The following is a 135627-nucleotide window of genomic DNA, read 5'->3' as shown; positions in this document are numbered from 1 at the left end:
TGCCGTTCGCTTTTATAGATAGATGTATTGTGCCGTGCACGTTATATAAATAGATGTCACGTGCGCACTTTATATAGATAAATTGTTTGTGCAGCGCTAATTATATAGATAGTAGTCATGTGTCGCGCACTTTATATAGATAGATGTTTTGTGCCGCGCACTTTATATAGATACACGTCATCTGCCGCGCACGTTATATAGATATGGATATCATGGTCTCCGCACTTTATATAGATAGATGTCATGTGCCGCTCACTTTATATAGATTGATGTATTGTCCCGCGTAGGTTATATAGATAGATGTCAAATGCCGCGCAATTTATATAGATAGATGTATTGTGCGTTGCACGTTATATAGATAGATGTCATGTGCCGCGCACTTTATATAGATAGAATTTTGGGCCACGCACCTTAAAATCATAGATGTCATGTGCCGCGCACTTGATATAGATAGATTTATTGTGCCGCGCACTTTTTATAGATACACGTCTCCTTCCGAGCACGTGATATAGATACTTGTCTTGTGCAGCGCACTTAAATAGATACATGCCATCTCCCGCGCATTGGATAGATAGATGTTGTGTGCCGCACACTTAATATAGATAGATGTCATGTGCCGCGCACTTTATATAGATAAATGTATAGTGCCGCGCACGATATATAGTTAGATGTCGTGTGCCGCGCACTTCGTATAGATACATGTGCCGCGCACTTTATATCGATAGATGTATTGTGCCGCGCACATTGTATAGATACAGGTATTCTGCCGCGCAAGTTATATAGATACATGTCATGTGCGACGCACTTTATATAGATGGACGCATTGTGCCGGGCACTTTATATAGATAGATGTTATATATATATATATATATCGTGTATAGTTAGTTGTCATGTGCCACGCACTTTATATAGATAGATGTCATGTGCCGCGCACTTTATATAGATAGACGTATTGTGACGCGCATTTTATATAGATAGATGTGTTGTGCTGCGCACTCTATTTAGATAGATGTTTTGTGCCGCGCACTTTATATAGATGCATGTCATCTGTCGCGCACGTTATATATATAGTTGTCGTGTGCCGCGAACGTCATATAGATAGATGACAGGTGCCGCGCCCGTTATAGATACACGTCATCTCTCGCGCACGTTATATAGATAGATGTCTTGTGCCGAGCACTTTATATAGATAGATGTCATGTGCCGCGCACTTTATATAGATACATGTCATGTGCCGCGCAGTGTTATATACATAGATATCATGTGCCGCGAACTATTTATACATAGTTATCATGTGCCGCACACTTTATATAGATATATTGTGACGCGCACATGATATATAGATACACGTCATCTGCCGCGCATGTTATATGGCTATGTATCATGTGCCGCGCACTTTATGTAGGTGGATGTGTTTTGCCGCACACTTTATATAGATACACATCATCTGTCGCGCACGTTATATAGATACATGTCATGTAACGCGCAAGTCGTATAGATACATGCCATGTGCCGCGCACGTTATATACATAGATATCATGTGAGGTGCAATTGATATAGATAGATGTCATGTGCCACGCACTTTATATAGATAGATGTATTGTGCCGCGCACATTATATAGATAGATGTCATAATCCGCGCACTTTATATAGATACACATCATCTGTCGCGCACGTTATATAGATAGATGTCATGTGCCGTGCACTTTGTATAGATAGATGGCATGTCTTGCGCAATTGACATAGATAGACGTATTGCGCCGCGCACTTGATATAGATACAGGTCATGTGCCGCGCACTTTATACAGATACATGTCATGTGGCGCGCACTAGATACATAGATGTATAGTACCGCGCACTTTATATACATACACGTCCTCTGCCGCGCACGTTATACAGATAGATATCATGCGGCGCGCACTTTGTATAGATAGATGTCATGTGCCGCGCACGTTATATAGATAGATGTCATGTGTCGCGCAATTTACATAGATAGACGTATTGTGCCGCGCACTTTATATAGATATCATATACCGCGCACTTTATTTATATAGATTTTTATATAGATATCAAGTGGCGCGCACTTTATATAGATAATTGTATTTTGCCGCGCACTTTATATAGATACAGATCATCTGCTGCGCACGTTATATAGATATATATAATGTGTCGCGTACTTTATATAGATACACGTCATCTGCAGCGCCCGTAATATAGTTATGTCCTGTGCCGCACACTTTATATATATACACGTCATCTCATACGCATTTTATATAGATACACGTCATCTCCCGCGCAATTTATATTGATATATGTCACCTCCCGCGCACTTTGTATAGATATATGTCGTGTGCCGCGCACTTTATATAGATAGACGTGATCTGCCGCGCACGTTATATATATATCATGTGCCGCGCACTTTATATAGATACATGTATAGTGCCGCGCACGTCATGTACACGTCTTCTGCCGCGCACGTGATATAGATAGATGTCCTGTGCCGCGCACTTAAATAGATACATGTCATCTCCAGCGCATTGTATATAAATAGATGTTGTGTGCCGCGCACTTTAGATAGATAGATGTCATATGCCGCGCAATGTATATAGATTGATGCATGTGTCGCGCACTTTATAAAGATACATGTACAGTTCCGCGCAATTTATATATATATATGTCATCTGTCGCGCACATTGTATAGATATATGTCGTCTGCCGCGCACTTTAGATAGATAGACGCCATCTGCCGCGCACGTGATAGATATCATGTGCCGCGCACTTCATATAGATAGATGTCATGTGCCGCGCACTTTATATAGATACACATCATCTGTCGCGCATGTTATATAGATAGATGTCATGTGCCGCGCAATTTATATAGATACATGTATAGTGCCGCGCAATTTATATAGATATATGTCATCTCCCGCGCACTTTGTATAGATATATGTCGTATGCCGCACACTTTATATAGATACACGTCATCTCATACGCATTTTAGATGTCATGTGCCACTCACTTTATATAGATCTAATGTGCCGCGCAATTTATATAGATAGATGTCATGTGCCGCGCTATTTATATAGATACATGTAGAGTGCCGCGCAATTTATACAGATAGATGTCATGTGTCGCGCAATTCATATAGATACATGTATAGTGAAGCGCAATTTATATACATATATGTCATCTGCTGCGCACTGTGTATAGATATATGTCATGTGCCGCGCACTTTATATAGATAGATGTCATGTGCCTCGAACTTTATATAGACAGATATATTGTGCCGCGTACTTTATACAGATACACGTCATCCTCCGCGCACGTTATATACATAGATGTCATGTGCCGCGCACGTTATATAGGTAGATGTCATATGCCGCGCACTTTATATAGATAGATGTATTGTGCCGCGCTCTTTATATAGATAGATGTCATGTGCCGCGTACTTTATATCGATAGGTGTATTGGGCCATGCACTTTATATAGATATGTTGTGCCGCGCACGTTATATGGATAGATGTCATGTGCCGCGCACTTTGTATAGATAGATGGCATATCTCGTGCCATTTTAAATAGATACACGTCATTTGCCGCTCAACTTATATAGATACATGTCATGTGCCGCGCAATTTATACAGATACATGTATAGTACCGTGCAATTTATATAGATATATGTCATCTCCCGCGCACTTTGTATAGATATATGTCGTGTGCCGCACACTTTATATAGGTACACGTCATCTCATACGCATTTTAGATGTCATGTGCCGCTCACTTTATATAGATAGAAGTCATGTGCCGCGCACTTTATATAGATAGATATATTGTCCCGCGCACTCTACATAGACAGATGTCATGTGCCGCGCAATTGATATAGATAGATGTCATGTGCCGCGCACTTTATATAGATATGTATTGTGCCGCGCACGTTGTATAGATACATATCACTTGCCACGCACGTTATATAGATATATATCATGAGCCGCGCACTTTATATAGATAGATGTCATTTCCCGCGCACTTTATGTAGATAGATATATTGTGCCGCGCACTTTATATAGATACACGTATCCTGCCGCGCACGTTATATAGATATATGTCATGTGCCGCGCACTTTACATTGATAGGGTATTGTGCCACGCACTTTATATAGATTGATGTCATGTGGCGCGCACTTTATACCAGGTGGCTCAGGGACGCCGTACTTTCTACTTATAAATGTCCCGCGTGCATAAGTGATGTGTGGGGTGTCTACCAACTGATTTAAACAGGGGAACTACTGCCAGCGGGCATGTTACGTCAGAATATGAACAGATAAGAAACAGAGTCACACTCGCAGCATGTTACTCAGCGCTGGCGGTCGAATGCACCCCTTGCATTAGTAAACATCGTTTTCGACCGCATCGTTCTAGGCTGGTGTATCTTACAGCCGCACTATATTTACTGTCTGCTTATCGCCAATGGCTAGTGTGTTCAGCTGCGACGAATACATAGACATTATTTTATTCTGGACAACCCGGTCGGAATGCCACCGAAGCTCCAAACAGACGAATGCCTTCTACACAAGTATTTTACCGAACAGTATCGTTTTTGTTTCATACAAGCAACTCTTTTATCGAGTGGAATGTCTACACATGTATAAATTAACAAGTGATTAAAATTTCCTTTTCTGCATCTTTGACGTGTTAACAAAAAGTAGGGGCGATGGGGGTTAGGGCGTGAAGGGAAAGTCGCCCCCGGCCCTCACCACTTTGTGGAGTAAACATTACATATTCACTTTAGCCACCTGAACTAGGAATTATTATTATTTCTTTTGCTAATTGCTTTACGTCGCACCGACACAGATAGGTCTTATGGCGACGATGGGATAGGAAAGGCCGAGTTGTTGGAAGGAAGCGACCGTGCCTTAATTAAGGTACAGCAACAACACGGCCGCTTCCTTCCACTTCCTAGGCCTTTCCTATACCATCGTCGCCATACGACTTATCTGTGTCGGTGCGACGTAAAACAAATAGCAAAAAAACACCAATTTCATTTATTCCTTGTTATATCATGTGTCACTATATATACTTTTTATTTGTTGTATAATACGAATGTACAGCATCGGATGAGTATACCTTATGCTCCTCACTTTTGTTTTTAATAGCACAAATATAACTTATTTCATGTTATATCATGTGTCACGATAACAAACAAGCGAAACATGAGGAACACCACTGGATTACCGACGCGTGTGATTAGTGCACCTAGGTGATGAACACAATTGCTTCGCGTTACTATGAGTGGCGCCATTATGTGATATGTCCCATAGTTCTGCGTTACCTGTGCGACGTAGAATATTTAAAAGTTGTTGTATAATGAGTGGAGCGCACGGAGTTCTTTACAATATCTCTTATTTGTATGTACTTTGATACGAATGTAAAGATTTCGAAGAGTATATTCTAAGTTCCACACTTCTGCAGTTAATAGCACCAATATCATCGATTTCATGTTAAACCAGACATAACAATAACAAACATGCGAAATGTAAGGAATACGAAAGGTTTCCCGAAGCCTGTGTTTAGTGCACATAGGTGAGGAACACAATGCCTTCTCGTTGCTTATGAGTGTCGCCATTATGTGAGAAGGACCATACTTTGCCTCTTTTATGCGACGTACAAATCTTAAATGCGGTTTTACGTGTAGAATTCAGTGAGTTTTTTAAAAATACGTTTATTTGTTTTTTGACACGGATGTACAGCTTTCGATGAGTATATTCTAAGTTCCGCTCTTCTGTTTTTAATAGCACCAATATCATCCATTTCATGTTATATCAAGCATAACAATAACAAACAATCGAAATGTTAGGAACACAAAGGGAATACCAAAGGTTGTGATTAGTGCACCTCGGTGAGGAACACAACGACTTTGCATTGCCTATGATTGCCGCCATTCTGTGAGATGGACCATACTTTTGCGTTATTTGCGCGACGTACAAATACATAAAAGTAGATTTATAATGTGTGGATTGCTGTGAGATATTTAAGAATATTTTTATTTTTATTTGACACGAATGTACAACTTTGGATGACTTTATTACGTGTTCCACATTTCTGTTTTGAATACTACCAATATCATTCATTTAATGTTATATCAGGTGTCACTGTGACGAACAATTGAAACTTGAGGAATAACATGGGTATACCGACGCCTGTGATTACTACACCTAGGCGAGGAACACAATGGTTTGCGTTACCTATGACTGGCGCCATTATGTACGATTCACCGTATTACTGCGTTACCTCAGTGACGTAATACGGTGAATCGCACATGTTATATCAGGAGCCACAACAGCAAATAATGTAAAAGGAAGGAATACCAAGGAAATACGGAAGCCGGTGATTAGTGCACCTACGTGAGGGATACAATGGCATTCTGTTGCCTAACCTTTGCGTCATCATGGGAGCAGCACCATAGTTCGGCGTTGCCTGTGCGACGCACACAAAATGTCTTTTCATAGACTGTGGAACGAGGTGACATGCTTACAATTCCTTTTATTTTTTTATTTTGCATGAATGAACAGCTTGGGATGAATATATTCCAAGTTCTACACTGCTGGTTTTAATAGCACCAACATAATAAACTTCGTGTTATATCAGGCATGACCATAACGAACAATCGAAATATGAGGGGCACGAAGCGAATACCGACGTCTGTGATTATAATGCCTAGGTGAGGCACAGAATGGCTTTGCGTTAATATGAGTGGCGCCATTATGTTGGGTGCACCATTGTTCTGCGTTACCTAAGCGACGTACAATACTTAAAAGTAGTTTTATAATGTTTAGAATGCTGTGAGTTCTTTAAAAATAGTTTTATTTTTCGTTTGATACGAATGCACAATCTTGGATGATAGATTACATGTTCCACATTTCTGTTTTCAATACGACCAATATCATTCATTTCATGTTATATCAGGTGTCACTGTAACAAACAAGTGAAACATGAGGAACACCACTGGATTACCAACGCGTGTGATTAGTGCACCTAGATGAAGAACATAATATTGCTTTACGTTACTATGAATTTCGCCATTATGTGATATACCCCGTAGTTCTGCGTTACCTGTGCGACGTAGAATACTAAAAAGTTTTTGTACAATGTGTGGAACGCAAGGAGGTATTTTAATTAGTTTTATTTTTAATTTGACACGATTATACAGCTTTCGATGAGTATATTCTGAGTTCCACACTTCTGTTTTTAACAGCACCAATATCATCAATTTCGTGCTAATCAGGCATGACAATAACGAACAATCGAAATATGAGTAACACGAATGGAGTACCGACGCTTATGATTAGTGCACCTAGGTGAGGAACATAATTGCTTTACGTTGCCAATGAGTGGCGCCATAATGTGCAATGTACCGTATTACTGCGTTACCTGTGCGACGTAGAATAGCCTACTTAAAAGTAATTGTAAATGAGTGGAGCGCAAGGAGTACTTTACAATATCTCTTATTTCTAATTTGACACGAATGTACAGATTTCGAAGAGTATATTTGTTCTACGTTCCACACTTCTGTAATTAATAGCACCAATATCATCGATTTCATGTTATATCAGACATCACAATAACAAACAAGCGAAATGTAAGGAACACGAAGGGTTTTCCGAAGCCTGTGTTTAGTGCACCTACGTGAGGTACACAATGCCTTCTCGTTGTTTATGACCATACCTTGCGTCCTTTATTCGACGTACAGTACTTAAAAGCGGTTTTATAATGTGTGGAATGCAGTGAGTTCTTTCAAAATACGTTTATTTGTTATTTGACACGGATGTACAGCTTTCGATAATCTATGTTTCGCTCTTCTGATGTTAATAGCACCAATATCATCCATTTCATGTTATGTCAGGCATCACAATAAAAAACAATCGAAATGCAAGGAACACAAAGGGAATATGAAAGCTTGTGATTAGAGCACCTAGGTGAGGAGCACAACGGCTTTGCTTTGCATATGAGTGGCGCCATTATGTGAGATGGACCATACTTTTGCGTTATTTGCGCGACGTACAAATACTTACAATTAGTCTTATAATGTGCGGAATGCTGTGAGATATTTAAAAATAGTTTTATTTCATATTTGACACTAATGTACAACCTTTGTTGACTAAATTCCATGTTCCACATTTATGTTTTAAATACGACCAATATCATTCATTTCATGTTATATCAGGTGTCTCTGTTACAAAAAATCGAAAGAAGAGCACTGGAATAACGACGCTTGTGATTACTTTACCTAGGTGAGGAACTTAGTTCTGCGTTGCTTGTGCGACGTACAATACATAAAAGTTCTTTCATAGACTGTGGAACGAGGAGACATTTTTACAATTCCTTTTATTTTTTTATTTGACATGAATGAACATCTTGGGATGAATATATCCTAAGTTATACACTCCTGTTCTTAAGAGTACCAATATAATCCATTTCATGTTATAAAAGATCTCACAATAACAAACAATCGAAATATAAGGAACACGAAGGGAATATCGAAGCCTGCGTTAGGTGCACCTAGGTGAGGTACACAATGGCTTTTCGTTGTTTATGAGATCCGTTACTTGTGCGGCGTACAATACTCAAATATAATTTTACAATGTGTGGAAGGCAAGGAGTTTTTTACAATTACTTTTAAAAGTTATTTCGCAAGAATGTGCAGCTTCGAATGAGTTTATTTAAGATTTTAATAGCACGAATATAATCCATTTCATGTTATGTCAGGAGCCACTACCGCAAATATTATAACAAGGCGGAATATGAATAGAATACCGAAGCCTGTGATTAGTGCACCATAGTTCTGCGTTACCTGTGCGAGGTAAATACACTGACTGACAGAGCAAATGCAACACCAAGAAGGAGTGGTCAGAACTTTATGCCAATTGCAGGGTAGACTGACGTCACTGAGGTATGCTCATGATGTGAAATGCGCCGCTGTGCTGCGCACGTAGCGAGCGATAAATGGGACACGGCGTTGGCGAATGGCCCACTTCGTACCGTGATTTCTCAGCCGACAGTCATTGTAGAACGTGTTGTCGTGTGCCACAGGACACGTGTATAGCTAAGAATGCCAGGCCGCCGTCAACGGAGGCATTTCCAGCAGACAGACGACTTTACGAGGGGTATGGTGATCGGGCTGAGAAGGGCAGGTTGGTCGCTTCGTCAAATCGCAGCCGATACCCATAGGGATGTGTCCACGGTGCAGCGCCTGTGGCGAAGATGGTTGGCGCAGGGACATGTGGCACGTGCGAGGGGTCCAGGCGCAGCCCGAGTGACGTCAGCACGCGAGGATCGGCGCGTCCGCCGCCAAGCGGTGCCAGCCCCGCACGCCACGTCAACCGCCATTCTTCAGCATGTATAAGACACCCTGGCTGTTCCAATATCGACCAGAACAATTTCCCGTCGATTGGTTGAAGGAGGCCTGCACTCCCGGCGTCCGCTCAGAAGACTACCATTGACTCCACAGCATAGACGTGCACGCCTGGCATGGTGCCGGGCTAGAGCGACTTGGATGAGGGAATGGCGGAACGTCGTGTTCTCAGATGAGTCACGCTTCTGTTCTGTCAGTGATAGTCACCGCAGAAGAGTGTGGCGTCGGCGTGGAGAAAGGTCAAATCCGGCACTAACTGTGGAGCGCCCTACCGCTAGACAACGCGGCATCATGGTTTGGGGCGCTATTGCGTATGATTCCACGTCACCTCTAGTGCGTATTCAAGGCACGTTAAATGCCCACCGCTACGTGCAGCATGTGCTGCGGCCGGTGGCACTCCCGTACCTTCAGGGGCTGCCCAATGCTCTGTTTCAGCAGGATAATGCCCGCCCACACACTGCTCGCATCTCCCAACAGGCTCTACGAGGTGTACAGATGCTTCCGTGGCCAGCGTACTCTCCGGATCTCTCACCAATCGAACACGTGTGGGATCTCATTGGACGCCGTTTGCAAACTCTGCCCCAGCCTCGTACGGACGACCAACTGTGGCAAATGGTTGACAGAGAATGGAGAACCATCCCTCAGGACACCGTCCGCACTCTTATTGACTCTGTACCTCGACGTGTTTCTGCGTGCATCGCCGCTCGCGGTGGTCCTACATCCTACTGAGTCGATGCCGTGCTCATTGTGTAACCTGCATATCGGTTTGAAATAAACATCAATTATTCATCCGTGCCGTCTCTGTTTTTCCCCAACTTTCATCCCTTTCGAACCACTCCTCCTTGGTGTTGCATTGTCACTGTCAGTCAGTGTATTTACGTTCTACACCAATATCATCAACTTCATGTTATATCGGGATTCACTATAACAAACATTCGAAAAGTGATTTAGACCCCGCGAATTGCGAGGCCTGTGGTTAGTACAGGTAGGTGTGGAACAAATTGGCTGTGCGTTGCCTATGATTCCGCCATTATGTGAGAGGCACCGTACTCTTGCGTTACCGTGCAACGTACTTTACTTAAATATAGTTTCATAATAAGTATGACGCAGTGAGTCCCTTGCAATTAATTTTATTTGTTATTTGACACGAATATACAAATTTGGATGAGTATATTTTATGTTCCACACTTCTATTCTTAATGGCACCAATAACATCCATTTCGTGTTACATAAGGAGTCACTGTAAAGAACATTCAAAATGTTCAAAATCTCAGCTATACCGACGGCTGAGAAAAGTGCACCTAGATGAGGAATACGATGGCTTTGTGTTGGCTATGAGTGGCGCCATTATCTGAAAAGCACCAAAGTTCTGACTTTCCTGTGCGACTTACAATACTTAAAATACTTTTATAGTGTGTGGCACGCAGTTAGTTCTTTACAATTAAATTTATTGTTATTGACAAAAATGTGCAGATTTCGATGGGTATATTTAAAGTTCCACATTTCTGTTTCTAATAGCACCAATGTCATCCACTTCATGTTATATCAGTATTCTGTATAATAGACATTCTAAATATGAGGAACACAATGGCTTTGTTTTGCATATGAGTGGCGGCTTTATTTGACAAGCGCCTTAGTTCTGCGTTACCGTTGTGACGTACAGTTCATAATATAACTTTTAAATTGTGCGGATTTTAGTAAGTTCTTTACAATTACTTTTATTTGTTATTTGACAATAATGTACAGCCTTGGTTGAGTATATTTTTAGTTCCAAACTTCTGTTTTTAATAGCATCAATATAATCCATTTCATGTTATATCAGGAGCCACTATAACAAACATTCAAAATGTGAGCAATACCATGGTTCTGCTTTACTGGCGATTAGTAGGCTACCGTCACAAAGGGCCGTTGACCTCAATTTTTGCCCCCCTTTAGTCAACAAATAAAATCGATTCAGGATTGTGGCTTGGAAGCAGTCCCTTGGTCAGTGATACTATTGTTTTATGTTCCGCTGATTATTTTAATTTCATTTTCGTCCATTCATTCTCCATTATCACGTCAAAAATTCTGGTCAGAATATTAAATTTTTCCTTTTAAATTGTCATATTTCGTCTTATTGCGTACTAATAGTGGCCGTTAACCTAGATAGTATTACCCATTTAACAACAAGCATCATCACCTTTAAGGCAAACCTTGTGGTGAAGACTGGAATTGAGTGATTAATTCTGAATGCAGATAGTAACTAATTAACTTGTACCCATTTTAACGCTGTTAAGAGCCCTGAGGATCTCTTAACAATATGCTTGTGGCTGGTACCCATGGGGCATTTTGTTGAGTCCTGGCATTGCGTCCACTGGCTTGTGCTAGGCTTCTCACTTTTATATATCCTATCCGACCACCCGTGGTCAAGTCTTCGACCCCGACTCTCTTAGGGTTTCATTTTCCCACCATTCGTGACCCTTGTCTTTCATTGACCGACATCTTCATTTATCAAAGTGTTGGACCCCTCCAATTTTCCTCTCCGATTCGTGTTATATAGGGGATGGTTGAGCAGTTGTTCTTCCTCTTAAGATTGTAATCACCACCAACACTCATAAAGGAAGATGGCTTATGATTTATGTGAATCAGTAATATAAATATGGGGGTTATTTTCGAGGCTATTAGTTTCTGACGGCTAAGGTGTCCATTTTTACACCCTTCGTGACGCTCGTCTTTCTTTGTCCCATAATTTTTTCAAAGCGTCTGACCCCTCCATTTTTCTCTCCTATTCATGTTGAGGAAAGCAGCGGGAAATTACCTCACTCCTCATTTCCCTAGTACGCCTCTTCAGTGACACCTAGGCCATCTATGACAGGTAATGGTGAACCTTTTGAGGATCCAACCAGCCTTCGGGCTGAATACCTAACATAAATACATACATAGGGTATTGTTGAGCAGTTGTTCTTCCCTCTTAAAATTGTGATCACCACCAACAATCCCAAAGGAAAAAAATTGAAAAATTGTCACGCCTCACTTTCATGTATCCTGTCCGACCTCACTAGGTTAAATCTTGTTCTTTTCCGACCCCGATGGTATTAGAGCATTCGGATCCTGGGGAGTCGTTCGTTTTCACGCCTTCGTGGCCCTTGCCTTTCTTCATCTGTTACTTCATTTTTTTAAGTAACGCTTACTTTCCTTTTCTTTCCTTTTTACACTCTCTCCCTATAACCTCACAGTGTGGGGGACACAGAAGAAGAATGCATCCATGGTATTCCGTGCCTGTCATAAGAGGTGACTAAAAAGGCGACTAATGGGTGATTGAATAAAAAACATGAAATTACTTGTGATTAGTACTATCGCGCGGGGAACACCATGGGTCGCCTGTACTTGCTAGTAGTGCCACTATGTAACGTACACAGTAGGTTTGTGATTAGTAGTAGCAGAGAGTATTTCTCTGTGGGTTTACAGTGCCTGTGATTAGTAAACTATATGCGGAATACCATGGGCTTATGTTACCTGTGATTAATACCATTATGTGAGAAATGAAACGGATCTGGGCGTTGGCTGTGATTAGTGCCACCATTTGAGCAACACCGTGGGTCTGCGTTGCCTGTGAATATTACCCACTATGTGAGGAACACCACGGGAACACCGACGTCTGTGTCTAGTACACCTAGGTGAGGAACACCATGGCTTTTTTTGTCTATGTGTGGCGCCATTATGTGCGAAGCACCATCGTTCTGTGTTACCTGTGCGACGTACAATACTAAAAAATAGTTTTATAACGCTACTATTGATTAGTACGGTACCTCAACATGAGTGATACCATGTTTCCTATTTGCTAGCGATTAGCGATTATGAGGGGCCGTTGACCTGGATTTTTGACCCCTTTAGACATTAAGCACCATCGATTCAGGATTGTGCTTTGGAAGCCGTCCCTTGGTCAGTAATACTATTGTTTTAAGTTTCACTCATTATTTTAATTTCATATTCGTGCATTCATTCTTCATTATCAAGTTTAGAATTCTGGTCAGTCGATTAATTTTGGACTTTTAAATTGCCATTGTATTTCGCCTCAATTCGTACCATTAGGGGCCGTTGATCTAGACGTTAGGCCCCATTAGAAACAAGTATCATGATAAAGATAAACCTTTTGATGAAGACTGGATTTGAGTAATTAATTCAGAATACAGATCTTAAACCAATCAATCTGTACACTTTCTGTACACTTTGTCTGTAATTCGGCTTCTCGCTGTTTTGGTTTCCCAAATAAATAAATAAATAAAAAATTAAATAAATAAATAAATAAATATGTTTAGAGCCTTCAGAGTCTTTTAACAATGGGAGCGTGGCTGGTGACGATGGGACATTTAGTTGAGTCCCGTCATTCATATCCGACCACCCTTGGTCAACTCTTGTTTGTTTCCGGCACCGGGTGTCTTTCATTGCCCGACATCTTCATTTATAAAAGTGTCGGACTCCTGCCATTTTGAGTTATATAGTGGATGGTTTCCCAGTCACCACCAACACTTATAAAGGAGGAATGTAACTAGAAAATTCTCAATTGAATCAGTAATACGAACATGTGAATATTTACAATACACTTCAGCAAAGCTCACAAAAATGTTCGCTTACACGCAGGAGAAAAGCTATACACAATGGCTACCATTCATTCTAAGACAAACCCTGTGGATCGGGGACGCAGATTTAGAATACAACCACGGTGTCCCGTACCTATCTAGAGGCGACTAAAATGGCCTTGGGCATTCAAATTGGGACCGTGATTTTGCGATGACGTGGTCCTTAGTTGAGCCCTGGTACTGCTTCCAGATACTTGTGCTAGTGTCCTAAATTTCATCTATCTTATTTGGCCCGTCTTGCCGACACTGTTTCACCATTCGAGGGATAGATGTTCTATCATTTTCAAACCATTCAGGGATCTTGTCTTTCTTTGCCCGGTATGTTCAGTTTCGAAGTGTGGGATCCCTTCCACTTTTTCTATCTGATTAGTGTTAAACAGTACTACAGTGCTATATTGTACTTCCCCTAAAACTATGATCACAACCAGCAGCATAGTATTTTCGGGGTGCAGTATCACTTCAAATCCAAGAGCTGTTTAACCACATTTCTAGTACAGATCAGCATGAGGAACCTCTGCCTAGTTCCGCTAGACGCTTTTTTTCGATTTTGTTACTTATCTGGTATCCCCTGTTTTTTTCATGACCGCTTCTGATCCGAGCAATATTGAGGGTGTCAGAAAGAATGCTGGGGAGCACAGGGCCATCAACTTAGGTCTGGTATTGCTTGTGAATATTTCCGCAAGGCTCATCTTTTTTGCATCTATCCTATCTGAACTTCCTTACTGAACTCTCCTTTTCGGATCCGACGCTCTTAGACCATTGGACGGCTAATATGTCTTCCATTTTCTGGCTCTTAGTGGCCCTTGTCTTTCTTTGGTCGATATCATCACTTTTCGAAATGTCGGATCCATTTCAGTTTTCCTCTCTGATTAGTGTCGTATAGAATATCGTTTCTAAGATGAGCTTCCTCTTAAAACTATTATCATAACCTCCGGCATATTGTTTCTGGATGCAGTATAACTAGCGTGGGAAAGAGCTACTTTACTATATTCCAGCTCTGCATACTTTTGTAAGAGGCTTCTTTTTCAACTTTCTCCTTTTCTGCTCTTCGCCGATCTCTTCTTCTCTTCTGATCCTAACAATGTTAGGAAAAATAAGGGCTTTCTCTCCCCTGTGGATTGGAGCGGTAGGAAGTGCACTCCCGTTATCTCCTGCCTGTCGTAAAACGCGACTAAAAGGGGTTGGCCACCATGAAGCCCATTACAGAGTCGAAGTATTGCCTCCACATATTTGTGCCATGGCTCCACACTTTCTTATATACGTACTATCCCACCTCCCTTGGCCAAATGTTTTCTTTCCGAACCGACGCTCTTAATCTTCTCGCGGGCCATAGATCCTCTCATTTTCACGCCCTTCGAGGCCCGTGTCTTCCTATGGCCGAAATCTTCATTTCTAGAATTGTCGCAACCCTTCTATGTTTTCCCCGTGATTAGTTTTATATAGAGGATTTTTACTAAGATCTACTTAATGTTAACACTATAATCACAAACACGAGCATAATACTTTCAGGGTGCACATCACTGGAAAGCCAAAAGCTTCTTAACCATATTTCTGCTCCAGTGCAGCATGAGGAAGCACTGCCTAGTTTGGCTAGATACTTCTTTTTCAATTTTATAATACTCTGATATTCCCTGATCTCTTCATGACCTCTTCTGATTCTAACGATATTATGGACATTGAGCAGTACTCCTCCTAGGTGGGGGTGATAAATTTAATACCAACGGTATACCCTGCCTGTCGTAAGAGGCAACAAAATGGCCAGAGGGCTCTCAACTTGTGAGCGAGGGCTGACAACAACGGGGCTCTCAGCTAAGTCCTATTATTGCTTATGATTCTCTCCCACGCACTCAAACCTCGTCAATCCTGCTAGACCTCCCTTGTCAACACTTGCTTTTTTCCAACCCCGATGCTCCTAGTCCATTCGAGGGCTAGGGAGTCCCTCATTTTCACGGTCTTCGTGGTACTTGTCTTCGTATTGCCGATAATTTCGTTTCTCGGAGTGTCGGATCTCCTGCGTTTTTCTCTCTTGTTAGTGTCATATAGAGGATGGTTGCTAAGAGGTACTTCCATTAAAAATATATTCATAACCAACGACATAGTACTTTTCTGGGAGCAGTATCACCTTCGAAGCCAAGAGCCTCTTCACCGTGGTGCTTCTGGAGAGCAAAATGAGGAACCTTTGCGAAATTTTGTTACATTCTTCCTTTTTATCTTTCTCCGTCTCTGATCTTGCCTGAACTATACTTGTCCAGTTCTGATCCTATCAATCTTAGGTTTATTGAGGTCTTTGTTACCCTGTGTTTTGGGTAATTGAAATTATCACCCATGGTAATCACTTCCTGTCATAAGAGGCGACTAAACGCTGCCACGGGGGTTCTCAACTTGGTACCATTGTTGGCGAAAAAGGGGCCTTGTCTGAGTCCTGGTATTGCTTCCGACTAGTTGTGCAAGACTCTTCACTTCCATCTATCCGATCTGAATTCGCTTGGTCGACTCTTGTTCTTTACCAACACCACCGTTATTAGAGCATTCGGGTCTAGGAAATCTTTCGTTTTGAAACCATTCGTGGCCCTTGTTGTTCTTTGGCTGATATCTCCACTTTTCGACGCGTCATGTCCATTCCATTTTTTCTTCTCTGATTTGTGTTACACAGTACATAATATAGTTAATTAGATGTGTTTCCTCTTAAAATTATAGTTAAAACCACCAGTTAATTAGATGTGTTTCCTCTTAAAATTATAGTTAAAACCACCATCATAGTCCTCTTGAGTGCAGTACAACTTGCGAGGGAAAGAGCTACAATACCATATTTTAGCTCCAGAGCAGACGATACTGCATTCGTTTGTATGCGACTTCTTTTTCAACTTTCTCCTTTTCTGATCTTCGCTGATATTTCTTCTCCTCTTGTGATCCTAACAATGTTAGGAAGATCAAGGGCTTTCTCCCTCCTGTTGATGGGAGTGGCAGTATGTGCACTCCCGTTATCCCCTGCCTGTCGTAAAACGCTACTAAGACAGGCCAGAGGGCTCTTAAATTGGGTTCGTGGGTTGGTGACAATGAGTCCAGGTACTGCCTTCACATACTTCTGCCATGGCTCCACATTTACATTTACTTCTATAATAACCTACCTCCCTTGTGAAAATCCATTTTTTTCCGAACCGATGCTCTTGAAATTTTCGTGGCTTTTAGATCCTCTCATTTTCACTTCCTTCGAGGCCCGTGTTTTCCTATGACCGACACCATCATTTTCGGAAGTGTCACAACCCTTCCATGGTTTCTTTGTGTTTAGTGTTCTATAGAACATTTTTACTAAGATTTTCTTCCTGTTAAAACTACAACCACAAGCATCAGAATAATATTTTCAGGCTGCACATCACATGAAAGCCATGATCTTCTTACGGACAGAGATAGCTCATATGACGACGATGCGATAGGAAAGACCTAGGAATGGAAGGACGTGGCCGTGGCCTTCATTAAGGTACAGTCCCAGCATTTGCCTGGTGTGAAAATGGGGAAAAACGGAAACCATCTTTAGGGCTGCCGACAGTGGGGCTCAAACCCACTATCTCCCAGATGCAAACTTACAGCTGCGCACCCTTAACCGCAGGGACAACTTGCCCGGTAAAGGATTCTTAATCATATTTCTGCTCCAGAGCAGCATCAAGAATCTCTGCCTAGTTTTGCTAGAAGCCTCTTTGTTCCGTGGTTTCCGTGGAACGCAGAGGTGAGGTTAAAGACGGTGCCGGGGTGAATGGGTCTAACTACAATATCAAAATTTATTTAAAACTTAAACTGAAGGTTATATTTTCAGAACTTAAAACTTAACAATTTTTTTGACAATATTACAGGTACAAGTAGCAATCATTAAACAAGACTGGGAAAAAACCAAGATTCAGAACCTTAACACTTTCGGCTTTAAGCCCCTAGTTTTACAATTGTACAAAAGGAAGAGGAATTATTTAATGAGGGGCAGAAATCCCCTAATTCAAGAGCACTTGCTCCCTAAATCACAATATCTAGCCTCCCCAGAGGCACACTTTACAGTTACAAAACTAGACAAAGAGCTAACAGGCTCTCAGTTTCTTACTGCCTACTCAAGGCAACATTAAATCAATCTCTGGTCTCCCAGACCACCATTTACAAACTGAACTTACTTTTACAGGGGTATTTAATACCCAACCTACCAGGCCTTCATGGAAACGAACAGGTTAAATAACTGGCCCAAACACAAAAGGAATGGAAGTACACGGCGTCCCAATATAATGAACACTTATAAACCTAAAAGGCTCTAGGCCAAGGAAACAGGGGCTATTCCCAAACTACTGAGGTGACTCGTATAGGATTTACTTTAACACTTTACAGAAGAAAAGTTACAAAACGTAGTCACCTCAATCCAAGATGAAGGGGAGCTCGAGAGGGTACATCACTCTCTATCCCCTATTTACAGTTAAAGATTTTACGAAGTTTTACATTAGCCGAAAGAAGATTTACATTTTAGAAAAGTTGGTTACATAGCTAAAGATTCGGACCTTTTCCTCGGGTTGAACTACGGAGGTAGAAAGAAGGAATAAAGTTATGTGGCCATTACCTTGTAGATGTTCTGCTGACCGATGAAAGAGGGCGCCCGCCTCCTGCTTTGACACACACACTCAGTAAGATGACGACCAATTGGCCAAGAAACGAGAAAAGCCGCAGTTTATTAACCCGTAGGGAAGGCACGAGATCATTCAAGACGAAACCAGCCACACCCTCTCATTTTCATTGGTCAATTTCAAAGTTACACTCAGAGTCGAACAAGAAACCTGTGAGATGTTGAAAATTAATTAAAGAAATTTGGGATTGGCTAGATTCAAAACTGGTGGAAATAAAAAGGAAATATTGCCAACCCTGAGCCCTGGTGTTGCTTGTGATTCTCTCCGCCAAGCTTCAGTTTAGCAACTATCCTATCTGAACTTCCTTGCTCAAGTATTCGTCTTTTCCTACCCCGTCCTTCTTAGACCATTCGGCTAATGTGTCTTCCATTTTCGGCCCTTAATGGCCCTTGTCGTTTTAGGCCGGTAACATCACTTTTCAAAGTGTCGGACCCATTCCATTTTTCTCTCTGATTAGTGTTATATAGAATATAGTTTCTAAGATCAGCTTCCTCTAAAGACTATAGTCCTTCTGGATGTAGTATAACTTGCGAAGGAAACAGCTACTCCTACATACTTCAGCTCGAGAGCAGCATCACAGTTCTGCATACTTTTCCTAGTCTTCTTTTCTCAACTTCCCCCTTCTCTGATTTTCGCTGATCTCTTCTTCTCTTCTGATTCTAAAAATATTGGGAATATTCCGGGTTTTTTCACCCAGTGGGTGAGGGGTTTAAAATTATCACACATGGTAATTACTTCCTGTCATAAGAGGCAACTAAACGGGGCCCTGTGGCTCTCAACATTGACCGTTATTGGCGAAAAGGAAGTCTTTATCTGAGTCCTGTTATTTCTTCCCACTAGTTGTGCAAGACACCTTACTTCCATATATCCTATCTGAATTCTCTTGGTCAACTCTTGTTCTTTTCCATACCGACGCTATTAGAGCATTCGTGGGAGAGAAGTATATCGTTTTCACACCATTCGTGGCCCTTGTTATATGGCCGATATCTCCATTCTTCGAATTGTCGGATCCCCTCCATTTTCTCACAGATTCGTGTTATATAGTGGATGATTGCTAAGAGTACTTCTTTTTAAAATTGTATTCACAGCCAACAGCACAGTGTTTTTGTGGGAGCAATGTTGCTTCACCATGGTACTACTGGAGAGGACATGAGGAGTGTTTGCGAAATTTTTCTAGACTCTTCGTTTTTAACTTTCTCATTCCCTGAACTTTCCCGATCCCTACTTGTAAATATCTGATCCTAAAAAAAATAGGAATAATTGAGGGCTCTCTCCCCCCATTCGAGGTTTATAGATTCTTTCATTGCTTCCATTCCGTGCAGCTCGACAACCTCGTTTTGCAGCAGGATAATACTTGGAGTCAGACAACATAGGTATATCTGGTTAGCCTTCGTGATGTTAATATGCTTCCTTGGCCAGCAAATTTGCCGGTCCTTCCGTCCATCAGAAACAAATGAAATCATATTGGAGAGTGTTGCTGGAATGAAAGATGACAGGGAAATCCGGAGTACCTGGAGAAAATCCTGTCCCTCCTCCGCTTTGCCCAGCAAAAACGTCACATTGTGTGACCATAGAAACCACTGGCCATCTCCCGCCCGAGTCACGGATGTTCTTAAGGCAAATAAACTGTTCACTTGAGAAAATAAATAAATTGACTTTCATGCGGCCGAACGTCAAAAGATTCGAACCCACATTTTTTAACGTACATGCCACCAGCCACAAATTATGATATTGTTCGCAAGTAATTCACTTAAGCCTTCGAAGAATATAGCACTATTATTTATAGACTTCTACGGCTTGGCGATTATTTTGCAAGTATTTACGAAATTTATTTAACACTGTTAAGACGCTATGAATAGCAATTACTCAATTTGTCATGTTCGTGTTCAAACACGAATAATAATGCTGGTAAGGCGTTATAATACTTTGATAGTGAAAATTATTTCCGTTCACTAGTACTCCTGATCTCAGTTAAAGATAACCTGAAGTAATAAGTGAATTCAGACCTGAAGTTTGCTGGTTCCCTCTCATTCATCTTTCACTTGAATAAATACAAGTCCTAATTCACTCTTCAAATTCTAAGTTCGTTGTCTGCAGAAATATTTCAATTACTTTGAAGTATTTAATACCTGAGAAAACACAATTCCTAATGCACTCGTTCATAATTCTAAGTGCGCAAAATTATTGGAATGTTTCAATCACTTCTTACCGTAATTTCATTGATTGTAGACTTCAATTCCGTACTGTCACTTCGCGACGCAATTTTCCCCTAGCCTACCGACCTACTTTGACTGTGGGACAAGACTGTGTCGTGTTGAATTTTCGCTCCTCTTTTTACCAAAGTCCGGAGATTGAAGCTGTTTCATTTATTTCAATATCTTCCTTAACCCGAGGTGGACCGTAACGAAACTTGATGGTATTGTGTATATTAAAAGGGTGTATACGCCGGTTTTATTATATTCATATAATAATTCTTATACGAGTTATTTATGATGGAAAGTTTGGAAGAATCTATAGATGATGCTACATAGCCTTAGCGAGACGGGGCTGGCTCCTACGTCACTCGCCTAAATCTAATGTTGGACCAGCGTTCCTGGTACAACTCCCCTTTCCTTAGGAAAAAGAAAATTCTATAGGGATTTTCATTTTCTTCAATTTTCCTCTCGAAGTATTCCCTTAAATTTGTTGAATTGTAAATTCCCTTGACGCCACCATGTAGCTTATCAACTTGATAAGCTCCGTTGTCGAGTACCTCAGCTATCTTGAATAGTCCTATGTAAAGAGGACAAAATTTGGCATAGATGCGGAGTTCAAGATGTGATACAGCAGGTTTCATTATTAAAGCCAAGTCATCAACTTGTAACGGTTGCCTAAAGGCAGCGTTTCGAAGCCTTTCCGTAACTATCGTCACACGAGTCGGGTGGATTACTGCTGCATCTTCACGTGCTGGCAAAATCTGATCCTTCGGTCTATCAGGTGTAAGATCCTTATGCACTCTTATAGGGAGGTCTTGGATGGACTCGTGAGTCATTGAGTTGACTATCATCTGAATTACGGGGAGAACCTCTACCCATTTCCAATGTTGTGATCCGCAGTATAGTCTACAAAACCTCGCAATTACACGCGTCATTGATTCTGCAGGATTTGTTTCCGTGTGCCTTATGGAGTTCATTATATGCTTCAATTTAAGCTTTTCAATGTCCGCTTGGAATTGCACAGAAGTAAATGGCGTCCTATGATCGATTAATAAAAATTCCGGTTTTCTATAAATGGAATTTATGTTTTGTATTCTTCTGTTGGCCATATCCACAGGTATTGAAGCCGCAGTATTAACCAGCCCAGATATCATGCTGCTGCAGAAGTGGCCTAATATATTGTCTTTGAAATTACCTGTGCCAAGAAGGAATTGTGTATAGCTCCCCGACATAAAGTGAAGACACCCCCCTCCTTTGAGGTACGGAACAGAGCTTTCACCACATTCGTGTAGTTTCGTCGATCTTCCAGAGGTAACCGACCGTACGCAGTCAAGGGAATTATGGTCACTTCAGCAGGTGTGCCTACAAATGCACCAGTGGTCCCAGCACCCTTTCCAAGAAGAGCTTTAATGGCAAAGTTTGGTGGTTGTCCATCCGCTCCAGTGAACATTTCAAACAACCATGTATATACTGTATGGTATATGTCGCCTGAAGTAGAAGTCCTGCAGAAAGGGAAGTGTACATGCCCACAATTCCTTCCTTTCTTAAAATGCCTGGAAATTGCATGAGAACTTGTATTGTACTCTTTTGCTGCTCCGCACATTCCGCTCAACTGCATTCTGCTTTTCACCAAATCAAGAGGCTGACTAAAGCATGTTGCTCCCATATCGGCTAGACCACCAAATAGGAACTTAACCCGTCTTTGAATAGACGGTTGTGTCAGTTCAGCCATTTCAGTGATATATTTCGTCCCTTAAGTATGAACTGAATGTCAGTCTTATTTTGGAATGACAGACAGTGGCTACCAGCAGAATATATTATCACTCACTTGTAAAGATCTCAATATCACATTTAATGTCCAATGGTTTAAAGTTCATCTAGAAATATATACTCAAATATTTAAACATCTTAACTTTTTAATCATTTACTCTATATAAAAAATCAACGTTCAATATTTTCTATATTACCAGCCTAGTATTGTGCCGTATATTATTACCATCATTTAACTACTCGGAAACACAAAGTTTTTCTTAATTTAAAGTTCACTCGAATATTGAATGTTATTGTCTGATTGCTCCAAGTAAATTGAATCACTTTATTAATTGCACTTCAATGAAGCTAAATATGGCTGTGGCGGTATTTTATACTACTGCACTCCAGTCAGCCCCATCACGGCAAAGGCGCCATTTTATATTATCTCTCACCTCTCTGTAACAGGAAATGCCCGTATTTTAAGTTTGAAGAGCACGAGATGGTACGCAGGCCGTGTACGGCACATTAAATTAGACTGGTACTGAGAGTGAGAGGATTTGTTTGAATGATGTTCTAAACATTTTTTTAAACTATTCGTTTTGTTTTGTTGTGAAAAGTCAAGTTCATATCACCTTAATACAGTAGAAGATGAACTGGGCGTGACCTTTCTCCGTTCTCTGTCTGGCCATGTCCCGCGTTGCTCTGCTATTCCTCTCGTCCTTACCATGGATAAGCTCTCGGCACCATGGAAACACGTATACTCCAACGAGGTAAGCTCTAGATGTTCTAGAAATCCGACGATCTTGGATGTCTATGAGTTTGGTTCCTCGAGATTACTCACTCTGAAGGAAAGCGTGAACAAGCGTATTTAAGCCATTGGACATAATGGACGTGTTAGTCTGAGGTGTAATTCCTGAACTAAAGGAAATAAATGCACTGATGCCGTGTCGAATGTCAATGAAATCCAAGACAAATGTACCTTTAAGGCAAATAAAATGTTCACATGAGAAATTTTTGAAATTAACTTTCATGCGGCCGAATGTCAATAGAATCGAACCAGCATATTTTTACGTACGTGACACTTTACACAAATTATGATATTGTTCGCAAATAGTTCACTTAAGCATTTGAAGAATATAGCATAATTATTTATAGAGTTCTACGGCTTGGCGATTATTTTTCAGGTATTTAGAAAGTTTATTTCACACTGTTGTGAGGCCCTGAAGGGCAATTACTTCAAACTGTTAGAAGTTAAATGCTTTGCTTGTGAGATTAGTTTCGTTCACAGGCACTGCCATGTTCATATTCAAACACGAATAATAATGATGTTAAGGCTTTATAATACTTAGATAGTGAAAATCCGTTCACTAGTAGTCGTGAGTTCAGTTAAAGACACCGTCAAATTATAAGTGAATTCAGACGTGAAGTTAGATGTTTCGCTAACATTCAGATTTCACTTGTATAAATACAAGTCCTAATGCATTCTTCATATTCTAAGTTCGTTATCTGTTGAAATATTTCAATCACTTAGAAGTATTTAACACTTGAGAAAATACAAGTCTTAATGCACTCGTTCCAAACTCTTAAGTTCGCAAGACTATTGAAAGGTTTCAATCACTTCTCACTGTAATCATGTTGACTGTAGACTTCCATTCCGTAGTGTCACATCGCGACGCAAACTTCCACCAGCCAACCGTCCTGGTTGGACTGTGGGACAAGACTGTGTCGTGTTGAATTTTCGCTCCTGTTTTATACCAAAGCCACGGAGATTGCAGCTGTTTCATTTCCTTCAATATCTTCTTTAATCCGAGGTGAATTCTAATGAAACTTGGTGGTATTGGACATATTAAAATGTTGTATACGTTGATGTTATTATATTCTCATTGTAAATCCTATACGAGTTATTTATGGTAGAATGTTAGGAAGGTACTATGGATGATGCAACTTAGCCTTTCCGAGCCGGGGCTGGCTTCTACGTCACTCGCAGCACAACTCGTTGTCGCGAGCTGCTCCGTTGGCGCGCAGAGCGTATTTTACGTTTGAAATACATAACTATAATGCTGGACCAGCGTTCCTGGTAGATCTCCCCTTTCCTTAGGGAATATACATTTCTATAGGGATTTTTTCTTCAATTTTCCCCCTTGAAGCATTTCTTTAAATTTTCTGAACTGTAAATTTCGTTGACGCCACCATCTAGCTCATCAACTTGATAAGCTCCCTTGTCGAGTACCTTAGCTACCTTGAATGGTCCTGTGTAGAAAGGACAAAATTTGGCATAGATGCGGAGTTCTGGATGTGATGCAGCAGGTATCCTGATTAAAGCCAAGTCATCAACTTGTAACGGTTGCCTAAAGACACGATTCCTCGGTCGCCTTTCCCTCATCCGCGCAGCGTTTCGAATCCTTTCCTTAGCTATCGTCACTAGTCTAATGGGTTAATGCTGCAACTTGACGTGCTGATAATATCTGATCCCAAGGTCTATCAGATGTAAGATCCTTATGTACCATTATAGGGATGTCTTGGATATACTCGTGAGTCGTTGAGTTGACTATCTTCTGTATTATGGGGAAAACCTAGACCTATTTCCAATACCGTCATCCGCAGTATAGTCTACAAAACCTCGCAATTTCACGCGTGATTCAATGTGCGGGATTTGCTTCCGGGTGCCTTATGGAGTTCATGATATGCTTGATTTCAAGCTCTTCTAAGGCCGCTTGGAATTCCACGGAAGTACATTTTGTCCCATGATCGTTTAATAAAAATTCCGGTTATCCATCAATGGTCTGCATGATTTGTATTCGTGGCATGGCTATATCCACAGGCATTGAACCAGCAATAGTAACCAGACCAGATATCATGCTGCTTCAGAAGTGGCAGAATATATTGTCTTTGAAATAACATGTGCCAGGTAGGAATTGTTCAGCCTCAGAATAAGTGGCAAGTTGGGCAGCATTCACGACCATAGTTCTTCCCACTGTAGTTGTAGCTCCCCGCCATAATGTGAAGACACCTTCCTCCTTCGAGATACGGGACAGGGCTTCCACCATATTCTTGTAGTTCCGTTGCTCTTCGAGAAGAATCCGGCCGCCGGCAGTCATGCGAATTAAGGCCACTACAGCAAGTGTGCCGACAAATTCACCAGTCATCCCAGCCCCATCCCAAGAAGAGCTTTCATGGCAAAGTTTGTTGGTGGTCCATCCGCTCCAGTGAATATTTCAAACAACCATGTGTATACTCCAAGCCTAATGGTGGAATATGTCGCCTGACGTTGAAGTCCAGCAGAAAGGTAAGTGTACATGCCCACTATTCCTTCTTTTCTTAAAATGCCTGCAAATGCATGAAAACTTGTTTTGTACTCTCTTGCCGCTCCGCCCATTCCGCTCAACTACATTCTGTTCTTCGCCAAATACAGAGGTTGTAGGACACATGTTCCTCCCATACCGTCTAGACCACCAAATAAGAACTTAACCCCGTTGAGAGTGGATGGCTGTATCAGTTCTGTCATTCAGACATTTTCCTCTTATGAGTTGGGAATAAACTATCCTTGATTCAAGGAGGCCATAATTTTTAGCAATAATCATTTGAATGCGACGTAATGACAAGTAGATGTCAATATAACAATTTTACTAAGATGTAATAATTGATAATAGAATTTGTGAAGATGCAATAACACCTCATAATTCACATCGTAATTTATTATAATATGACCACATTTGTATTAAATAAACTGCTTATGGAAACACACAGTTTTATTTATGACATGTCTGGAGTTGTTCGAACGCAGCAAGATTATACTGCCAATTGTTGCTACTTCTTACCCTTGCTTTGGATGTGATTGAGACCGCACAAGAACGCCGAGCATTGATATGCTTACATTCATAACCGCCGCGCTATATACGCACATCTTCGACGTGTATACGACAGAACGGGTCACGAACTCTCGTACGGTCGGATTACCGAAATTCTAATATTAAGGAAAGAATTATTAACTGTGATTCTTTGTATATTGCTTTTGAAACACTTCCGCTTCCGCGTGTGTTTTGCTTTAACTAATATCTAATTGGCATGTGCTTCTCTTATATAACAATGTGTGATATTATTTTTCAGTGTGCGATGAACGCGAAAGTATTCTTAATTTGTGAGTGTAACATCAAGATGTAGTAGACATGTGAGGCGTAAGGACAACGTCCAGGATGGATTATAACATATTACCTAGTGGCCGGTTCTTCAAAAGGTAAGTCCTTCCATCATTATTTACTAATTCTCTTCCAGCTGCTGAATTTCTGTATATATTTTAGTGTACTAACGAGCAGAACATGTACAATATTTAGAAATATGAAATTGATATCGTGTCATCGAGTGAAATCAAAGTACCCATGGATGTAAATCTTCATTCAATAACCTAAGCCACGCAAGATTTCAATAATTTCATTGTACCTCAATTCTTAGTACTGAATTTCTGTAAGCCATTCGATAAAAAACATTAATTTCAGTTATGTAACATCGGGCAAACTAATTAGGATCTTCGACGATGCTAGTTATTCATCGTAGAATTACTTGATTTTAATCTGTATTAAAATGTAGAGCAGGAATTTTATTTCAGTGTAGTGCAGCAGAATTATGGTAGAATAGTACGGCAATTTTATTACAGGAGGAGCGAAAACAGTGTTAGCTACGTGTTATCGTGAATCTACGTGTTATTGTGAATCTACGTGCTTATTATGAGTCTACGTCTTTATTGAGATAGAGAGGAGTTTGTTGAGTATAGAATCTTCGCATATGATAATGAGTAGGACGTTTACAGTAATGCATAAGTATGAAATCGAGAGAATATAGCGATCCTCGATATGAATCAAAATAGGTCTTAGAATGCGTATGTCAAATTTTGCTCTCGTTATTTCTTCAAGTACATTCTACGGTAAACTGACCAGATCCTGTGACCAGCATCATCATTGTAGTATTATGCATGTGCATGATGATTTATTACAGTTATTCGTGATTGAGTTATCCAGAATCACCGATCCAATGTGGCTATGCAACTGAAGTGTATTTGGGAATGTATTTCAAACATTCTAGGAACGGGCCTAAGCCACGTTATTGTTATTTCTATTCGCATGTTGGTGTATTATTATTTTATTACTTTGAGATGATGTCATATTTGCGTATCGTATCTTCAAAATGAATTCTTTTAATTTCATGATATCTACTTTTACATTGAATTACGTGATTTGGTAACGGGAAAATCTCTTTCATATTTTAATTAATATCTGGATGTTATGCTATTGATGTGATATTAATTTATATTTATTTTAATTAAAAACGACCTGAAGACGAGCAATGACATTGGCGTGAGGATTTTTCTTTAGATCCGTGAGCAAATGAAGCGATAATTCACCAAATCATACAACCGATATATTTATGTTTCAAGTCGTATATTTAAATATACATTCAAGCCATGATTTTCTAATGGTACATCAAGTCATTTCTTATAAGATTTTCAAATATTCATTTTGAATATTGTTCTGATTCATTGATTTAATAATGTAAAGATTTATTTAAACTGTTTACATGGACTAAACGGTATGATAATTATTTGTAAATTGAACTAAATTTCTTGGACATGTTGGACATGGACATGGACATCATTGTTTAAAGTACACCACTGTTAAAGACCAATACCGTGTTATCGTCACCTCATTTCTCATAAACTAGATAATGTTGCGTCTCCACAACAATGCAAAGAATGTAAATAAACCAGCCATCCCATATTTAATAATATTTGTAGATAGGAATCCTTTCATACCCCTTCATTTATATTAAATTATTACCATTGCACGAGACGCCTGTCATTCTCAGGTATTATTCTTACCTTAGTAGTGATTATCTGTCGTGAGAACCTACCCTTATGAGATCTGAGCTGTAATTTCTGAACTGAAGAAAATAAATCCACTGATCCCATGTCGAATGTCAATGAAATCGAAAACAAATATTTCTTTAAGGCAAATAAACTGTTCACTTGAGAAAATAAAATAGAATCGAACCAGCATTCCTTTTATTGTACTGGACACTTGGCTATCGTCACACGATTCTGGTGGGTTACTGCTGCATTTTGACGTGCTGGCAAAATCTGATCCCACCGTCTATCAGGTGTAAGATCCGTCCCACGGTCTATCAGGTGTAAGATCCGTATGCACCCTTATAGGGATGTCTTGGATAGACTCGTGAGTCATTGAGTTGACTATCTTCTGCAGTATGGGGAGAAGCTCGACCCATTTCCAATGCTGTGATCCGCAGTATAGTCTACAAAACCTCCCAATTTCACGCATGATTCGTTCTGCGCTATTTTTTCCGGGTGCCTTACTGAGTTCATGATATGCTAGATTTTAAGCTCTTCGAAGGCCGCTTGGAATTCTATAAAAGTAAATTGTGTCCCATGAAATCTTAATAAAAATTTCAGTTTTCCATCAATGGCCTTAATGTTTTGTATTCTTGTCTTGGCTATATCCACGGGCATTGAAGCAGCTGTAGCAACCAGCCCAGATATGTTGCTACAGAAGTAGCAGAATATTTTGTCTTTGAAATAACCTGTATCAATTATTAATTGTTTAGCATGAGGATAAGTAGCAATTTGGGCAGCATTCCTCTCCCTATTGTAGGTATAGCTCGCCGCCATAAGGTGAAGACACCTTTCTCCTTCGAGATACGGAGCAGATCTTCCAACACATTCCTGTAGTTCCCTTGCTCTTCCAGAGGTAACCGACCGTCGGCAGTCATGCGAATTAAGGCCACTTCAGCAGGTGTGCCGACAAATGCACCAGTCATCGCGGCACCCAATCCAAGAAGAGGTTTCATGGCAAAGTTATGTGGTTGTCCATTCGCTCCAGTGAACATTTCAAACAGCCATGTATATACTCCAAGCCTGGTGGTGGTATATGTCGCCTGACGTAGAAGTCCAGCAGAAAGGTAAGTTTACATTCTCACAATTCCTTCCTGTCTTAAAATGAATGAAAACTTGTTATGTACTCTTTTGCCGCTCCGCCCATTCCGCTCAACTGCGTTCTGTCCTCCATCATATCCAGAGGCTGAACGAAATATGTTTCTCCCATACCGGCTAGACCACCAAATATGACCTTCATCCCGATGGGAATAGGTGGTTGTTCCAGGTCACCCATTTCAATGATATATTTCGTCCCTTAAGTATACACAAATATTTCGAATTTAATGTCAGTCTTATTTTTGAATGACAGAAACTGGCTGACAGCAGAAAGTATTATCACTCACTTGTAAGGATCTTAATATCACCTTTAAGATCCAATTGTTTAAAGTTCAAATAGAAATATCCACTCAAATATTTTAAAACACTAACTTGTTAAACATTTTCAGTAGAAATAAATCAAGGTTCTATAGTGTCTATATTACCAGGCTAGTACCGTATTGTGATATATATCATTATTCTTATCATCATTAAACTTCTCGAGTATTGAATGTTATTATCTGATTGCTCTAAGTAAATTAAATCACTTTATTAATTGCACTTCAATCAAGCTAAATACGTTTGTGGCGTTATTTTATACTTCTGCACTCCAGTCAGGCCCATCACGGCGAGGGCAGGATGTGCCCGGACTTTAATCTTGAAGAGCACAGGATGATACGCTGGGCATGTGCAGATTATTGAACTGGAGTGGTACAGAGAGTGAGAGGATTTGCTCTTAATGAAGTTGTAAAAAAAATTAAAACTCTTATTTGTTGTGAAAAGTCAAGTTCATATCACCTCAATACGGTAGAAGATGAATTGGGCGAGACGTTCCTTGTCCTGTGACTGACCATGTCCCGCGTTGCTCTGCTACTCCTCTCGTTCTCGCCATGGACCAGCTCTCGGCACCGTGGAGCCATGCATACTCCAACGAGAAAAGCGCTAGGTCTAGAATTTCTAGAAATTCCTGAAGATCTTGGAGGTCTAGGTGTTCGGTTCGCCGACATCACTCACTCGGAAGCATAGCGTGAACACACGTATTTAAGCCCATCGACTTATTGGACATGTTAGTGTTCTGAACTGAAGAAAATAAATGAACTGATACAATGTCGCATTGTCAATGAAATCGAAAACAAATGTTCCTTTACGGCAAATAAAAGAATAACTTTCATACTGCCGAATGTCACTACAATCGAACCCGCATTTTTTACGTACGTGACACTTTACACAAATTTTGATATTGTACACAAATAGTTCACTTAATCTTTTGAATAATATAGCACAATTATTTACAGAGTTCTACGGCTTGGTGATTATTTTGCAAGCATTGACAAAGTTTATTTAACACTTTTATGACGGTATGAAAGGCAATTACATCAATTTGTTAGAAAAAGTTAAATGCTTTGCTTGTTAAATTGGTTTCGTTCACACGCACTGTCATGTTCGTGTTCAAACACGAATAATAATGATGGTAAGGCTTCATATTACTTTGATAGTGAAAATTAGTTCCATTCACTAGTAGTACTGATTTAAGGTTAAGATACGGTGAAATTATAAGTGAATTCACACGTGAAGTTTGATGATTCCCTAACATTCAGATTTCACTTGAATAAATACAAGTCCTAACGCACTGTTCAGATTCTAAGTTCGCTATCTGCAGAAATATTTCAATCACGTTGAAGTATTTAAAACTTGAGAAAATCCAAGGCCTGATGCACTGTTACAGAGTCCAAGTTCGGAATCTGCAAAATATTTCAATCACTTTGAAGCATTTAAAACATGAGAAAGTACAAGGTTTAATGCACTCGTTCAAAATTCTAAGTTTGCAAGAATATTGAAATGCTTCAATCACTTATCACCGTAAATTCGTTGACTGTAGACTCCCACATCGCGAAACAAACTTCCAGCAGCCAACCGTCCTGGTTCGACTGCGGGACAAGACTGTCTCGTGTTGAATTTTCGCACCTCTTTTATACCAAGGTCGCGGAGATTGCAGCTGTTTCATTTCTTCCAGTATCTTCCTTAATCCTAGGTTGATTTTAACGAAACGGTGTGGTATTGGAGATATTAAATTGGTGTATACGGTGATGTTATTATATTCGTATTGTAATTCCTACACGAGTTATTTACGATAGAATGTTAGGAAGGTTCTATGGATGATGCAACTTAGCTTTTCCGAGCCGTGGCTGGCTCCTACGTCACTCGCAGCACGCTCGCTGCCGCCAACATCTCCGTTGAAGCGTGGCGCGTATTTTAAGTTTGAAATACTTAACTCTAATGCTGGACAGGTGCTCCTGGTACATCTCTCATTTCCATAGGGAAAGGAAAATTCTATAGGGATTCCCTCTTTCTTCAATTTACCCTCTCTAAGAATTTATTTATATTTGCTGAATTGTAAATTCCCTTGACGCCACCATCTAACTTATCAACTTTATTAGCGTCGTTGTCGAGTACCTCAGCTACCTTGAATGGTCCTATGTAGAAAGGGCAAAATTTGGCATATACGCGGAGTTCAGGATGTGATAGAGCGGCTTTCCCGATTAAAACCAAGTCGCGGAGTTCAGGATATGATAGAGCGGCTTTCCTGATTAAAACCAAGTCATCAACTTGTAACTGTTGGCTATGGGTACGATTTCTCTGTCATCTTTCCCATACCCGCGCAGGTTTTCGAAGCCATTCCTTAGCTATCGTCAGGTGATTCTGGTGGGTTTCTGCTGCATATTGACGTGCTGGAAAAATCTGATCCCACGGTCTATCAGGTGTAAGATCCGTATGCACACTTATAGGGATGTCTTGGATAGACCCGTGAGTCGTTGAGTTGACTATCTTCTGCAGTATGGGGAGAAGCTCAACCCATTTCCAATGCTGCGATCCGCAGTATAGTCTGCAAAACCTCCCAGTTTCACGCATGATTCGTTCTGCGCTATTTTTTTCCGGGTGCCTTATGGAGTTCATGATATGCTAGATTTTATGCTCTTCTAAGGCCGCTTGGAATTCTATAAAAGTAAAATGCGTCCCATGACATCTTAATAAAAATTTCGGTTTTCCTTCAATGGCCTTCATGTTTTGTATTCTTGTCTTGGCTATATCCACAGGCATTGAAGCAGCAGTAGTAACCATCCCAGATATGCTGCTACAGATGTGGCAGAATATATTGTCTTTGGAATAACTTGTACCAAGTAGGAACTGTTTAGCCTGTGCATAAGTAGCAAGTTGGGCATTGTTCACGACCATAACTCTTCCCATTATAGGTACTGCTCCGCGCCATAATGTGAAGGCACCTTTCTCCTTCGAGATACAGAACAGAGCTTCCAATACATTCTTGTGGTTCCGTCGATCTTCCAGAGGGAACCGACCGTGGACGTCATGCGAATTAAGGCCACTTCAGCAGGTGTGCCGACAAATGCACCAGTCATCGCGGCACCCAATCCAAGAAGAGGTTTCATGGCAAAGTTTCGTGGTTGTCCATCCACTCCAGTGAGCATCTCAAACAACCATGTATATACTTCAAACCTGGTGGTGGTATATGTCGCCTGACGTAGAAGTCCAGCAGAAAGGTAAGTTTACATGCCCACAATTCCTTCCTTTCTTAAAATGTCTGCAAATGCATGAAGACTTGTTTTGTACCCTCTTGCTGCTCCGTACATTCCGATCAACGGCATTCTGCTTTTCACCAAATCAAGAGGCTGAACGAAGCATTTTGCTCCCATACCCGCTAGACCACAAAATAAGAACTTATCCCCGTTTGGAATAGTTGGCTGTTTCAGTTCAGCCATTTCAGTGATGTATTTTGCACCTTAAGTATTTACAACTATTTCGAACTTAATATCAATCTTATATTTGAATGACAGACAATGGTTACCAGCAGAAAATATTATCACTCACTTGTAGATCTTAATATCACCGTTAATGTCCAATGGTTTAAAGTTCAAGTAGAAATATCCACTCAAATATTTAAACACACTAACTTCTTAATCATTTACACTAGAAAAATATCGTTCAATATTGTCTATATTACCAACCTAGTCTTGTGCCTTATTATTATTATTATTATTATTATTATTATTATTATTATTATTATTATTATTATTATTGTTATTATTATTATTATTATTAATATTATTATTATTATTATCATTTAACTTCTTGGAAACACAAAGACTATTCTGACTTGAATATTCACTCGAGTATTGAATGTTATTGTCTGATTGCTACATGAAAATTAAATCACTTTGTTAATAGCACTTCCTTCAAGCTATATACGGCTGTGGCGTTATTTTATACTACTGCATTCCAGTCAGGCCTATATTATCCCTCTCCTCTCTCTAACAGCAAATGCACGTACTTTAAGCTTGAAGAACACGAGATGGTACGCAGGGGGCGTAAATGGGAGTGGCACAGAAAGTGAGAGGATTTGCTTTGAACGAAGTTCTAAAATATTTTTTTAACTCTTTGTCTTATTGTGAGATACCAAGTTCATATCACCTCAGTACAGTAGAATATGAACTGGGCGTGATCTTTCTCCGTCGTGTGGCTGGAGTTGCTCTGCTACTACTCAGCTCTCGGAACTATGAAACCACGTATACTCCAACGGGGTAAGCTCTAGAAGTTCTTGAAGATCGTGGAGGTCCAGGAGTTTGGTTCACCGAGATCTCTCACTCTGAAGGATAGTTGAACACACGTATTTAAGCCCTTGGACATATTGGACGTGTTATCGTTTGTGTAATTTCTGAACTGAAGGTAATAAATGCACTGATGTCGTGTCGAATGTCCATAAAATCGAAAACAAACGTTTCTTTAAGGCAAATAAACTGTTCATTTGAGAAAATAAAGAAAGTAACTTCATGTGGCCGAATCTCAATAGAATGCAACCCGCATTTTTTAAACGTACGCTACAGTAGACGCAAATTAAAATGGTTCGCTTAAGCCTTCGAAGAATATAGCACAATTAGTTATAGAGTTCTACGGCTTGGCGATAATTTTGCAAGTATCTACCATGTTCATTTTACAACACGGATAATAATGCTGTTAAGGCTTTATAATACTTTGATAGTGAAAATTATTTCCGTTCACTAGTAGTCTTGAGTTCAGTTAAAGATACCGTGGAATTATAAGTGAATTCGGACGTGAAGTTCGATGTTTCCCTAACATTCAGATTTCACTTGAATAAATACAAGTCCTAACGCACTGTTCAGATTCTAAGTTCGCTATCTGAAGAAATATTTCAATCACGTTGAGAAAATCCAAGGCCTGATGCACTGTTACAGAGTCCAAGTTCGCAATCAGCAGAAATGTTTCAATTACTTTGAAGTATTTAATACTTGAGAAAATACAAGTCTTAATGCATTCGTTCAAAATTCTAAGATTGCAAGACTGTTGATAAGTTTCAATCACATCTCACTGTAATTTCGCCAACTGTAGGCTCCCATTCCGTAGTGTCACATAGCGACGCAAACTTCCACCAGCCAACCATCCTGGTTCGACTGCGGGACAACACTGTGTCATGTTGGATTTTCGCTCCTCTTCTATAACAAAGTCGCGGAGATTGCAGCTGTTTAATTTCTTCCAGTATCTTCCTTAACCCGAGGTGGATTTTAACGAAACTTGGTGATAATTTAGATTTTAAATGGTGCATACGGTGATGTTATTATATTTGTATTGTAATTTCTATACGAGTCATTTATGATAGAATGTTAGGAAGGTTCTATTGATGATGCAACTTAGCCTTTCCGAGTCGTCGCTGGCTCCTACGTCACTCGCAGCACGCTCGCTGTCGCCAGCTGCTCCGTTGGCACGCGGCACGTATTTTAAGTTTGAAATACTTCATTCTAATGCTGGACCAGCGTTCCTGGTACATCTCTCTCTTCCCTGGGGAAAAGAGAATTCTATAGGGATTTTCTTTTTCTTCAATTTTCTCTCTTGAATAATTTCATTAAATTTTCGGAATTGTAAATTTCCTTGACGCCACAATCTAGCTTATCAACTTTATTAGCTCCGCTGTCGAGTACCTCAGCTACTTTGAATGGTCCAATGTACAGAGGGCAAAATTTGGCATAGACGCGGAGTTCAGGATGTGATACAGCATAAAACCAAGTCATCAACTTGTAACGGTTGACTGAAGGCACGATTCCTCTGTCATCTTTCCCTTATCCACGCAGCGTGTCGAAGCCTTTGCTTAGCTATCGTCACACGAGTCGAGTGGGTTACTGATGCATCTTCACGTGCTGGCCAAATCTGATCCCACGGTCTATCAGGTGTAAGATCCTTATGCACTCTTATAGGGATATCTTGGATGGACACGTGAGTCGTTGAGTTGACTATCTTCTGAATTACGGGGAGAACCTCGACCCATTTCCAATGTTGTGATCCGCAGTATAGTCTACAAAACCTCCCAATTTCGCGCTTGATTCTTTCTGTGGGATTTGCTTCCGGGTACCTTATGGAGTTCATGATATGCTTGCTTTCAAGCTCTTCTAAGGCTGCTTGGAATTCTACAGAAGTAAATTGCGTCCCATGATCGGTTAATAAAAATTCCGGTTTTCCATCAGTGGTCTTCACATAACACTATCCTCCACCACAATAACACGCTGTTACCTACACATAGAAGATGCCGCCCACCCTCATCGGAGGGTCTGCCTTACAAGGGCTGCACTCGGCTAGAAATAGCCACACGAAAAAAATCAGTGGTCTTCATGTTTTGTACTGTTGTCTTGGATATATCCACAGCCACTGAAGCAGCAGTAGTAAGCAGCCCATATTTCATGCTGCTACAGAAGTGGCCGATTATATTGTACTTTGAAATAACCTGTGCCAGGTAGGAATTGCTTAGCCTGAGAATAAGTAGTGTAACAAATTCGCCCTTAAGTTGTGAAATTGAATACACCGTTAGGCGCCATAATGTAACAAATTAAGTGGTGAAATTGAGCGTCAAAATGGGACAAAATACTGTTACATTAATAGTCATCATGGGCAACCAAAATTAATCATCTGACGGCATCCCAGCATATTTGGATACCATCACAATAAATATGTAATCGTAAATATAAACGGATCTGAATTATTGTTAAAGTTGGATGTCATCAAATAACTCTAATGATACATATAGGGTTGGCGCATATCCATGTATATATCATATCATAATTGCGGCGGAACATAAGAATCAGAATAACATCTGACAACGACAGGTGTCTCGTGCAATGGTAGTAATTTCATATAAATGAAGGATATGAAAGGATTCCCTATCTACAAATGATAATTGAATATTGGATGGTTTTATTTACATTCTTTGCATTGCTGTGAAGGCGTAACATTACATTGTTGATGAGAAAAACTTTACGATAATGGCTGTATTGATCTTTAGCAATGGCGTAGTTTAACAATGATAACAACATGACTCCGAATTTTAATTCAATTTACAAATAATTATCATAGTGGTTAGTCCATGTGAAGAGTTTAAATAAATCGTTACATGACATTAAATGAAATTTTTTTTAACAATATTGAAAATGAATATTTGAAAGTTTTATCAGAAATGACTTAGAGTACCATTAGAAATTCATATCTTAAATGTATATATAAATATACGACATGAAACATAAATATATGGGTTGTATGATTTGGTGAAATATCGCTTCATTGCCCGCGGTTCTAAAGAAAAATCCTCATATCAATGTGTCAGTTCTCGCCTTCAGGTTGTTTTCAATTAAAACAAATATAAATTAACATTGCATTAATGGCAGCAACATCCAGATATTAATTAAAATATGAAAGAGATTTTCCCTTCACCAAATCACGTAATTCAATGCAAAAGTAGATATCATGAAATTAGAAGAATTCATTTTGAAGATACGCAAATATGACATCATCTCAAAGTAATAAAAGAAGAATACACCAACATGCGAATAGAAATAACAAAAACATGGCTTCGGTTCGTTCCTAGAATGGATAAAATACATTCCCAAAATACATTTCAGTTGCATAGCCACCCTGGATTGATGATTCTGGATCACTCCACCACAAATAACTGTAATTATGCACATGCATAATACTACAATGATGATGCTGGTCACAGGATCTGGTCAGGTTCCCGTAGAATGTACCTTGTAAGAAATAACGAGAGCAAAACTTGACATACGGATTCTAATACCTGTTTTCATTCATATCGAGGATCGATATATTCTGTCGATTTCACACTTATTCATTACTGTAAATATGACACCATATCATTATCATATGCGAAGATTCTATACTCAACAAATTCCTCTCTATCTCAATAAATATGTAGACTAGTAGTAAACACGTAGCTTCACAATAACACATATATTCACAATAACACGCAGGTAACGCTGTCTTCGCTCCTCCTGTAATAAAATTACCGTGCTATTCTACCATAATTCTACTGTACTACAATGAAATAAAATTCCTTCTCTACATTTTAATACAGGTACAGAAACAAGTTATTCTACGATGAATGACTATCATCTTCGAAGATCCTATTTAGTTTGACCAATGTTTCATCACTGACATTAATATATATTGGCGAATTCCTTCCAGAAAGTCGAAGATATGCGTATATAGCACAGCGGTTACGAATGTAAGTATATCAATGCTCGGTGTGCCCGTGTGATCTCAATCACATCCATGGGCGCCCGCAAGGGGGAGCAAGAGGGGGCACTTGCCCCCGCCCGGAATTCTAAAGATGTTGATGTTCAATTGTAAGCGGTCTCAATCACATCCAAAGCAAAGGTGCGAGTAGCAACAATTGGCAGTATAATCTTGCCGCGTTCGAACAACTCCAGACATGTCATAAATAAAATTCTGTGTTTCCATAAGCAGTTTATTTAATACAAATGTGGTAATATTATAATAAATTATGATGTGAATTCCGAGGTGTTATTCCATCTTCATAGACTCCATTGTAAATTACTTCATTTTAGTAAAATTGTCATATTGCTATAAATTTTGTTCTGAAAGATTGCTTATTCCAAATCCATATAAGGAAAATGTCACAGTAGCAATTTGGACAGTATTCACGATCATAGCCCTTCCAATTGTAGGTATAACAGCCCGCCATAAAGTGAAGAAACCCTTCTCCTGTGAGATACGGAACAGCTTCCATCACATTCTTGTAGTTCCGTCGCTCTTCCAGAGGTAACCGTTCGTCGGCAGTCTTGCGAATTAAGGCCACTTCAGCAGGTGTGCCGACAAATGCACCAGTCATACCAGCAGCCAATCCAAGAAGAGGTTTCATGGCAAAGTTTGGTGGTTGTCCATCCGCTCCAGTGAACATTTCAAACAAGCATGTAGCCTATGTACTCCAAGCCTGGTGATGGTATATGTCGCCTGACGTAGAAGTCCAGCAGAAAGGTAAGTGTACATGCTCACAATTCCTTCCTTTCTTCAAATGCCTGCAAAAGTATGATAACTTGTATTGTACTCTATTTCTGCTCCACCCATTCCCTCAACTACTTCCTATTTTCCACCAAATCCAAAAGCTGAACGAAGCATGTTGCTCCCATACCGGCTAGACCAACAAATAGGAACTTAACCCCGTTGGAAATAGATGGTTGTTTCGGTTCAGCCATTTCAGTGATATATTTGGTCCCTTAAGTATGTGTTGTATGTCCGTCGCTCCCTTCTCGCTCCGCCTGCCAGCTACACGCGCGCCAGTGTGTCATTCTTCTAGCCTCGACGCGCAGCCCTCAGTGCGCGTGCCTGGACCGTCGTGTGTGTACTATAAAGAGGGACTCCCAGCCTGTCCAGACGCCCACTTGCCCCGGTGTCCAGCTCCAGAATACACCCTACGTCGAGCACGGAGGCTACTCCTCTTGAAAATGTGCTTCGGCCAGGTGGACTGAATTTCTGGCAGTACGAGGTCTCACCTCTGGTCACCGCTCCTCTTGCCTATTCCGCTGCCCATGTCCAGTCATACTATTACATGCCTTTATATTTCCCTAATTAATGCAAGCTCCCTTGGTTTCGCTAAATAAGAATTATTCCAACATTGAACTTGCTTTTATGAACTCAGCAAGGAAGGACTTTCAAAGACATTTATGTCAGTGCTTCGGATAGTTTTCGACTATCAACTTTCATATCACAAGGACTATCTTTTCGAGATAGTAGTGGATGTAAATACTGCAAACTTGTATATAGTGTACAAAAGATAGACTCTTTCTCAAGATTCCTAATTCATTTTGCTTCAAGTTAAATTTCAGTTTTATTTGTGTAAATAGTGTATTTTGCATTTGAAGTGAATAAAGAAGTTGTGTTTTGTAAATCTCAACCTTGGTTACAACAGTATGTACAACCATTTCGAACTTAATGCCAGTCTTATTTTTGATTGGCAGAAAATGGCTAAAAGCAGAAATTATTATCACTCACTTGTAAAGATCTTAATGTCACCAGTAATGTACAATGGTTTAAAGTTCAACTGGAAACATCCACTCAAATATTTGAACACTCTAACTTGTTAATTATTTACACTAGAAAAAAATTCGAAGTACTATATTGTCCATGATACGAGGCTAGTATTGTGCCTTATGTTATTATTATTAACATCATTTAACTTTTCGGAAACAAAGTTTTTTCTTACTTGACAGTTCACTCGAGTGTTGTAAGTTATTATCTGATTGCTCCAAGTAAATTAAATCACTTTATTAATTGTACTTCAATCAAGCTAAATACGGTTGTGGCGTTATTTTATACTACTGCACTCCAGTCAGGCTCATCACGGCAAGGGCGCCATTTTATATTATCTCTCTCCTCTCTGTAACAGGAAATGCCCGTACTTTAAGTTTGAAGAGCACGAGATGGTACGCAGGGCGTGTACGGCACATTAAATTAGAGTGGTACTGAGAGTGAGAGGATTTGCTTTGAATGAAGTTCTAAATAAATTTTTTAACTGTTTGTTTTGTTGTGAAAAGTCAAGTTCATATCACCTCCGTACAGTAGAAGTTTAATTGGGCGTAACCTTTCTCCGTTCTCTGGCTGGCCATGTCCCACGTTGCTCTGCTACTCCTCTCGTCCTTACCATGGATAAGCTCTCGGCACCATGGAACCACGTATACTCCAACGAGTGAAGCTCTAGAAGTTCTAGAAATTCTTTAACTTCTTGAAGATCTTGGAGGTCTAGGAGTTTGGTTTGCCGAGATCATTCACTCGGGAGGATAGCGCGAGGGCATGGGCAATTTGACGTGTTGTTCTGAGGTGTAATTTCTGAACTGAAGAAAGTAAATGCACTGATGCCGTGTCGAATGTCAATCAAATCGAAACTAAACTTTCCTTTAAGGCAAATAAACTGTTCACATGAGAAATTTTTGAAATTAACTTGCATGCGGCCGAATGTCAGTATACTCGAACCGCATTCTTTTTAACGTACGTGGCACTTTGCACAAATTATTATATTGTTCACAAATAGTTCACTTAAGTTTTCGAATAATATAACACAATTATTTATAAAGTTGTATGGCTTGGCGATTATTTTGCAAGTATTTACAAAGTTTAATTAACACCGTTATGACGCTATGAATGTGAATTACTTCAATTTATTAGAAGAAGTTAAATGCCTTGCTTGTGAAATTAGTTTCGTTCACTCGCACTGTCATATTCATGTTCAAACACGAATAATAATGATGGTAAGGCTTCATAATAATTTGATAGTGAAAATTAGTGCCGTTCTCTAGTAGTCCTGGTTCCACACGTGAAGTTCGATGTTTCCCTAACATTCAGATTTCAGTTGAATAAATACAGTTCTAATGCATTGTCCAAATTCTAACTTAGCTATCTGCAGCCATAATTTAATCACTTTGGAGTATTTAGTATATGCGAAAATACAAGTCCTAATGCACTGTTACAGAGTCTAAGTTCGCAATCTGCAGAAATATTTCAATCACTTTGAAGTATTTAATACTTGAGAAAAATACAATTCTCTTGCACTCGTTCAAAATTTAAGTTCACAAGGCTATTGATAAACTTCAATCACTTCTCACCGTAATTATGTTGACTGTAGACTTCCATTCCCTACTGTCACATCGCAACGCAAACTTCCAGCAGCCAACCGTCCTGGTTCGACTGTGGGACAAGACTGTGTCATGTTGAATTTTCGCTCCTCTTTTATACCAAAGTCGCGGAGATTGCAGCTGTTTCATTTCTTTCAATATCATCCTTGACACGAGGTGGTTTTTAAAGAAACTTAGTGGTATTGGAGGTATGAATATGCTAGATGCGTTGATTTTATTTTTATATTCGTATTGCAATTCCTGTGCAAGTTATTTATTGTAGAATGCTTGGAAGTTTCAATGGATGATGCAACTTCGACTTTGCGAGATGAGTCTGGCTCCTACGTCACTCGCAGCATGCTCGCCCTCGCTAGCTGCCCCTTTTTTAGCAGTATGAAAATTATACATTAAAGAAACTTCACTTAACAGCCCTTACGTTAAATTTCTTCTTGCCTCATTCACCTAATTTTTTACTGTCATCTTAGCTTCTCAGTACCTTTTCATTCATTTTCGTAATTCCACTTGGTTTTACGCAAACAACCATCAAAAGAAAACAATTACTGCTATAGTACCAGCATTTTATTTTAAAGGAATTGGAATACTGACTGTAAACTATACTGTATGAATTGCTTATCACTCTTAGTAATAATACAGTTAGAAGAACGCACTGCTCCATTATATGATGTAAAATACTGCAGGGGGAGAAACAAGAGGACTCACCTAGCACATATCTCTGAAGGTGATGAGATTATTTCCACCAACATATCCAGCAGAGAGTATGTCTTCATTACTTTTGTCTCAGTATTCAGCAAAAATATCCCTACGATTTGGAATGGATTCCAAAATCAATCCCTACTTCATAACAAAACGAGCCAAATATCTCTACACATAGGAACCGTAGGGACATGGTTGGCTTGACAACACTGGTATGTACTAATGCTCAAACTACTGAAGAGCAAATTTAATCCTGCTGACGACAATGTTTCATGATCAAAACAAAGTGTTTTTTAAGCTCTCTCTGTTCAGCATTAACAGGTGAATAAGCCGGAGAGAACATAAAGTATAAATTCTTATATACATGAAATGGACCGTGAATGCATCAATGTTAGTTGAAGAAACTTCAGTGATATACAATTACATGTATCTTAGCACAATGGATAAGGTAAAAATTAAAGCATTAGGGTAAGAGATTCGAGGGAATCATTGAAAAAACATGATAATACTTTCACCATCATCTCATAACATTTCAAACCTCGCACACTACCCTCCAGCTATGAGTGTTCTCAAATAAGATTTTCTAAGAGCTTTTAGCTTGCGCTGGTTTTATGGAAGGCTTTGTCCCTAGGACTTCTTCCAAGTGTAATACATTTCTAGAGCTTTGTTAAGTTTCCAGAATTTATCGTTCAATTGTCGCAGAATCCGTAAGCCACTCACTACTACTAGTTGGCCAGGTGTTGGGGGTATATAAATGCAGAAATATAACAGACGCAAGTTTTGCGGAAGATCAGCCTCATCGAGATACAATGTAAGTTTCATAACAAGGTATTTGCTAACATGATCAACTGAGCATTTGGCCCTTGTCTTGATGTAACGGATATAAATCCCTTTCAGTGCCTTAATCAATGTGTTGTCAGTTCCCATTTCTGTTGGATGAAGATTTGACACCATCTCAATTTCGTCAAAAGTTATTGGTTCAGAAGGACATTCTTTACCCTCACCTATAGAAGAATCTTGGGCATCATTACTTTATCCTGCAGATTCAGGTTCTGAATTATGTAATGACTTTGAGAAATTAACACATTTAGATACACTTCACTCTGAGAACGGCCTTGAGTCGAGGTCTGTGCTGCCTGTGACTGAGACTGTGAAGGCTGTGGCAGCACTGGAGGAGTGCCAGCCTGTGCTGTTGGTTGACGTGGAGTGGCAGGCAGTGAAGATGGTAACGGAGATGGCTGTGTGACGGGCTGATTTGGTACGGATTGCATCTCTCTGGCCTTGTTTTGTTAGGGTATAGGTGTAGAAGGAGCGCTTACATTAGCTGCATTATTAGGCGAATTTTGTGGATCAGTAGCACGTTTCCTTGCTCTATGTGGCCTGTTCTGACACTGTAATTTGGTGCCCTCCTTACTTGATTTTACGAGGGCCGCTTGACTGTGACCATTGTACACTTTTGCAAGAACTCTCTTGATGAGCCTCATACTCACCTCGACTAGGGTATATTTTGGAAATAAGCAAATCAAAATTAGGATTAAGTTTCAGAGGAAGTTTGGGTATCAATTTCTTCCGTCAAGCAGGGCACTCCTTGTTGCCGGAACATACTGCTGTTTTCATACAGTTGTCAAATTCTGAGCATATGCTGGCGGTCGCTGGGCCCTCAGCTGAGGGTTCCTATTTTTAACCTAACCCCTTTGAACATTCTAAAGCGTCTTCCATTTTCAGGCCCATTGTGGCCCTTTTAATTTTTTGCTGTTATCTTCATTTTTTAATGTGTCGGAACCACTCCATTTTTATGTCTGATTTGTGCTATATATATAATATGGTTTCTAAGATAAGCCTCCTCTTGAAACAATAATCATAACCACTAACATAGTTTTTCTGAATGCATTGCAACTTGCGAGGGTAAGAACTACTTCACCTTACTTCAGCTGGAGAGCAGCATGACGATGCAGGGTACTTTTGCTAGAGTCTTTTTCAGCTATCTCCTTTTCTGAACTTCGCTCATCCCTTCTTCTCCTCTTCTGATCCTATCAATGTTAGGAATATTCAAGGTTTCTCCCTCCTGTGGTTGTGAGCGGTAGGTTAAACATACGTGTTCCCCTGACTATCGTAAGGCGCTACTAAAAGGGGCCCAGGGTTCTCAAATTGGGTGCGTAGATTGGCGCCCTTGAGGCACATACCTGAGTCCGCGTACTGCCTACGCATACTTGTGTCACACCTCCACACTTCCTTCTATACTATCCGACCTCTCTTTCTCAACTTTTTAAAAACCATTCGTGGGCTAGGGAGCCTCATTTTCCCGTCTTTCAAGGCCTTTTTCCTTCCTATAACCGATATATCCATTTTCCGATATGTCGCAACACTTTCATGTTTCCTCCGTGATTACAGTTATATAGAGGATGTTTACTAATAAGTATACACTCTTAAAAAATGTAATCACAATCAGCAGCAAATTTTAACAGGGTGCACGTCACACATGAAAGCGAGGAGCTTCTAAAACATATTTCTGCTCCAGTGCATCATGAGGAACAACTGCCTAGATTTGCTAGATGCTTCATTTCCCACTTTATAATTCTCTGATATTCGCTGATATCTCCATGACCTCTACTGAACCTAACAATGTTGTGGATATTGAGCAGTTTCTCCCCCTAGGCGGGGGTGATAAATTTAACACCAACGGTATACCCTACCTGTCGTAAGATGCTTCTAAAATGGCCAGAGGGACTCTCAACTTGTGAGCATGGGATGGCGACATCGGGGCTCTCGGCTGAGTTCTATTATTGCTTGTGATTCCCTCCCCCTGACCCCTCAATTTCGACAATCCTACTAGACCTCCCTTGTCAACACTCGTTTTTTTCCGACCCCACCCCGACGCTCCCAGACCATTCGAGGGCTAAGGATTCTCTCATTTTCACGCCCTTTGTGGCCTTGTCTTCCTATGGCCGATAACTTCATTTCTCGAAGTGTCGGATCCTCTCCGTTTTCCTCTCTTTTTTTTTTTTGGGAGCAGTATCACCTGCGAAGCCAAGAGCTTCTTCACCGTGATGCTTCTGAAGAGCAACATGAGGAACCTTTGCGAAATTTTGCTACATTCTTCGTTTTTACCTTTCTCCGTCTTTGATCTTTCCTGACCTATACTTGTCCAGTTCCGATCCTATCAATCGTAGGAACATTGAGGACTTTGTGCCCCTGTGTTTTGGTAATTGAAATTATCGCCCATGGTAATCACTTCCTGTCATAAGAGGGGACGAAACGCTGCCACAGGGCTCCCAACTTTGTACTGTGACTGGCGAAAAAGGGTCCTTATGCCAGTCCTTTTATTGCTTCCGACTAGTTGTGCAAGATTCCTCACTTCCATTATACGGTCTCAATTCACGTGTCAAATTCCGACACCGCCGTTATTAGAGCATTCGGATCCAGGGAATCTTTCTTTTTGAAACCATTCATGGCCCTTGTTCTTTGGCCGATATGTCCACTTTTCGAAGTGTCGGGTCCATTCCGTTTTTATCTCTCTGATTTGTGTTATATATAATATAGTTTCCTAAATGTGCTTCCGCTTAAAAGTAACATTACAACCACTATAATAGTTCTCTTGTATGCAGTACAACTTGCGAAGGAAGGAGCTAGTTCACCGCAGTTCAGCTCCAGAGCAGCATGACGATTCTGCATACTTATCTAAGAATATTCGTTTTCTGCCTTCTTTTCTGTTCTTCGCTGATCTCTTCATCTTCTCTTCTCATCCAGCAACGTTAGAAATATTCAGGGTTCCCCCTGTGCGTGGGAGTGACAAAATGAGCACACACGGTATCCCCTGCCTATCGTAAGAGGCGACTAAAGGGGTACCAAGGGCATTCAAATTGGGAGCGTGGGATAGCGGTGTTGGGGTCCTTAGTTGAGTCCCGTTTCTGTTTCCAGATACTTGTACCAGACTCTTCAATTTCATCTATGCTATATGACCTGTCTTTTCAACAATTGTGCTTTTTGACCCCGACGCTGTTATGCTATTCAAGCTGAATGGATTCTATAATTTTCACACCTTTCATGGATCTCGCCTTCCTTTGGTCGGTATGTTCATTTTCGAAGTGCCGGATCCCTTCCACTTTTTATCTCCGATTAGTGTTATATAGAGGGCATTTGCTATATTGTACTTCCCCTCCAAAGTATGATCACAACTAGCAGCATAATATTTTAGGGTGATGTATCACTTCAAATCCAAGAGCTTTTTAATCACATTTCTACTATAGATCAGTATGAGGAATCTCTGCCTAATATTGGTAGACGCTTTGTCTCGAATTCCGTACTTATCTGATTACCCCTATTTTCTTCATGACCGCTTCTGATCCCAACAATGCTGGGGTTGGCATAAATAACACAAGACGCATCTCCTACCTGTCGTAAGAGGCAACTAAATATGCTCCAAGGTGGTGTCAACTTGTGAGCGTGGTCTGTCGAGCACAGGGCCCTCAGCTGACGCCCGGTATTGCTTGTGAATATTTCCGCAAGGCTCATCATTTCCATCTACCTTATCTGAACTTTCTTGCTCAACTCTTCTTCTTTTCCGACACCGACGCTCTTAGATTATTCGAGGGCTAATGCGTATTCCATTGTCAGGCTCTTAGTGGCCCTTGTCTTCCTTAGGCCGATATCATCACTTTTCGAAATGTCGAATCCATTTCAGTTCCCTCTCTGATTAGTGTTATATAGAATATCGTTTCTAAGATGTGCGTCATCTCAAACCTCTAATCATAACCTCTCGCAGATTGGACAGCAACTACCCCCAGCAGCAACTGCGGCAAATTTATAGGGTGTCGCGCCAACTGTGCTAGGACATTTCTAAACACCTGAGGGCCTCCACGCTTGACCAAAGCACCGTTCATTTTCATGTTACGAATGGTCTAACATCATACTAAGTAAATCCTGGAGAATTCGTTTTGCGCAACGAATGGCTCGTGTGGTAAAATATTTTTATATCTTCAATATACTATCATGACGTGTGCCCTCCACACACTCAGGTTCCCCCTGCGATGGCTCTTTCATTGTGCGTAATATTACACTGCAATTGAGTGCATTGGAATGAATCAGTGCTGCCAACTCACACCCTATACACCACAGAAAATGCCCTACAGTCACTCTCAAATTCACTTTACCAGAGGAAACAAATTCTTGTAGACAATATATGACCCGCTAAAGCATCAAACTTAACATATAAACTCCTAGTTGAAGAAACTTCATTGGTATAATAATATGATATAATACAATTACATGCATATATAGCGCAAATGGATAAAGTACAACTTAAAGCATAATGGTAAGAGATTCGAGGGAAACGTTGAAGATAGATGATCATCAAATATATGAATCTGAAATGTGGAATGCCCATACAATGATGTGATGATATATCTTACACATCCTGAATTATTGTAAAATATATAAAACAATGATGCTCTGCCATCATCTCGTAAAATTTAAAACCTCGCACACTACACTGTAACTGTACGCATTCTCAAAAGGTTGTTTAAGAGCTTTTGAATTTTGAAAGACTTTGTCCCTGGGACTTCTTGCAAGAGTGATAATTTCCCGAGGGTTTGTTCGCTTTACAGACTTTATCGTTCACTTGTTGCAGAGTCTGTGACCCACTCAGTACTACTAGTTTGCCAGGCGTTGGAGCAATCTACTTACAGAAATTTATCAAATGCTTGTTTTCAGGGAGATCTACTTCATCGAGATCCAGTATAAGTCTCACAGCAAGGTATTTGCTAAGATGATCAACTAAGCATTTCGCAGTAATCTTGATGTAGAAGATTGAATTACCTTCCATTGCTTAACAATGTGTTCTCAGGTTCCATTTCTATTGGATGGAGTTTAGGCTACAACTCCATTTCGTAGTCATTCGCTTAGGAGTACTTTCTTCACCCACACCCATAGAAGAATCTTGGGTATTACAACTCGTTTCAGAAGATTCAGGTTCTGAATTATGTAATGACTTAGAGCGTTTACCACTTTAAGTACACCTCACTCTGACAATGGCCTAGAGTCGAGGACCGTGGTGCCTGTGATTGAGACTGTGAAGACTGTGACAGCACTGGAGGAGTGCCAGCCTGTGCTGTTGGTTGAGGTGGAGTGGCTGGCAGTGAAGACGGTAAGGGAGAGGACTGACTGACAAGTTGATTTGGTACGGATTATATCTCTCTGGCCCTGTTTTGTTCGGGTGTAGGTGAAGAAGGAGCGCTTACATTAGCTGTATTTGTAGGAAAATTTTCTATATCATAGCACGTTTCCTTGCTCTCGGTGGCCTGTTCTGAGACTAATTTTATGCCCACCGTAATTGAGTTTACGAGGGCCGCTTGACGTGACCTTTGTTCAGTTTTGCAACAACTCTCTCTTGATGAGCCTCATACTCATCTCGACTGGGGTATATTATGGAAATAAGCAAATCAATATTAGGATCAAGTTTCAGAGAACGTTTCGATACCAATTTCTTCCTTCAAGTAGGGCACTCCTTGTTGCCGGAACATAAAGCTGTTTTCATACAGTTGTCAAATTCTGAGCATGTGCTGGCGAGCGTAAGGCCCTCATCTGAGCCATGGGGTAAGCTGGGTAGCGCAATGCCCTCAGCTGAGCCATGGGGTATTAAATGTGATTATTTCCGCCAGTCTACTCTTTTTCATCTATCTATTTTGAACATTCTTTCTCAAGTCTTCTTCTCTTCACACCCCGACTATCTTAGACCATTCGATGGCTAAAGCGCCTGTATTTTCAGGCCCATAGTGGCCCTTTTAATTTTTGGCCTAATATCTTCATTTTTCAATGTGTCTGGACCACGAAATTTTTGTGTCTGATTTGTGCTATAAAGAATATACTGTAGTTGCTAAGATAAGCTTCCTCTTGAAACAATAATCATAAGCACCAGCATAGTTTTTCTGAATGCATTACAACTTGCGGAGGAAAAAGCTACTTCGCCTTACTTCAGCTCGAGAGCAGAATTTCGATGCAGGGTACTATAGAGCTAAGTCCAGGTACTGCCTCCTCATATTTCTGCCATAGCTCCACATTTTCTTCTATACTGTCCGACTTCTCCTTTTCAACTTTTTTCTCAAACCATTCGCGGTCATGGCAGGCTCTCATTTTCCCGTCATTCATTGTCTTTGTCTTCCTATAACCGATACCCCCATTTTTCGATGTGTCTCATCACTTCCATGTTTTCTCCGTGATTGGAGTTACATAGAGGATGGTTACTAATAAGCATTTCCTCTTAAAAATATAACCACAATCAGCAGCATAATGTTGTAAGGGTGCACGTCACACTTGAAAGCGCGGAGCTTCTAAAACATATTTCTGCGTCAGTACAGCATGAGGAACAACTGCCTACATTCCCTATATGCTTCATTTCCCATTTTCTAACTCTGATAATCACTGATATCTTCATGACCTCTACTGATCCTAACAATGTTATGGATAATGAGCAGTTTCTCCCCCTAAGCGGGCGAGATAAATTAAACACCTACGGTGTACCCTGCCTGTCGTAAGAGGCGACAAAAATGGATAGAGGAATCTCAACTTGTGAGCGTGGGCTGGCGACATCGGGGTTCTCACCTGAGTCCTATAATTGCTTGTGATTCTCACCTCCTAAATCCTCAATTTCCTCAATCCTACAAGCCCTCCCTTGGCAACACTCGCTTTTTCCGACGCCGACGCTCCTAGACCATCGAGGGCTATGGATTCTCTCATTTTCACGCCCTTTGTGGCCTAATTTTCCTATGCCCGATAACTTCATTTCTCGAAGTATCGGATCCTCTCCGTTTTTCTCTCTGATTAGTGTTGTATAAGGGTGGCTGTTACGAGGTACATCCTTTTAAAAATATATTCACAACCAACAACATAGTACTTTTCTGGGAGCAGTATCACCTGCGAATCCAAGGGCTTCTTCACCGTGATGCTTCTATAGAGCAACATGAGGAACCTTTGCGAAATTTTGTTACATTCATCGTTTCTACTTTTCTCCGTCTTTGTGCCCCTGTGTTTGTGGTATTTGAAATTATCACCCACGGTGATCACTTCCTGTCACAAGAGGCGACTAAACGCTGCCACGGGGGCTCTCAACTTTGTACCGTGGTTGGCAAAAAGGGGCCTTATCTGAGTCTTGGTGTTGCCTCCGACTAGTTGTGCAAGACTCCTCACTTCCTTTATCCAACCTTAATTCGCTTGTTCAACTCCGATACCGCCGTTATTAGAGCATTCGGATCCGGGGAATCTTTCATTTTGAAACCATTCGTGCCCCTCGTTCTGTGACCGATATCTCAACTTTTCGAAGTCTCGGGTCCATTCCAGTTTATCCTCTCTGGTTTGTGTTATATATAATGTAGTTCCTTAGATGTGTTTCCTCGTTAAATTACAATTAAAACCACCATCATAGTTCTCTTGTATGCAGTACAACTTGCGAAGGAAGGAGCCACATCACCGTAGTTCAGCTCCAGAGCAGCACGACGATTCTGCATACGTCTGTATGAGTATTCTTTTCCTGCTTTCTCCTTTTCTGTTCTTCGCTGACCTCTTCTTCTCCTCTTCTCATTCAATAATGTTAGAAATAACAAGGGATTCCCCCTCTGTGCATGGGAGCGACGGAATTAGCACACACGTTATCCTCTGCCTGTCGTAAGAGCCGACAGAAGGGCCCCGGGTATTCAAATTGAGAGCGTGGGATAGAGGCGTTGGGGTCCTTAGTTGAGTCGCGTTCCTGTTTCCTGATACTTGTACAAGCTCTTCAATTTCATCTATGATATGACCAGTTTCGGCATCACTTGCTTTTTCCGACCCTGACACTGTTAGGCAATTCCAGGTGTAGAGGCTCGTTTCACACAATTCATGGATCTCGTCTGCCCTTGGCCGGTATGTTCATTTTCGAAGTTTCGGGCCTTTCCACTTTTTATCTCCGATTAGTGTTATATAGAGGACATTTGCTATATTGTACTTCCCCTTAAAAGTATGATCAGTGATCACAACCAGCAGCGTAGTATCTTCAGGGTGCAGAATCACTTCAAATCCAAGAGCTTTTTAACCACATTTCTACTACAGATCAGTATGGGGTATCTCTGCCTAATTTTGGTAGACGCTTTGCCTCGAATTCCCTACTTAACTTGTCCGCTATTTTCTTCATGACCGCTTCTGATCTCAACAATGCTGTGGTTGGCATAAATAACACAAGCCGCATCTCCTACCTGTCGTAAGGGGCAACTAAATATGCTCCAAGGTGGTGTCAACTCGTGGGCGTGGTCTGTCGAGCACAGGGCCCTCAGCTGAGGCGCGGTATTGCTTGTGAATATTTCCGCAAGGCTCATCACTTCCATCTGCCTTATCTGAACTTCCTTGTTCAATTCTTCTTCTTTTCCGACCCCGACGCTCTTAGATTATTCGAGGGCTCATGCGTCTTCCATTTTCAAGCCCTTAGTGGCCCGTGTCTTCCTTTGGCCGATAACATCACTTTTCAAAATTTCGGATCCATTTCAGTTTCCTCTCTGCTAGTGTTATATAGAATATCGTTTCTAAGATGTGCGTCATCTCAAAAATCTAATCAAAACCTCTTGCAGATTGACAGCAACTACCCCCAACTGCGGCAAATTTATAGGGTGTCGAGCCAGCAGTTGAAGGACATTTCTGAACACTTGACGGCCTCCATGCTTGACCAAATCACAGTTTATCTTCATGTTACGAATGGTCTAACATCATACTAAGTAAATAGTGGTGAATTTGCTTTGCGCAAAGATGGCTGCTGCGGTAAAAAAAATTATATCTTCTATATACTACCATGACCTCTGCCTGTACACACTCACGTGCCCTTTCGATGGCTCTTTCATTTCGCGTAATGTGACTTTGCAATTGAGTGCATTAGAATGAATCAGTGCTGCCTACTCAAATTCTAAACACCACTGAAAATGCCCCTACATTCACTATCAAATTCTCTTCACCAGAGAATACAAATTCTTGCAGACAATATATGAGCCGCGAGAGCTTAATGTTAACATATAAATTCTCATTGAAGAAAGTGCAATGATATAATAATGTGATATAATACAACTACATGCATCATGGCGCAAATGGATAATGTACCACTTAAAGCATTATGGTAAGAGATTCGGGGGAACATTGAAGATAGATGATCATCAAATATATGAATCGGAAATGTGGATTGCCCATTCAAGGATGTGATGATAGGTCTTACACAACCTAAATTATTATAAAAATTATATAACACAATGATACTTTCACCATCATCTCGTAAAATTTAAAACTTCGCACACTACACTGTAGCTGTACGGGTTCTCAAAGAGGTCGTTTAAGAGGTTTTGACTTGCTCAAGGCATTGTCCTTGGGACTTCTTGCTAGATTAATAATTTCCTGAGGGTTTGTTCGCTTTACTGATTTTATCGTTCACTTGTCGCAGAGTCTGTGACCCGCTCAGTACTACTAGTTGGTCAGGTGTTGGAGCAATATAATTGCAGAAATTTATCAAACGCTTGTTTTCAGGAAAATCAACCTCATCGAGATCCAATATAAATCTCATAGGAAGGTATTTGCTAAGATGATCAACTGAGCAGTTCACTGCAATCTAGATGTAGAAGATTGAATTATCTTCCATTGCCTTAACAATGTGTTGTAGGGTCCCACTTCTGCTGGATGGAGTTTGAGCAACAATTCTATTCCGTAGTCATTCGTTTAGGAGGAATTTCTCCACATTCATCCTTAGAAGAGTCTTGGGTATTAAAACTCGATTCAGAAGATTCAGGTTCTGAATTATGTAATGACTTAGAGCGTTTAACACTTTAAGTACACTTCAGTCTGAGAACGGCCCAAAGTCGAGGTCTGTGCTGCCTGTGATTTGAGATTGTGAAGGCTGTGATAGCACTGGAGGAGTGCTGGCCTGTGCTGTTGGTTGAGGTGGAGTGGCAGGCAGTGAAGACGGTGAGGGAGATGGTTCGGTGGCAGGCTTAATTGGTTCGGATTGTATCTCTCTGGCCTTGTTTTGTTAGTGTGTAGGTGAAGAAGGAGCGCTTACATTAGCTGTAACACTAGGAGAATTTTCTGGATCAGTAGCACGTTTCCTTGCTTTGTGTGGCCTGTCCAAACACTAATTTTATGCCCGCCGTAATTGAGTTAACGAGGGCCGTTTGACGGTGACCCTTGCTCAGTATTGCAAGAACTCTCTCTTGATAGCCTCATGCTGATCTCGACTAGGGTATATTTGGAAAATAAGGAAATAAAACTTAGGATCGAGTTTCAGAGAACGTTTCGATACCAATTTCCTCCTTCAAGTAGGGAACCCCTTGTTGCCGGAACATACAACTGTTTTCATACAGTTGCAAATTATGAGCGGTTGCTGGGGAGCGCAAAGCTCTCAGCTGAGGGATGGGGTATTAAATGTGATTATTTCCGCCAGGGTCCTCTTTTTCATATATCCTCTTTGAACATTCTTTATCAAGTCTTCTTCTCTTCAGACCCTGATTATTTTAGACCATTCGAGGGCTAAAGAGTCCGCTATTTCCAGGCCCATAGTGGCCCTTTTTCTTGCCTGGTATGATCATTTTTCAATGTGTCGGAACTAGGCCATTTTTGTGTCTGATTTGTGCTGTATAGAATATCGTTTCTAAGATAAGCTTCCTCTTGAAACAATAATCATAACCACCAGCATAGTTTTTCTGAATGCATTACAACTTTGAAGGAAAGAGCTACTTTGCCTTACTTCAGCTCGAGAGCAGAAAAACGATGCAGGGTACTTTTGCTAGAGTCTTCTTTTTCAAATATCACCTTTTCTTATCTTCGCACATCGCTTCTTCTCCTCTTCTGATCCTAACATTGTTAAGGAATATTCAGGGTCTCTCCCTCCTGTGGATGTGAGCAGTAGGTTGAGCAAACGTGTTCCCATGAATGTCGTAAGGCGCGACTAAAGGGCGTCCCAGGGTTCTCAAGGTGTTTTCGTGGATTGGCGACCATGAGACACAGAGCTGTGTCCAGGAACTGCGTCCATATATTTGTGCAATAGCTCCTCACTTTCTTCTATACTATCCGACTTCTCCTTTTCAACTTTTTTTCTTAAACCATTCGCGCTCTTGGGAGGCTCTCATTTTCCTGTCTTTCAATGCCTTTGTCTTCCTACAACCAATATCTCCATTTCGATGTGTCGCAACACTTTCCTGTTTTCTCCGTGATTAGAGTTATATAGATGATGGTTACTAATAAGCATTTCCTCTTAAAACTATAATCATAATCAGCAGCATAATGTTGTGAGTGTGCACGTTACACATGAAAGCGAGGAGCTTCTTAAACATGTTTCTGATCCAGTGCAGCGTGAGGAACAACTGCCTAGATTCGCTAGATGCTTCATTTCCAATTTTCTAATTCTCTGATATTCACTGATACCTTCATGACCTCTACTGATCCTAACAATGTTATGGATATTGAGCAGTTTCTCCCCCTAGGCCGGGGTGATGAATTTAAGACCAAGGGTATAACCTGCCTGCCGTAAGAGGCGACAAAAATGGCCAGAGGATCTCTTAACTTGTGTGCGTGTGCTGGCGACATCGGGGCTCTCAGCTGAGTCCTAATATTCCTTGTGATTCTCGCCCCCTGAATCCTCAATTTCATCAGTCCTATAAGACCTTCCTTGTCAACACTCGTTTATTTCCGACCCCGATGCTCCTAGACCATTCGAGGGATAGGGATTCTTTCATTTTCACGCCCTTTGTAACCTTGTATACCTATGGCCGTTAATTTCAATTCTCGAAGTGTCGGAACCTATCCGTTTTTCTCTCTGATTAGTGTTTGTCCCTGGGACTTCTTGCAAGAGTTATGATTTCCCGAGGGTTTGTTCGCTTTAGAGATTTTATCGTTCACTTGTCGCAGTGTCCGTGACCCGCTCAGTACTACTAGTTGGCCAGGTGTTGGAGAAATATTTCGTAATTGCAGAAATTTATCAGATGTATGTTTTCAGGGAGATCTACTTCATCGAGATCCAATATAAGCCTCATTGCAAGGTATTTGCTCCGATGATCAACTGAGCGGTTCGCTGTAATCTTGATGTAAAAGACTGAATTATCTTCCATTGCCTTAAGAATGTGTTGTCAGGTCCCATTTCTGTTGGCTTGAGTTTGAGCAACAACTCAATTTCGTACTCATTCGTTTAGGAGGACTTTCTTCACCCTCACCCTTAGAAGAATCTTTGGTATTACAACTCTCTTTCGGAAGATTCAGGTTCTGAATTATGTAATGACTTAGAGCGTTTAACACTTTTATGTACACTTCACTATGAGAACGGCCCGGAGTCGAGGTCTGTGGTGCCTGTGATTGAGGTTGTGAAGGCTGTGACAACACTGGAGGAGTGCCAGCCTGTGCTGATGGTTGAGGTGGAGTGGCAGACAGTGAAGACGGTAAGGGATATGGCTGGGTGAGAGGCTGATTCGGTACCGATTGCATCTCTCTGGCCTTGTTTTCTTAGTGTGTAGGTGTAGAAGGAGCGCTTATATTAGCTGTAACACTAGGAGAATATTCTGGATCAGTAGCACGTTTCACCGAGCTCGATAGCTGCAGTCGCTTAAGTGCGGCCAGTATCCAGTATTCGGGACAGAGTAGGTTCGAATCCCACTATCGGCAGCCCTGAAAATGTTCTTCCGTGGTTTCCCATTTTCACACCAGAAAAATGCTAGGGCTGTACCTTAATTAATGTCACGGCCGCTTTCTTCCCATTCCTAGCCCTTCCTTGTCCCATCGTCGCCATAAGACCTATCTGTGTCGGTGCGACGTAAAGCAACTAGCAGTAGCACGTTTCCTTGCTCTCCGTAGCCTGTTCTGAGACTGTAATTTGATGCCCTCGGTAATCCCGTTTACGAGGGCCGCTTGAACGTGACTCTTGTTCAGTTTTGAAAGAAGTCTCTCGTGATGAGCCTCATACTCATCTCGACTGGGGTATATTATGGAAATAAGCAAATCAATATTAGGATCAAGTTTCAAAGAACGTTTCGATACCAATTTCTTCCTTCAAGTAGGGCACTCCTTGTTGCCGGACCATAAATCTGTTTTCATACAGTTGTCAAATTCTGAGCATGTGCTGGCGAGCGCAGGGCCCTCAGCTAAAGCATGGGGTATTAAATGTGATTATTTCCTCCAGGCACCGCTTTTCCATCTATCCTCTTTGAACATACTTGCTCAAGTCTTCTTCTCTTCAGACCCCGACGATGAAAGACCATTCGAGGGCTAAAGCGCCTGCCCTTTTCAGACCCATAGTGGCCCTTTTTTGCCTGGTATCTTCATTTTTCAATGTCTCGTAACCACGCCATTTTTTGTGTCTTATGTGTCGTATATTGAATGTCGTTTCTAAGATAAGCTTAGTCTTGGAAAAAATAATCAAAACCACCACTATAATTTTAACTTGCAATGGAAGAAGCTACTTCCCCTTACTTCAGATCGAGAGCAGTATGGCCATGCCGGGTACTTTCGCTAGAGTCTTCTATTTTAAATATCTCCTTTTCTGATCTTCACTCATCCCTTCTTCTCCTCTTCTGATCCTAACAATGTTAGTATTATACAGGGTTTCTCCCTCCTGTGGTATAAGCGGTAATTTAAGCACACGTGTTCCCCTGACTGTCGTAAGTCGCCTGTAAAGGGGGTCCCAGAGTTCTCATTTTGTGTTCTTGGATTGGCGAACATGAAACACGTAGCTCAGTTCAGGTACTGCCTCCACATATTTGTGCCATAGCTCCACACTTTCTTGTATACTACCCGACCTCACCTTCTCAACGATTTTTTCTTAGATCATTCGCGGGGTTGGGATGCTTTCATTTTCCCGTCTTTCAAGGCGATATCTCCATTTTTGGATGTGTCGCAACACTTCCAAATATTCTCCGTGATTAGAGTTAGATAGAGGATGGTTACTAATAAGCATTTCCTCTGAAAATTATAATCTCAAACAGCAGCATAATGGTGTAGGGGTGCACGTCACACTTGAAAGCGCGGAGCTTTTTAAACGCATTTCTGTTCCAGTGCAGCATGAAGAACAACTGCCTAGATTAGCTAGATGCTTCATTTCCCATTTTCTAATTCTCTGATATTCACTGCTAACTTCATCGTGACGATTCTGGAGAGCAACATGAGAAACCATTGCCAAATTATGTTACATTCATCGTTTCTACCTTTCTCCGTCTCTAATCTTTCCTGATCTGTACTTGTCCAGTTCTGATCCTATCAATCTTAGGTGTAGTGGGGTCATTGTGCACCTGTGTTTGGGTAATTGTAAATATCATCCATGGTAATCACTTACTGTCATAAGAACCGACTAAACGGTGCTAGGGCTTCTCTCAAATTTGTACCGTGGTTGGCGAAAAAGGGGCAATATCTGAGTCCTGGAATTGTTTCCGACTAGTTGTGCAAGATACCTCACATCCATTATCGGATCTTAATTCGCTTGTTCAACTCCGACACCGCCGTTATTAGAGCATTTTGATCTAAGGAATCTTTCATTTTCGAACCATTCGTGGCCCTGCTGTCTTTTGGCCGATATCACCATTTCTCGAAGTGTCGGTTCCATTCCGTTGTTTCTCTCTCTGATTTGTGTTGTATATAACATACTTTCTTAGATGTGTTTCTTCCTTTAACCTATAATTACAACCACCATCATAGGTGCAACTTGCGAAAGAAGGAGCCACTTCACCGTAGTTGAGCTTCAGAGCAGCATTGCGATTCTGCATACTTATGTATTAGTATACTTCTTCTGCTTTCTCTTCTGTTCTTCGCTGATCCCTTCTTCTCTTCTCATCCAACAATGTTAGGAATATTCAGGGTTTGTCCCCCTGTGGGTGGGAGCATCAGAAAGAGCACACACGGTATCCACTGTCTGTCGTTAGAGGCGACTAAAAGGTGCCCCCAGGGAATTCAAATTGGGAGCGTGGGATGGCGGCGGTCTGGTCCTTAGTCGAGTCTCGTTCCTCTTTCCTGCTACCTGTACCAGGCTCTTCAATTTCATCTGAGCTCTATGACCAATTTAGTCAACACTTATCTGAACTTCTATACTCAAGTCGTCTTCTTTTAACACCCCGTCGCTCTCAGATTATTCGAGGGCTTATGCGTCTTCCATTTTCAGGCTCATAGTGGCCCTGGTCTTCCTTTGGCCGATATCATCGCTTTTGCAAATGTCGGATCCATTTCAGTTTCCTCTCTGATTAGTTTTATATAGAATATCGTTTCCATGATATGCGTCATCTCAAACCTATAATCATAAACTCTCCCAAATTGGACAGCAATTGCCCCCAGCAGCAAAAGGGGCAAATTTGGAGGGTGTCGCGACAGCTGTTGTAGAACATTTCTCAACACTTGGCGGCCTCCATGGCTGACCAACTCACAGTTTATTTTCATGTTCTAATGGTCTACCATCATACTAAGTAAATCCTGGTGAATTTACTTTGCGCAAAGAATGGCTGCTGCGGTATAAAGTGTTTATATCTTCTACATACTACCATGACCTCTGCCTCTACACACTCACGTGCCCCTTTCGATGGCTCTTTCATTTCACGTAATGTGACTTTGCAATTGAGTGCATTAGAATGAATCAGAGCTGCCTACTCATATTCTGCACACCTCTGAAAATGCCCCTACATTCACTGTCAAATTCTCTTCACCTAAGAATACAAATTCTGGTAGACAATATATGAGACGCGAGAGCTTAATCTTAACATTAAAATACTTAGTTGAAAAAACTTCAATGATATAATAATGTGATATAATACAACTACATGCATCATAGCGCAAATGAATATAGTACAACATAAAATATTATGGTATGAGATTCCAGGGAAACATTGAAGAAAGATGATCATCAAATATATGAATTTCAAATGTGGAATGCCCATTCAATGATGTGATGATATGTCTTACACAACCTGAATTATTATTTTAAAAATATATAACACAATGATACTTTCACCATCATCTCGTAAAATTTAAAACATCGCACACTACACTGTAGCTGTACGTGTTCTCCAAGAGGTGGTTAGGGAGCTTTTGACCTGCGCTGAATTTAAGTTAGATATTGTCCCTGTGGACTTCATGCAAGGGTGATAATTTCCCGAGGGTTTGTTCGCTTTACAGATTTTATCGTTCACTTGTCGCAGAATCCGTGATCCGCTCAGTACTACTAGTTGATGAGGTGTTGGAGCAATATTTCGTAATTGCAGAAATTTATCAGATGTATGTTTTCAGGGAGATCTACTTCATCGAGATCCAATATAAGTCTCATTGCAAGGTATTTGCTCCGATGATCAACTGAGCGGTTCGCTCTAATGTTGATGTAAAAGACTGAATTACCTTCCATTGCCTTAGTAATGTGTTGTCAGGTCCCATTTGTGTTGGCTTGAGTTTGAGCAACAATTCAATTTCGTACTCATTCGTTTAGGAGGACTTTCTTCACCCTCACCCTTAGAAGAATCTTTGGTATTACAACTCTCTTTCGGAAGATTCAGGTTCTGAATTATGTAATGACTTAGAGCGTGTAACACTTTTATGTACGCTTGACCATGAGAACGGCCCGGAGTCGAGGTCTGTGGTGCACGTGATTGAGGTTGTGAACTGGTGGAGTGCCAGCCTGTGCTGATGGTTGAGGTGGAGTGGCAGGCAGTGAAGACGGTAAGGGATATGGCTGATGACAGGCTTATTCGGTACCGATTGCATCTCTCTGGCCTTGATTTGTTAGGGTGTAGGTGTAGAAGGAGTGCTTATATTAGTTGTAACACTAGGAGAATATTCTAGATCAGTAGCACGTTTCACCGAGCTCGATAGCTGCAGTCGCTTGAGTGCGGCCAGTATCCAGTATTCGGGGGATAGTAGGTTCGAATCCCACTATCGGCAGCCCTGAAAAGTGTTTTCCTAGGTTTCCCATTTTCACACCAGGCAAATGCTAGGGCTGTACCTTAAATAAGGTCACGGGCGCTTCCTTCCCACTCCTAGCCCTTCCTTGTCCCATCGTCGCCATAAGACCTATCTGTGTCGGTGCGACGTAAAGCAACTAGCAGTAGCACGTTTCCTTGCTCTCCGTGGCCTGTTCTGAGACTGTAATTTGATGCCCTCGGTAATCCCGTTTACGAGGGCCGCTTGAACGTGACTCTTGTTCAGTTTTGCAAGAAGTCTCTCGTGATGAGCCTCCTACTCATCTCGACTGGGGTATATTATGGAAATAAGCAAATCAATATTAGGATCAAGTTTCAGAGAACGTTTCGATACCAATTTCTTCCTTCAAGTAGGGCACTCCTTGTTGCCGGAACATAAATCTGTTTTCATACTGTTGTCAAATTCTGAGCATGTGCTGGCGAGCGCAGGGCCCTCAGCTAAAGCATGGGGTATTAAATGTGATTATTTCCTCCAGGCACCGCTTTTCCATCTATCCTCTATGAACATACTTGCTCAAGTCTTCTTCTCTTCAGACCCCGACGATCAAAGACCATTCGAGGGCTAAAGCGCCTGCCCTTTTCAGACCCATAGTGGCCCTTTTTTGCCTGGTATCTTCATTTTTTAATGTCTCGTAAGCATGCCATTTTATGTGTCTTATGTGTCGTATATTGAATGTCGTGTCTAAGCTTAGTCTTGAAACAATAATCATAACCACCACTATAGTTTTCTGAATACATTACACCTTGCAATGGAAGGAAGCTACTTCCCCTTACTTCAGATCGAGAGCAGTAAGTCCATGCCGGGTACCTTCGCTTGAGTCTTCTATTTCAAATATCTCTTTTTCTGATCTTCGCTCATCCCTTCTTCTCCTCTACTGATCCTAACAACGTTAGTAATATACAGGGTCTCTCCCTCCTATGGTTTGAGCGGTAGGTTAAACACACGTGTTCCCCTGACTGTCGTAATGCGCCACTAAAGGGGGCCCCAGAGTTCTCATTTTGTGTTCTTGGATTGTCCAGTTCTGATCCTATCAATCTTAGGTTTATTGGGGTCTTTGTGTCCCTGTGTTTGGATAATTGTACTTATCACCCAAGGTAATCACTTACTGTCATAAGAACCGACTAAACGGTGCTAGAGCTTCTCTGAAATTTGTATCGTGGTTGGCGAAAAAGGGGCTATATCTGAGTCCTGGAATTGTTTCCGACTAGTTGTGCAAGATACCTCACTTCCATTATCGGATCTTAATTCGCTAGTTCAACTCCGACACCGCCGTTATTAGAGCATTTTGATCTAAGGAATCTTTCATTTTGGAACCATTCGTGGCCCTGCTGTTTTTTAGCCGATATCACAATTTTTCGAAGTGTCGGTTCCATTCCATTGTTTCTCTCTCTGATTTGTGTTCTATATAACATACTTTCTTAGATGTGTTTCCTCTTTTAACCTATAATTACAACCACCATCATAGGTGCATCTTGCGAAAGAAGGAGCCACTTCACCGTAGTTGAGCTCCAGAACTGCATTACGATTCTGCATACTTATGTATTAGTATTCTTCTTCTGCTTTCTCTTCTGTTCTTCGCTGATCCATTCTTCTCTTCTCATCCAACAATGTTAGGATTATTCAGGGTTTCAACCTCTGTGGGTGGGAGCGTCAGAAAGAGCACACACGCTATCCCCTGTCTGTCGTTAGAGGGAATTCAAATTGGGAGCGTGGGAAGGCGGCGGTCTGGTCCGTAGTCGAGTCCCGTTTCTCTTTCCTGCTACCTGTACCAGGCTCATCAATTTCATCTAAGATCTATGAAAAATTTTGTCAACACTTATCTGAACTTCTTTGCTCAACTCTTCTTCTTAACACCCCGACGCTCTCAGATTACTCGAGGGCTTATGCGTCTTCCATTTTCAGGCTCTTAGTGGCCCTGGTCTTCCTTTGGCCGATATCATCGCTTTTGCAAATGTCGGATCCATTTCAGTTTCCTCTCTGATTTGTTTTATATAGAATATCGTTTCCATGATGTGTGTCATCTGAAAACTATAATCATAACCTCTCCCAGATTGGACAGCAATTGCCCCCAGCAGAAAAAGGGGCAAATTTGGAGGATGTCGCGCCAGCTGTGGTAGGATATTTCTTAACACTTGACTGCCTCCATGGTTGACCAAATCACAGTTTATTTTCATGTTAGGAATGGTATAACATCATACTAAGTAAATCCTGGTTAATTTGCTTTGCGCAAGGAATGGCTGCTGCGGTAAAAAAATTTATATCTTCTAAGTGCTACCATGACCTCTGCCTCTACACACTCACGTCCCCTTCGATGGCTCTTTCATTTCACGTAATGTGACTTTGCAATTGAGTGCATTAGAATGCATCAGGGCTGCCTACTCATATTGTGCACACCACTGAAAATGCCCCTCCATTCACAATCAAATTGTCTTCACCAGAGAATACAAATTCTTGTAGACAATATATTAGCCGCGAGAGCTTAATCTTAACATAAAAATTCTTTGTTGAAAAAACTTCAATGATATAATAATGTGATATAATACAACTACATGCATCATAGCGCAAATGGATATAGTACAACATAAAATAATATGGTATGAGATTCCAGGGAAACATTGAAGAAAGATGATCATCAAATATATGAATTTCAAATGTGGAATTCCCATTCAATGATGTGATGATATGTCTTACACAACCTGAATTATTATTTTAAAAATATATAACACAATGATACTTTCACCATCATCTCGTAAAATTTAAAACATCGCACACTACACTGTAGCTGTACGTGTTCTCCAAGAGGTGGTTAGGGAGCTTTTGACCTGCGCTGAATTTAAGCTAGACATTGTCCCTGTGGACTTCATGCAAGGGTGATAATTTCCCGAGGGTTTGTTCGCTTTACAGATTTTATCGTTCACTTGTCGCAGAATCCGTGATCCGCTCAGTACTACTAGTTGGCGAGGTGTTGGAGCAATATTTCGTAATTGCAGAAATTTATCAGATGTATGTTTTCAGGGAGATCTACTTCATCGAGATCCAATATAAGCCTCATTGCAAGGTATTTGCTCCGATGATCAACTGAGCAGTTCGCTGTATTCCTGATATAAAAGACTGAATTATCTTCCATTGCCTTAAGAATGTGTTGTCAGGTCCCATTTCTGTTGGCTTGAGTTTGAGCAACAACTCAATTTCGTACTCATTCGTTTAGGAGGACTTTCTTCACCCTCACCCTTAGAAGAATCTTTGGTATTACAACTCTCTTTCGGAAGATTCAGGTTCTGAATTATGTAATGACTTAGAGCGTTTAACACTTTTATGTACACTTCACTATGAGAACGGCCCGGAGTCGAGGTCTGTGGTGCCTGTGATTGAGGTTGTGAAGGCTGTGACAACACTGGAGGAGTGCCAGCCTGTGCTGATGGTTGAGGTGGAGTGGCAGGCAGTGAAGACAGTAAGGTATATGGCTGGGTGACAGGCAGATTCGGTACCGATTGCATCTCTCTGGCCTTGTTTTCTTAGTGTGTAGGTGTAGAAGGAGCGCTTATATTAGCTGTAACACTAGGAGAATATTCTGGATCAGTAGCACGTTTCACCGAGCTCGATAGCTGCAGTCGCTTAAGTGCGGCCAGTATCCAGTATTCGGGACAGAGTAGGTTCGAATCCCACTATCGGCAGCCCTGAAAATGGTTTTCCGTGGTTTCCCATTTTCACACCAGAAAAATGCTAGGGCTGTACCTTAATTAAGGTCACGGCCGCTTCCTTCCCACTCCTAGCCCTTCCTTGTCCCATCGTCGCCATAAGACCTATCTGTGTCGGTGCGACGTAAAGCAACTAGCAGTAGCACGTTTCCTTGCTCTCCGTGGCCTGTTCTGAGACTGTAATTTGATGCCCTCGGTAATCCCGTTTACGAGGGCCGCTTGAACGTGACTCTTGTTCAGTTTTGAAAGAAGTTTCTCTTGATGAGCCTCATACTCATCTCGACTGGGGTATATTATGGAAATAAGCAAATCAATATTAGGATCAAGTTTCAGAGAACGTTTCGATACCAGTTTCTTCCTTCAAGTAGGGCACTCCTTGTTGCCGGAACATAAATCTGTTTTCATACAGTTGTCAAATTCTGAGCACGTGCTGGCGAGCGCAGGGCCCTCAGCTAAAGCATGGGTTATTAAATGTGATCAATTCCGCCAGGCACCGCTTTTCCATCTACCCTCTTTGAACATTCTTGCTCAAGTCTTGTTCTCTTCAGACCCCGAGGATCTTAGACCATTCGAGGGTTAAAGCGCTGCCCTTTTCAGGCTCTTATTGGCCCTTTTTTGCCTGATATCTCCATTTTTCAAAGTCTTGTAACCACGCCATTTTTTGTGTCTTATGTGTGGTATATTGAATGTCGTTTCTAAGATAAGCTTAGTCTTGAAACCATAATCATAACCACCACTATAGTTTTCTGAATGCATTACAACTAGCAATGGAAGGAGCTTGTTCCCCGTACTTCAGATCGAGAGCAGTACGGCCATGCCGGGTACTTTCGCTAGAGTCTTCTATTTTAAATATCTCCTTTTCTGATCTTTACTCATCCCTTCTTCTCTTCGTCTGATCCTAACAATGTTAGTAATATACAGGGTTCTACCTCCTGCGGTGTGAGCGGTAGGTTAAGCACACGTGTTCCCCTGACTGTCGTAATGCGCCACTAAAGGTGGCCCCAGAGTTCTCATTTTGTGTTCTTGGATTGGCGAACATGAGACACACAGCTCTGTTCAGGTACTGCCTCCACATATTTGTGCCGTAGCTCCACACTACTTGTATACTATCCGACCTCTCCTCCTCAACGTTTTTTTTTTCTTAGATCATTCGCGGGGTTGGGATGCTTTCATTTTCCCGTCTTTCAAGGCTTTTGTCTTCCTATAACCGATATCTCCATTTTTCGATGTGTCGCAACACTTTCATATTTTTTCCGTGATTAGAGTTAGATAGAGGATTGTTACTAATAAGCATTTCCTCTGAAAATTATAATCTCAATCAGCAGCATAATGATGAAAGGATGCACGTCACACTTGTAAGCGCGGAGCTTCTTAAACGCATTTCTGTTCCAGTGCAGCATGAGGAACAACTGCCTAGATTAGCTAGATGCTTCATTTCCCATGTTCTAATTCTCTGATATTCACTTCTAACTTCACGGTGATGCTTCTGGAGAGCAACATGAGAAACCTTCGCCAAATTTTGTTACATTCATCGTTTCTACCTTTCTCTGTTTCTGATCTTTCCTGATCTATACTTGTTCAGTTCTGATCCTATCAATCTTAGGTGTAGTGGGGTCTTTGTGCCCCTGTGTTTGGGTAATTGTAACTATCACCCATGGTAATCACTTCCTGTCATAAGAACCGACTAAACGGTGCCAGGGCTTCTCTCAAATTTGAACCGTGGTTGACGAAAAAGGGGCAATATCTGAGTCCTGGAATTGTTTCCGACTAGTTGTGCAAGATACCTCACTTCCTTTATCGGATCTTAATTCGCTTGTTCAACTCCGACACCGCCGTTATTAGAGCATTTTGATCTAAGGTATCTTTCATTTTGAAACCATTCGTGGCCCTTGCTGTTTTTTGGCCGATATCACCATTTTTCGAAGTGTCGGTTCCATTCCGTTGTTTCTCCCTCTGATTTGTGTTGTATATAACATACTTTCTTAGATGTGTTTCCCCTTTTAACCTATAATTACAACCACCATCATAGGTGCAACTTGCGAAAGAAGGAGCCACTTCACCGTAGTTGAGGTCCAGAGCAGCATTACGATTCTGCATACTTATGTATTAGTTTTCTTCTTCTGCTTTCTCTTCTGTTCGTCGCTGATCCCTTCTTCTCTTCTCATCCAACAATGTTAGGAATATTCAGGGTTTCTCCCCCTGTGGGTGGGAGCGTCAGAAAGAGCACACGCGGTATACACTGTCTGTCCTTAGAGGCGACTAAAAGGTGCCCCAGGGAATTCAAATTGGGAGCTTGGGATGGCGGCGGTCTGTTCCTTAGTCGAGTACCGTTCCTCTTTCCTGCTACCTGTACCAGGCTCTTCAATTTCATATAAGCTCTATGACCAATTTTGTCAACACTTATCTGAACTTCCTTGCTCAAATCTTCTTAACACCCCGACGCTCTCAGATTATTCGAGGGCTTATGCGTCTTCCATTTTCAGGCTCTTAGTGGCCCTGGTCTTCCTTTGGCCGATATCATCGCCTTTGCAAATGTCGTATCCATTTCAGTTTCCTCTCTGATTAGTTTTAAATAGAATATCGTTTCCATGATGTGCGTCATCTCAAAACTATAATCATAACCTCTCCCAGATTGGACAGCAATTACCCCCAGCAGCAAAAGGGGCAAATTTGGAGGGTGTCGCGCCAGCTGTAGTAGGACATTTCTGAACACCTGACGTCCTCCATGGTTGACCAAATCACAGTTTATTTTCATGTTAGGAATGGTCTAACATCATACTAAGTAAATCCTGGTTAATTTGCTTTGCGCAAGGAATGGCTGCTGCGGTAAAAAAAATTATATCTTCTAAGTGCTACCATGACCTCTGCCTCTACACACTCACGTCCCCTTTCGATGGTTCTTTCATTTCACGTAATGTGACTTTGCAGTTGAGTGCACTAGAATGAATCAGTGCTGCCAACTCATATTCTATACACCTCTGAAAATGCCCCTACTTTCACTCTCAAATTCTCTTCACCATAGATTACAAATTCTTGTAGACGAGATATGGGCCGCGAAAGCATCAATGTTAACATATAAATTATTAGCTGAAGAAACTTAAATGGTATAATACAATTACAAGCATCATAGCGCAAATGGATAAAGTACAGCATAAACATTATGGTAAGATATTAGAGAGAAACATAGAAGAAAGTTGATCATCAAATATAAGAATTTGAAACATGTAATTATCATGCAATGATGTGATGATTTTGCACAACCTGAATTATTATAAAAAATATAACACAATGACACCTTCACCATTATCTCTCAAAATTTAAAACCTCGCACACTACACTGTAGCTGTACGTGTTCTCCAAGAGGTTGTTTAAGAGCTTTTGACACTGCGCTGAATCTACGCTAGACTTTGACCCTGGGACTTCTTGCAAGAGTGATGATTCCCGGGGGTTTGTTCGCTTTACAGATTTTGTCGTTCACTTGTCGCAGATGCTGTGACCCGCTCAGTACTAACAGTTGACCAGGTGTTGGAGAAATATAATTGCAGAAATTTTTCAGACGCCTGTGTTTAGCGAGATCTACCTCGTGTAGATTCATTATAAGTCTCATTGCAATGTATTTGCTCCGATGATCAACTGAGCAGTTCGCTGTAATCTTGATGTAAAAGATTGAATTATCTTCCCTATCCTTAAGAATGTGTTGTCAGGTACCATTACTGTTTAATGGAGTTTGAGCAGAAAATCTATTTCGTACTCATTCGTTTAGGAGGATTTTCTTTACCCTCACCCTTGGAAGAATCTTGGGTATTACAACTCTTTTCGGAAGATTCAGGTTCTGAAATACGTAACGACTTACAGCGTTTAACACTTTTAGGTACACTTCAATCTGAGAATGGCCCAGAGTCGAGGTCTGTGCTGCCTGTGATTGAGATTGTGAAGGCTGTGACCGCACTGGAGGAGTGCCAGCCTGTGCTGTTGGTTGACGTGGAGTGGCAGGCAGTGAAGATGGTAACGGAGATGGCTGTGTGACGGGCTGATTTGGTACGGATTGCATCTCTCTGTCCTTGTTTTGTTAGGGTGTAGGTGTAGAAGGATCGCTTATATTAGGTGTTTTACTAGGTGAATATTTTGCATCAGTAGCACGTTTCCTTGCTCTCTGTGGCCGTTTCTGAGACTGTAATTTGGTGCCCTCCTTACTTGTGTTTACGAGGGCCGCTTGAACGTTACTCTTGTTGAGTTTTTCAAGAACTCTCTCTTGATGAGCCTCATACTCATATCGACTGGGGTATATTTTGGAAATAAGCAAATCAAAATTAGGATCATGTTTCAGACAACGTTTCGATACCAGTTTCCTCCGTCAAGTAGGGCGCTCCTTGTTGCCGGAACATAAAGCTCTTTTCGTACAGATGTCAAATTCTGTGTATGTGCTGGCGGGCGCAGGGCCCTCAGCTAAGGCATGGGATATTAAATGTGATTATTACCGCCAGGCTTCTCTTTTCCATATATCCTTTTGAACATTCTTGCTAAAGTTTTCTTCAAGTCAGACCCCGAAGATATTAGACAATTCGGGGGCTAAAGCGTTTGCTCTTTTCATTCCCATAGTGGCCCTTTAAATGTTTTGCCCGATACCTTCATTTTTCAATGTGTCGGAACCACGCCATTTTTTGTGTCTGACTTGTGCTATATATAATATCGTTTCTACAATAAGCTTCCACTTGAAACAATAATGATAACCACCATAATATTTTTTCTGAATGCATTACAAATTGCGAAGGAAAGAGCTACTTCGCCTTACTTCTGCTCCAGAGCAGCATGACGATTCTGCATACTTTTGCGTGAGTATTCTTTTTCTGCTTTCTCTTTTTCTGTTATTCGCTGATCTCTTCTTCTCGTCTTCTCATCCAACAACGTTAGGAATATTCAGGGATTCTCCCCCTGTGGGTGGGAGCGATTGAAGGAGCACACACATTATCTCCTGCCTGTCATAAGAGGCGACTAAGAGGGGCCCCAGGTCATTCAAATTGGGAGCGCGGGATGGCGGCGTTGGGGTCCTTAGTTGAGTCCCGTTCCTCTTTCCTCACACTTGTACCAGGCACATTCAATTTCATCTAAGCTGTATGAGCAGATTTGTCAAAACTTGTTCTTTACGACCCCGACGCTGTTAGGTAATTCATGATGCAGATATTCTACCATTTTCACATATTCATGGATCTCTTCTGCCCTTGCCCGGTATGTTCTTTTTCGAAGTGTCGGGTCCCTTCCACTCTTTATCTCCGATTAGTGTTATATAGAGGACGGTTGCTATAATGTACTTCCCCTTAAAAGTATGATCACAACCAGCAGCATATAATTTTCTGGGTGCAGTATCACTTCAAATCCAAGATTTTTGACCTCATATCTACTACAGATCAGCTTGAATAATCTCTGCCTAATTTCGCTAGACGTTTTGTTTCGAATTTCCCACTTATCTTGTATCCCCTATTTTCTTCATGACCGCTTCTGATCCCAACAATGCTGGGGTTAGCATAAATAACACAAGCCGCATTTCCTACGTGTCGTAAGAGGCAACTAAATATGCTTTAAGGTGCTGTCCACTTGTGAGCGTGGTCTGTCGAGCACAGGGCCCTCCGCTGAGGCCCGGTATTGCTTGTGAATATTTCCGCAAGGCTCATCATTTCCATCTACCTTATCTGAACTTCCTTATTCAACTCTTCTTCTTTCAGGACCCCGACGCTTTTAGACCAATCGAGGGCTAATGCGTCTTCCATTTTCAGGCTCCTAGTGGCCCTTGTGTTCCTCTGGCCGATATCATAACTTTTCGAAATGTCGGATCCATTTCAGTTTCCTCTCTGATAAGTGTTATATAGAATGTCGTTTTTAAGATGTGCGTCATCGCAAAACTATAATCGTAACCAGTTTGTACAGCAACTGCCACCAGCAGCAACTACGGCAAATTTGGAGGGTGCCGCGCCAGCTGTGGTAAGAACTTTCTCAACACCTGACGGGCCCCAAGCTTGATCAAGTTACCGTTTATTTTCATGTTACAGATGGTCTAAGGTGTGTGTGTTTTTCCTGTATACTGCGTGACTCAGAGTCCCTTTGATGTTGCGTTTACTAGGACATCCAGGAACGGTAGTTTTCCGTTTACTTCGATATCCATGGTGAACTGAATATTTACATGAGTAGAGTTGAGATGGTCGAGAAATAGCTGCAGGTTCTTGCTCCCGTGAGGCCAGATCACGAACGTGTCATCCATATAACGGAGAAAATATTTCGGTTTCAGGATAGATGTGGCTAAGGCTTTCTGTTCGAAGTGTTCCATATACATGTTTGCTATTATTGGACAGAGTGGCGATCGCATCGCCGCCCCTTCTGTCTGTTCGTAGAACACGCAGATCGAACCTCCAATTACATTACAGCACGGCCAAGCCCCACTACCTGGCTGTGACATATACTTTTCCAGAATTCTCACGAGAGAGCCAGGGGGGTTACGTCAGCCAGAAAGGCTAGGATATATAAAACTAAGGTGAGGAACCACTCTTGTAGTGTGATAGCTGCCTGGGAGACTGATTACCTCGGATCGAGTAGGGGTATTTCAGTCGCCTTGACAAAGAATACCGCAGTGTATTCGAAACGTCGGCAAACTCTACGTAATGTACAGGAAACAACAACACAGTTCAACCCGGAAAATAAACTAAATAATTCTACACACCATGTAAGCTTCGCCTCTCGTTCGTACATTTCAGCAGATTAGCAGTACGATTTAGATTCATGTAGAAATCCTTGATATTTGCAGTGACATTCCCAAGATAAAAACTGAGTAAATTTTTCAGCCTCTCAGAATCGATACTCCAAACAAACGGAGTACTACAGGATGAACAAATAAGTCCTTTAATTTTCATCTTGGCAACAGAGGTAATTACGAGAAAAAACCCAGAAGGAGGCGATGGTATAATACGCGTACGCTGATGATGTAGTGATCGGATCAAAAGAAATAATTAATCTCCAAAACACAATAAACGTAATGGGAGAATGTTGTTCCAAGTATAAGTTCAAGATTAACATTTCAAATACGGAAATGATGGTGTTTTCAAGTTACGGTAGAAATCTTCATCAAGAGGACAACAATAAAAACGTAAAAGTTTCTATATACTTAGACATCACGCTGAAAACTAGCGCTTTTCAGGAACAAGTTGTCCATCTCTTTAGCTTGCCAGTCTGTGATTAACCGGTGATGAATTTAAGGGTTACATCTCTCACATATGATTATCACATTCGGTTGGTTTCCATGTACTCGTTGCGAAAACTTCAGTCCATTGGTCGAGTAACTGTTTTGATATAGCTTTGATGAGTTCATCGTAGATAACATCCAGTTCCGCAGCTTTTCCGTTTTCCATTCTGGCTATTCCAGATTTATCTCTGCTTTGGGTTATTCTCATAATTTCTGCTGTCAGGAGTTCTAGGTTTTCTATGGTCTATGAAACTTGTGTGGTTTACATTGCGGATGGCTGAAAAGTGTTCTTTTGGATATGTCTATCTGGAGTGACATGCATAGTTTGCTCCCTTTCACTACAGGTCAATGAAAACTTCCTCTGTTTACTTCTTGATGTATACCTGCTGCTTCTGTATGTTGTGTTGTTGATTTTTCCTTTGGGCAGGTCCTTAAGATCCTCAAGTTCTTTCTGTTCCTGGCTTTATGAAGAGATTCACTGACTAAGTGTGGATTATTTGTAGCACACGTATTTTATAATTAGCTGATTTTAGTTCCTTTTTTGATCAGTGCAAGTGATATCAAGTAGTACTAGTCGATAGTACTATACAAGGCAGTAAATAAGCATTTCTGAAAATAGTCTCAATTTACTCCCTTGAATAAGTTTTCATAGATATGAATATATTTACTGGATACTATACGTCTACAGCTAATACTTAGGATATAATATGATCTATACATTGAATGTATAAATATGTTCCACTTTGGTAAACATTTGAAAAAGCTATCACTATCCTCTTCACAGTTTACATCCGGATGTGCTTTGTGGCAAGAAGGATCTCTTACTCTCTGATTGTGCGGTGCTAACATGGTAAAATATTGGTATTTGAGGGCTTGTAATAATTACATGTCCAAATCATCTGAGTATATTCCTTTTAATGGTTTTATTTAGTTTTCACTGTGAAGGATGTATTTGTAGCAATCTTTGTGCAGAAGGAGGTACGCCACCAAAATCTTTGCAAATGGAGACCTAGCACGTTAGGTTGTCTCCAAATCCAGAATTTCTTTTTGGATTTTTGTTTGCGTTCGCAATGACTACAATTATAGAGCTCTGTGCCGGCCGGTCCTTCCACTTCTATAAAACTAGTCAAACTATCTTCATCACTTTTCCCTAATTTTCAGAGATATTTCCTTTGCATCTACAGTTTTCAGACTTTCTCAGGAAGGTGTCACCTCCCACTTTTTAGCACTAATATACTAGAGGTTGGACAACTATCTTCACCCTCTTTAGATTTTTCTGGGTTAACTGCATGTTCTGCTGAATATCCAAAGAGGGATCAAGAAATGTGTCATGATTCCTGGACTCCGTATGACAGTTCAAGCACCACACTTTACTCTGCAGCATTCCAGGAAACACGCAGGTCAGTATGGAGACTCTGCCTTTCAGGACTAGATTATCTTTGAGTAAGATGTCAGGTAAAACCTCAAGTAGTTCAGTAGGCACACGATCCAGTATATATCTCAGAAACTTCTGAGCACCTTGCTGTTGGTAACCTCTAAAACGAGTCACAACTTTGCAAATGAGTCAAGATTCAGCTTAGACCACGCGTTTTCCTTCTCCCTGAGTTAAACTGATCAAAACTTTCCTCAACACTTCTGCCATCACAGCTTTGTTAACTTCTTTGTAACCTCTTTTGGAAGGAGAGGATCGCTTTCCATTTCCCTTCTGTTTCTCCATCGATGGCAACTGCTTAATGTAATAGCATAACTCCTCTATATTACTTAATTAAATTAGCACTGCATTCATAAAGGAGGTATTTTCTTGATTACGCAATCCCAGGAACTTGTTTATTGTTCATGTCCAGGCTATGTGACCTCTTTCACTATTCGTGCCGTAGGATTCTCACTTTTCCTTGAATTTCCAATGTTAAAGGATGTATTAATTTACGCACATATTCTCAACTTTACCATATAGATGCTGGTGTATTTGTTCTAAAAGTCCTCCCTGATTATCATTTATGACATACTCATCACGTGAGTAACAGAACACTGCTACTGTTTCACAATCCATACACACAATGTGTGATTTGTAATCTCTTCAGTATGATCCTTGCTATGGTTCTATACGTATCGTCCACAATGAGCGGCACTGTTGTGGAGGCGCACGGAGAAATTCTCAATCCATGGCCGCTCAGGTGTTCTACGTCTCCTTTGTTCCAATACGGATATCGCCAGAGTGTTTTATACCAGTTACTAGTACAGTAGAAGAATTAAAAAATAGATTACCCGGAAGAAAGCTGCAGCAATCCAAGAAGTTGGAGAGTCTAGGATGGTATCCGTACCTCCTGGGAAGCCACCAGGTTCGTCATTGCGGAAGTTTCCTAGCTAGTATAGAAAAAGGGACGTCTTTGAAGTATGAGGTGAATGAACTTATCATTCGGTTGGAGGTTTCTTCCAGTTCTAGCTCCGCCTCTAGCCCTGACAGCAGCAGCAGCACCACCAGCAGGAGCTGCAAACATGAGAGGGAAGAGATTTAGCTTCTACAAATTGATAGAGTGGATTAGGCCTACTGGGGATACCACTATAAAAAAAACGCGCCAGGTACTCTACCGCTGGGTGGTGTGGAAAAGAGTACGCATGATTTATGACCCCACTACTCCATCGAACCTTTCTCCCATGAACTCACCTTTTTTTTGTTTTTGTCCTATATTTGTGCTAATAAGATGTATAGAGACAAAGGGTAGGTATGATGAAAGATTTGACATGGTCTAGGTACCTCCTTTGTCAAAGAATATTATTGTTGATTTTTCGTCCTGTAAAATACTTTTATGGGGTTTTGAGAGGGCAAGGTGCCAAAATTTAGTCTGGCCAGTTAGTCTACAACAGAACACAGCGGTCTGAACGAACAAGTGTTCCGGAACCGTCGGGGGGAGGGGAGGAATGAAGGTATGTGGCAACACCATAATGGAATGTGCAGTGCTCCTCCCTTCAGCCCCAGCTGTCAGAATGCTTCTTTAAATTGGGAGTATGGGATCGTGACGACGGGGACCTTAGGTGAGTCCTGGTACTGCTTCTAAATACTTGTCCCAGGCTCCTCACTTTCATCTACCCTGTACGACCTTCCATGGTCAAACCTTGTTCCCTTCTGACCCCGACGCTCCTGGACCATTCGAGGGCTTTGGATTCTTCCATTTTCACGACCTTCGTGGCCCTTGTCTTACCTTGGCTGATAATTTTATTTTTCGATGTGTCGGATCCCATCCATTTTTTTTCTGTGCTCAGTTTTATATAGAGAATGTTTACTAGGTTGTACTTCATCTTAACCCTCCAGAACACGGGTGGGCTAGTGTTACGTCAGCACACGCACGCGGTGGAAAGGACCGCAATTTACGTTTCGCAGTATTATTACGGTAGCATTTCATTCAATCATATTAATGTTTCCTTTTGTTGTTTATATGTTTATTTTCTTGGAAGTAAGGTACATAGCCATTTATTTATATTCATTTACATATAATAAATCACCTATGAAACATTAACATTACATAAGTGATTAAATCTGTAGTTAAAGTCATATAATATTCTCTTTTACTAAAGAAAGCATTAATATAGACTGTGCAATTACATAAAACTCAGAGAACTAGATACTAAAAGTAGACATGTACAGTAAACCTTGGGAAAATATGTCCCAATCCATTCAGTTTTTCAGCTACAAAATGCAAATATACACTATATTGTAACAAACACTCTCTGTTTATACATTTTGAAACCATTTCAAGTCTGTTTCATAGCAGTGAAAGCTTCTTGGTTCATACTAATTATAAGTCATCGTCATCGTTTTCTCCTCTTCCCAAACTTCAATCTTTACTAGTAAAGACAGCTCTGTATGTTCCTAGCACATAAAGTGTGAACATGTTGCGCAAGTAGTCTTCGTTTTGCGGTTCTTGGTCCTGTCACAAAAGATACATCTTCCAGAGTATTGGGAACTTTCTTCAGGTCACTTCTGAACCAGCTACGGTCGAGTTAATTTCTGAAGTCTTTGCTTCATTCCCCGGGGGATACAGTCTAGATATTCGATGCACAGTTCAATTGAAAGGGTTTTCAGAAATGTACGTCTGCTCATATCACACCTTGTTTGCAGAATGATGAAGCTGTTAATTCCTCCTACATTTAGAAGTGTGTAGAAAAGGGCTAGAGGCCGTCCGCGACCTATGCGTGAAACAGAATATGCACTTTTGCGCTTGTCAACTACGCGCATTCCTCCCTTTGTGAGATTATAAAAAGTGAGCATTTCTGTTTTTCAAGCATCTCCAGATTCTTCGTCAATCTCATCACTGCTGTGCATAGCTGACAACACCAAAAGCATCTTGTTTTTCCTGGGCACGTATGTTAGCAGAGTTGCAACGTTTCCAAAATCAAACAAACTGCTTTGTGATTGCCTGTCTTTGGCTTGTACAAAGAGCATTACAGTACACTGAAGTGGACGAGCAGGGAGTACAAAAGTCTGACACTGTTATCCTCAGTTCCATCTTTTTCTTCTTCTTCTTCAGGATCAGCCGAAACTTCCGTGTCCGTATCGTGTTCTTTCTCTTCTGTGTCATTGTTAGCATTGTCTTCTTCCTCTTCTGGAAGATAACATTTCACTCTCATCCTCGTTGTCTTCGTCTCTTTCTGGAAGCACATTGATCTCTCAGTAATGCTTCATTCTGTACATATTCCTTTTGAACACTATCGGGCCGTGTAAGCATCAATGGCAACTATCGAGCAAGTTATTTATTCTTTCAACTTCTTCTTGGACCATTTCAGGGTACAGCCACGTGTCACTGAAAGTTTAAAGCACACAACCCAGCTGACCGTCACAACGGAGGATACTACTACACGGACCGCACAGAAACGAGAATATCCCCAGAGCCTACAGACAGCGAACTGAATGTTAAGTGTTGTAACAGACCGGACTAATAACCCGAACTAAAGCCCCCTGCACACGGTGACAGTAGTGGCGGCTAGAAGTGGCAGCCAGTGAAATGGCCGGACAGTAGACTTACACACGAGGACAGTAATGGCTTCCATTTTTATGTTCTAGTGGCAGCCAGTAGCCAGTTTTAATGTGGACGTGGTTAATGCTGGAAGTGTTTGTCTAGGACGTCAGTGTATACTCAGTTGTCAGAGGATGTGTAAGAACATGGAGGGGGTTGATGAAGAGTACGAGGAAGCTGTTGATGAGGCTGTAAGCGATGTTGTACATTGTTTAAGTGAAGAGCTTCAAGAAATATTAAAGACTGGGTGTGTCGTAGAGATCAGCTAGGAGCTTCGTCTACAATACTTCGGAAACTTGCCTCTGGAATACAAGAGAATTAATGAGAATGAGTGTGAGGTAATTTAACCCTGTAGTAGTCGCGATGGGTCTACGAGACCCGGGTGGACATACTTATTGGTGTTTCTGTTGTTGGAACGCACCGAGCGCTTCCCCATCCCTAGTAGCTTCTTGGCTCCCGACCTTCAAACGAACACAGTAGCCCGCTCTCAGATGCCTTAGAAATTTTGCGCGTACAGGCTGTTCAGGGTCTCGCAGACCCAGTGCGACTGTTAACGTTGGTCTTTATTGTCGAACTTCGCATTGTTAGTTTAGTACACTTTTTCTTCTGTGAAATAATGAAGCTAATTCTGCATGGATTCGTTTCATATTGGGGGAATCTGAAGATGAATAAGCTCTTGGTCATTTCTGCCCAACAAACAAAGACAGGAAGACATCCTTCATCTGCCCCAAGTGCTAAAATTTCATTTGAGGAGAACATGGACAACTTGTCTGCAGGATGTGCATAGAAATTGATTACAGTGATGTTTCCCTGTACATGGATGTGTTACTAAAACTAATTTGATTTTTATTATATGAATTATGACACATAATTCACAGATACCTAAAAAAATCCATATTTTTGTACCAATAGTTCAAGTGTCAAATTCTCAAAAATATTTTTTATTAAGACTGTGTAGAAAATAGATGAAAGTGTTGCATTTGTGCATGTAGATGCAGGAAAAAGTGAAAAAATATGTAAAATACATTTTACCGTTACCATGTTTTACCTTTCACAAGTTAACAGAAAACAATCAGTTTTTCAGTGTAATTATAAAAATACAGTTTTTGGTTAAGAAACGTGATACCGGTAGTTAAATATTGTAGTCATGTAAACTACATTAAAATAAACGAAATAATTTCCTATAATACTGTAATTGGAAATGAAGTATAAAAATCTAATAGTAAAACACTGAGAAAAATGGGTCTGAGAGACCCGTTGCGACCATTAGTATTGACAAAACCCATGCGACCAGTCCAGGGTTAACGAACTGTTTAATTTAATTGAACATAAAATATCAAAAACAGATACGCTAATGAGAAACGCAGTTACTACTCGTCCAAAACTAGAAGTTGCCTTACGATTTTTAGCTCGTGGTGACAGTTACCAAACTCTCGCAATCATGTTTCGAATACCAGCCAACACCATTTCTAGTTTTGTGCCAGAAGTACTTACAGCAATAACTTCAGCATTACAAGAATATATGATGGTAAGATTTCACAAGTTATTACGTACTAACTTGTTCATTTATAGTACAGGGTAGTAGAAAAATCAAGACTGGGCTGTCTTTTGAATCATTTCATAACCATTTGCAAAAAGAGTAGCAAATTCTTAGTTTATATACTCGTGAGTTCAAAGTAAAGAAGTACGGAAATGTGCATATCCTTTAGGGGTTGTCACTCCAAACAACTATACTAACCATAAAAGAGGTGATTAAATTAAAAAAAATATAAATTTTCTGCAGAGCAATTTATTATTCAATGTAATGTTAGTTATAATGCGCTGTAAAGTGCACAAAACAAAATTTGTTTGTCAGGTAATGTCATTTCGTTGTAAATTTCTATAAACAAAATCTCCTTCAGCTATACATTCGTTTGGAATGCTAGAGTCATCATCAGAATCTTCCATGTAGGACGAGGCTCCAAATAACATCGGAGAACGTGGAGGTTGTGGGTATTCTAACAACCTCAATCTCTGTTTTGTTAACATGGATTGAATTTCGTACTGGCAAGTAAGGCGGTTTCTCATGGGAAGGTCCCACAACTGAGCTGCAGCATATTTGCCAAATACGTCAACCTCGTCGGGCTCGACTTTGGTTGATGTAGACGGGCGACTCTCAATTATTTTTTTTGCAGTTTTCCAATCGCACACTCAACTTTGGATAATTTGCTTACACGCTGTTTTTCCCTATATTAAGTGTTTGAAACGTAGGCACAACTGGGGACTGTGACGTGTCCACTTCAGTGGATTTGTCGACATTCTGTTCACTTTCAATAGTTTGTTGTTCAATTTCTTCATCCATCCCATCATCTTTAGGGCCGATAACCGCTGTAACCTGAAATTAAAAGACAACCAGTAATTTACCGAACTCACACCTCTCTATGTTTGTGTAAATGTGTTTGTATGCACTTGCAAATAATTTAGATTGTAGCTAATATTTCTTTTTTAGGTTCCGCAAACATTGGAGGAATGGGTGGAAATACAAACAAATTTTGAAACAAAATGGTATTTTCCTTTATGTTGTGGTGCTATTGACGGAAATCATGTGGCCATAAAACGTCCGCCTGGGAGTTGCTCTGAGTTTTACAACTACAAAGGAGGTTACAGCGTTATACTTTTGGCATTGGTAGATGCTGATTGTTAATTTCTATACGTAGATGTGGGAACCAATGGAAGAGCCAATGACGCAAGTGTATTCCGGTTGTCTTCGCTTAAATCAGCTATAGAAAACAGAAGGCTCAATTTTCCTAATGGCTACTTTATTTTGGGTGATGACGCGTTCCCTTTGTCACCGAACTTATTGAAGCCCTATTCAAAAAGAAATTTGACATTACTGGAACGTATATTCAATTATCGTTTATCGCGTGCACGCAGAGTGGTGGAAAACGCGTTTGGTATAATGGCAGCAAGATTTAGAATCTATAGAGAAGAAATCGAAGTTGATTTACAAACTGTAGATCTGATTATTTAATTTATTTTCCGGGTTGAACCGTGTTGTACTTGTACGCATATCACGTACAGTTTGCCGACGTTTCGAATACATTGCAGTATTCATTGTCAAGGCGACTGAAATACCCCTACTCGATCCGAGGTAATCAGTCTCCCAGGCAGAGTTACACTACTAGAGTGGCCTTGATCTTGGCCTTTTATATCCTAGCCTATCTGGCTGGCGTAAGCCCTGGCTGTCTCGCGAGGCTTCTGGAAAGTTTATGTCACAGCCAGGTAGCGGGGGCTTGCCCGCGCTGTTATGTAATGGGGTTGCGGCCCGTGTGTTTATGTTGTGGTCTGTATGTCTTAAACTATGAATGATGGGCATCCAAGAATTACTGATTTTGTATCCTTCTTCTAAATTAATGTTATTCGGATGTTTCTTGATTTCGATAGCCTCGCGGATTTTTCTTTCCAGATTCCAAGGGATAGCTGCTAGGATCTTGGTCTTGTCAAATGATATTCCGTGCCTAGTTTCGTAGGAATGCTTGGCTACTGCTGAAATATCTGTGTTATGGTTCTTGGTGTGACGGATATGTTCTTTTAGGCGGGTGGAGATCAGACGTTTTGTCTCACCTACATAACAAGCTCCGCAGCTACATTCAATGTGATACACTCCAGGGGCCTGTAATTCTATTGTGTCTTTTACTGGTGGTAGATAGCGGGCTAGCTTACGGTGAGGTTTATAGATAGTTTTTATGTTGTATTTGTCCAGTATCTTGCCGATCCTGTCTGTAGTGTTTTTAATGTATGGCAGTATCGCTGTTTTCTGGCGGGTCAGTTCTTCTTTCCCGTTGTTTTCTCCTGCGGCGGTCTTTTCTTTCTTCTCTTCTGATTTTTTAAGGACTCGCCGGATGTTATTGAGCGAGTAGCCATTTTTCCTAAGGGTTTCCGTGAGGTGTTCTTTTTCTTCCTCGAGGTGCTCTGCGTCAGATATCGCTATGGCCCTGTTTACTAGTGATGTTAGGACAGCCTGCTTTTGTGATGGGTGATGATGAGACGAGGCGTGTAGGTACCTGTCTGTGTGAGTGGGTTTCCTGTATACTGCGCGACTCAGCGTCCCATTGGGGTTACGTATTACTAGCACATCCAGGAACGGTAGTTTTCCGTCTACTTCTATTTCCATGGTGAACTGAATATTTACGTGTATGGAGTTGAGATGGTCGAGAAATAGCTGTAGGTTATTGCTCCCGTGAGGCCAGATTACAAAAGTGTCGTCAACAAAACGGAGAAAACATTTCGGTTTCAGGGCAGATGTAGCTAAGGCTTTCTGTTCGAAGTGTTCCATATACATGTTTGCTATTATTGGAGAGAGTGGCGACCCCATCGCGGCCCCTTCAGTCTGTTCGTAGAACTCCCCGTTGAAATAGAAGTAAGTGGCGCTAAGGCATTCTTTAGCTAGTGTTGACAGGTCTTCTGGAAGTTTCTGATCTAATAGCGGAAATACTTCTGTTAGCGGCACCTTGGTGAAAAGTGACGTGACGTCAAAGCTTACTAATAGGTCCGTACTTTCAATTGATTGGTCCTTAAGGAGCTGGATGAAATGTCGGGAGTCCTTCACGTAGGTTTCAGTGTTTCCTGTATGTGGCTGAAGTAGTCCAGCTAGGTAGCGGGCGATCTCGTGCGTGGGAGAGCCTATAGCGCTCACGATAGGTCGCAGAGGTATGCCTTCTTTGTGGATTTTAGGCAGGCCATACAATTTTGGAGGTATCGGGTCCGAGGACATCAGTTTTTTCTGTATTTCGGCTGGGATACTGGAATTTTTTACTAGTGTGTGGAGTTTGTTCTTAATGCGGTTGGTAGGGTTCCTAATTTTTCTGTATGTAGAATCGGTGAGTAATTGTTCTATTTTCCGAGTGTAGTCTGTGCGTGTCATTATCACCGTAGCGTTGCCTTTATCTGCGGGTAGGATAATTGTTTCCGTATCTTGACGTAGTGTTTTTAGGGCATGAATTTCTTCTTTAGTCAAATTGGATGGCGGCGGCTTTGCGGATCTCAGTAGACATGATACATCCTGTCTGATCTCCTCTGCAGATTCGGTAGGAAGGTGCCGGATTGCAATTTCTACTTTGCTAATTATTTCTTCTACCGGTATACTATTCGGAGCTACTGCGTAGTTGAGTCCTTTTCTCAAGACGGAGGTAGTGGGTTCACTGAGTGGCTTATCTGTGAGGTTTACTATTACATTCTTCTTCAGTGGAGCAGGTGGTTTCGGTTTCTGTTTTTGTAAGAGGCGGTTGAATTTCTTGTTTTGCTTGGCAGTGGCTAGTTCCAGTGTACGCTGGGATTGTGTGTTGCTAATGCTGTCTAACGTGGTCCAATCATTGAGCGACAGAGTGCTGGCAAGTTGCAGGTGGAGATGAAATAATTTATTGTTGAGGTAGTCCAGAGTCTGTCTTGTGTCACTGATCCGTTCTCTGAGGAGTTTTAAGCTGGTTTCGTGAAGAATACGGTCAGTCCGTCGGTTCTTGGTGTGATATTTCAGTCTCACACATGCTGGTATAATGCTGTTGTCCCTGCAGCGTTTCAGAAAGGCGAGTCGAGCCAGGTAGTTACTCATTTTCTTCCGAAGGTTGTCGAACTGCCTAGTAGCTTTGAGAATATCCTCCCCGTAAAGGTTTCGTATCTTAGAAGTGAAGCTTCCACGGTGTGAAGAATTATTTAATTTATTTTCCGGGTTGAACCGTGTAGTGTAGTAGTAGTGTAACTCTGCCTGGGAGACTGATTACCTCGGATCGAGTAGGGGTATTTCAGTCGCCTTGACAATGAATACTGCAATGTATTCGAAACGTCGGCAAACTGTACGTGATATGCGTACAAGTACAACACGGTTCAACCCGGAAAATAAATTAAATAATTCTTCACACCGTGGAAGCTTCACTTCTAAGATATGTAGATCTGATTGTACAATGCGTATGTACTCTCCACAACTGGTTGCGAACAACGTCACAAGCAACGTACTTTGAAAGAGGATGAGTTGACCATGAAGACACTGACACAGGAGGTTTTCACCCCGGCCAGTGACGTTCCACTGGGACAGAACTACCGTCAATGACAAGAACTCGCTCGACTTGCACATATTCGAAAAGAGCTTCGGAAACAAGGAAGAAACTGGCTTAGTACTTCAGTGGAGATGGACGAGTGTCTTGGCAGGTGAAGGCTATTGACATGTAATCAGTGGTACAGCAAATGTACTTCAGCCCTACTTTGTTATTGACAAAGTCTGTGAAAATAAAATGTTCTTAAAGACTTACTAGTGTTATTGTTCAGTGAATCACAAAATTATTTTTAAATGTTAATACCGATAGTTGAAAACACTAACAAGATTACAAAATGTTTTAAAACACAATGGGTCCGTAGTATTTTGATATAGTCTTGTATCTTATTAAATTAGATATTGAACTGATCGCATTTTAATTAGTTCTTATTATCCCTTTCCTCCTTATTTTTACAAATATGTATGTTGATTCTGTTTCTATTTTGGCAACTAAGAACTTACTGCATATGACCTAACCTCTCGACAGGTGACAATTAATTGAATAACTACTTACCTTGACACACAGTTTTAATAATGTTAATATTATTTGCTTTACGTCCCACTAACTACTTTTACGGTCTTCGGAGACGCCGAGGTGCCGGAATTTAGTCCCGCAGGAGTTCTTTTACGTGCCAGTAAATCTACCGACACGAGGCTGTCGTATTTGAGCACCTTCAAATACCACCGGACTGAGCCAGGATCGAACCTGCCAACACACACAGTTTTGACCTAACATACTTCTACATAAGGATTTAAAAAAAATAAAACTTACCAAATTCGATGTGGACTTCCTCTTGATGACTACATGTCTCAAGAAACTGTCTGCTGCAGTGAACCATGGTAGTTTCGGTACGTAGACGTCGTCCATGCCCGCTCCACTTCATTTTGATTCATTCACTTTCAGGAGTTCACCTCGGTACGTGGCCTTTAAAGCTTTTATACGGGCTCTCAAAAAACCGCGACCCCTAGTCCTATTAATTCACCCTTTAACTTCATCATTGAACTCTCCCTCTTCTCCTTGTTGGCATAATGAGAATGACGAACGTTCCATAGTAGTTCATAGTTTATGTAAGTTTCTAAAAATTGACCGATATTGTCCGCACTCCATTTTATACTAGCAGTTGGTTTTGTCTTCACTTCTTCAGATTGTAAACACATTTCCCAACGAATGTAAATACAAGTCCGCTTCTGTGGTGTAGTGGTTAGCGTGATTAGCTGCCACCCCCGGAGGTCCGGGTTCGATTCGCGGCTCTGCCACGAAATTTGAAAAGTGGTACGAGGGCTGGAACGGGGTCCACTCAGCCTCGGGAGGTCAACTGAGTAGAGGTGGGTTCGATTCCCACCTCAGCCATCCTAGAAGTGGTTTTCCATGGTTTCCCACTTCTCCTCCAGGCGAATGCCGGGATGGTACCTAACTTAAGGCCACGGCCGCTTCCTTCCCTCTTCCTTGCCTATCCCTTTCAATCTTCCCATCTCTCCACAAGGCCCCTGTTCAGCATAGCAGGTGAGGCCGCCTGGGCGAGGTACTGGTCATACTCCCGACTTGTATCCCCCGACCAAGAGTCTGAAGCTCCAGGACACTGCCCTTTAGGCGGTAGAGGTGGGATCCCTTGCTAAGTCCGAGGGAAAAACCGAACCTGGAGGGTAAACAGATGATGATGATATAAATACAAAAGTAAATCACAAAAGTAGTTCCTCCCTCAACAGAGTCGAGCGCTCTACTGGCGGCCAGTACCTTTTAAGACACGTCCAATAATGGCTGCCACTAGGTCACGTGACCCTGTTACTGGCCCTCCGGCGTCCAGTAAACTCAAATATGCTTGAGTTTGGTGGCCGTCAGTAGCCAACTGGACGTCGAAGCGGAAGTGGGGACAGTAGAGGGATAATGATTGGCGGCCAATACTGGCTAGTACTACTGGCCGCCACTACTGTCCCCGTGTGCAGTAGAGGGATAATGATTGGCGGCCAATACTGGCTAGTACTACTGGCCGCCACTACTGTCCCCGTGTGCAGTAGAGGGATATGTATTGTGCCGCGCACGTTATATAGATACATATCACTTGCCACGCACGTTATATAGATATATATCATGAGCCGCGGGCTTTATATATATAGATGCCATGTGCCGAGCACTTTATATACATAGATGTATTGTGCCGCGCACTTTATCTAGATAGGTGTAATGTGTCGCGCACTTTATATAGATACATATCATGTGCCGCGCACTTTATATAGATAGATGTATAGTGCCGCTCACGTTATATAGATAGATGCCATGTACCGCGCACTTTATCTAGATAGGTGTATTGTGACGCGCACTTTATCTAGATAGGTGTATTGTGCCGCTCACTTTATATAGATACATATCATGTACTGCGCACATTATATAGATAGATGTACTCTGCCGCGCACTTCATATAGATAGATGCCATGTGCAGCGAACTTTATCTAGATAGGTGTATTCTGCCGCGCACTTTTTATAGATAGATGTCATGTGCCGCGCACTTTATATAGATAGACGTATTGTGCCGCGCACTTTATATAGATAGATGTATTGTTATGCGCACTTTATATAGATAGACGTCATGTGCCGCGCGCTTTATATAGATAGGTTTATTGTGCCGCGCACTTTATATAGATACATATAATGTACGGGGCACTTTATATAGATAGGTGTATTGTGCCGCGCACTTTATCTACATAGGTGTATTGTGCCGCGCACTTTATATAGATACATATCATGCAGCGCGAACTTTATATAGATAGATGTATTGTGCCGCGCACTTTACATAGATAGATGTATTTTGCCGCGCACTTTATTTAGCTAGGTGTAATGTGCAGCGCATTTATATAGATAGATGTCATGTGCCGCGCACTTAAAATAGATAGATGTATTGTGCTGCGCACTTTGTTTAGATAGGTGTATTGTGGCGCGCACTTTATTTAGATAAGTGTATTGTGCAGCGCACTTTATATACATAGATGTCATGTGCCGCGCACTTTAAATAGATAGATGTATTGTGCCGCGCACATTATATAGATAGGTGTATTGTGCCGCGCACTTTATTTAGATAGGTGTATTGTGTCGCGCACTTTATGTAGATACATAACATGTGCCGCGCAATTTATATAGATAGATGTATTGTGCCGCGCACTTTACATAGGTAGATGCCATGTGAAACGCACTTTATCTACATAGGTGTATTGTGCTGCGCACTTTATATAGATACATATCATGTACCGCGCACTTGATATAGATAGATATATTGTGCCGCACACTTTACATAGATAGATGTATTGTGCCGCGCACTTTATTTAGATAGGTGTATTGTGCCGCGCAATTTATATAGACAGATGTCGTGTGCCGCGCAATTTATGTAGACAGATGTATTGTGCCGCGCACGTTATATATATAGGTGTATTGTGCTGCGCAATGTATATAGATGTCATGTGCTGCGCACTTTATTTAGATAGGTGTATTGTGCCGCGCACTTTATATAGATACATATCATGTGCCGCGCACTTTATATAGATGTATTGTGCCGCGCACTTTATATAGATAGATGCCATGTGCCGCGCACTGTATATAGATAGATGTTATGTGCCGCGCAATTTATACTGATAGATGTATTGTGCCGCGCACTTCATATAGATAGATGCCATGTGCAGCGAACTTTATCTAGATAGGTGTATTCTGCCGCGCACTTTTTATAGATAGATGTCATGTTTCGCGCACCTTATATATATAGATGTATTGTGCCGCGCACTTTACTTAGATAGGTGTATTGTGCAGCGCAATTTATATAGATACAATTCATGTGCCGCGCACTTTAATTAGATAGATGTATTGTACCGCGCACATTATATAGATAGGTGTATTGTGCCGTGCAAGTTATATAGATAGATGTCATGTTCCGCGAACTTTGTTTAGATAGGTGTATTGTGCCGCGCACTTTATATAGATACAATTCATGTGCCGCGCACTTTATATAGATACAATTCATGTGCCGCGCACTATATATATATATAGATAGATATCATTTGCCACGCACTTTATATAGATAGATGTCATGTTTCGCGCACTTCATATAGATAGATATATTGAGCCGCGCACTTCATTTAGATAGGTGTATTGCGCAGCGCACTTTATACAGATAGATGTCATGCCGCGCACTTGAAATAGATAGATGTATTGTTCCGCGCACGTTATATAGATAGGTGTATTGTGCCGCGCAATTTATATAGATAGATGTCATGTGCCGCGCACTTTATATAGATACATATCATGTGCCGCGCACTTTATATAGATAGATGTATTGTTCCGCGCACTTTATATAGATAGATGTCATGTGCCGCGCACTTTATCTAGATAGGTGTATTGTGCCGCGAACTTTATACAGATACATATCATGTGCCGCGTACTTTATATAGATAGATGTATTGTGCCGCGCAATTTATATAGATAGATGCCATGTGCAGCGCCCTTGATATAGATAGATGTTATGTTTCGCGCACTTTATATATATAGATGTATTGTGCCGCGCACTTTATTTAGATAGGTGTATTGTGGAGCGCACTTTATATAGATAGATGTCATGTGCCGCGCACTTAAAATAGATACATGTATTGTGCCGCGCACATTATATAGATAGGTTTATTGTGCCGCGAAATTTATAGAGATAGATGTCATGTGCCGCGCACTTTATTTCGATTTGTGTATTGTGCCGCGCACTTTATATAGATACAAATCATGTGCCGCGCACTTTATATAGATAGATGTATTGTGCCGCGCACTTTATATAGATAGAAGGCATTTGCCGGGCAATTTATCTAGATAGGTGTATTGTGCCGCGCACTTGATATAGTTACATATCATGTACAGCGCACTTTATATAGATAGATGTATTGTGCCGCGAACTTTATATAGATAGATGCCATGTGCCACGCACTTTATATTGATAGATGTATTGTACCGCGCACATTATATAGATAGGTGTATTGTGCCGCGCACTTTATATAGATAGATGCCAAGTGCCGCGCACTTTATATAGATAGATGTATTGTGCCGCGCACTTTATATAGATAGATTCCTTGTGCCGCGCACTTTATCTAGATAGATGCCCTGTGCCGCGCACTTTATCTAGATAGTTGTATTGTACCGCGCACTTTATATAGATAGATGTATTGTGCCGCGCACTTTATATAGATAGATGCCAAGTGCCGCACACTATATATAGATAGATGTCATGTGCCGCGCACTTTATATAGATAGATGTATTGTGCAGCGCACTTTATTTAGATAGGTGTATTGTGCAGCGCACTTTATATAGATAGAATCATTGTGCCGCGCACTTTAAATAGATAGATGTATTGTGCCGCGCACATTATATGGATAGGTGTATTGTGGCGCGCACTTTATATAGGTAGAAGCCATGTGCCGCGCACTTGATCTAGATAGGTGTATTGTGCCGCGCACTTTATATAGATACATATCATGTACCGCGCACTTGATATAGATAGATATATTGTGCCGCGCACTTTACATAGATAGATGTATTGTGCCGCGCACTTTATTTAGATAGGTGTATTGTGCCGCGCAATTTATATAGATAGATGTCGTGTGCCGCGCAATTTATATAGATAGATATATTGTGCAGCGCACGTTATATATAGGTGTATTGTTCCGCGCAATGTATATAGATAGATGTCATGTGTTGCGCACTTTATTGGAATAGGTGTATTGTGGCGCGCACTTTATCTAGATACATATCATGTGCCGCGCACTTTACATAGATGTATTGTGCAGCGCACTTCATATAGATAGATGCTATGTGCCGCGCACTGTATATAGATAGATGTTATTTGCCGCGCACTTTATACTAATAGATGTATTGTGCCGCGCACTTCATATAGATAGATGCCATGTGCAGCGCACATTATCTAGATAGGTGTATTGTGCAGCGCAATTTATATAGATAAAATTCATTGCCGCGCACTTTAAATAGATAGATGTATTGTGCTGCGCACATTATATAGATAGGTGTATTGTGCCGTGCAAGTTATATAGATAGATGTCATGTTCCGCGCATTTCGTTTAGATAGGCTTATTGTGCCGCGCACTTTATATAGATACAATTCATGTGCCGCGCACTTTACATAGATAGATGACATGTGCCGCGCTATATATATATAGATAGATATCATGCGCCGCGCATTTTATATAGATAGATGTCATGTTTCGCGCACTTGATATAGATAGATATATTGAGCCGCGCACTTCATTTAGATAGGTGTAATGTGCAGCGCACTTTATACAGATAGATGTCATATGCCGCGCACTTGAAATAGATAGATGTATTGTTCCGCGCACGATATATAGATAGGTGTATTGTGCCGCGCAATTTATATAGATAGGTGACATGTGCCGCGCACTTTATTTAGATAGGTGTATTGTGCCGCGCACTTTATATAGATACATATCATATGCCGCGCACTTTATATAGATAGATGTATTGTTCCGCGCACTTTATCCAGATAGATGCCATGTGCCGCGCACTTTATCTAGATATGTGTATTGTGCCGCGCACTTTATGTAGATACATATCATGCACCGGCCACTTTATATAGATAGATGTATTGTGCCGCGCACTTTATATAGATAGATGTCATGTGACGCGCACTTTATTCAGATAGGTGTTTTGTTCCGCGCATTTTATATAGATACATATCATGTGCCGCGCACTTTATATAGATAGATGTATTGTGCCGCGCACTTCATACAGATAGATGCCATGTGCCGCGCACTTTATATAGGTAGATGTTATGCTTCGCGCACTTTAAATAGATATTTGTATTGTGCAGCGCACATTATATACATAGGTGTATTGTGCCGCGCACTTTGTATAGATAGATTCCTTGTGCCGCGCACTTTATCTAGATAGATGCCTTGTGCCGCGCACTTTATCTAGATAGGTGTATTGTGCCGCGCACTTTATATAGTTACATATCATGTACCGCGCACTTTATATAGATAGATGTATTGTGCCGCGCACTTTATATAGATACATATCATGTACGGCGCACTTTATATTGATAGATGTATTGTGCCGCGCACTTTATATACATAGATGTCATATGCCGCGCGCTTTAAGTAGATAGATGTATTGTTCCGCGCAAGTCATATAGATAGGTGTATTGTGCCGCGCAATTTATATAGATAGATGTCATGTGTCGCGCACTTTATTCAGATAGGTGTATTGTGCCTAGCACTTTATATAGATAGATGTATTGTGCCGCGCACTTTATACAGATATATGTCATGTGCCGCGCACTTTATATAGATAGATGTACTGTGCCGCGCACATTATATAGATAGGCGTATTTTCCCGCGCAATTTATGTAGATAGATGGCATGTGCCACGCAATTTAATTAGATAGGTGTATTGTTCCGAGCACATTGTATAGATACATATCATGTGCGGCGCACTTTATATAGATAGATGCCATGTGCTACGTACTTTATCTAGATAGGAGTATTGTGCCGCGCACTTTATCTAGATAGATGTTTTTTGCCGCGCACTTTATATAGATAGATGTATTCTGCCGCGTTCTTTATATTGATAGATGTATTGTGCCGCGCACATTATATAGATACACGTCGTCTACCGCACACGTTATATAGATAGATGTATAATGTCTCGCACTTTATATAGATAGATGTATTTTGCCGCGCACTTTATATAGATAGATATATTGTGCCGCGCAATTATATAGACGGATGTCTTGTGGCGCGCACTTTATATAGATTTATGTCATGTGCTGCGCACTATATATATAGATAGATGTCATGTGCCGCGCACTATATATAGATATCATGTGTCGCGCACTTTATATAGATAGATGTCATGTTTCGCTCACTTTATATAGATAGATGTATTGTGCAGCGCACTTTAAATAGATAGATGTATTGTTCCGCGCACGTTATATAGATAGATGTATTGTGCCGCGCAATTTAAATAGATAGATGTCATGTGCCGCGCACTTTATTTGGATAGGTGTATTGTGCCGCGCACTTTATATAGATAGATGTATTGCGCCGTGCACTTTACATAGATAGGTGTCATGTGCCGTGCAATTTATATAGATAGATGCCATGTGGCGCGCACTTTATCTAGATAGATGCCATGTGCCGCGCACTTTATCTAGATAGGTGTATTGTGCCGCGCTCTTGATATAGATACATATCATGTACCGCGCACTTTATATAGATAGATGTATTGTGCCGCGCACATTATATAGATAGATGTCATGTGCCACGCACTTTATCTAGATAGGTGTATTCTGCCGCGCACTTTATATAGATAGATGTATTGTGCCACGCACTTTATTTAGATAGATGTATTGTGCCGCGCACTTTATATAGATAGATTCCTTGTGCCGCGCACTTTATCTAGTTAGATGCCCTGTGCCGCGCACTTTATCTAGATAGTTGTGTTGTGCCGCGCACTTTATCTAGATAGGTGTATTGTTCCGCGCACTTTATATAGATACATATCATGTACCGCGCACTTTATATAGATAGATGTATTATGCCGCGCACTTTATATAGATCGATGCCATGTGCCGCGCACTTTATATAGATAGATGTCATGTGCCGCGCGCTGTACATAGATAGATGTATTGTGCCGCGCACTTTATATAGGTGTTATGTGCGGCGCACTTTATATAGATAGATGTCGTGTGCTGCGCAATTTATATAGATGTATTGTGCCGCGCACGTTATATAGAGGTGTATTGTGTCGCGCAATTTATATAGATAGATGTCATGTGCTGTGCTCTTCATTTAGATAGGTGTATTGTGCCGCGCACATGATATAGATAGGTGTATTGTGCCGCGCAATTTATATAGATAGATATCATGTGCCGCGCAATTTATATGGATAGATGTATTGTGCAGCGCACTTTATATAGATAGATGCCATGTGCCAGGCACTTTATCTAGATAGGTGTATTCTGTCGCGCACTTTATATAGCTAGATGTATTGTGCCGCGCACATTATATAGATAGGTGCATTGTTCCGCGCACATTATATAGATAGGTGTATTGTGCCGCGAAATTTATATAGATAGTTGTCATGTGCCGCGCAATTTATATAGATAGATGTATTGTGCCGCGCACTTTATATGGATAAGTGTATTGTGCAGCGAACTTTGTATACATAGAAGTCATGTGCCGCGCACTTTAATTAGATAGATGTATTGTGCCGCGCAAATTATATAGATAGGCGCCATGTGCCGCGCACTCTATATAGATAGGTGCCATGTGCCGCGCACTTTATCTAGATAGACGCCATCTGCCGCGCACTTTATCTAGATAGGTGTATTGTGCCGCGCTCTTGATATAGATACATATCATGTACCGCGCACTTTATATAGATAGATGTATTGTGCCGCGCACTTTATATAGATGGATGTCATGTGCAGCGCACTTTATCGAGATATGTGTATTCTGCCGCGCACTTTATTAGATAGATGTCATGTGCCGCGCACTTTATATAGATAGATGTATTGTGCCGCGCACTTTATTTAGATAGGTGTATTGTGCAGCGCACTTTATATACATAGATTCCTTGTGCCGCGCACTTTATGCAGATAGATGCCCTGTGCCGCGCACTTTATCTAGATAGGTGTATTGTGCCGCGCACTTTATCTAGAGTTGTGTTGTTCCGCGCACTTAATATTGATACATATCATGTGCCGCGCACTTGATATAGATAGATGTATTGTGCCGCGCACTTTATATAGATAGATGCCCTGTGCCGCGCACTTTACCTGGATAGTTGTATTGTGCCGCGCACTTTATCTAGATAGGTGTATTGTGCACCTATAGATAGATGTATTGTGCCGTGCACAGTATATAGATAGGTGTATTGTACCACGCAATTTATATAGATACATATCATGTACCGCGCACTTTATATAGATGTATTGTGCCGCGCACTTTATATAGATAGATGTCATGTGCCGCGCAATTTATATAGATAGATGTATTGTGCTGCGCACTTTATTTAGATAGGTGTATTGTGCAGCGCACTTTATATAGATAGGTGTATTGTGCCGCGCAATTTATATAGATAGATGTCATGTGCCGCGCACTTTATTTAGATTGGTGTATTGTGCCGCGCACTTTATATAGATACATATCAAGTGCCGCGCACTTTATAGAGAGAGATGTATTGTGCCGCTCACTTTATATAGATGCCATGTGAAGCACACTTTAGATAGGTGTATTGTGCCGCGCACATTATATAGATACATATCATGTACCGCGCACTATATATAGATAGATGTATTGTGCCGCGCACGTTATATAGATCGATGCCATGTGCCGCGCACTTTATATAGATAGATGTCATGTGCCGCGCACTTTACATAGATGTATTGTGCCGCGCACTTTATTTATATAGGTGTATTGTGCGGCGCAATTTATATAGATAAATGTCGTGTGCCGCGCAATTTATATAGATGTATTGTGCCGCGCACGTTATATATAGGTGTATTATGTCGCGCAATTTATATAGATAGATGTCATATGCTGCGCACTTTAGTTAGATAGGTGTATTGTGCCGCGCACATTATATAGATAGGTGTATTTTGCCGCGCAATTTATATAGATAGATGTCATGTGCCGCGCAATTTATATGGATAGATGTATTGTGCTGCGCACTTTATATAGATAGATGCCATGTGCCGGGCACTTTATCTAGATAGGTGTATTCTGCCGCGCACTTGATATAGATAGATGTCATGTGCCGCGCACTTTATATAGATAGATGTATTGTGCCGCGCACATGATATAGATAGGTGTATTGTGCCGCGAAATTTATATAGATAGATGTCATGTGCCGCGCAATGTATATAGATAGATGTATTGTGCCGCGCACTTTATTTGGATAAGTGTATTGTGCAGCGAACTTTGTATACATAGAAGTCATGTGCCGCGCACTTTAAATAGATAGATGTACTGTGCCGCGCACTTTATATAGGTAGAAGCCATGTGCCGCGCACTTTATCTAGATAGGTGTATTGTGCCGCGCACTTTATATCGATACATATCCTGTACCGCGCACTTGATATAGATAGATATATTGTGCCGCGCATTTTATAGATAGGTGTATTGTGCAGCGCACTTTATGTAGATAGATGTCATGTGCCGCCCACTTTAAACAATTAGATTTATTGTGCCGCGCACATTATATAGGTAGGTGTATTGTGCCGCGCAATGTATACAGATAGATGTCATGTGCCGCGTACTTTTTAGATAGATGAATTGTGCAGCGCACTTTAAATAGATAGATGTATTGTTCCGCGCACGTTATATAGATAGATGTATTGTGCCGCGCAATTTAAATAGATAGATGTCATGTGCCGCGCACTTTATTTGGATAGGTGTATTGTGCCGCGCACTTTATATAGATAGATGTATTGCGCCGCGCACTTTACATAGATAGGTGCCATGTGCCGAGCAATTTATATAGATAGATGCCATGTGGCGCGCACTTTATCTAGATAGATGCCATGTGCCGCGCACTTTATCTAGATAGGTGTATTGTGCCGCGCTCTTGATATAGATACATATCATGTACCGCGCACTTTATATAGATAGATGTATTGTGCCGTGCACATTATATAGATAGATGTCATGTGCCACGCACTTTATCTAGATAGGTGTATTCTGCCGCGCACTTTATATAGATAGATGTATTGTGCCACGCACCTTATTTAGATAGATGTATTGTGCCGCGCACTTTATATAGATAGATTCCTTGTGCCGCGCACTTTATCTAGTTAGATGCCCTGTGCCGCGCACTTTATCTAGATAGTTGTATTGTGCCGCGCACTTTATCTAGATAGGTGTATTGTTCCGCGCACTTTATATAAATACATATCATGTACCGCGCACTTTATATAGATAGATGTATTATGCCGCGCACTTTATATAGATCGATGCCATGTGCCGCGCACTTTATATAGATAGATGTCATGTGCCGCGCGCTGTACATAGATAGATGTATTGTGCCGCGCACTTTATATAGGTGTTATGTGCGGCGCACTTTATATAGATAGATGTCGTGTGCTGCGCAATTTATATAGATGTATTGTGCCGCGCACGTTATATAGAGGTGTATTGTGTCGCGCAATTTATATAGATAGATGTCATGTGCTGTGCTCTTCATTTAGATAGGTGTATTGTGCCGCGCACATGATATAGATAGGTGTATTGTGCCGCGCAATTTATATAGATAGATATCATGTGCCGCGCAATTTATATGGATAGATGTATTGTGCCGCGCACATTATATAGATAGGTGCATTGTTCCGCGCACATTATATAGATAGGTGTATTGTGCCGCGAAATTTATATAGATAGTTGTCATGTGCCGCGCAATTTATATAGATAGATGTATTGTGCCGCGCACTTTATATGGATAAGTGTATTGTGCAGCGAACTTTGTATACATAGAAGTCATGTGCCGCGCACTTTAATTAGATAGATGTATTGTGCCGCGCAAATTATATAGATAGACGCCATGTGCCGCGCACTTTATATAGATAGGTGCCATGTGCCGCGCACTTTATCTAGATAGACGCCATCTGCCGCGCACTTTATCTAGATAGGTGTATTGTGCCGCGCTCTTGATATAGATACATATCATGTACCGCGCACTTTATATAGATAGATGTATTGTGCCGCGCACTTTATATAGATGGATGTCATGTGCAGCGCACTTTATCGAGATATGTGTATTCTGCCGCGCACTTTATTAGATAGATGTCATGTGCCGCGCACTTTATATAGATAGATGTATTGTGCCGCGCACTTTATTTAGATAGGTGTATTGTGCAGCGCACTTTATATACATAGATTCCTTGTGCCGCGCACTTTATGCAGATAGATGCCCTGTGACGCGCACTTTATCTGGATAGGTGTATTGTGCCGCGCACTTTATCTAGAGTTGTGTTGTTCCGCGCACTTAATATTGATACATATCATGTGCCGCGCACTTGATATAGATAGATGTATTGTGCCGCGCACTTTATATAGATAGATGCCCTGTGCCGCGCACTTTACCTGGATAGTTGTATTGTGCCGCGCACTTTATCTAGATAGGTGTATTGTGCACCTATAGATAGATGTATTGTGCCGTGCACAGTATATAGATAGGTGTATTGTGCCACGCAATTTATATAGATACATATCATGTACCGCGCACTTTATATAGATGTATTGTGCCGCGCACTTTATATAGATAGATGTCATGTGCCGCGCAATTTATATATAGATGTATTGTGCTGCGCACTTTATTTAGATAGGTGTATTGTGCAGCGCACTTTATATAGATAGGTGTATTGTGCCGCGCAATTTATATAGATAGATGTCATGTGCCGCGCACTTTATTTAGATTGGTGTATTGTGCCGCGCACTTTATATAGATACATATCAAGTGCCGCGCACTTTATAGAGAGAGATGTATTGTGCCGCTCACTTTATATAGATGCCATGTGAAGCACACTTTATCTAGATAGGTGTATTGTGCCGCGCACATTATATAGATACATATCATGTACCGCGCACTTTATATAGATAGATGTATTGTGCCGCGCACGTTATATAGATCGATGCCATGTGCCGCGCACTTTATATAGATAGATGTCATGTGCCGCGCACTTTACATAGATGTATTGTGCCGCGCACTTTATTTATATAGGTGTATTGTGCGGCGCAATTTATATAGATAAATGTCGTGTGCCGCGCAATTTATATAGATGTATTGTGCCGCGCACGTTATATATAGGTGTATTATGTCGCGCAATTTATATAGATAGATGTCATATGCTGCGCACTTTAGTTAGATAGGTGTATTGTGCCGCGCACATTATATAGATAGGTGTATTTTGCCGCGCAATTTATATAGATAGATGTCATGTGCCGCGCAATTTATATGGATAGATGTATTGTGCCGCGCACTTTATATAGATAGATGCCATGTGCCGGGCACTTTATCTAGATAGGTGTATTCTGCCGCGCACTTGATATAGATAGATGTCATGTGCCGCGCACTTTATATAGATAGATGTATTGTGCCGCGCACATGATATAGATAGGTGTATTGTGCCGCGAAATTTATATAGATAGATGTCATGTGCCGCGCAATGTATATAGATAGATGTATTGTGCCGCGCACTTTATTTGGATAAGTGTATTGTGCAGCGAACTTTGTATACATAGAAGTCATGTGCCGCGCACTTTAAATAGATAGATGTACTGTGCCGCGCACTTTATATAGGTAGAAGCCATGTGCCGCGCACTTTATCTAGATAGGTGTATTGTGCCGCGCACTTTATATCGATACATATCCTGTACCGCGCACTTGATATAGATAGATATATTGTGCCGCGCATTTTATAGATAGGTGTATTGTGCAGCGCACTTTATATAGATAGATGTCATGTGCCGCCCACTTTAAACAATTAGATTTATTGTGCCGCGCACATTATATAGGTAGGTGTATTGTGGCGCGCAATGTATACAGATAGATGTCATGTGCCGCGTACTTTTTAGATAGGTGTATTGTGCCGCGCACTTTATATAGATACATATCATGTGCCGAGCACTTTATATAGATAGATGTATAATGTCTCGCACTTTATATATATAGATGTATTTTGCCGCGCACTTTATATAGATAGATTTATTATGCCGCGTAATTATATAGACGGATGTCTTTTGGCGCGCACTTTATATAGATTCAAGTCATGTGCCGCGCACTATATATATAGATAGATGTCTTGTGCCGCGCACTGTATATAGATATCATGTGTCGCGCACTTTATTGAGATAGATGTCATGTTTCGCTCACTTTATATAGATAGATGTATTGAGCCGCGCACTTCATTTAGAAAGGTGTATTGTGCAGCGCACTTTATATAGATAGATGTCATATGCCGCGCACTTTAAATAGATAGATGTATTGTTCCGCGCACGTTATATAGATAGATATATTGTGCCGCGCAATTTATATAGATAGATGTCATGTGCCGCGCAGTTTTTTAGATAGGTGTATTGTGCCGCGCACTTTATATAGATACATATCATGTGCCGCGCACTTTATATAGATAGATGTATTGTGCAGCGCACTTTATTTAGATAGGTGTATTGTGCTGCGCACTTTATATCGATACATATCCTGTACCGCGCACTTGATATAGATAGATATATTGTGCCGCGCATTTTATAGATAGATGCCATGTGCCGCGCACTTTAAATAGATAGATGTATTGTTCCGCGCACGTTATATAGATAGATATATTGTGCCGCGCACTTTATTTAGATAGGTGTATTGTGCTGCGCACTTTAGACAGATAGATGTCATGTGCCGCGAACTTTATATAGATAGATGTATTGTGTCGCGCACATTATATAGATAGGTGTATTGTGCAGCGCACTTTATCTAGATACATATCATGTGCCGCGCACTTTATATTGATGGATGTAATGTGCCGCGCACTTTATATAGAGAGATGTATTGTGCCGTGCACTTTATTTAGATAGGTGTATTGTGCCGCGCACTTTATATAGATAGATGTCATGTGCCGCGCACTTTTTATAGATTGGTGTATTATGCCGCGCACTTTATATAGATACATATCATGTGCCGCGCACTTTATATAGATAGATGTATTGTGGCTCGCATTTGATATAGGTAGATGACATGTACCGCGCACTTTATCTAGATAGGTGTATTGTGCCGCGCACTTTATAGATACATATCATGTACGGCGCACTTTATATAGATAGATGTATTGTGCCGCGCACTTTATATAGATAGATGCCATGTGCCGCGCACTTTATATAGATAGATGTTCTGTGCCGCGCACTTGATATAGATAGATGTATTGTGCCGCGCACTGGATATAGATCGATGCCATGTGCCGCGCACTTGATATAGATAGATGTCATGTGCCGCGCACTTTATATAGATAGATGTATTGTGCCGCGCACTTTATTTAGATAGGTGTATTGTGCCGCGCAATTTATATAGATATATGTCGTGTGCCGCGCAATTTATATAGATAGATGTATTGTGCCGCGCACTTTATATAGATAGGTGCCATGTGCCGAGCACTTTATGTAGATAGATGCCATGTGCCGCGCACTTTATCTAGATAGATGCCATGTGCCGCGCACTTTATCTAGATAGATGTATTGTGCCGCGCTCTTTATATAGATACATATCATTTACCGCGCACTTTGTATAGATAGATGTATTGTGCCGCGCACTTTATATAGATAGATGTCATGTGCCGCGCACTTTATCTAGATAGGTGTATTCTGCCGCGCACTTTATATAAATAGATGTCATGTGCCGCGCACTTTATATAGATAGATGTATTGTGCCGCGCACATGATATAGATAGGTGTATTGTGCCGTGAACTTTATCTAGATAGGTGTATTGTGGCGCGCACTTTATATAGATAGATGCCGTTTGCCGCGCACTTTATCTACATAATTGTAAATTGCCGGGCACTTTATATAGATACATATCATGTGCCGCGCACTTTATATAGATAGATGTATTGTGCCGCACACATTATATAGATAGGTGTCATGTGCCGCGCACTTTATCTACATAAATGTAAATTGCCGGGCACTTTATATAGATACATATCATGTGCCGCGCAATTTCTATGGATAGATGTATTGTGCCGCACACATTATATAGATAGATGTCATGTGCCGCGCACTTTATCTACATAATTGTAAATTGCCGGGCACTTTATATAGATACATATCATGTGCCGCGCACTTTATCTACATAATTGTAAATTGCGGGCACTTTATATAGATACATATCATGTGCCGCGCACTTTATATAGATAGATGTATTGTGCCGCACACATTATATAGATAGAAGTCATGTGTCGCGCACTTTATTTAGATAGGTGCATTGTTCCGCGCACATTATATATAGATACATATCATCTGCCGCGCACTTTATATACATAGATGTATTGTGCCGCACATTTTATATAGATAGATGCCATGTGCCGCGCACTTTATCTACATTGGTGTATTGTGCCGCGCACTTTATCTAGATAGGTGTATTGTGCCGTGAACTTTATCTAGAACTCTTGTCGACGTCGGTACCTACTTTTGTCGACGTCGGCTACGTCTTTTGTCAGCGTCGGTAACTACATTTGACGACGTCGGTATCGACTTTTGTCGACATCTGTACTACTTTTGTCGACGTCGGTAACAACTTTTGACGACGTCGGAATAGATCCTTGTCGACGTCGGAAACAACTTTTGTGGACGTCGGTAACGACTTTTGTCGACCTCGGTAACTACTTTTGTCGACGTCGGTACTGCAATTGACGACGTCGGCATAGACCTTCTTCGACGTAGGAAACAAATTTGTGGACGTCGGTAACGACTTTTGTCGACGTCGGTACCTACTTCTGTCGACGTCGGTAGCTACTTTTGTCGACGACGGTAACGAATTTTGTCGACGTCGGTATCTACTTTTGTCGACGTCGGTATCTATTCTGTCGACGTCGGTAACTACTTTAGTCGACGTCGAAACTACTTTTTTCGACGTCGGTACTTACTTCTGTTGACGTCGGTAGCTACTTTTGTCGACGTCGGTAACGACTTCTGTCGACGTCGGTATCTACTTTTGTCGACGTCGTTATCTATTCTGTCGACGTCGGTAACTACTTTAGTCGACATCTCTCTATATAAAGTGCGCGGCACATTACATCCATCAATATAAAGTGCGCGGCACATGATATGTATCTAGATAAAGTGCGCTGCACAATACACCTATCTATATAATGTGCGCGACACAATACATCTATCTATATAAAGTTCGCGGCACATGATACTACTTTTTTCGACGTCGGTACTTACTTCTGTCGACGTCGGTAGCTACTTTTGTCGACGTCGGTAACGACTTCTGTCGACGTCGGTGAGTACATTTGTCGACGTCGGTAGCTACTATTGTCGACGTCGGTATCTATTTTGTCGACGTCGGTAACTACTTTTGTCGACGTCGAAACTACTTTTGTCGACGTCGGTCCTACTTCTGTCGACGTCGGTAACTACTTCTGTCGACGTCGGTATCTAGTTTGCTGACGTCGGTGGCTACTCTTGTCGACGTCGGTAGCTACTTTTTTCGACGTCGGTATCTACTTTTGTCGACGTCGGTAAGTACTTTTGTCGATGTCGGTTATTACTTTTGTCGACGTCGGTACCTACCCTTGTCGACGTCGGCTACGTCTTTTGTCGACGCCGGTTGCTACTTTTGCCGACGTCGGTAACTACTTTTGTCGACGTGGGTAACGACCTTTGTCGACGTCGTAATTACTTTTGTCGACGTCGGTACCTACTTTTTCGACGTCGGTAACTACTTTTGTCGACGTCGGTAAGTACTTTTGTAGACATCGGTAAGTACTTTAATCGACGTCGGTATCTACTTTTGTCGACGTCGGTATCTAATTTTGTCGACGCCGCTAACGACTTTTGTCGACGTCGGTAGCGACCTTTGTCGTCGTCGAAACTACATTTGTCGACGTTGGTAACTACTTTTGTCGACGTCGGTAACTACTTTTGTCGACTTCGGCAAAGACTTTTGTCGTCGTGGGTAACGACTTTTGTCGACGTCGATATCTACTTTTGTCGACGTCGGTAAGTACTTCTGTCGATTTCGGTAGGTACTTTTTCCGACGTCGGTATCTGCTTTTGTCGACGTCGGTACCTACTTTTGTCGACGAAGGTAACTACTTTTGTCGACGCCGGTAGCTACTTTTCTCGACGTCGGTATTTACTTTCGTCGACGTCGGTAAGGACTTTTGTCTTACATTTTCGACGTCGGATTTACCTTTGTCGATGTCGGTAACAATCTTTGTCGACGTCGGTATCTACTTTTGTCGACGTCGGTATCTATTTTGTCGACGTCGGTAACAACTTTTGTCGACGTCGGTACCTACTTTTACGACATCGGTAGCTACTTTTGACGACGTCGGTTACTACTTTTTTCGACGTCGTTAACTACTTTTGTCGACGTGGGTAACTACTTTTGTCAACGTCGGTACTACTTTTGTCGACGTCGGTAACTACTTTTGTCGACGTCGAAGCTACTTTTGGACGTCGGTACCTACTTCTGTCGACGTCGGTAGCTACTTATGTCGACGTCGGAAAAGTCCTTTGTCGACGTCGAAACTACTTTTGTCGACGTCGGTAACTACTTTTGTCGACGTCGGTATCGACTTTTGTCGACGTCTGTAAGTAGTTTTGTCGAAGTCGGTAAGTACTTTTGTCGACGTCGGTAGCTACTTTTGTCGACGTCGGTAGCTACTTTTTTCGACGTCGGTATCTACTTTTGTCGACGCCGGTAACGACTTTTGTCGACGTCGGTAGCGAAATATGTCGTCGTCGAAACTACAATTGTGGACGTCGGTACCTACTTTTTCGACGTCGGTAGCTACTTTTGTCGACGTCGGTTACTACTTTTGTCGACGTCGATAGCTACTTTTTTCGACGTGGGTGTCTACTTTTGTCGACGTCGGTAAGTACTTTTGTCGACATCGGTAACTACTTTCCCCGACGTCGGTAACAACTATTTTCGACGTCGGTATCTACTATTGTCGACGTCGGTATCTATTTGTCGACGTAGGTACCTACATTTGTCGACGTCGGTACCTACTTTTTCGACGTCGGTAACCACTTTTGTCGACGTCGGTATCTACTTTTGTCGACGTCGTTGAGTACTTTTGTCGACGTCGGTAACTACGTTTGTCAACGTCGGTACTACTTTTTTCGACGTCGGTAACTGCTTATGATGACGTCGGAAAAGACCTTTGTCGACGTCCAAACTACTTTTGTCGACGTCGGTAACTACTTTTATCGTCGTCGGTATCGACTTTTGTCGACGTCGGTAAGTAGTTTTGTCGAAGTCGGTAAGTACTTTTGTCGACGACGGTAAGTAATTTTGTCGAAGCCGGTAGCTACTTTTGTCGACGTCGGTAGCTACTTTTTTCAACGTCGGTATCTACTTTTGTCGACGCCGGTAACGACCTTTGTCGTCGTCGATACTATTATTGTGGACGTCGGTACCTACTTTCTCGACGTCGGTAGCTACTTTTGTCGACGTCGGTAGCTACTTTTTTCGACGTCGGTGTCTACTTTTGTCGACGTTGGTAATTTTGGTCGACGTCGGTTACTACTTTTGTCGTCGTCGGTATCTACTTTCGTCGACGTCGTCAACTACTTATGTTTACGTAAGTATCTACTTTTGTCGACGTCAGTAACTACTTTTGTCGACGTCGGTCTCTACGTTTGTCGACGTCGGTATCTACTTTTGTCGACGTCAAAACTACTTTTTTCGACGTCGGTACTTTATCTGTCGACGTCGGTAGCTACTTATGTCGAAGTCGGTATCTAATTTTGTCGACGTCGGTAAGTAGTTTTGTCTACGTCGGTACCTACTTTTGTCGACGTCGGTTACTACTTTTGTCGACATCGGTATCTACTTTCGTCGACGTCGGTAACTACTTATGTTTACGTAAGTATCTACTTTTGTCGACGTCAGTAACTACTTATGTCGACGTCGGTCTCTACGTTTGTCGACGTCGGTATCTACTTTTGTCGACGTCGGTAACTACAATTCTCGACGTCGGTAAATACTTTTGTCGACGTCGGTATCTACTTTTGTCGACGTCGGTATCTAATTTTGTCGACGTCGGTAAGTAGTTTTGTCGACGAGGGTAAGTACTTTAATCGTCGTCGGTATCTATTTTTGTCGACGTCTGTTACTACTTATGTCGACGTCGGTACTTAATTTTGTCGACGTCGGAAAATACTTTTTTCGACGTCGTTAACGACTTTTATCGACGTCGGTAGCGGATTTCGTCGACGTCGGTACCTACTTTTTCGACGTCGGTAACTACTTTTCTCGACGTCGATAACAACTTTTGTCGACGTCGGTAACAATTTTGTCGATGTCGGAATCTACTTTTGTCGACGTCGGTATCTATTTTGTCGACGTCGAAACTACATTTCTCGACGTCGGTACCTACTCTTTCGACGTCGGTAGCTACTTTTGTCGACATCGGTAGCTACGTTTTGCTTCGCCGGGATCTACTTTAGTCGACGTCGGTACCTACTTCTGTCGACGTCGGTATCTACTCCTGTCGACGTCGGCTACTACTTTTGTCGACGTCGGTAACTACTTTTGTTGGTTTCGAAACTACTTTTGTCGACGTCGGTACCTACTTTTTCGACGTCGGTAACTACTTTTGTCGACCTCGGTAACATCTGTCGAAGTCGGTATCTACTTTTGTCGACATCGGTATCTATTTTGTCGACGTCGGTAAGTACTTTTGTCGACGTCGGTAGCTACTTTTGTCGACGTCGGTAAGTACTTTTGTCGACGTCGGTAGCTACTGTTGTCGACGTCGGTAAGTATTTTCGTCGACGTCGGTAGCTACTTTTGCCGACGTCGGTACCTACTTTTGTCGACGTCGGTAACTACTTTAGTCGATGTTGGTAACGTCTTTTTTCGGCGTCGGTAGCGACCTTTGTCGACGTCGAAACTACTTTTGTCGACGTCGGTACCTACTTTTTCAACGTCGGTAACTACTTTTGTCGACGTCGGTAACAACATTTGTCGACGTCGGTAGGTCATTTTGTGGACGTCAATATATACTTTTGTCGACGTCGGTAAGTACTTTTGTCGACGTCGGTAGGTACTTTGGTCGACGTCGGTAGCTACGTTTTTCGACGTCGGTAGCTATTTTTTCGACGTCGGTATCTACTTTTGTCGACGTCGGTATCTATTTTGTCGACGTCGGTAAGTACTTTTGTCGTCGTCGGTTACTACTTTTATCGACGTCGATTACTACTTTTGTCGACGTCGTTACCTACTTCTGTCGACGTCGGCAACGACTTTGTCGACGTCGGTAGCGACCTCTGTCGACGTCGAAACTATTTTTTCAGCGTCGGTACCTACTTTTTCGTCGTCGGTAACTACTTTTGTCGACGTCGGTAACAACTTTTGTCGACATCGGTAAGTACGTTAGTCGACGTCGGTAAGTACTTCTGTCGACGTCGAAACTATTGTCGACGTCGGTAACTACTTTAGTCGACGTCGGTAACAACTTTTGTCGACGTCGGCATCTACTTTTGTCGACGTCGGTAACTACTTTTGTCGACGTCGAAACCACTCTTGTCGACGTCGGTAAGTACTTCTGTCGACGTCGTTAAGTACTTTTGTCGACGTCGAAACTACTTTTGTCGACGTCGGTAACTACTTTTTCGACGTCGGTACCTACTTTTGTCGACGTCGCTAACAACTTTTGTCGACGTGGGTAGCGACCTTTGTCGAAGTCTAAACTACTTTTGTCGACATCGGTAACGTCTTTTGTCGACGTCGGTAGCTACTTTTGTCGACGTCGGTAGCTACTTTTTCCGACGTCGGTATCTACTTTTGTCGACGTCGGTAACGACTTTTTTGATGTCGGTAAGTACTTTTGTCGACATCGGTAACTACTTTTGTCGACGTCGGTTACTACTTTTGTCGACGTCGGTACCTACTTTTGTCGCCGTCAGTACCTACTTTTTCGACATCGGTAGCTACTTTTGTCGACGTCGGTTACTACTTTTTTCGACGTCGTTAACTACTTTTTCGACGTCGGTAACTACTTTTGTCGACGTCGGTAGCTACTTATGTGACGTCGGTAACGTCTTTTGTCGACGGCGGTACCTACTTTTTCGACGTCGGTAACTACTTTTGTCGTCGTCGAAACTACTTTTTTCGACGTCGGTAGATACTTTTGTCGACGTCGGTATCTACTTTTGTCGACGTCGTTAAGTACTTTTGTCGACGTCGGTAACTACGTTTGTCAACGTCGGTACTACTTTTGTCGACGTCTTAACTGCTTATGATGACTTCGGATAAGACCTTTGTCGACGTCGGTAAATACTTTTGTCGACGTCGGTAACTACTTATGTCGACGTCGGTAACGTCTTTTGTCGACGGCGGTACCTACTTTTTCGACGTCGGTAACTAATTTTGTCGTCGTCGAAACTACTTTTTTCGACGTCGGTAGGTACTTTTGTCGACGTCGGTATCTACTTTTGTCGACGTCGGTAAGTACTTTTGTCGACGTCGGTAGTTACTTTTGTCGACGTCGGTAGCTACTTTTTTCAACGTCGGTATCTACATTTGTCGACGCCGGTAACGACTTTTGTCGACGTCGGTAGCGACCTTTGTCGTCGTCGATAGCTACTTTTTTCGACGTGGGTGTCCACTTTTGTCGACGTCGGTAAGTACTTTTGTCGACATCGGTAACTACTTTCCCCGACGTCGGTAACAACTATTTTCGACGTCGGTATCTACTATTGTCGACGTCGGTATCTATTTTGTCGACGTAGGTACCTACATTTGTCGACGTCGGTACCTACTTTTTCGACGTCGGTAACCACTTTTGTCGACGTCGGTATCTAATTTTGTCGACGCCGTAAGTACTTTTGTCGACGAGGGTAAGTACTTTAATTATCGTCGGTATCTACTTTTGTCGACGTCGTTGAGTACTTTTGTCGACGTCGGTAACTACGTTTGTCAACGTCGGTACTACTTTTTTCGACGTCGGTAACTGCTTATGATGACGTCGGAAAAGACCTTTGTCGACGTCCAAACTACTTTTGTCGACGTCGGTAACTACTTTTATCGTCGTCGGTATCGACTTTTCTCGACGTCGGTAAGTAGTTTTGTCGAAGTCGGTAAGTACTTTTGTCGACGTCGGTAAGTACTTTTGTCGAAGCCGGTAGCTACTTTTGTCGACGTCGGTAGCTACTTTTTTCAACGTCGGTATCTACTTTTGTCGACGCCGGTAACGACCTTTGTCGTCGTCGATACTATTATTGTGGACGTCGGTACCTACTTTCTCGACGTCGGTAGCTACTTTTGTCGACGTCGGTAGCTACTTTTTTCGACGTCGGTGTCTACTTTTGTCGACGTTGGTAATTTTGTCGACGTCGGTTACTTCTTTTGTCGTCGTCGGTATCTACTTTCGTCGACGTCGGTAACTACTTATGTTTACGTAAGTATCTACTTTTGTCGACGTCAGTAACTACTTTTGTCGACGTCGGTCTCTACGTTTGTCGACGTCGGTATCTACTTTTGTCGACGTCAAAACTACTTTTTTCGACGTCGGTACTTTATCTGTCGACGTCGGTAGCTACTTATGTCGAAGTCGGTATCTAATTTTGTCGACGTCGGTAAGTAGTTTTGTCTACGTCGGTACCTACTTTTGTCGACGTCGGTAACTACTTTTGTCGACGTCGGTATCTACTTTCGTCGACGTCGGTAACTACTTATGTTTACGTAAGTATCTACTTTTGTCGACGTCAGTAACTACTTTTGTCGACGTCGGTCTCTACGTTTGTCGACGTCGGTATCTACTTTTGTCGACGTCGGTAACTACAATTCCCGACGTCGGTAAATACTTTTGTCGACGTCGGTATCTACTTTTGTCGACGTCGGTATCTAATTTTGTCGACGTCGGTAAGTAGTTTTGTCGACGAGGGTAAGTACTTTAATCGTCGTCGGTATCTATTTTTGTCGACGTCTGTTACTACTTATGTCGACGTCGGTACTTAATTTTGTCGACGTCGGAAAATACTTTTTTCGACGTCGTTAACGACTTTTGTCGACGTCGGTAGCGGATTTCGTCGACGTCGGTACCTACTTTTTCGACGTCGGTAACTACTTTTCTCGACGTCGATAACAACTTTTGTCGACGTCGGTAACAACTTTTGTCGATGTCGGTATCTACTTTTGTCGATGTCGGTATCTACTTTTGTCGACGTCGGTATCTATTTTGTCGACGTCGAAACTACATTTTTCGACGTCGGTACCTACTCTTTCGACGTCGGTAAGTACTTTTGTCGACATCGGTTACTACTTTTGTCGACGTTGGTTACTACTTTTGTCGACGTCGGTACCTACTTTTGTCGACGTCGGTAAGTACTTTTGTCGACGTCGGTAGCTACTGTTGTCGACGTCGGTAAGTATTTTCGTCGACGTCGGTAGCTACTTTTGCCGACGTCGGTACCTACTTTTGTCGACATCGGTAGCTACGTTTTTCTACGCCGGGATCTACTTTAGTCGACGTCGGTACCTACTTCTTTCGACGTCGGTATCTACTCCTGTCGACGTCGGCTACTACTTTTGTCGACGTCGGTAACTACTTTTGTTGGTTTCGAAACTACTTTTGTCGACGTCGGTACCTACTTTTTCGACGTCGGTAACTACTTTTGTCGACGTCGGTAAGTATTTTCGTCGACGTCGGTAGCTACTTTTGCCGACGTCGGTACCTACTTTTGTCGACGTCGGTAACTACTTTAGTCGATGTTGGTAACGTCTTTTTTCGGCGTCGGTAGCGACCTTTGTCGACGTCGAAACTACTTTTGTCGACGTCGGTACCTACTTTTTCAACGTCGGTAACTACTTTTGTCGACGTCGGTAACAACATTTGTCGACGTCGGTAGGTCATTTTGTGGACGTCAATATATACTTTTGTCGACGTCGGTAAGTACTCTTGTCGACGTCGGTAGGTACTTTGGTCGACGTCGGTAGCTACGTTTTTCGACGTCGGTAGCCATTTTTTCGACGTCGGTATCTACTTTTGTCGACGTCGGTATCTATTTTGTTGACGTCGGTAAGTACTTTTGTCGTCGTCGGTTACTACTTTTATCGACGTCGATTACTACTTTTGTCGACGTCGTTACCTACTTCTGTCGACGTCGGTAACGACTTTGTCGACGTCGGTAGCGACCTCGGTCGACGTCGAAACTATTTTTTCAGCGTCGGTACCTACTTTTTCGTCGTCGGTAACTACTTTTGTCGACGTCGGTAACAACTTTTGTCGACATCGGTAAGTACGTTTGTCGACGTCGGTAAGTACTTCTGTCGACGTCGTTAAGTACTTTTGTAGACGTCGAAACTATTGTCGACGTCGGTAACTACTTTAGTCGACGTCGGTAACAACTTTTGTCGACGTCGGTATCTACTTTTGTCGACGTCGGTAACTACTTTTGTCGACGTCGAAACCACTCTTGTCGACGTCGGTAAGTACTTCTGTCGACGTCGTTAAGTACTTTTGTCGACGTCGAAACTACTTTTGTCGACGTCGGTAACTACTTTGTCGACGTCGGTACCTACTTTTGACGACGTCGCTAACAACTTTTGTCGACGTGGGTAGCGACCTTTGTCGAAGTCTAAACTACTTTTGTCGACGTCGGTAACGTCTTTTGTCGACGTCGGTAGCTACTTTTGTCGACGTCGGTAGCTACTTTTTCCGACGTCGGTATCTACTTTTGTCGACGTCGGTAACGACTTTTTTGATGTAGGTAAGTACTTTTGTCGACATCGGTAACTACTTTTGTCGACGTCGGTTACTACTGTTGTCGACGTCGGTACCTACTTTTGTCGTCGTCAGTACCTACTTTTTCGACATCGGTAGCTACCTTTGTCGACGTCGGTTACTACTTTTTTCGACGTCGTTAACTACTTTTTCGACGTCGGTAACTACTTTTGTCGACGTCGGTAGCTACTTATGTGACGTCGGTAACGTCTTTTGTCGACGGCGGTACCTACTTTTTCGACGTCGGTAACTACTTTTGTCGTCGTCGAAACTACTTTTTTCGACGTCGGTAGATACTTTTGTCGACGTCGGTATCTACTTTTGTCGACGTCGTTAAGTACTTTTGTCGACGTCGGTAATTACGTTTGTCAACGTCGGTACTACTTTTGTCGACGTCTTAACTGCTTATGATGACTTCGGATAAGACCTTTGTCGACGTCGGTAACTACTTTTGTCGACGTCGGTAACTACTTATGTCGACGTCGGTAACGTCTTTTGTCGACGGCGGTACCTACTTTTTCGACGTCGGTAACTACTTTTGTCGTCGTCGAAACTACTTTTTTCGACGTCGGTAGGTACTTTTGTCGACGTCGGTATCTACTTTTGTCGACGTCGGTAAGTACTTTTGTCGACGTCGGTAGCTACTTTTGTCGACGTCGGTAGCTACTTTTTTCGACGTCGGTATCTACTTTTGTCGACGCCGGTAACGACTTTTGTCGACGTCGGTAGCGACCTTTGTCGTCGTCGAAACTACTATTGTGGACGTCGGTACCTACTTTTTCGACTTCGGTAGCTACTTTTGTCGACGTCGGTTACTACTTTTGTCGACGTCGCTAGCTACTTTTTTCGACATCGGTGTCTACGTTTCTCGACGTCGGTAAGTACTTTTGTCGACGTCGGTTACTACTTTTGTCGACGTCGGTAAATACTTTAGTCGACGTCGAATCATATTTTTTCTACGTCGGTACTTACTTCTGTCGACGACGGTAGCTACTTTTCTCGACGTCGGTAACGACTTCTGTCGACGTCGTTACCTACTTTATCGACGTCGGTAGCTACTTTTGTCGACGTCGGTAGCTATTTTTCCGACGTCGGTATCTATGTTGTCGACGTCGGTAAGTTCTTTTGTCGACGTCGGTTACTACTTTTGTCGACGTCGGTACCTACTTTTATCGACGTCGGTAACGACATTTGTCGACGTCGGTAGTGACCTTTGTCGACGTCGATACTATCTTTGTCGACGTCGGTACCTACTTTTTCGACGTCGGTAACTACTTTTGTCGTAGTCGGTAACAACATATGTCGACGTCGGTAAGTACTTTTGTCGACGTCGGTAAGTTCTTTTGTCGACGTCGGTAAGTACTTTAATCGACGTCGGAATATACTTTTGTCGACGTCGTTATCTAATTTTGTCGACGTCGGTAAGTACTTTTGTCGACGAAGGTAAGTACTTTAATTGTCGTCGGTATCTACTTTTGTCGACGTCGTTACCTACTTTTCCGACGTCGGTAGCTACTTTTGACGACGTCGCTAGCTATTTTTCCGACGTCGGTATCTACTTTTTTCGACGTCGGTAAGTACTTTTGCCGACGTCGGTTACTACTTTTGTCGACGTCGGTACCTACTTTTATCGACGTCAGTATCGACTTTTGTCGACGTCGGTAGCGACCTTTGACGACGTCGAAACTACTTTTTATGACGTCGGTATCTACTTATGTCGACGTCGGTAAGTACTTTGTCGACCTCGGTAACAACTTTTGTCGACGTCGGTATCTACTTTTGTCGACGTCGGTATCTCTTTTGTCGACGTCGGTAACTACTTTTGTCGACGTCGAAACAACTTTTGTCGACGTCGGTGTCTACTTTTTCGACATCTGTTGCTACTTTTGGCGACGTCGGTTACTACTTTTCTCGACGTCGTTAACAACTTTTGTCGACGTGGGTAACTACTTTTGTCAACGTCGGTACTACTTTTGTCGACGTCGGTAACTACTTTTGTCGACGTCGAAACTACTTTTGTCGACGTCGGTACCTACTTCTTTGACGTCGGTAGCTACTTATGTCGAAGTCGGTAACGACTTTTGACGACGTCGGTACCTACTTTTTCGACGTCGGTAACTACTTTTGTCGACGTCGGTATCTACTTTTGTCGACGTCGGTATCTAATTTTGTCGACGCTGTAAGTTCTTTTGTCGACGAGCGTAAGTACTTTAATTATCGTCGGTATCTACTATTGTCGACGTCGTAAAACACTTTTGTCGACGTCGGTAACTGCGTTTGTCAACGTCGGTACTACTTTTGTCGACGTCGGTAACTACTTTTGTCGACGTCGGTAAGTAGTATTGTCGAAGTCGGTAAGTACTTTTGTCGACGTCGGTAAGTACTTTTGTCGACGTCGGTAGCTACTTTTGTCGACGTCGGTATCTACTTTTGTCGAAGTCGGTAAATACTTCTGTCGACGTCGGTAACTACTTTTGTCGACGTCGGTAAGTATCATTGTCGAAGTCGGTAAGTACTTTTGTCGACGTCGGTAAGTACTTTTGTCGACGTCGGTAGCTACTTTTGTCGACGTCGGTATCTACTTTTGTCGACGCCGGTAACGACTTTTGTCGACGTCGGTAGTGACCTTTGTCGTCGTCGAAACTACTATTGTGGACGTCGGTACCTACTTTTTCGACGTCGGTAACTACTTTTGTCGACGTCGGCTACTACTTTTGTCGACGTCGGTACTTACTTTTCTCGACGTCAGTGTCTACTTTTGCCGACGTCGCTAAGTACTTTTGTCGACGTCGGTAACTACGTTTGTCAACGTCAGTACTGCTTTTGTCGACGTCGGTAACTGTTTATGATGACGACGGAAAAGACCTTTGTCGACGACAAAACTACTTTTGTCGACGTCGGTAACTACTTTTGTTGACGTCGGTATCGACTTTCGTCGGCGTCGGTAGCGACCTTTGTCGACGTCGAAACTACATTTGTCGACGTCGGTATCAACTTTTGTTGACGTCGGTAAGTAGTTTTGTCGAAGTCGGTAAGTACTTTTGTCGACCTCGGTAAGTACTTTTGTCGACGTCGCTAGCTACTTTTGTCGACGTCGGTAGCCACTTTTTTCGACGTCGGTAAATACTTTTGTCGAAGTCGAATCTACTTTTGTCGGCGTCGGTACCTACTTTTGTCGACGTCGGTAACTACTTTTGTCGACGTCGGTATCTACTTATGTCGACGTCGGTAAGTACTTTTGTCGACATCGGCAGCTACTTTTGTCGCCGTCGGTAGCTACTTTTGTCGAAGTCGGTATCTAATTTTGTCGACGTCGGTAACGACTTTTAACGACGTCGGTAACGCCTTTTAACAACGTCGGAAACTACTTTCGTCGACGTAGGTAACAACTTTTGTCGAGGTCGCTAACTACTCAGTCGACGTCGGTATCTATTTTGTCGACGTGGTTATCTACGTTTGTCGACGTCGGTAACTACTTATTTTGGCGTCGGTATCAACTTATGTCGATGTCAGTAACTACTTTTATCGACGTCGGTCTGTACTTTTGTCGACGTCGGTATCCACTTTTGTCGACGTCGGTAACTACAATTTTCGACGTCGGTAAATACTTTTGTCGACGTCGGTATCTACTGATGTCAACGTCGGCAAGTACCTTTATCGACGTCGGTATGTACTTTAATCGACGTCGGTATCTACTTTTGTCGACGTCGGTATCTAATTTTGTCGACGTCGGTAAGTAGTTTTGTCGACGTTGTAAGTACTTTAATCGTCGTCGGTATCTATTTTTGTCGACGTCTGTTACTACTTATGTCGACGTCGGTACTTTTGTCGACGTCGAAACTACTTTTGTCGACGTCGGTACCTACTTCTTTGACGTCGGTAGCTACTTATGTCGAAGTCGGTAACGACTTTTGACGACGTCGGTACCTACTTTTTCGACGTCGGTAACTACTTTTGTCGACGTCGGTATCTACTTTTGTCGACGTCGGTATCTAATTTTGTCGACGCTGTAAGTTCTTTTGTCGACGAGCGTAAGTACTTTAATTATCGTCGGTATCTACTATTGTCGACGTCGTAAAACACTTTTGTCGACGTCGGTAACTACGTTTGTCAACGTCGGTACTACTTTTGTCGACGTCGGTAACTACTTTTGTCGACGTCGGTAAGTAGTATTGTCGAAGTCGGTAAGTACTTTTGTCGACGTCGGTAAGTACTTTTGTCGACGTCGGTAGCTACTTTTGTCGACGTCGGTATCTACTTTTGTCGAAGTCGGTAAATACTTCTGTCGACGTCGGTAACTACTTTTGTCGACGTCGGTAAGTATCATTGTCGAAGTCGGTAAGTACTTTTGTCGACGTCGGTAAGTACTTTTGTCGACGTCGGTAGCTACTTTTGTCGACGTCGGTATCTACTTTTGTCGACGCCGGTAACGACTTTTGTCGACGTCGGTAGTGACCTTTGTCGTCGTCGAAACTACTATTGTGGACGTCGGTACCTACTTTTTCGACGTCGGTAACTACTTTTGTCGACGTCGGCTACTACTTTTGTCGACGTCGGTACTTACTTTTCTCGACGTCAGTGTCTACTTTTGCCGACGTCGCTAAGTACTTTTGTCGACGTCGGTAACTACGTTTGTCAACGTCAGTACTGCTTTTGTCGACGTCGGTAACTGTTTATGATGACGACGGAAAAGACCTTTGTCGACGACAAAACTACTTTTGTCGACGTCGGTAACTACTTTTGTTGACGTCGGTATCGACTTTCGTCGGCGTCGGTAGCGACCTTTGTCGACGTCGAAACTACATTTGTCGACGTCGGTATCAACTTTTGTTGACGTCGGTAAGTAGTTTTGTCGAAGTCGGTAAGTACTTTTGTCGACCTCGGTAAGTACTTTTGTCGACGTCGCTAGCTACTTTTGTCGACGTCGGTAGCCACTTTTTTCGACGTCGGTAAATACTTTTGTCGAAGTCGAATCTACTTTTGTCGGCGTCGGTACCTACTTTTGTCGACGTCGGTAACTACTTTTGTCGACGTCGGTATCTACTTATGTCGACGTCGGTAAGTACTTTTGTCGACATCGGCAGCTACTTTTGTCGCCGTCGGTAGCTACTTTTGTCGAAGTCGGTATCTAATTTTGTCGACGTCGGTAACGACTTTTAACGACGTCGGTAACGCCTTTTAACAACGTCGGAAACTACTTTCGTCGACGTAGGTAACAACTTTTGTCGAGGTCGCTAACTACTCAGTCGACGTCGGTATCTATTTTGTCGACGTGGTTATCTACGTTTGTCGACGTCGGTAACTACTTATTTTGGCGTCGGTATCAACTTATGTCGATGTCAGTAACTACTTTTATCGACGTCGGTCTGTACTTTTGTCGACGTCGGTATCCACTTTTGTCGACGTCGGTAACTACAATTTTCGACGTCGGTAAATACTTTTGTCGACGTCGGTATCTACTGATGTCAACGTCGGCAAGTACCTTTATCGACGTCGGTATGTACTTTAATCGACGTCGGTATCTACTTTTGTCGACGTCGGTATCTAATTTTGTCGACGTCGGTAAGTAGTTTTGTCGACGTTGTAAGTACTTTAATCGTCGTCGGTATCTATTTTTGTCGACGTCTGTTACTACTTATGTCGACGTCGGTACTTTTGTCGACGTCGGTAACTACTTTTTCCGACGTCGATAACGACTTTTGTCGACGTCGGTAGTGACTTTAGTCGACGTCGGTAACTACTTTCGTCGACGTCGAAACCACTCTTGTCGACGTCGGTAAGTACTTCTGTCGACGTCGTTAAGTACTTTTGTCGACGTCGAAACTACTTTTGTCGACGTCGGTAACTACTTTTGTCGACGTCGGTAACAACTTTTGTCGACGTCGGTATCTACTTTTGTCGACGTCGGTAACTACTTTTGTCGACGTCGAAACCACTTTTCTCGACGTCGGTACCTACTTTTTCGACGTCGGTAAGTACTTTTGTAGACATCGGTTACTGCTTTTGTCGACGTCGGGTACTACTTTGGCGACGTCGGTACCTACTTTTGTCGACGTCGCTAACGACTTTTGTCGACGTGGGTAGCGACCTTTGTCGAAGTCTAAACTACTTTTGTCGGCGTCGGTAACGTCTTTTGTCGACGTCGGTAGCTACTTTTGTCGACGTCGGTAGCTACTTTTTCCGACGTCGGTATCTACTTTTGTCGACGTCGGTAACGACTTTTTTGACGTCGATAAGTACTTTTGTCGACATCGGTAACTACTTTTGTCGACGTCGGTTACTACTTTTGTCGACGTCGGTACCTACTTTTGTCGCCGTCAGTACCTACCTTTTCGACGTCGGTAACTACTTTTGTCCACGTCGGTAACAACTTTTGTCGACGTCAGTAAGTACATTTGTCGACGTCGGTAATTACTTTTGTCGACGTCGGTTACTATTTTTGTCGACGTCGGTACCTACTTTCGTCGACGTCGGCTACGTCTTGTGTCGACGTCGGTTACTAGTTTTGTCGACGTCGGTAAGTACTTTTATCGACGTCGTTAATGACTTTTGTCGACGTCGGTAGCTACATTTGTCGACGTCGGTATCTACTTTTGTCGACGTCGGTAAGGACTTTTGTCGACGTCGGTAGCTACTTTTGTCGACGTCGGTAAGTACTTTTGACGACATCGGTATCTACTTTTGTTGACGTCGGTACCTACTTTTGTCGACGTCGGTAGCGAACTTTGTAGACGTCGAAACTACATTTGTCGACGTCTTCATCTACATTTTCGTCATCGGATCTACTTTTGTCGTCGTCGGTTACAATCTTTGTCGACGTCGGTATCTACTTTTGTCGACGTCGGTATCTATTTTGTCGACATCGGTAACTACTTTTGTCGACGTCGAAACAACTTTTGTCGACGTCGGTACCTACTTTTTCGACGTCGGTAGCTACTTTTGTCGACGTCGGTTACTACATTTTTCGACGTCGTTAACTACTTTTTCGACGTCGGTAACTACTTTTGTCGACGTCGGTAGCTACTTATATGACGTCGGTAACGTCTTTTGTCGACGGCGGCACCTACTTTTTCGACGTCGGTAACTACTTTTGTCGTCGTCGAAACTACTTTTTTCGACGTCGGTAGATACTTTTGTCGACGTCGGTATCTACTTTTGTCGACGTCGTTAAGTACTTTTTCGACGTCGGTAGCTACTTATATGACGTCGGTAACGTCTTTTGTCGACGGCGGCACCTACTTTTTCGACGTCGGTAACTACTTTTGTCGTCGTCGAAACTACTTTTTTCGACGTCGGTATATACTTTTGTCGACGCCGGTAACGACTTTTGTCGACGTCGGTAGCACCTTTGTCGTCGTCGAAACTACTATTGTGGACGTCGGTACCTACTTTTTCGACTTCGGTAGCTACTTTTGTCGACGTCGGTTACTACTTTTGTCGACGTCGCTAGCTACTTTTTCGACATCGGAGTCTACGTTTCTCGACGTCGGTAAGTACTTTTGTCGACGTCGGTTACTACTTTTGTCGACGTCGGTAACTACCTTAGTCGACGTCGAATCAAATTTTTTCTACGTCGGTACTTACTTCTGTCGACGTCGGTAGCTACTTTTCTCGACGTCGGTAACGACTTCTGTCGACGTCGTTACCTACTTTATCGACGTCGGTAGCTACTTTTGTCGACGTCGGTAGCTATTTTTCTGACGTCGGTATCTATGTTGTCGACGTCGGTAAGTACTTTTGTCGACGTCGGTTACTACTTTTGTCGACGTCGGTACCTACTTTTATCGACGTCGGTAACGACATTTGTCGACGTCGGTAGTGACCTTTGTCGACGTCGATACTACATTTGTCGACGTCGGTACCTACTTTTTCGACGTCGGTAACTACTTTTGTCGTAGTCGGTAACAACATATGTCGACGTCGGTAAGTACTTTTGTCGACGTCGGTAAGTTCTTTTGTCGACGTCGGTAAGTACGTTAATCGACGTCGGCATATACTTTTGTCGACGTCGTTATCTAATTTTGTCGACGTCGGTAAGTACTTTTGTCGACGTCGGTAGCTACTTTTTCCGACGTCGGTATCTACTTTTGTCGACGTCGGTAACGACTTTTTTGATGTAGGTAAGTACTTTTGTCGACATCGGTAACTACTTTTGTCGACGTCGGTTACTACTGTTGTCGACGTCGGTACCTACTTTTGTCGTCGTCAGTACCTACTTTTTCGACATCGGTAGCTACCTTTGTCGACGTCGGTTACTACTTTTTTCGACGTCGTTAACTACTTTTTCGACGTCGGTAACTACTTTTGTCGACGTCGGTAGCTACTTATGTGACGTCGGTAACGTCTTTTGTCGACGGCGGTACCTACTTTTTCGACGTCGGTAACTACTTTTGTCGTCGTCGAAACTACTTTTTTCGACGTCGGTAGATACTTTTGTCGACGTCGGTATCTACTTTTGTCGACGTCGTTAAGTACTTTTGTCGACGTCGGTAACTACGTTTGTCAACGTCGGTACTACTTTTGTCGACGTCTTAACTGCTTATGATGACTTCGGATAAGACCTTTGTCGACGTCGGTAACTACTTTTGTCGACGTCGGTAACTACTTATGTCGACGTCGGTAACGTCTTTTGTCGACGGCGGTACCTACTTTTTCGACGTCGGTAACTACTTTTGTCGTCGTCGAAACTACTTTTTTCGACGTCGGTAGGTACTTTTGTCGACGTCGGTATCTACTTTTGTCGACGTCGGTAAGTACTTTTGTCGACGTCGGTAGCTACTTTTGTCGACGTCGGTAGCTACTTTTTTCGACGTCGGTATCTACTTTTGTCGACGCCGGTAACGACTTTTGTCGACGTCGGTAGCGACCTTTGTCGTCGTCGAAACTACTATTGTGGACGTCGGTACCTACTTTTTCGACTTCGGTAGCTACTTTTGTCGACGTCGGTTACTACTTTTGTCGACGTCGCTAGCTACTTTTTTCGACATCGGTGTCTACGTTTCTCGACGTCGGTAAGTACTTTTGTCGACGTCGGTTACTACTTTTGTCGACGTCGGTAAATACTTTAGTCGACGTCGAATCATATTTTTTCTACGTCGGTACTTACTTCTGTCGACGACGGTAGCTACTTTTCTCGACGTCGGTAACGACTTCTGTCGACGTCGTTACCTACTTTATCGACGTCGGTAGCTACTTTTGTCGACGTCGGTAGCTATTTTTCCGACGTCGGTATCTATGTTGTCGACGTCGGTAAGTTCTTTTGTCGACGTCGGTTACTACTTTTGTCGACGTCGGTACCTACTTTTATCGACGTCGGTAACGACATTTGTCGACGTCGGTAGTGACCTTTGTCGACGTCGATACTATCTTTGTCGACGTCGGTACCTACTTTTTCGACGTCGGTAACTACTTTTGTCGTAGTCGGTAACAACATATGTCGACGTCGGTAAGTACTTTTGTCGACGTCGGTAAGTTCTTTTGTCGACGTCGGTAAGTACTTTAATCGACGTCGGAATATACTTTTGTCGACGTCGTTATCTAATTTTGTCGACGTCGGTAAGTACTTTTGTCGACGAAGGTAAGTACTTTAATTGTCGTCGGTATCTACTTTTGTCGACGTCGTTACCTACTTTTCCACTGTCGGTAGCTACTTTTGACGACGTCGCTAGCTATTTTTCCGACGTCGGTATCTACTTTTTTCGACGTCGGTAAGTACTTTTGCCGACGTCGGTTACTACTTTTGTCGACGTCGGTACCTACTTTTATCGACGTCAGTATCGACTTTTGTCGACGTCGGTAGCGACCTTTGACGACGTCGAAACTACTTTTTATGACGTCGGTATCTACTTATGTCGACGTCGGTAAGTACTTTGTCGACCTCGGTAACAACTTTTGTCGACGTCGGTATCTACTTTTGTCGACGTCGGTATCTCTTTTGTCGACGTCGGTAACTACTTTTGTCGACGTCGAAACAACTTTTGTCGACGTCGGTGTCTACTTTTTCGACATCTGTTGCTACTTTTGGCGACGTCGGTTACTACTTTTCTCGACGTCGTTAACAACTTTTGTCGACGTGGGTAACTACTTTTGTCAACGTCGGTACTACTTTTGTCGACGTCGGTAACTACTTTTGTCGACGTCGAAACTACTTTTGTCGACGTCGGTACCTACTTCTTTGACGTCGGTAGCTACTTATGTCGAAGTCGGTAACGACTTTTGACGACGTCGGTACCTACTTTTTCGACGTCGGTAACTACTTTTGTCGACGTCGGTATCTACTTTTGTCGACGTCGGTATCTAATTTTGTCGACGCTGTAAGTTCTTTTGTCGACGAGCGTAAGTACTTTAATTATCGTCGGTATCTACTATTGTCGACGTCGTAAAACACTTTTGTCGACGTCGGTAACTACGTTTGTCAACGTCGGTACTACTTTTGTCGACGTCGGTAACTACTTTTGTCGACGTCGGTAAGTAGTATTGTCGAAGTCGGTAAGTACTTTTGTCGACGTCGGTAAGTACTTTTGTCGACGTCGGTAGCTACTTTTGTCGACGTCGGTATCTACTTTTGTCGAAGTCGGTAAATACTTCTGTCGACGTCGGTAACTACTTTTGTCGACGTCGGTAAGTATCATTGTCGAAGTCGGTAAGTACTTTTGTCGACGTCGGTAAGTACTTTTGTCGACGTCGGTAGCTACTTTTGTCGACGTCGGTATCTACTTTTGTCGACGCCGGTAACGACTTTTGTCGACGTCGGTAGTGACCTTTGTCGTCGTCGAAAGTACTATTGTGGACGTCGGTACCTACTTTTTCGACGTCGGTAACTACTTTTGTCGACGTCGGCTACTACTTTTGTCGACGTCGGTACTTACTTTTCTCGACGTCAGTGTCTACTTTTGCCGACGTCGCTAAGTACTTTTGTCGACGTCGGTAACTACGTTTGTCAACGTCAGTACTGCTTTTGTCGACGTCGGTAACTGTTTATGATGACGACGGAAAAGACCTTTGTCGACGACAAAACTACTTTTGTCGACGTCGGTAACTACTTTTGTTGACGTCGGTATCGACTTTCGTCGGCGTCGGTAGCGACCTTTGTCGACGTCGAAACTACATTTGTCGACGTCGGTATCAACTTTTGTTGACGTCGGTAAGTAGTTTTGTCGAAGTCGGTAAGTACTTTTGTCGACCTCGGTAAGTACTTTTGTCGACGTCGCTAGCTACTTTTGTCGACGTCGGTAGCCACTTTTTTCGACGTCGGTAAATACTTTTGTCGAAGTCGAATCTACTTTTGTCGGCGTCGGTACCTACTTTTGTCGACGTCGGTAACTACTTTTGTCGACGTCGGTATCTACTTATGTCGACGTCGGTAAGTACTTTTGTCGACATCGGCAGCTACTTTTGTCGCCGTCGGTAGCTACTTTTGTCGAAGTCGGTATCTAATTTTGTCGACGTCGGTAACGACTTTTAACGACGTCGGTAACGCCTTTTAACAACGTCGGAAACTACTTTCGTCGACGTAGGTAACAACTTTTGTCGAGGTCGCTAACTACTCAGTCGACGTCGGTATCTATTTTGTCGACGTGGTTATCTACGTTTGTCGACGTCGGTAACTACTTATTTTGGCGTCGGTATCAACTTATGTCGATGTCAGTAACTACTTTTATCGACGTCGGTCTGTACTTTTGTCGACGTCGGTATCCACTTTTGTCGACGTCGGTAACTACAATTTTCGACGTCGGTAAATACTTTTGTCGACGTCGGTATCTACTGATGTCAACGTCGGCAAGTACCTTTATCGACGTCGGTATGTACTTTAATCGACGTCGGTATCTACTTTTGTCGACGTCGGTATCTAATTTTGTCGACGTCGGTAAGTAGTTTTGTCGACGTTGTAAGTACTTTAATCGTCGTCGGTATCTATTTTTGTCGACGTCTGTTACTACTTATGTCGACGTCGGTACTTTTGTCGACGTCGGTAACTACTTTTTCCGACGTCGATAACGACTTTTGTCGACGTCGGTAGTGACTTTAGTCGACGTCGGTAACTACTTTCGTCGACGTCGAAACCACTCTTGTCGACGTCGGTAAGTACTTCTGTCGACGTCGTTAAGTACTTTTGTCGACGTCGAAACTACTTTTGTCGACGTCGGTAACTACTTTTGTCGACGTCGGTAACAACTTTTGTCGACGTCGGTATCTACTTTTGTCGACGTCGGTAACTACTTTTGTCGACGTCGAAACCACTTTTCTCGACGTCGGTACCTACTTTTTCGACGTCGGTAAGTACTTTTGTAGACATCGGTTACTGCTTTTGTCGACGTCGGGTACTACTTTGGCGACGTCGGTACCTACTTTTGTCGACGTCGCTAACGACTTTTGTCGACGTGGGTAGCGACCTTTGTCGAAGTCTAAACTACTTTTGTCGACGTCGGTAACGTCTTTTGTCGACGTCGGTAGCTACTTTTGTCGACGTCGGTAGCTACTTTTTCCGACGTCGGTATCTACTTTTGTCGACGTCGGTAACGACTTTTTTGACGTCGATAAGTACTTTTGTCGACATCGGTAACTACTTTTGTCGACGTCGGTTACTACTTTTGTCGACGTCGGTACCTACTTTTGTCGCCGTCAGTACCTACCTTTTCGACGTCGGTAACTACTTTTGTCCACGTCGGTAACAACTTTTGTCGACGTCAGTAAGTACATTTGTCGACGTCGGTAATTACTTTTGTCGACGTCGGTTACTATTTTTGTCGACGTCGGTACCTACTTTCGTCGACGTCGGCTACGTCTTGTGTCGACGTCGGTTACTAGTTTTGTCGACGTCGCTAAGTACTTTTATCGACGTCGGTAATGACTTTTGTCGACGTCGGTAGCTACATTTGTCGACGTCGGTATCTACTTTTGTCGACGTCGGTAAGGACTTTTGTCGACGTCGGTAGCTACTTTTGTCGACGTCGGTAAGTACTTTTGACGACATCGGTATCTACTTTTGTTGACGTCGGTACCTACTTTTGTCGACGTCGGTAGCGAACTTTGTAGACGTCGAAACTACATTTGTCGACGTCTTCACCTACATTTTCGTCATCGGATCTACTTTTGTCGTCGTCGGTTACAATCTTTGTCGACGTCGGTATCTACTTTTGTCGACGTCGGTATCTATTTTGTCGACATCGGTAACTACTTTTGTCGACGTCGAAACAACTTTTGTCGACGTCGGTACCTACTTTTTCGACGTCGGTAGCTACTTTTGTCGACGTCGGTTACTACATTTTTCGACGTCGTTAACTACTTTTTCGACGTCGGTAACTACTTTTGTCGACGTCGTAGCTACTTATATGACGTCGGTAACGTCTTTTGTCGACGGCGGCACCTACTTTTTCGACGTCGGTAACTACTTTTGTCGTCGTCGAAACTACTTTTTTCGACGTCGGTAGATACTTTTGTCGACGTCGGTATCTACTTTTGTCGACGTCGTTAAGTACTTTTTCGACGTCGGTAGCTACTTATATGACGTCGGTAACGTCTTTTGTCGACGGCGGCACCTACTTTTTCGACGTCGGTAACTACTTTTGTCGTCGTCGAAACTACTTTTTTCGACGTCGGTATATACTTTTGTCGACGCCGGTAACGACTTTTGTCGACGTCGGTAGCACCTTTGTCGTCGTCGAAACTACTATTGTGGACGTCGGTACCTACTTTTTCGACTTCGGTAGCTACTTTTGTCGACGTCGGTTACTACTTTTGTCGACGTCGCTAGCTACTTTTTCGACATCGGAGTCTACGTTTCTCGACGTCGGTAAGTACTTTTGTCGACGTCGGTTACTACTTTTGTCGACGTCGGTAACTACCTTAGTCGACGTCGAATCAAATTTTTTCTACGTCGGTACTTACTTCTTTCGACGTCGGTAGCTACTTTTCTCGACGTCGGTAACGACTTCTGTCGACGTCGTTACCTACTTTATCGACGTCGGTAGCTACTTTTGTCGACGTCGGTAGCTATTTTTCTGACGTCGGTATCTATGTTGTCGACGTCGGTAAGTACTTTTGTCGACGTCGGTTACTACTTTTGTCGACGTCGGTACCTACTTTTATCGACGTCGGTAACGACATTTGTCGACGTCGGTAGTGACCTTTGTCGACGTCGATACTACATTTGTCGACGTCGGTACCTACTTTTTCGACGTCGGTAACTACTTTTGTCGTAGTCGGTAACAACATATGTCGACGTCGGTAAGTACTTTTGTCGACGTCGGTAAGTTCTTTTGTCGACGTCGGTAAGTACGTTAATCGACGTCGGCATATACTTTTGTCGACGTCGTTATCTAATTTTGTCGACGTCGGTAAGTACTTTTGTCGACGAAGGTAGGTACTTTAATTGTCGTCGGTATCTACTTTTGTCGACGTCGTTACCTACTTTTCCGACGTCGGTAGCTACTTTTGACGACGTCGGTAGCTATTTTTCCGACGTCGGTATCTACTTTTTTCGACGTCGGTAAGTACTTTTGTCGACGTCGGTTTCTACTTTTGTCGACGTCGGTACCTACTTTTATCGACGTCAGTATCGACTTTTGTCGACGTCGGTAGCGACCTTTGTCGACGTCGAAACTACTTTTGTCGACGTCGTTATCAACTTTTGTCGACGTCGGTAAGTAGTTTTGTCGAAGTCGGTAAGTACTTTTGTCGACGTCGGTAAGTACTTTTGTCGACGTCGGTAGCTACTTTTGTCGACGTCGGTATCTACTTATGTCGACGTCGGTAAGTACTTTGTCGACCTCGGTAACAACTTTTGTCGACGTCGGTATCTACTTTTGTCGACGTCGGTATCTATTTTGTCGACGTCGGTAACTACTTTTGTCGACGTCGAAACAACTTTTGTCGACGTCGGTATCTACTTTTTCGACATCTGTAGCTACATTTGTCGACGTCGGTTACTACTTTTCTCGACGTCGTTAACAACTTTTGTCGACGTGGGTAACTACTTTTGTCAACGTCGGTACTACTTTTGTCGACGTCGGTAACTACATTTGTCGACGTCGAAACTACTTTTGTCGACGTCGGTACCTACTTCTACGACGTCGGTAGCTACTTATGTCGAAGTCGGTAACGACTTTTGTCGACGTCGGTACCTACTTTTTCGACGTCGGTAACTACTTTTGTCGACGTCGGTATCTACTTTTGTCGACGTCGGTATCTAATTTTTTCGACGCTGTAAGTTCTTTTGTCGACGAGCGTAAGTACTTTAATTATCGTCGGTATCTACTTTTGTCGACGTCGTAAAACACTTTTGTCGACGTCGGTAACTACGTTTGTCAACGTCGGTACTACTTTTGTCGACGTCGGTAACTACTTTTGTCGACGTCGGTAAGTAGTATTGTCGAAGTCGGTAAGTACTTTTGTCGACGTCGGTAAGTACTTTTGTCGACGTCGGTAGTTACTTTTGTCGACGTCGGTATCTACTTTTGTCGAAGTCGAAACTACTTTTGTCGACGTCGGTAAATACTTCTGTCGACGTCGGTAACTACTTTTGTCGACGTCGGTAAGTAGTATTGTCGAAGTCGGTAAGTACTGTTGTCGACGTCGGTAAGTACTTTTGTCGACGTCGGTAGCTACTTTTGTCGACGTCGATATCTACTTTTGTCGACGCCGGTAACGACTTTTGTCGACGTCGGTAGCGACCTTTGTCGTCGTCGAAACTACTATTGTGGACGTCGGTACCTACTTTTTCGACTTCGGTAGCTACTTTTGTCGACGTCGGTTACTACTTTTGTCGACGTCGCTAGCTACTTTTTCGACATCGGTGTCTACGTTTCTCGACGTCGGTAAGTACTTTTGTCGACGTCGGTTACTACTTTTGTCGACGTCGGTAACTACCTTAGTCGACGTCGAATCAAATTTTTTCTACGTCGGTACTTACTTCTGTCGACGTCGGTAGCTACTTTTCTCGACGTCGGTAACGACTTCTGTCGACGTCGTTACCTACTTTATCGACGTCGGTAGCTACTTTTGTCGACGTCGGTAGCTATTTTTCCGACGTCGGTATCTATGTTGTCGACGTCGGTAAGTACTTTTGTCGACGTCGGTTACTACTTTTGTCGACGTCGGTACCTACTTTTATCGACGTCGGTAACGACATTTGTCGACGTCGGTAGTGACCTTTGTCGACGTCGATACTACATTTGTCGACGTCGGTACCTACTTTTTCGACGTCGGTAACTACTTTTGTCGTAGTCGGTAACAACATATGTCGACGTCGGTAAGTACTTTTGTCGACGTCGGTAAGTTCTTTTGTCGACGTCGGTAAGTACGTTAATCGACGTCGGCATATACTTTTGTCGACGTCGTTATCTAATTTTGTCGACGTCGGTAAGTACTTTTGTCGACGAAGGTAGGTACTTTAATTGTCGTCGGTATCTACTTTTGTCGACGTCGTTACCTACTTTTCCGACGTCGGTAGCTACTTTTGACGACGTCGGTAGCTATTTTTCCGACGTCGGTATCTACTTTTTTCGACGTCGGTAAGTACTTTTGTCGACGTCGGTTTCTACTTTTGTCGACGTCGGTACCTACTTTTATCGACGTCAGTATCGACTTTTGTCGACGTCGGTAGCGACCTTTGTCGACGTCGAAACTACTTTTGTCGACGTCGTTATCAACTTTTGTCGACGTCGGTAAGTAGTTTTGTCGAAGTCGGTAAGTACTTTTGTCGACGTCGGTAAGTACTTTTGTCGACGTCGGTAGCTACTTTTGTCGACGTCGGTATCTACTTATGTCGACGTCGGTAAGTACTTTGTCGACCTCGGTAACAACTTTTGTCGACGTCGGTATCTACTTTTGTCGACGTCGGTATCTATTTTGTCGACGTCGGTAACTACTTTTGTCGACGTCGAAACAACTTTTGTCGACGTCGGTATCTACTTTTTCGACATCTGTAGCTACATTTGTCGACGTCGGTTACTACTTTTCTCGACGTCGTTAACAACTTTTGTCGACGTGGGTAACTACTTTTGTCAACGTCGGTACTACTTTTGTCGACGTCGGTAACTACTTTTGTCGACGTCGAAACTACTTTTGTCGACGTCGGTACCTACTTCTACGACGTCGGTAGCTACTTATGTCGAAGTCGGTAACGACTTTTGTCGACGTCGGTACCTACTTTTTCGACGTCGGTAACTACTTTTGTCGACGTCGGTATCTACTTTTTTCGACGTCGGTATCTAATTTTGTCGACGCTGTAAGTTCTTTTGTCGACGAGCGTAAGTACTTTAATTATCGTCGGTATCTACTTTTGTCGACGTCGTAAAACACTTTTGTCGACGTCGGTAACTACGTTTGTCAACGTCGGTACTACTTTTGTCGACGTCGGTAACTACTTTTGTCGACGTCGGTAAGTAGTATTGTCGAAGTCGGTAAGTACTTTTGTCGACGTCGGTAGTTACTTTTGTCGACGTCGGTATCTACTTTTGTCGAAGTCGAAACTACTTTTGTCGACGTCGGTAAATACTTCTGTCGACGTCGGTAACTACTTTTGTCGACGTCGGTGTGTAGTATTGTCGAAGTCGGTAAGTACTGTTGTCGACGTCGGTAAGTACTTTTGTCGACGTCGGTAGCTACTTTTGTCGACGTCGGTATCTACTTTTGTCGACGCCGGTAACGACTTTTGTCGACGTCGGTAGCGACATTTGTCGTCGTCGAAACTACTATTGTGGACGTCGGTACCTACTTTTTCGACGTCGGTAGCTACTTTTGTCGACGTCGGTTTCTACTTTTGTCGACGTCGGTAGTTACTTTTCTCGACGTCAGTGTCTACTTTTGTCGACGTCGCTAAGTACTTTTGTCGACGTCGGTAACTACGTTTGTCAACGTCAGTACTGCTTTTGTCGACGTCGGTAACTGTTTATGATGACGACGGAAAAGACCTTTGTCGACGACGAAACTACTTTTGTCGACGTCGGTAACTACTTTTGTTGACGTCGGTATCGACTTTCGTCGGCGTCGGTAGCGACCTTTGTCGACGTCGAAACTACTTTTGTCGACGTCGGTATCAACTTTTGTTGACGTCGGTAAGTAGTTTTGTCGAAGTCGGTAAGTTTTGTCGACGTCGGTAAGTACTTTTGTCGACGTCGCTAGCTACTTTTGTCGACGTCGGTAGCTACTTTTTTCGACGTCGGTAAATTCTTTTGTCGAAGTCGAAACTACTTTTGTCGACGTCGGTACCTACTTTTGTCGACGTCGGTAACTACTTTTGTCGACGTCGGTATCTACTTATGTCGACGTCGGTAAGTACTTTTGTCGACATCGGCAGCTACTTTTGTCGACGTCGGTAGCTACTTTTGTCGAAGTCGGTATCTACTTTTGTCGACGTCGGTAACGACTTTTATCGACGTCGGTAACGCCTTTTAACGACGTCGGAAACTACTTTCGTCGACGTAGGTAACAACTTTTTGTCGAGGTCGCTAACTACTCAGTCGACGTCGGTATCTATTTTGTCGACGTGGGTATCTACTTTTGTCGACGTCGGTAACTACTTATTTTGGCGTCGGTATCAACTTATGTCGATGTCAGTAACTACTTTTATCGACGTCGGTCTGTACTTTTGTCGACGTCGGTATCCACTTTTGTCGACGTCGGTAACTACAATTTTCGACGTCGGTAAATACTTTTGTCGACGTCGGTATCTACTTTTGTCAACGTCGGCAAGTACCTTTATCGACGTTGGTATGTACTTTAATCGACGTCGGTATCTAATTTTGTCGACGTCGGTATCGAATTTTGTCGACGTCGGTAAGTAGTTGTGTCGACGAGGTAAGTACTTTAATCGTCGTCGGTATCTATTTTTGTCGACGTCTGTTACTACTTATGTCGACGTCGGTACTTTTGTCGACGTCGGTAACTACTTTTTTCGACGTCGGTAACGACTTTTGTCGACGTCGGTAGTGACTTTTGTCGACGTCGGTATCTATTTTGTCGACGTCGAAACTACATTTTTCGACGTCGGTACCCACTTTTTCGACGTCGGTAAGTACTTTTGTCGACATCAGTTACTCCTTTTGTCGACGTCGGTTACTACTTTTGGCGGCGAGGGAACCTACTTTCGTCGACGTCGGTAGCTAATTTTGTCGACATCGGTAGCTACTTTTTTCGACGTCGGGATCTACTTTTGTCGACGTCGGTACCTACTTCTGTCGACGTCGGTATCTACTCTTGTCGACGTCGGTAAGGACTTTTGTCGACGTCGGTATCTATTTTGTCGACGTCGAAACTACTTTTTTCGACGTCGGCACCTACTTCTTCGACGTCGGTAAGTATTTTTGTCGACATTGGTAACTACTATTGTCGACGTCGGTTACTACTTTTGTCGACGTCGGTACCTACTGTTGTCGACGTCGGTACCTACTTTTTCGACGTCGGAAACTACTTTTGCTAACGTCGGTAACAACTTTTGTCGACGTCGGTAAGTACATTTGTCGACGTCGGTAAGTACTTTTGTCGACGTCGGTTACTACTTTTGTCGACGTCGGTACCTACTTTCGTCGACGTCTGCTACGTCTTTTGTCCACGTCGGTTACTACTTTTGTCGACGTCGGTAAGTACTTTTGTCGACGTCAGTTACTACTTTTTTCGAGGTCGGTACCTACTTACGTCGACGTCGGTGGCTACTTTTATCGACGTCGGTAACGACTTTTGTCGACGTCGGGACCTATTTTTTCGACGTCGGTTACTACTTTTGTCGACGTCGGTAACAACATTGTCGACGTCGGTATCTACATTTGGGACGTCGGTATCTATGTTGTCGACGTCGGTAACTACTTTTGTCGACGTCGGTAAATACTTATGTCGACGTCGGTATCTACTTTTGTTGACGTCGGTATCTACTTATGTCTTCGTCGGTAAGTACTTTTTTCGACGTCGGTAGCTAATTTTGTCGACGTCGGTATCTACTTTTGACGACGTCGGTAAGTACTTTTGTCGACGTCGGCTACGTCTTTTGTCGAAGTCGGTTACTACTTTTGTCGACGTCGGTAAGTACTTCTGTCGACGTCGTTATGTACTTTAATCGACGTCGGTATCTACTTTTGTCGACGTCGGTAAGTACTTTTGTCGACGTCGGTAACGACTTTTATCGAAGTCGGTATCTACTTTTGTCGACGTCGGTAAGTACTTTTTCCGACGTCGGTAGCTACTTTTCTCGACGTCGGCATCTACTTTTGTCGACGTCTGTAAGTACTTTCGTCGACGTCGGTTACTACTTTTTTCGACGTCGGTATCTACTTTTGTCGACGTCGGTACATACTTCTGTCGACATCTTTATCTACATTTGTCCACGTCGGTAAGTACTTTTGTCGACGCCGGTTACTATTTTGTCGACGTCGGTTACTACTTTTGTCTACGTCGGTAACTACATTTGTCGACGTCGGTAACGTCTTTTGTCGACGTCGTTAGCGACCTTTGTCGAAGTCTAACCTACATTTGTCGACGTCGGTAACTACTTTGTCGACGTCGGTACCGACTTTTGTCGACGTCGGTAACTACTTATTTGACGTCGGTAACGAGTTTTGTCGACGTCGGTAGCGACCTCTGTCGACGTCGAAACTACTTCTGTCGACATCGGTAACTACTTTTTCGACGACGGTAACTGCTTTCGTCGACGTCGGTACCTACTTTTTTCGATGTCGGGGATACATTTGTCGACGTCGGTAGCGACCTTTGTCGACGTGGGTGGCGAGCTTTGTCGACGTCGAAACTACTTTTGTCGACGTCGGTACCTACCTTTTCGACGTCGGTACCTACATTTTCGACGTCGGTAGCTACTTTTGTCGACGTCGGTGTCTACTTTTGTCGACGTCGGTAAGTACTTTTGTCGACGTCGGTTACTACTTTTGTCGACGTCGGTATCTATTCTGTCGACGTCGGTAACTACTTTAGTCGACGTCGAAACTACTTTTTTTGACGTCGGTACTTACTTCTGTCGACGTCGGTACCTACTTTTGTCGTCGTCGGTAACGACTTCTGTCGACGTCGGTGAGTACATTTGCCGACGTCGGTAGCTACTATTGTCGACGTCGGTATCTATTTTGTCGACGTCGGTAACTACTTTTGTCGACGTCGGTACCTACTTCTGTCGACGTCGGTAACTATTTCTGTCGACGTCGGTATCTACTTTTAATGACGTCGGTAGCTACTTTTGTCGACGTTTGTAGCTACTTTTTGCGATGTCGGTATCTACTTTTGTCGACGTCGGTAAGTACTTTTGTCCATGTCGGTTACTACTTTTGTCGACGTCGGTACCTACTTTTGTCGACGTCGGTAACGACTTTTGTCGACGTGGGTAAGTACTTTTGTCGATTTCGGTAGCTACTTTTTCCGACGTCGGTATCTACTTTTGTCGACGTCGGTACCTACTTTTGTCGACGTCGGTAGCGACCTTTGTAGACGTCGAAACTACTTTTGTCGACGTCGTCACCTACATTTTCGACGTCGGATCTACTTTTGTCGACGTCGGTACAATCTTTGCCGACGTCGGTATCTACTTTTGTCGACGTCGATATCTATTTTTCCGACGTCGGTAACTACTTAGTCGACGTCGAAGCAACTTTTGTCGACGTCGGTATCTACTTTTTCGACATCGGTAGCTACTTATGTCGACGTCGGTAACGAATTTGTCGACGTCGGTACCTATTTTCTCGACGTCGGTAGCTACTTTTGTCGACGTCGGTAGCTACTTTTTTCGACGTCGGTATCTACTTTTGTCGACGTCGGTAAGTGCTTTTGTCGATGTCGGTTACTACTTTTGTCGACGTCGGTATCTATTTTGTCGACGTCGGTAACTACTTTTGTCGACATCGGTAACGAACTTTGTCGACGTCGAAACTACTTTTGTCGTCGTCGGTACCTACTTTTTCGACGTCGGTAACTACTTTTGTCGACGTCGGTAAGTACTTTTGTCGACGTCGGTAAGTACTTTAATTGACGTCTTTATCTACATTTGTCGACGTCGGTAGCGACCTTTGTCGACGTCGAAACAACTTTTGTGGACGTCGGTACCTACTTTTTCGACATCGGTAGCTACTTTTGTCGACGTCGGTAAGGACTTTTGGCGACGTCGGTACCTACTTTTGTCGATGTCCGTAACTACTTTTGTGACGTCGGTAACTACTTTTGTCGACTTCGGTAATTACTTTTGTCGTCGTCGGTAGCGACATTTGCCGACGTCGGTATCTACTTTTGTCGACGTCGGTAAGCACTTTTGTCGACGTCGGCATGTACTTCTTTCGACGTCGGTACCTACTTTTGTCGATGTCCGTAACTACCTTTGTGACGTCGGTAACTACTTTTGTCGACGTCGGTTACTACTTTTGTCGACATCGGTACTAACTTTTGTCGACGTCGGTAACGACTTTTGTCGACATCGGTAACTTTTGTCGACGTCGGTAGCGACCATTGTCGACGTCGAAATTACTTTTGTCGACGTCGACACCTACTTTTCCGACGTCGGTAACTACTTTTGACGACGTCGGTAACAACTTTTGTCGACGTCGGTATCTACTTTTGTCGACGTCGGTAAGTACTTTAAACGACGTCGGTATCTACTTTTGTCGACGTCGGTATCTACTTTTGAGGACGTCGGTAAATACTTTTGTCGACGTCGGTATCTACTTTTGTCGAGTTCGGCAACAACTTTTGACGCGTCGGTACCAACTTTTGTTGACGTCGGTAACTACTTTTGTCGACGTCGGTAATAACTTTTGTCGACGTCGGTAAGTACTTTTGTCGACGTCGAAACTTATTTTTATCGACGTCGGTACCTACTTCTCTCGACGTCGGTAACTCCTTTTGGCGATGTCGGTATATAATTTATGTTGATGTCGGTATCTACTTATGTCGACGTCGGTAAGTACTTTTGTCGACGTCGGTAACGACTTTTGTCGACGTTGTTAGCGACCTTTGTCGACGTCGAAACTACTTTCATCGACGTCGGTACCCACTTTTTCGACGTCGGTAACTACTTTTGTCGACGTCGGTAACAACTTTTTTCGACGTCGGTAAGTAATTTTGTTACGTCGGTAAGTACTTTAATCGATGTCGGTATCTACTTTTGTCGACGTAGGTACCTACTTCTGTCGACGTAGGTAGCTACTTTTGTCGACGTCGGTATCTACTTTTGTCGACGTCGGTATCAATTTTGTCGACGTCGGTAACTACTTTTTTCGACGTCGAAGCTACTTTTGTCGCCGTCGGTACCTACTTCTGTCGACGTCGTAGCTACTTTTTGCCGACGTCGGTAACGACATTTGTCGACGTCGGTTACTACTTTTGTCGACGTCGGTAAGTTGTATTGTCGAAGTCGGTAAGTACTTTTGTCGACGTCGGTAAGTACTTTTGTCGACGTCGGTAGTTACTTTTGTCGACGTCGGTATCTACTTTTGTCGAAGTCGAAACTACTTTTGTCGACGTCGGTAAATACTTCTGTCGACGTCGGTAACTACTTTTGTCGACGTCGGTAAGTAGTATTGTCGAAGTCGGTAAGTACTGTTGTCGACGTCGGTAAGTACTTTTGTCGACGTCGGTAGATACTTTTGTCGACGTCGGTATCTACTTTTGTCGACGCCGGTAACGACTTTTGTCGACGTCGGTAGCGACCTTTGTCGTCGTCGAAACTACTATTGTGGACGTCGGTACCTACTTTTTCGACGTCGGTAGCTACTTTTGTCGACGTCGGTTACTACTTTTGTCGACGTCGGTAGTTACTTTTCTCGACGTCAGTGTCTACTTTTGTCGACGTCGCTAAGTACTTTTGTCGACGTCGGTAACTACGTTTGTCAACGTCAGTACTGCTTTTGTCGACGTCGGTAACTGTTTATGATGACGACGGAAAAGACCTTTGTCGACGACGAAACTACTTTTGTCGACGTCGGTAACTACTTTTGTTGACGTCGGTATCGACTTTCGTCGGCGTCGGTAGCGACCTTTGTCGACGTCGAAACTACTTTTGTCGACGTCGGTATCAACTTTTGTTGACGTCGGTAAGTAGTTTTGTCGAAGTCGGTAAGTTTTGTCGACGTCGGTAAGTACTTTTGTCGACGTCGCTAGCTACTTTTGTCGACGTCGGTAGCTACTTTTTTCGACGTCGGTAAATTCTTTTGTCGAAGTCGAAACTACTTTTGTCGACGTCGGTACCTACTTTTGTCGACGTCGGTAACTACTTTTGTCGACGTCGGTATCTACTTATGTCGACGTCGGTAAGTACTTTTGTCGACATCGGCAGCTACTTTTGTCGACGTCGGTAGCTACGTTTGTCGAAGTCGGTATCTACTTTTGTCGACGTCGGTAACGACTTTTATCGACGTCGGTAACGCCTTTTAACGACGTCGGAAACTACTTTCGTCGACGTAGGTAACAACTTTTTGTCGAGGTCGCTAACTACTCAGTCGACGTCGGTATCTATTTTGTCGACGTGGGTATCTACTTTTGTCGACGTCGGTAACTACTTATTTTGGCGTCGGTATCAACTTATGTCGATGTCAGTAACTACTTTTATCGACGTCGGTCTGTACTTTTGTCGACGTCGGTATCCACTTTTGTCGACGTCGGTAACTACAATTTTCGACGTCGGTAAATACTTTTGTCGACGTCGGTATCTACTTTTTTCAACGTCGGCAAGTACCTTTATCGACGTCGGTATGTACATTAATCGACGTCGGTATCTAATTTTGTCGACGTCGGTATCGAATTTTGTCGACGTCGGTAAGTAGTTGTGTCGACGAGGTAAGTACTTTAATCGTGTCGGTATCTATTTTTGTCGTCGTCTGTTACTACTTATGTCGACGTCGGTACTTTTGTCGACGTCGGTAACTACTTTTTTCGACGTCGGTAACGACTTTTGTCGACGTCGGTAGTGACTTTTGTCGACGTCGGTATCTATTTTGTCGACGTCGAAACTACATTTTTCGACGTCGGTACCCACTTTTTCGACGTCGGTAAGTACTTTTGTCGACATCAGTTACTCCTTTTGTCGACGTCGGTTACTACTTTTGGCGGCGAGGGAACCTACTTTCGTCGACGTCGGTAGCTAATTTTGTCGACATCGGTAGCTACTTTTTTCGACGTCGGGATCTACTATTGTCGACGTCGGTACCTACTTCTGTCGACGTCGGTATCTACTCTTGTCGACGTCGGTAAAGACTTTTGTCGACGTCGGTATCTATTTTGTCGACGTCGAAACTACTTTTTTCGACGTCGGCACCTACTTTTTCGACGTCGGTAAGTATTTTTGTCGACATCGGTAACTACTATTGTCGACGTCGGTTACTACTTTTGTCGACGTCGGTACCTACTTTTGTCGACGTCGGTACCTACTTTTTCGACGTCGGAAACTACTTTTGTTAAAGTCGGTAACAACTTTTGTCGACGTCGGTAAGTACATTTGTCGACGTCGGTAAGTACTTTTGTCGACGTCGGTTACTACTTTTGTCGACGTCGGTACCTACTTTCGTCGACGTCTGCTACGTCTTTTGTCCACGTCGGTTACTACTTTTGTCGACGTCGGTAAGTACTTTTGTCGACGTCAGTTACTACTTTTTTCGAGGTCGGTACCTACTTACGTCGACGTCGGTAGCTACTTTTATCAACGTCGGTAACGACTTTTGTCGACGTCGGGACCTATTTTTTCGACGTCGGTTACTACTTTTGTCGACGTCGGTAACAACATTGTCGACGTCGGTATCTACATTTGGGACGTCGGTATCTATGTTGTCGACGTCGGTAACTACTTTTGTCGACGTCGGTAAATACTTATGTCGACGTCGGTATCTACTTTTGTTGACGTCGGTATCTACTTATGTCTTCGTCGGTAAGTACTTTTTTCGACGTCGGTAGCTAATTTTGTCAACGTCGATACTGCTTATGTTGACGTCGGTAACTACTTTTGTCGATGTCGGAACTTCTTCTGTCGACGTCCGTAGCTACTTTAGTCGACGTCGGTGACGACTTTTGTCGACGTCGGTATCTACTTTTGTCGACGTTGGTATCTATTTTTGTCGACGTCGGTGAGTACTTTTATCGACGTCGGTAGCTACTTTTGTCGACGTCGGTAAGTATTTTTGTCGACGTCGGTAGCTACTTTTTTCGACGTCGGTATCTACTTTTGTCGACGTCGGTAGCTACTTTTGTCGACGTCGGTAACGTCCTTTGTTGCCGTCGGTATCTACTTTTGTTGATGTCGTTATCTACTTTTTTCGACGTCGGTAAGTACTATTGTTGACGTCGGTAGTACTTTTGTCTTCGTCGGTAGCTGCTTTTGTCGACGTCGGTACATACTTCTGTCGACGTCGGTAACTCCTTTTGGCGATGTCGGTATCTAATTTATGTTGACGTCGGTATCTACTTATGTCGACGTCGGTAAGTACTTTTGTCGAATTCGGTAGCTACTTTTTTCTACGTCGGTAACAACTTTTTTCGAAGTCGGTAAGTACTTTTGTCGACGTCGGCAAGTACTTTAATCGATGTCGGTATCTACTTTTGTCGACGTCGGTAAATACTTTTTCGACGTCGTTAACTACTTTTGTGGACGTCGGAAACAACTTTTGTCGACTTTGGTAACACCTTTTGGCGACGTCGGTATCTACGGTTGTGGACGTCGGTATCTATTTTGTTGACGTCGGTAACTACTTTTGTCGACAACGGAAGTACTTTTGTCGACGTCGGTACCTACTTCTGTCGACGTCGGTAGCTATTTTTGTCGACGTCGGTAACGTCTTTTGTCGCTGTCGGTATCTACTTTAGTCGAGGTCGTTATCTACTTTTGTCGACGTCGGTAAGTACTATTGTCGACGTCAGTAGTACTTTTGTATACGTCGGTAGCAGCTTTTGTCGACGTCGGTAAATACTTCTTTCGACGTCGGTAACTCCTTTT

At 42.3% G+C, this 135627-nt stretch overlaps 6 pseudogenes; all 6 read right to left on the bottom strand.

The window, feature by feature from the left end:
- Positions 1-25263: 25263 nt before the first annotated feature.
- LOC136863792 (mitochondrial 2-oxoglutarate/malate carrier protein-like) lies at positions 25264-26129 on the bottom strand (annotated as a pseudogene).
- Positions 26130-29000: 2871 nt separating this feature from the next.
- Positions 29001-29796, bottom strand: LOC136863791 (mitochondrial 2-oxoglutarate/malate carrier protein-like; annotated as a pseudogene).
- Positions 29797-32558: 2762 nt separating this feature from the next.
- LOC136863790 (mitochondrial 2-oxoglutarate/malate carrier protein pseudogene) lies at positions 32559-33373 on the bottom strand (annotated as a pseudogene).
- Positions 33374-36234: 2861 nt separating this feature from the next.
- Positions 36235-39181, bottom strand: LOC136863789 (mitochondrial 2-oxoglutarate/malate carrier protein pseudogene; annotated as a pseudogene).
- A 3753-nt stretch (positions 39182-42934) lies between these two features.
- Positions 42935-43924, bottom strand: LOC136863314 (E3 ubiquitin-protein ligase RING1-like; annotated as a pseudogene).
- Positions 43925-72081: 28157 nt separating this feature from the next.
- On the bottom strand, positions 72082-83102 carry LOC136863787 (ubiquitin carboxyl-terminal hydrolase 3-like; annotated as a pseudogene).
- Between the last annotated feature and the right edge of the window lie 52525 nt (positions 83103-135627).

This window comes from Anabrus simplex, chromosome 2 (genome assembly GCF_040414725.1).
Source record: "Anabrus simplex isolate iqAnaSimp1 chromosome 2, ASM4041472v1, whole genome shotgun sequence".
Lineage (NCBI taxonomy): Eukaryota > Metazoa > Arthropoda > Insecta > Orthoptera > Tettigoniidae > Anabrus > Anabrus simplex.
Note: the sequence above shows the minus strand (reverse complement) of the source record. Positions and strands in the feature narration are given on the sequence as shown.